Source organism: Eucalyptus grandis, chromosome 10 (assembly GCF_016545825.1).
Source record: "Eucalyptus grandis isolate ANBG69807.140 chromosome 10, ASM1654582v1, whole genome shotgun sequence".
In the NCBI taxonomy this organism is placed as follows: domain Eukaryota; kingdom Viridiplantae; phylum Streptophyta; class Magnoliopsida; order Myrtales; family Myrtaceae; genus Eucalyptus; species Eucalyptus grandis.
Genome location: NC_052621.1, coordinates 9,063,117 through 9,170,090, shown reverse-complemented (window position 1 = coordinate 9,170,090; position 106,974 = coordinate 9,063,117). Strand labels below are relative to the sequence as shown.

The 106,974-nt window shown below is 40.8% G+C and overlaps 9 protein-coding genes, 1 non-coding gene and 1 pseudogene across 10 annotated transcripts; 6 read left to right on the top strand and 5 right to left on the bottom strand.

Moving 5' to 3' along the window:
- Positions 1-15,016: 15,016 nt before the first annotated feature.
- Positions 15,017-18,167, bottom strand: LOC120288697 (RING-H2 finger protein ATL22-like). Its single transcript, XM_039302792.1, has 3 exons — positions 18,049-18,167; positions 16,103-16,668; positions 15,017-15,477 (listed from the first exon to the last, which is right to left on the bottom strand). The coding sequence occupies exons 1-3, from the start codon at positions 18,165-18,167 to the stop codon at positions 15,017-15,019; spliced, it is 1,146 nt and encodes a 381-aa protein (XP_039158726.1).
- Positions 18,168-24,220: 6,053 nt separating this feature from the next.
- Positions 24,221-26,906, bottom strand: LOC104443993 (putative RING-H2 finger protein ATL21A). Its single transcript, XM_010057566.3, has 2 exons — positions 26,198-26,906; positions 24,221-24,663 (listed from the first exon to the last, which is right to left on the bottom strand). Exons 1-2 carry the CDS (start codon positions 26,904-26,906, stop codon positions 24,221-24,223), a joined length of 1,152 nt encoding a protein of 383 aa, XP_010055868.3.
- Positions 26,907-34,282: 7,376 nt separating this feature from the next.
- Positions 34,283-36,833, bottom strand: LOC104446108 (RING-H2 finger protein ATL20). The gene is made up of 2 exons (XM_010060016.3): positions 35,977-36,833; positions 34,283-35,014 (listed from the first exon to the last, which is right to left on the bottom strand). Exons 1-2 carry the CDS (start codon positions 36,572-36,574, stop codon positions 34,524-34,526), a joined length of 1,089 nt encoding a protein of 362 aa, XP_010058318.2. The 5' UTR covers positions 36,575-36,833; the 3' UTR covers positions 34,283-34,523.
- Positions 36,834-44,907: 8,074 nt separating this feature from the next.
- On the top strand, positions 44,908-48,510 carry LOC104443995. Its single transcript, XM_010057570.3, has 3 exons — positions 44,908-45,035; positions 47,097-47,245; positions 48,188-48,510. Exons 1-3 carry the CDS (start codon positions 44,966-44,968, stop codon positions 48,203-48,205), a joined length of 237 nt encoding a protein of 78 aa, XP_010055872.2. The 5' UTR covers positions 44,908-44,965; the 3' UTR covers positions 48,206-48,510.
- A 35-nt stretch (positions 48,511-48,545) lies between these two features.
- On the bottom strand, positions 48,546-49,486 carry LOC104443994 (NAD(P)H-quinone oxidoreductase subunit S, chloroplastic). Its single transcript, XM_010057569.3, has one exon. It carries the CDS (start codon positions 49,414-49,416, stop codon positions 48,667-48,669), a length of 750 nt encoding a protein of 249 aa, XP_010055871.2. The 5' UTR covers positions 49,417-49,486; the 3' UTR covers positions 48,546-48,666.
- Positions 49,487-51,733: 2,247 nt separating this feature from the next.
- LOC104443996 lies at positions 51,734-60,993 on the top strand. The gene is given in 15 exon segments (XM_010057571.3): positions 51,734-53,209; positions 53,311-53,422; positions 53,496-53,578; positions 53,795-53,858; positions 53,964-54,081; positions 54,713-54,864; positions 55,497-55,552; positions 58,003-58,064; positions 58,880-59,017; positions 59,630-59,667; positions 59,774-59,824; positions 60,127-60,294; positions 60,379-60,469; positions 60,472-60,490; positions 60,656-60,993. Coding segments are annotated over 15 exon segments (1,401 nt in total). The 5' UTR covers positions 51,734-53,084; the 3' UTR covers positions 60,780-60,993.
- A 3,060-nt stretch (positions 60,994-64,053) lies between these two features.
- Positions 64,054-64,126, top strand: TRNAA-CGC. The gene has a single exon. It is a non-coding gene; the product is annotated as a tRNA-Ala (tRNA).
- A 2,262-nt stretch (positions 64,127-66,388) lies between these two features.
- LOC104443997 (UDP-glucose 4-epimerase GEPI48) lies at positions 66,389-72,002 on the top strand. Its single transcript, XM_010057572.3, has 9 exons — positions 66,389-66,707; positions 67,060-67,109; positions 67,373-67,508; positions 67,968-68,069; positions 69,715-69,942; positions 70,279-70,357; positions 70,741-70,823; positions 71,038-71,129; positions 71,615-72,002. Exons 1-9 carry the CDS (start codon positions 66,525-66,527, stop codon positions 71,706-71,708), a joined length of 1,047 nt encoding a protein of 348 aa, XP_010055874.2. The 5' UTR covers positions 66,389-66,524; the 3' UTR covers positions 71,709-72,002.
- Positions 72,003-77,117: 5,115 nt separating this feature from the next.
- On the top strand, positions 77,118-84,365 carry LOC104443998 (dynamin-related protein 5A). Its single transcript, XM_010057573.2, has 16 exons — positions 77,118-77,516; positions 78,149-78,212; positions 78,307-78,414; positions 78,849-78,950; positions 79,157-79,207; positions 79,506-79,567; positions 80,358-80,448; positions 80,679-80,743; positions 81,010-81,204; positions 81,281-81,400; positions 81,611-81,681; positions 81,771-81,996; positions 82,386-82,436; positions 83,421-83,649; positions 83,777-83,916; positions 83,993-84,365. Exons 1-16 carry the CDS (start codon positions 77,388-77,390, stop codon positions 84,119-84,121), a joined length of 1,833 nt encoding a protein of 610 aa, XP_010055875.1. The 5' UTR covers positions 77,118-77,387; the 3' UTR covers positions 84,122-84,365.
- A 1,688-nt stretch (positions 84,366-86,053) lies between these two features.
- Positions 86,054-89,521, top strand: LOC104443999 (GDSL esterase/lipase At4g10955). The gene is given in 4 exon segments (XM_039302791.1): positions 86,054-86,116; positions 87,683-87,732; positions 88,476-88,821; positions 88,823-89,521. Coding segments are annotated over 4 exon segments (1,080 nt in total). The 3' UTR covers positions 89,444-89,521.
- A 2,961-nt stretch (positions 89,522-92,482) lies between these two features.
- Positions 92,483-94,314, bottom strand: LOC108959847 (annotated as a pseudogene).
- Positions 94,315-106,974: the final 12,660 nt, after the last annotated feature.

Sequence of the window (106,974 nt, the reverse complement as noted above, 5' to 3'; positions counted from 1 at the left end):
TCGGTTCAGTTCGGTCCAATTCCACCTAGGAACTCGGGAATTGGATTGAGAGGACCGGTTCCCAATTTTTGGGATTAGGAATCGGACCAACCGGTTGGTTTGGTCCCATGAAACCAATCACATAGAAAAAAAAAAAAAAAAAAAAAAAAAAATAATAGAGTTTTTACTATTTTTAAGAAACTAAAATATATATATTTTTAAAAACGAGTCAATCCGATCGGTTCTCTATCGGCCGTAAACCGAACCGATAATCACCGGTTCCATTTTTATGAAATCGGGAATCGATCGATCCTTATAAGAACTGGACCAAACCGATTGATCCAGTTTGATCTAGGTGGTTCCCAATTCGGGTGGTCCCACATGCTCACCTCTCTTCGCCTGCCACAAGCGAGGGCCTTCATGCTCTTGCTTGTGGCTAAAGAGGGTGTGGAGGCCATCACTTGTGGTTGGCAAGAATGCGGATGACCCTCATCCATGGTTAGCGAGGGCGAGGACCCCTCAACTACATTGGCTTGTGACTGACGATGGTCGACTGGTGACCTTGTTGGCCAAGAGGGTAAAGAAAAAGAAAAGAAGAAGAAGAAGAAAATATTGGATAAAAATAAATATTAAAAATTATAAAATTTGTATATTAGTGTTGACCGTGTCATGTAAGATCGCCAGAGTCCATGTCAATAATTTTCGGTCGAAATTGGCCGGATAATTTGAATTGATATCAATACAAAAAAGTTTAGGACTAAATTGATTCAATTAAAAAGTTTCGATTGAATTGGTATCAACTACCAATGCAATAAGTTTATCACTTTATTGGTACTTTTCCCTACCTATGCATAATAGTGACATTATTGTAGCACGCACAAAACACTACCTGATTTGATGGAATTTAGGGAAAAATGATAATATGATGTATGAGCCAAACTCCGCTAGCTCGGAATAGCTTGTCTCGAAAGAGGGGTACTCGCATGCATCACTTCGTTAATTTGTAATGGCACGTTCCTTTACTTTGTTCTCAACAAAATTGAAGCAGTAAGCGACAAAAGTTCACGGCAAATCTATAAGGATGCGATGCATGATTTAAGTACTGGTTGGACAAGCTGAAGAAAAAAGGTAGATGATATGTAAGAATCAATTAAATCGTTCAATCGCACTCCACAAAAAGAAAAATCATCAAATAAAAAACCTAGAAGTTTGTCCGTTGTATTTACTGATGAGATGCTCTTGTGCATGTGCGTTACTTGCACTGCGTGAGGAGTTGAACATCCAAAGAGAACACCGCCAAAAGTTGCGCATTGCAATGTTCTCCCTACATGGCGATTTTCTTTCAGTCTCTTGCGGTCATGGAATGGGAAGACCTGCATAACCCAAGCAGATTATGCCTATCACATCGAATCACTTAAAAAAATTACAGTAGAAAGCCAAGCGTACTTCATAGACTCAAGACGTCAAAGTTTCGGACGTACACACGAGCATACTTTGCGGTAATCGGTCGTGATTTACCCAGGAAATGAGCTCATCATTAGAAGTAACACTACTTTGAAAAGGATGGCAGGCGACGACTTCCCCAGTCCCTAAGAGCTGAAAAACTGACCGGCGATCGGTACCGATGGGAAATTCCTATCGACACTATGCCGCCACTGCCGAAGCTTTCCGGGGACTGTTAGTGAGCCCGGTAGTTCAGAAAACTAATCATCAGCGGCGGTAATTTTGTGTCTAGAGGTCCTAGTACACAACATAATCTGACCTTGGAACTCTATTGCTGTGTCTTGGGACTGTTCATCCTGTTCCTAAAGCAATGCACCTATTCATTGTATTGAAGAAGATGATTTCGTTAGGTGGTGCAAACATGGTATTCTATAAACTGCGGAGCGGCCAGTGTAGAGTCACATTATTTTGCAACTCTAATCCCCAAAGGTCCCCGAGACATTCCCAAAAGAAGGGTAAGCACCACAATTTAGCAAAATTCGCCCGGACCCGTTTTGATAGAAGAAATAAGCTTGTGAATATCTGAACTCTCGAGGAACCATGTTACAGCATACAGTAATTGACACGACCCTATACGCAAGAAATGTTTTACATACCCCCTTTGATTGCGACACATCGGGCAAGAAGCGTTCCGCCCGAGCCAGTGGTCGATGCACTGCGAGTGGAAGTAATGTCCACACGTGGGGATGGTCCGGAGAGTCTCCTTGGGCTGGTACTCCGACAAGCAAATTGGGCAAACATTGTCGTTTGGCCTAGGTACCTGTCCATCATCACCAACTTGAGTCTTCGGATAAGATTCTATTGTGAGGGAATCGAGGCCCGCGGCGTCATTGGAGGTGAGTTGAGTTTCTCTCGGGAGGCTCGGAGGAGATGAGATACGCGTAACATTGTTTTCGCTGCTGTTGTTAGGAAGTTGTCCGAGACGACCGCCATGCCTGGAGACTCGAGTGCGCCACCTTAGGTAACACGCGATTCCGGACAGGCAAAGGAGCGAGGGCACCATGACGGCAGGAAATATCACTAACTTGGCCCCACCCTTTGAAAGCCCTACAAGATCAATAATTGATTATGATGAATAGAGAAGTGATTCAGGAGTGATCTCTGAATGGAAAGATGAATCATCAGTTAAGGAAAGCAAGATCTAATGATTCATAGGCGACTCTTGTTATCTAGGTACGTACCAGGTTTACGGAAGCATGCAGCTTGAGAGCCCGTGGAACCATTGAGCCCGCACCTCCCACCACTTCCCTCGCACGATCTACAATCCGGCTGATGCCACTCCAGGGTTACGCTCTCGGTTATATCCGACGGATATTGCAGGGCCACCGGAACCTTCACGGTCCAAGTACGACAACCGAATTTCTTGAGGTACCACCGGTTGGAATAATCGCCATAAGCAAGCAGCACCTTGTGTTGTTCGTCGCTGAGGCAGCTCATGGGCCTGAGTCCGAAATTGGGCAAAAATTTACCCGGGCAGTCTGCGAACATGAAGCTCCCGTACCCTTGCGCAATGAAAATCGAGCTTGAAAACTTTGGGTTTTGAAGCCGCTTGGCCAGACAGTTGCTCGGGTCCTTGAGCACGACATATTGTTTCTCATAACTGATGTTGCTGACTACGAAGTCTTGCGAGTCAGGCAATTGGAGGATCGCTTGGCTTAGGTCGTTGCACGAGAGATCGAAGCCCGGATAGCCGCATCGCTCAGGTTGGACGCCTCTTATCCAAAAAGGAAAGCGAATCTCAGGTCCACCGAGATGACAAGACCTCACTGAACATAAGTCGTTAAGGTTATCGGCGATTGCATGGGAGAGAGGCCGAGGAAGAAAGCGAAGAAGAAGATGGCAGAGGAAGCCATGAGAGGCACGTACAGAAGAGCAGCTAGATTGAACCTAGGGTAGCAAGGTTCCTCTCTCTCTCTCTCTCTCTCTCTCTCTCTCTCTCTCTCCCCTAAAGAAAGATGTATTTCCGTTTGAAAAAGAGATAATTAAAATACTATGTGCCTTCTAAAGGACAGACATAAAATGTGCCTTAGTCAATGTAGCCGGCCAAATAGATCTTGACAAAGGGATATGTTAAAACAATGAATGGGAACGAGGCAAAACATCACGTCCTTATACAAAGGTAACATAGAACTGCATCATGTTGTTTGGTTCCATGAGGACATTCCCCTGGAGACAATTACATGAGGGAATTGGAAACATGTATATGCGAACGAACGATCACAACCATTTGCTCTGTCTACATCGATCACAGTCATTGATCATCTAAATCTCACGTGAATTTATAAAATCGAGAGGCTGCAAGTGCACCTCTTTCACAAGGCATGGATCCTAATTGACGCATGTATTCCCAAATCGAGACAATTGGACTCTGTACGCATTAATATGCAGCTAGGCAATTTTGGCCTGATGCCCAACAACATATTTTACATATGTAAGTAATATGTAAATCTATTTTCATGGAAATAGGATCTGACAAATCTTACATATGTGCTAAATTTCAAATTAAACAAATTTCCCTAGTTTTATATCTGCAATTTCAACAATCAAATTCATTTTCTGAAACAATTCAGATCTTCTAAATTTCATTTTGGCTTCCCTTTAGTCTAGGTAGGATTAACATTTATCTTTTCCTTAGTGTTAAATATTTGCTATCCCATGATATGCCTTTAATGCTTTCCTTAGTAGCCGATTATTATGTTGATGACTATGTACCTGCATGATCACCTTACATGTTATGGATATGCCTAAATTTACTCCAAATTACCTGGTAAAAAAAATATTTATTTTAAAAAAATGAAGATTAGGTACCGAAAGTGCATTAATTGGTTAATTAGTGTAATCAAGTCACTGATTCTAGATTCTCTAATTGCGTAGGAAGTGAGGTATACTCCTATGTTTCACTTGGTTTCCAGCCTATTCTAATAGGCTAGTGGCAACTCCTTATTACAAAATTCTTAAAAACACCATAATATCGCGAGAGGCATGGATTTAGGAGAGCCCGCATTTAAATCATGGGCCAAGGGCCCGTCTTTTAGGTTATACCTCTAAGGCCCCGTTTGGTTGGACTTTCCCAAGGGGCTTTGGGCCCCGAAAGTCCCTTGGGGGAAAATTTTTGTGTTTGGCAAAACTTTTGAATGCTCCTTGGTGGAATGTGGGCATTCCACAAGTAAAAAAGCCCAATCTTTGGGGGGGTTTCGGCTTTGCAATGTCCAAAATGCTCGAGTCACTTTGTTCATTCTTCTTCCCCGCCATCTTCTTCCCCGTTCGGTTCTTCTTCCCTTGCCCGAGAGTCGATCGAGTTTCGCGGTTGACGGCGCTCGGCCGCAAGCGGAGCTGCCGGATGCCTCGCCCGAGGTCGCGCAACCTCGGGCGAGGTGGCTGAGGTCGGGCGACCTCGGGCATCGCACGGGTCGAGCGACCCGGGCGTCGCCGCGACCTCGGGCGACGCCTTGGGTCGCGCCGAGGTCGAGCGACCCGGGCGACGCCGCTTGAGGTCGCGCGGCCTCGCGGCGGCGTCGCTGGTCGCGACGGACCTCAGCGGCGTCGCCCGGGTCGCGCGGCCTCGGCGACGCCCGGGTCGCTGGACCTCGGGCGGCGTCGCCCGAGGCCGCGTGACCTCGGGCGACGCCTTGGGTCGCGCGACTCGGGCGTCGCCGAGGTCGGCGCGTCGCCGAGGTCGGCGCCACCTAGGGCGTCGCCGAGGCGACCTCGCGAGCAGCTGCTCCGGCCACCGCCACTTGCCTCCCGCCACCACCGGCGCCACCAACCGCACCCCCACGATCACCAGCTGCATCTCCTCCTCCCTTTTCTTTTTTTCATTTTTCTTTTTACTTTGAAATAGTTTTGCAAAACATACACAAAAATTAGTTTCCAAACACACTTCCCTTCCCAAAATGCTCATTCTCTCAAGGATACTTGGGGAAATGGCTTTGCATTTCCCCAAAGTTGAACCAAACGGGTCCTAAATCTATTTCCTCCCTCGGGGTAGGTCACAACATCAAGCCCACTAGGATGACATGTATCGTCACAATTATTAGCAAATACATGGAGAGAAAGAGGCCGAGGAAGAAAGAGAGAAGATGGTAGAGGAAGCCATGAGATGCACATAACAAAGAGTAGCTAGGATTGTAATTAGGGATGTAAGGTTCTCTCTCTTCCTACTAACGAGAGATTTATTCCCTTTTGAAAGGGACAATAATATATCTTTTACGTACCTTCTCAAGGACACGGACATAATCAGTCCCTTAGTTAATTCGGCTGGCCCTCAAAAGGATGGGGATATGTGGACTCTTTAGAAAGGCATATGTTGAAAAATCAAAGGGAAAAGGCGAAACATCATGTCCTTGCAAATATAATTTAAACGGTTGTATTGTGTTTTTTTGTTCCACGAGGACAAGCCCATATTGACTATTACCTAGGATCCCAATCCATTTGTCCCCTCCTCCAGATCGATGTTGAGTAGGTCAATTACAGTCATGATCATTTGAATCTCATATGGATTTATAAAATGAAGGGATTGTGATTACACCTAGTTTAGAAAGGCATGGATTATGATCCAAACACGTTTTCCTAAAATTGATAGAACCCAACTCCGTACGCATTAAGGATGGGGATATGTGGACTCTTTAGAAAGGCATATGTTGAAAAATCAAAGGGAAAAGGCGAAACGTCATGTCCTTGCAAATATAATTTAAACAGTCGTATTGTGTTTTTTTTGTTCCACGAGGACAAGCCCATATTGACTGTTACCTAGGATCCCAATCCATTTGTCCCCTCCTCCAGATCGATGTTGAGTAGGTCAATTATAGTCATGATCATTTGAATCTTATATGGATTTATAAAATGAAGGGATTGTGATTACACCTAGTTTAGAAAGGCATGGATTATGATCCAAACACGTTTTCCTAAAATTGATAGAACCCAACTCCGTACGCATTAAGGATGGGAATATGTGGACTCTTTAGAAAGGCATATGTTGAAAAATCAAAGGGAAAAGGCGAAACGTCGTGTCCTTGCAAATATAATTTAAACAATCGCATTGTGTTTTTTTGTTCCATGAGGACAAGCCCATATTGACCGTTACTTGGGATCCCAATCCATTTGTCCCCTCCTCCCAATCGATGTTGAGTAGGTCAATTACAGTCATGATCATCTGAATCTCATATGAATTTATAAAATGAAGGGATTGTGATTACACCTAGTTCAGAAAGGCATGGATTATGATCCAAACACGTTTTCCTAAAATTGATAGAACCCAACTCCGTACGCATTGATCTGCATCGACGCGATTTCGGCCTAATTTACGGAAAAAAAAAAAAAACATAGTTTACATATGCAGGATACTTGTTGAAGTAATCTAGGATTAAACTTTCGTAAATTTGAAGTTTTAAATTAAGTAAAACCCCGCAAATCTTATATCTACAACGTCAACAATCAAATTCAAATTTTGAAATTATTCAAGTCTTAAAAATTGCATTTTCACGTGTTTATTCTTTTTTCAGACTTTTTGTGCAGATGAATATGTTGGCTTATTTGACTAGTCCATTGGCCATAACCCTCCGTCCGAGGGGTACTTTTAGAAGAGTTAGAATTCTAAACTTGTGTGAAACGGCTGCTAAGCGGAGGAGCAAAAGGAGTTCCACCTAGTTCTCTTGCATGTCCATTGTTCATTTTTCTGCTACTCGCGTATAATACAATTTACAGCCTCACGGTCCACACATTTTGTCATACAGCTTAGCCTAGTCTAGCGATTAACAATGGCGCCGGAAAAATCGCTAATAATCAACTTTCCGATGGACCAACCATAGCGAGAGTGGTGAATGTGGATCCGTCGCTTTCTGTTATTTGTGAATAACGCTTGATCTTTTTCTTCACGAAACCAGAGCGATAATCGAATCATATTTCAAACAAAAGTTCTACTTAAGGTGCCAAATTTGTTGATAGTACAAGCTGAAGAGAAAAAGGTGAATACGAATCAATCAAATTGTTCAACCACACTCCTGAAGGCGCCACCAAACAAACATGGTTTTCCTTCTTCTCCACTTTGACTGATGAGATGCTCTTGTGCTTGTTCATATACCAGCACTGCGTGAGGAGATGGACTTCCAAAGAGAACTGCCAAAAGTTGCGGATTACCATGCTCCTTTACATGGCAATTTACTTTCGGTTGCTTGCGGACATAGAATCGGAAGACATACATAACCCTGGCAGATTATTAGTATTATATTGGATTACAATACGGTAGTAAAGCACGATACCAAAGTTTCATACCCCTATGGACTTCCTCGCAGTAAATGTCCTTTAAAAATATTTAAAGTTAGGCTTACGCATTTTCTCATACAACTTAGTTTTCTAGCATTTAGTAACGACTTGTGAAGAATGCTAATAATCAATCTGTCCAATGGACCAACCATAACGAGAACTCGTCCTCACCTAAGCAGCACACATCGTGCTACGAGTGCATAGAAGCGACATGTATGTAGTACACACAAAGATGCACCTTGATTTAATGGAATTTAGGGATGAATTTACCATGCGATGCCGTGAGCTCGAAATAGCTCGCCATGAAAAAGAGCCGGATGCGCATTTTGCTTTCGGTAATTTTTTAACCGCACATTGCTTCATTTTTTTCTTCTAAATGAAACCCAGCGTACATTTACTGGAACAGAGAAAAGTACCAAAAAAGTCATAAACCTATTGTATTAGTACCAATTCAGTCATAAACTTTTCAATTGGACCAATTTAGTCCAAACCTTTTAATATTGATACCAATTCAGTCCATTAAACCAATTTTGGCTGGCCAATGCTAACGTGGAGGTTAGCCGGACGCCGACATGGCAATTTTCATGATTTTTTAAATTATTTTTTTTGAAAATTTTATTGATTTTTTCTTTTTCCTTTTCTATTTTGGCGGTGGCTGGTGAGGCTCGGCCGACCCGGGCGGGCCGTGAAGCCCTCGTCGGTGGCGGTGCGAGGCTTCGTGGCCCTCGCTCGGCCTCCCAGCTGCCGGTGAGGCGACTTCGCTTGGATCTAGGCAAGCCCGGCCTTGCCGCGAGCGAAGGCAGCCTCGCTGCGGCTGGCGAGGGGTAAAAAGGGCGTATGGATTTGAGGAAAGAGACGGCGGCTTGGCGAGCGTTGGGAGCGGAGCTCCGGTCAAAGCGGTGCGATGGCTCGGGCTAGGTTGCCGGCCATGGCGTTCGTGTCCCCCATCGCTCCCCCCGATCAAGCAACCACCACCCGCTCTCCTCCAATCCGGGCGAGAAGAAGGGAGAAGTTCTCTCGGTTCAATTAGGGCTTTCGCCATTTCTTGAAGCTTCGTGGGAGATGGTGGGTTTAGCAAAGGCGCTCGAGGGAGAGAGGAGGAATGGGTTTTGCGAGTTCACTTTGCGGGATGGAAAAATCCAAGCTTTGCGTTGTCTGCGCTTCCAGCTTTGCTGGTAGTGAAGGCGGCCATCGCCAAGGTGGAGGCGAGGGCGAGGGCCGCGACCCTCCTCGGCTGCTGGCGAGGGCTTTGTGGCCCTCGCCTCCGCTTTGGTGATGGCCGCCATGGCCTCGCCGGCCACGGACGAGGCCGCCTTCGCTCGTGGCAAGGCTTGGTCAAGGCCGGCCTTGTCGGCGGCTTAGGAGAGGCCGGGCAAGGGCCGCAACCCTCGTCGGCGGCGGGCGAGGGCTTCGCGACCCTCGCCCAATGGCCAGCGAGCCTCACCGGTGACTTGCCGGCCACCGTCGAAAAAGAAAAGGAAAAAGAAAAAAAGAAAAAAATTAATAAAAAAATCATAAAAATTGCCATGTTAGCATCGGTCATAGGCCAACGTCCACGTTAGCGCCGGCCGGCCAAAATTGGCTTGATGGACTGAATTGGTACCAATATTAAAAGGTTTAGGACTAAATTTGTTCAATTGAAAAGTTTAGGACTGATTGATACCAATGCAATAGTCTAGGACTTTTTTGGTACTTTTCCCACTGGAACATATCTCAAACAAAAATTCATGGCCTGTCCATATGGATGTGATGCATGGATTAAGTACTTAAATGCGCTAAATGTTGTTGGCAGAATAAACTGAAGAGCAAAGGTATGATGGTATGAATCAATTAAATTGTTGAATCAATACGTTGCATGTGCATATACTATACTCACACTGCGTGAGGCGGTGAACTTCCAAAGAGAAACTGCCATGAGTTGTGCGCCACCATGTTGCTTTACGATCTACATAGTAATTTACTTTAATTGCTTGCTGTCATCGATTCGGAAGACCTGCATTACTCACAGAGATTGTTATTATTTTGTCGTGTTTGAACTATTGCCAAATTACCGAGGAGAAAGCTAACTTCTATTAATAAACTCAAGATATCTGGGGACTTTTCATCCCGTTCTTAAAGTTATATTTTTATTTATTTTCCATTTTGGCGACGTTAACTATAGAAAAAAATTTACACGTACCCCTTGTGATTGCGGCACAGCGGGCAAGAGGCGTTCCGCTTGAGCCATTGATCGATGCACTGTGCATGAAAGTAGTGTCCACACTTGGGGACGGTCCGAAGCGTCTCCTTGGGCTGGTACTCCGACAAGCAAATTGCACAAATATTGTTTCGGCCTAGGTACCTGTCCACCATCATCGACTTGAATCTTCGGATAAGATTCTATCGTGACTAGATCGATGCCTGCGATGCCATTAGAAACCTGTCGAGTTTCTCTCGAGGGGCTTGAAGGAGATGTGATGTTTGCGACATTGCTTTCGCCGTTGTTGCTGTTAGGAGGTTGATCGCGAGGATCACGTTGCTGTGAGACTTGAGGGCGCGAGCTTAGGCAGAACGCGAGTCCGGACAATAAAAGAAGCAGAGGCAACAGGATGCCGAGTATGGCCCCCTTTGAAAGCCCTGCATGATTAACCCATCATTTGTGGGTTTGGAGTTGGAAAACATAAATACCATTAAAATGACAAGCGCAGAGATTCAATGGAAATCAACGAAAACGATTTTACCAATGAATGTTCTAAAAGCGCTGATTCAAATAACTAAATAATAGCGACAAGTTATCATTTTCAGGTAGAAACCAGCGAATCTAAGTACTTACCGCGTTTACTGAAGCATCCAACATCGGAGCCCGCGGAGCCCATGAACCCGCACCTCCCACTGCTTTTCTCGCACGATCTACAATCCGGCGCATCCCACTTCAGGACGACACTCTCAGTTATATCCGTAGGATATTGCCGGGCCACCGGAACCGACACCGTCCAAGTACGGCATCATAACCGGTAGAAGTGCCCAGTGTATGAACCGGGAGGAGCAACCACTACCGTGTGCTGTCCATCGCTGAGGCAGTCCACCCGTTCGAATCCCAAATCCGACACACCAGACAAGCAATCCGCAAACGTGAACCTCCCGTACTCTTGCGCTGAGAAAACGGAGCTTGACAGCGTCAAGTTTTGAAGCCGCTTCGCTAGGCAGTTGCCCGGGTCCTTTAGCACAATATATTGTTTCTTATAGTTAATAAGGTCAACAATGAAGTCTTGCGAGTTAGGCAATTGGAGGATCGCTTGGCCTTGGATGTTGCACGAGGGATTGAAGCCCGGATAGCCACATCGCTCGGGATGGGAGTCGCTTGCTTGGAAAGGGAAGCGGATCTCAGGTCCGCCAGGACTGCAGAAGCTTACTGGACATATATAGTCGGGGTTATCGGCAGATACGCGGAGAGAGAGGCCAATGAAGAAAGAGAAGAAGATGATGGAGGAAGCCATCAGAGGCGCAAAGGGAAGATGCCTGGAATGGTACTTATAAATATATGTTTCTTCTCACAGTTTTTACTAAAGAAAGATTCAAGTCCCTTTCAGAGAGAATTGATACCTGACGTTTCTTCTCAAGGATACAGACATTGAATCTGCCGTAGTCGAATTGGCCACCCAAATGGATGTGGATATGCAGGCCCTCGGAAAGGGATGCTTTGATCATATATGAGGGGAATATACGAAACTTCATGCCAATCGCATCATGTCGTTGGGTTTCATGAGGACAAGCTCAGAGAGACAATTACTTGAGATCACGATCCTTCGCTCCTCCCCTCTTCTCTCGAGCAAATATTTATGCTGATCTGGTCTGTGTTCATCAATAATCTGAGTTTTACATGAGTTTACAGCATCCAGGGGTAATGATCGAACCCCATTTCACAAGGGACGGTCCATGCTCCTAACATGTATCTTCAAATTGAGACAACCCCACTCTCTTTGCTTTAATTTGTATCGATTCGATTTTGGCATACCATTTGAAAGCATAGTTTACATAAGGGATGTTAAAAAAGCTTGCGTCAGCCCGATCCCGCATAGCCCTAAAATTTAGGTTATTTTGGGGCTAGGCCTTAGTCTTTCTCTAGTAAGGATTTTTAGATTTTGGTATTAATAGGGTTGGGTTCCGGCTAGGCCGGCATGGGCTTTTTTGACACCCCTGAATAGAGAAGCTTTGAAAAAAGTTTCCGATTTTGGCCATTCAATGGAACCATTTAATGATATTCTAACCCGACTCAACCCGTTATTTTATACTATATGATATTCGGGTTTCAGGACGTGCCGGTCGAGTATTATGAAAACCTGGCCTAACCTGACCCCTTGATACCACTAGTTTATATATAGAGGAGAATTGTAGTCTTTTGAAGTAATTGTATATCTTTTTCGTGGAAAAAAATTTGAAAGTTTCATATATGTTCTAAACATTTGAAACGTCAAATCTGGAGTGGACTTTTCTTTTGAACAATTACTTGTTGAGTTTGGTTGATGTTAACGACGACAGCATGGCCAGTCAAAATTTGCATAAAAGGACTCTCTTTGATGCCTAATTATTCTCTCTTAGACACGAGGACATAGCGGTGGGGACTGACGGTTCAGGTTTGGTCAACGCGTTAAGGGGCGCAAATCAGTCTACAACTTTACATAGGAAACTCACGGCCTTATCATGAAGTGCCAGGCTATGTTACTGTCCTTCTAAAATATTCGGGTGGTCTATTGTTTTAGAGAGGTCAATTTAATTGTGGATTGAGCTGCTAAAATCAGTATGAAAAACTCTTTACTTTCGAATTGGTTTTCTCTCCTCCAAACTTTTGGGATCTTTTAAGTACTGATGCCCCTCTTTCAGGCCTTGTTAAATGAAGTGTTTCACTTTCCGACCAAGAAAACAAAAAGTACCACGCAGGATGGAGTTGAAGCATTATTTTCGTGAGACAAAGCATGCACCTAGGGGCCATTCTTCCAAAATTTTCTCGTAACTAATATTGGCAGAGTAGCACTCGTGGAGCTAGAGAATGCCTGATTACTTATGGGTTGATTGTGATTTTATCTAACTATCTTTATAATTCCATTCATGATTTGACAAAACAAAATCATATTTATTTTTTTTCGATTGAACCTCTTATAATAATATTTCAGGGATTCGGACCCTTGTTGGTGAATTGACATCTACGATTTACTTTCTTCAGAGATTGCCACAACATATTGAAGGGGTTCAAGGGTTGACATCGAGGGGGGGTCAATTTTTTTTTTTTTCCTACCATGTTCTTACAACTTACCATGAAAATTTACACGAAAGCAGAAAAATTGCGAAAGCAATATCATAAATCCGTCGTACATTTTAATTTCAAATCTCCCTCGGATGGTCCCAAAGCGCCTCCTTGGGCTTAAGGAGTTTAGTGGCTCATGCTTGGTCAGGTTCCAAATTTTGTTCTATATCAAAATAATCTTCCATAGGGATTAGGGCAACGATGCAAGCGAGTTAAGCTACTTGTGGGCAATTCGAGCTTGACCCGTCAGCTGCTTGAGATCGGCTCTATTATTTCCGAGCTTGTGTCGAGGATACGAGGCTTATCGAGCTGAGTTTGAGCCTAAAGGCACTAGTCGATCGGCCTGCAAGCCTAATTGAGTATCTCATTTTATTTTATTTTGGTACAGATATTTTGAAATTATGGATTTTGAGCCGAGTCCCATTCGATTAAGTTGGAACATCTGAGTACGTTGAGTTTTCTATACTTAAAATCGAGCCGAGCTCGAGTATGTCAAGATTTTTACTGAGAAAAGTTCGGCAGGGGAAAAGTACGCAATCGAGATTGAGTCAAGTTTTGAACTACGAATTTTAAGTCAAGTCGAGCTCGAGAGTGACACCGTGTCTTCTCGCCTAGAGCTGATCTCACCGCTAGATATGGCCAGTGGAAAGATCATTCTCATAGGCGATTTCCGAACTGGTGATAAGTGCTAATGAGCATGCAATTGAATAGAGTTATGTGTGAAGCATACGCCATCGGCCTAGTTCCTCCTTCTTGTCCAAAACTTACTTATTTTTCCGCTGTTTGCGTACAATATAAATGACCCATCTTTTCAAAATGTTAAAGTCTCGCAATTTACGCATTTCCTCATACAACTTAGTTTATTATAGTGCCTTTAGTAACGACTTGTGAGGAATTCTAACAATCAATTTGTCAAATGGACCAACTATAGCGAGAACTAAATCTGACCTACGCAGCACATATCGTGTTACGAGTGCATAAAAGCAACATATTTGTAGTGCACACAAAAATCCTCCTTGATTTAATGGAATTTAGAGACGAAATTACCATATGTTGCTACTAGCTCGAAATAGCCTGTTATGAAAAAGACGGTGGACGCACATCTTGCTTTTAGTAATTCTTTAATCGCACATTGCTTCATTTTTTTCTTCACGAAACCCAGCATGCATTTACGGGAACATATCTCAAACAAAAATTCATGGCCAGTCCAAAAGGATATCATGTGATGCATGGATTAAGTACTTGAGGCGCTAAGTGTTGTTGGGAGAACAAGCTGAAGAGCAAAGGTATGACAGATACGAATCAATTGAATTATTGAATCGCACTTGTGTAGTGAGTTCGTACATTGCCTGTGCATATGTACTTACATGCGTGAGGAGATGAACTTCCAAAGAGAAAACTGCCAAGAGTTGTGCGTTACCATGCTCCTCTGCAATCTACATGGTAATTTAATTTCAATTGCTTGATGTCAACGAGTCGGAAGACCTGCATTACCCACAGAGATTGTTATTATACTATCGTATTTAAACTATTGCCAAATTACTGGCAAGAAAGCTATGTTAAATCAATAAAGTCCAGGTATCAAAGTTTCAGAATTAGCCACTACTTTGCATACGAAACGAGCTCATCATTCAAAGCAGCACTACTTAAAAAGGAATTGCAGGCGACGGCTTCCATAGAAGCTTAAAAAACTGCCCCAACTATTGTTAGCGACGGAAATTCCTGTCGACAGTATGTCGCCAAAGGCTTGCCACTGAAGCTTTATGGGATCGGCGGGATATTATCATGCAATTCTAATCACCTCCAACACCCCCCAAAAAAAAAAAAAAAACTGAACCCATTTTAAGTAGAAGAAATAAGCTTGTAGATATTATCATGGAACAACATTACAACCTACAATAATCGACATGATCCTACGTATTAATTTCAAAATTTGTGGTAAAATGAATTTAGCATATCCATTTTGACGACGGTAGCCACAGAAAAAAGATTTTACACGTATGCCTTGTGATCGCGGCACAACGGGCAAGAAGCGTTCTGCCCGAGCCACTGATCGATGCACTGCGCGTGAAAGTAGTGTCCACAATTGGGGATGGTCCGGAGCGTCTCCTTGGGCTGATACTCCGACAAGCAAATTGCGCAAATATTGTCATTCGGCCTGGGCACCTGTCCATCATCATCGACTTGAATCTTCGGATAAGATTCTATCGTGACTAAATCGATGCCCACCACGCCATAAGAGGCGTGTCGAGTTTCTCTAGAGGAGCTTGAAGGAGATGTGATATTTGAGATGTTGCTTTCGCCGTTGTTGCTGTTAGGAGGTTGATCGTGAGGATCACGTTGTTCGGAGACTCGACCGCGTGAACTTAGGTAGAATGCGAGTCCGGAGATGCAAAGAAGCAAGGGCAACAGGATGCCGAGTATTATCCCCAACTTGGCCCGCTTTGAAAGCCCTAAATCATTAGCCCATTCTTTGTGGGGTTAAGAGTTGGAAAAATAAATACAGAGGTGCTGATGACGAGAGAATTCCATCAACCCAAATGCCATTGAAATGGCAAGCTCAGAGTTCAATGGAAATTAATGAAAACGATTGTTGCGGAAAAACACCCAAATATACACCAATAGAAGCACAAATAACAAAGGATGAAAGGATCGAATTCATAGGAGAAGCAAGATTTATGTGGAAAATCCAAAACGGAAAAAACCATGAAGAGAGAGAAGCTTCGCTATCTTCAACAGAAAGTACGGGAGTAAAATTCAAAAACTCTTAACAACCACTCAGTGAGACACACAATTTAAAGATCTAACAACAAGATAAAATAATAATAATAATAAAACAGGAAATAATATGAAGGCTAAAGTTGGAGATGTGTTATTAAACACTTTCATTTTATAGTCTCCCTTCAAAAATCTCTAAAAGAAAGGTGCATGGCCTAAAATGCCCTTATCTCTTAATTTGAAAGTTAAACCCCAACGACGATTTTATTAGTGAATGTTCTAAAAGCGCTGATTCAAATAACTAAACAACAAAGATTAGTTATCATTTTCAGGTAGAAAATAGCAAATCTAAGTACGTACCATGTTTAACAAAGCATCCAACATCGGAGCCCGCGGAGCCCTTGAACCCGCACTTCCCACCGCTTTTCTCGCACGATCTACAGTCCGGCGCATCCCACTTCAGGACAACACTCTTAGTTACATCCGTGGGATATTGCCGGGCCACCGGGACCGACACCGTCCAAGTACGACGGCTGATGAACGAGAAGTAGGTAGGGAATGCACCGGGGGCAGCAGCATATACCGTGTGCTGTCCATCGCTGAGGCAGTCCACCCGTTCGAATCCCAAACCCGACAAATCAATCACGCAATCCGCAAACGTGAAGTTCCCGTACTCTTGCGCTGAGAAAACCGAGCTCGACAACGTCAAGTGTTGAAGCCGCTTCGCCAGGCAGTTGCCCGGGTCCCTGAGCACGATGTATTGTTCCTTATAGTCGACGAGGTCAACGATAAAGTCTTGTGAGTTAGGCAATTGGAGGATCGCTTGGCCTTGGGTGTTGCACGAGAGATTGAAACCCGGATAGCCACACCGCTCGAGATAGGAGTCGTTTGCTCTGAAAGGGAAGCGGATCTCGGGTCCGCCGGGACTGCAAATGCTTACTGGACATATATCGTTGGGGTTATCAGCAGATACATGGAGAGAGGGCGAGGAATAAAGAGAAGAAGAGGACGGAGGGAGCCATCAGAGGCACATAGCAAAGATGCACCTGGGATTGTGCCTACGAATGGATGTTTCTTCTCTCTTTTTCCTAGAGAAAGATTCGAGTCATTTTCTCAGAGAGATTATTTATATCTTCTCAAGGATACAAACATCGAATCGGCCCAAGTCAAATTAGCCGGCCAAATGGAAATAATATGTAGAGTCCGGCCTAGCTGACCGTCACATCTTGGATGGAAACCGTTTGGCTTTTCTAACCGGTTTCCATCTTGTACCCAATTTTTCTTTTTATTTTATTTTTTTATTACAAAATTAAATTGATAGATAAAATCATCAAGAGGTCCAAGCAACAATTTTTTTTTTTTTTTTGATGCCAAGGATCCGCCTAGCTCGCTGGGCAGCCCACGGTCTGTAGAGTGCGCGATTTTTTTTTTTGATGCCCAGGATCCGCCGAGCTTGCCGGGCTTACACCAAGCAGCCCACGGTCCGTAGAGTGTGCAGTGCACTCCGAACCAAGCGTCAATACTTGAGGGAAGCTAGCACAGAACTCCACCATCATGACCCCCCACTTAAGATGTGTTACTAGCCGCATAATTTCGACATTGGGACCTCTGCAGTGAAGTGCCCAAAGCCAAACTAACTCAACTGCCCACCGGTGGGTTCCAAGCAACAAATTTTCATAAATATGATGAAAGAAAAAATAAATTAGATAACGAAATATAAAAAATTACAAGTAAAAAATATTATCACTTACTAAAAAAATCGTTTATGTCATTATGGCCCTTTTTAGTTTAGCATTTGTAAGGCTTTGGGACTCTAAAGTCCCTAGCTAAATGCAAATGCGTTTGGTTCTTTTTTTTGCTCAATTTTGGAGAAATACAATTGCATCTTCAAAGGACTTTAGGGGCATTTAGCCCAAAGTAGGTTCGGAGGTCCTTTGGAAAGTTGCATTTTTGGAATGCAAGTCTTGGCCCTCGATTACTATTCATCTTCTCTCGAAGACTACTGTGTGAAAAAGCTAATCGGAGGCGACGACGGCCAGCCAAGGGGTCACGCACGCCGACGACTATCGCCGGGGTCGCCTAATAGGAGAGTTAATGCGCATCAAGTGATCGGGGATCGTTTTCTTCTACAAGAAAGTTCACACGCATTAGTTTAGCAAACTACTATCAAGCTGATAACAAATATATGAAAAAGCTATATCGTGTTAACTAGAATTATTAATAAAAAGTTCTTAAGCTTTAAAGTATATAGTTAATACAAATAATAATAACAACGTTTCTTCCTCGCAATAATGGCCTTGTCGCACCTTTGACCACCAATAGCCTCATGGTGGCCTTTGGAGGCAGATTTGACGAATGCCCTAATGCACCGGATGGCGATCTTGAGGATTTCTTCGATCATGTCGTGAAGCACACTCGGAACCATCTCGGCTCACTGCAGTGGCACAATGACCCCGGCGAGATATTTAGCTTGACGTTGTGCACGATCTTCTCGCACAACTCCATTTCTGCTTCGACCATGTTTGAACTTAGTAGGTGTCTCATGTCGACCTGGGAGAATAGCCCGGCTTTTCTCTTGAGGCAGCTTATGCCCGCGTTTTGGAGGCATAAGAAAACATAAAAATTAAAAGAAGAAAAAGAAAATTGGGTAAAAGATGGAAACCGGTAAAAAAAAAATTCAATCGGTTTCCATTTTAAATTTGCAGTCCTTAGCTGACCATCACTCCATCATTTACAGAGTGACGTTCAGCTAAGCTTTTCCCTAATAGAGTGCGGCTTAGATGACCGTCCCCCCATCAAACGACAGATTGATGGTCAACTATTGACCACACGTCTTGGATGGAAACCGGTTGACTCTTCTACCCAATTTTTCTTTTTATTTTATTTTTTTATTACAAATTAAATTGATAGATAAAATCGTAAGGAGGCCCAAGCAACCAATTTTCATAAGAGTGCGACTTAGCTGACCGTCACCCCATCAAATGATGGAGTGACGATCAACTATTGACCACACATCTTGGATGGAAACCGGTTGACTATCTTCTACCCAATTTTTATTTTTTTATTTTTTTTATTACAAACTTAAATTGATAGATAAAATTGTAAGGAGGCCCAAGCAACCAATTTTCATAAATATAACGAAAGAAAAATAAATTAGATACCGAAATATAAATAATTACAAGTAAAAAATATTAGCACCTACTAAAAAAATCGTTAATGTCACTATGGCCCTTTTAGTTCAAGCATTTGTAATAGGCTTTGGGACTCTAAAGTCCCTTGGCTAAATGCAATGTGTTTGGTTCTTTTTTTTTGCTCAACTTTGGAGAAATATGATTGCGTCTTCATGGGACTCCAAGGGCATTTAGCCTAAAGTAGATTCTGAGGTCCTTTGGGAAGTTGCATTCTCAGAATGCAAGTCTTGACCCTCGTTACTATTCATCTTCTCCAAGGACCGCCACATGGAAAAGCTTATCGAAGGCTGACAACTGTTAGCCAAGGGGTCATGCATGCTAATGACCGTTGCCTGGGGTCACTTGACCCTAGCAACCATTGTCGCACCTCAAGCGATGCCGAGGTCATGTAACCCGTTGGCCTGAATCGTGCGACTCAAGCGCTGGACCTCAGGCGACGCATTGGTTGTGCGACCTAGGCGACCGTCGCTTGAATCATGCGACTCAAGTAGCGCCTAAGGTTGCGTGACCTCAGGCAACAGTCGCTTGGGTCGAGCACTCATCTCATCCAAATTACCAATCGTGTGAAAATCAATGAACTTCCTTGTACCCTCATCCTGGCAAATTGTATATGTTAATTCAATTGACGGATGCTATGACATGAATTTCCAAATGATTCTACATAATTATTGAAAAATAATTTGGAAACACCATACCATGCGATCCAAATTCACAGGAGAGTTAATGCGCATAAAGTAATCGGGGTTGTTTTCTTCTACAAGAAAGTTCACATGCATTAGTTTAGCAAACTACTATCAAGCTAATAACAAATATATGAAAAATTACGTCTTGTTAACTAGAATTATTAATAAAAAAAGTTCTTAAGCTTTAAAGTATATAGTTTGATACAAACAATAGTAACGATGTTTCTTCCTCCCGACAATGGCCTTGTTGCACCTTTGACCACTAATGGCCTCATGGCGGTCTCCGGAACCATCTCGGCTCACTGCAGTGGCACAATGACCCCAGCGAGATGTTCAGCTTGACGTTATACACGATCTTCTCCCACAACTTCGTTTCCGCTTCAACCGTGTTCGAACTTAGCAGGTGTCTCATGTCTACTCGGAAGAACAGCCCCGCTTTGCTCTTGAGGCAGCTTATGCCCGCGTTCTGGACGAAAAACAAAACATGAAAATAAAAAAAAAAAAAAAAAATTGGGTAAAATATGGAAACCGATGGAAAAAGTCAATCGGTTTTCATTGTAAATATGCGGTCCTTAACTGACCGTCACTCCGTCATTTACAGATAGGCATGCTTCGATATAATGAAAGGGAAGATGCGAAATTTCATGCTGATCGCGTCATGTCATTTGGTTCCATGAGAACAAGCTCGAAGGGATGGATCACGGTCCATTTGCTCCTTCCCTCTTCTCCTGAGCAAATATTTCTATCGTCCCGGTCTGCGATGACTAGATCGATCACGCGTATATCCATTAATCATCCGAGTCTCACGCGGGTTTACAACGCCAAGGGATTGTGATTGAACTTAGTTCACAAGGGATGGTCTTGTTGGGGTTTACGGAACATGCATAGGTAAAATTAAACGATAAATGCAGCGGAAGCAAAGATAAAATTTTACTATACATGTATCTCCAAAAACGTTATTCATGCGTTTTAATAAAAAATCAAAATATTGAAGGGGTTAAATGGATTACCTCTCTAAGCATGCTTTAAACGACTTGATTCATATATTCCTTAGTTTGAGCCCCACAAATATTGGACCTTTAGGTTCAGACACACCACCAATCATATATCGAACAAAAGAAAAAATTTGTGAGTAATGATCATTATGATTGTGCTAGCAATTTCAAGAGAATTTTTAGCCGTCTTGAAATTTTAGTCACATGAAACCAGCGTTGCGCACACCCATTTCTCATCTTCTCTGTCTTTCGTCAGCAACCGTTGCCGATCGCCGTCATTTTAGTGGCGATCAGCAACGGTTTGCCGAACGTGCACGTTGTGCACGATGCACAACGATCAGCAACCGTTGCTGATCATATGCGCACGGAGGGGTGATGCTAGCCTAGCAGCCACCGTCATCCAAGACGATGACGCTGGATTGTGGCCCAAAATTTCCATTTAAAAGAAATGGGCAACTCATTGGACTTTCGTTGGAATCTACACAATGCATTATTATATTTGGTAACCTTAATTAATTCAACAAGGAAGCTAGATAAAAAAGAAAACGTACGATGGAATGAAGGTTTTTTTTAATTTTTATAATTTAAGGAATAATATCGCCATCGTTTGTTTTTTATTTGTCCGAAAATCAAAATCATCCTTCTATCTTCTTCTTTTATTCTTTTTTAAATTAAAAAACGTCCCTAAATTTTTTTAGAAGATGTCAACATATAGTCCTTCCGTTATAATTTTCCTCTTACTTGCCATGGATTGCAAATTAATGATATAGATGTTGGTGAATACATACGTCATGCTAAAAACACACGTCATGTTATGATTCACCAAAAATTATTATGAGACATAAAGGCACCACATCGAACAATGTAAAAAATTGAGAGAGAGATGGAGGACCATTGCAGCCACCATAGCTGTGAGCTCAAGCTCTAAGCTTGCGGCAACCATAGTGATGGCCACAACCACTGGAGTTTCAAGTTTCAAAGCTCGAGGTCATGGTTGCTTGATATAAGCTCACAATTAAGGCAACTCAACTGGTGGTCGAAGCCGTTAGAAAACATAAATTTTGTATTGTTATGGACGTTTTGTGGGTTTTCTTCAAGTTTATCATTTCTCTTATTTTGTTTTTATTATACTGACATTTAAAAATTTTTACTTAGGGACTAAAAAAATTCCCAATAACTGATATTTCATTCCAAATTTCCCAAAGAAACCGGATGAACAATTTATCCAATTCCCTTGGGAAAATTAAAGGCGGGGAAGGCAACATCTCTTTTCCAAGAGAGACTGTACCGATATTTGAATTGTCATATATGTTGGTTTAACGTAATATTTAGTTATCTCATTTGCTATATCTGACGATTGTTATCGCACATTAGAGTTCCAAACGTAATATATCTTCTTATAAGTTGAAAAACAAACCCATACAAAGCATGGGCATACAAGACCCCTTTTACAGTACACGAAGATAAATATTATTTTTTCAAGGTGGAGAAGGGTTTCACTGCTTCCCTTGATTGTTATGATACGAATTTAGGGAACAAGGGGCAATCGGGATGTGAACCCAGCACTAACACGCTAGACACGCTATAAAGTATACGCCTTATGTGAAGTCCGTTCGTTTTCATATTTAATACAAATTACGAGTATAAAAAATAAAAACAAAAGCCTTTACCAAATAAAAAATAAATAAAAACAAAAGCTAAACGTAAATTTTTGGGTTGATGTTTGCATCTTGTGAAAGTTTTAGTCATTCCAAGTTTAAAGGAGTTTGAGCACGTGGATAATGAGATCCCAATTAAACAAAATGGTAAAAAGTGAAAGTCAATTGACAATCAATCGAAAGGCGGAAATTGATCCACATACTTGTAGAGTGTCAACGGTTCGGTTCAGTTCGGTTGTTAGAAAAAATTCCTGAACTGATTCGAATGAAAACTGAACTGAATACAAACCAAACTGAAATTTCGGTTCGGTTCTTCGGTTTTCATTACACACCAGAGAATCAATCATTCAGAAAGAAACGTCCTTCCACTAATGCGGCATCGATCAGGTCATGGCAACCGCAACAAAAACAACGAAACCCAGTAAATAAAACTCCCATTCAAGCCAAGAAAACGCTTCGACTCTAAAAACCCAGAACGGAAACCACCCATCCAATAGTTTCAGACACGATATCACACACAGCTCCTCAGATCCATCTCAGCAGTCAAGAGACAGAGCAATACAGACTCGCTTGCGCTCTTACCCAGAAGCGGAGAGAAGCAGTCAAAGCTCCATTGACGACCTCCCGGCAGACGGGCAGAGATCTGCAAGCCCGAGCCTGGAGATATGGGGGAAGAAGGGAAATGGGCAAGGACCCGGGGATCGAAATTCGAAATTTTGTTGCTCTGGCCTGTATCTCCAGGCTCAAATTGGGGGGTGGGGGTGCTCTACGAACTGTGGAGTGATCGATCGTTGCCGTCCCTGTTGCTGTCACAGTCACAGTCGCCGTCACACCTTCAAGACGAGAGGAGACGGGAGAGAATTAGAAATAAGGTTTGCCTTTTGCCGGTTTGGTTAATGCCTTAAGGGTTCTATCTTTCGGTTTGTTGGTTCAGCTCGGTTTGGGTAACTAAAAACGAACTGAACTGAAAACTTTCGGTTTTTAATAAGAACCAAATCGAATGAAAACCGAACCGAACTGAAAACTTTCAATTTTTAATAAGAACCGAACTAAATGAAAACCGAACCGAAAAAACCGAACTTTTCGGTTCGGTTCGGTTCAGTTCGGTTCTGGACACCCCTAATACTTGTCATTCCACTTTCCTAATTTTGGTCCTGCGAGGTGCTAATTCGCCACTATAAATCTCAATACGCATCCGATTTCACATGTGCATACATGATACACATCTGTCTGCAGGAAGCAAACTTTCGTTTCCATTTCTCCCCGCCCCCCGCTGTTCTTTTTCGCCTCTTCAGCCCACCCTTTTTAATTTTTCGCCGCCTTTTGCAATCCCCCTGATGAACATGTCGACCTGGTTGCACCCTGCGAATTGTAAGCGAACCGGCTATGTTCAGACCTGGAGGATGAAAATCTTGCTCTGAATTTGGCAGTGGCCGCTTCTGACTGTTTCTGTGCTGAGCGCAAGCTTTCAACTGCTTGCGACCTCGGCATTAGTATGCCTGCGCAAACCAAAGCGGAACGAAGCGAGTACGTGAACAATTCAGATCTCAATTTCTTTAAGAAATCGATCTGCTTGATGAACTCGATCAGAAGTTAATCTACACCAATCGTAAACAAGACGTTACTAAAAGTAGACTCGTTCTTATCAATGTTACGATATAAAGGATCAGTCACGATTTAAAACTCTTTTAGGATCTTCTGTTGGTTGTCTCATCATAGACGTTAATGTCAGTCCCTTCGGGAAAAAGAAAAGTCATCCGGGACGGGCCGGCCGCCTCAAGTAAGTGCATCTAGGGCTGGCTTATGTCTAGTCCTTCAAAATACGATGCACTAGCGTTCTATGCTGTACTTGATCGTCTAGGTTAATCGATCTTTGTCGAATGGTTCTTTTGAGCCTCAGATACCAAAATCCGAACGACGAAAATAACGACGTAGTTGAGACAAGTATACATTACCCTTTATTATTGCGGCACAGCGGGCAAGAAGCATTCTTCCGGAGCCATTGGTCGATGCAGTACATGTGGAAGTAATGCTCGCACTCGGGAATGGTCCTAATCATCTCGTTCCGCTCGTATTTCGACAAGCAAATCGCGCAGACATCGTCGTGAGGCCGAGCCAATTGTCCTAGGTCGTCAATCTGAGTCTTCGGATAAGATTCGATGGTGGGTGAGTCGATGCCCATCACGCCAATCGCATTGCGCCGCATCATTTCGACGGCTTCTCCATTGATGCCGTTCGGTGGAGCTGAACTTGGGACGCCATTGGAGCTAATTTGATCGAGACGGCGACGAACAAAGACCCGGACCTTTAAGAACCATATGAATCCGAAGATGCACGTCAACCATGGCAATATGAAGAGCGAAGCTATGGCGAACTGGGCGCTTGTCGAAAAGGCTAGGAACATAGGAGGTACCATTAAATGTTAGGGAAAATTCCACAGAGAAGAAGAAATTACGAATATTTAGTCATTTTGAAGCTTAAGCTGCGTCCCCAGTTATTTGAAGTCTGAAAATAGCTACGTCTTTGTAAAATCGACATATTACACATTCTTATGATCATTCTAATCGAATGTTCGAATACACTATGTTAAAAAAAAATTAGCTACGTCATTGTAAAATCGACATATTACGCATTCTTATGATCATTCTAATCGAATGTTCGAATACACTCGTTGAATTTTCTTCAATAATTACTATAGCTGTGAACTTTTAATAATTTATTTAATATGTTCCTTCATTAATAGTGTCACCACATCATTTCTAACTTGTATTGCCACGTCAGTGAATTTGTTCTTTTTGGGCTAAAACAATGAGAATGAGAGAGAGAGAGAGGGGGGGGGGGGGAGGGAGAGAGCCATGCGAACGCCAGCAAAGATAAATCTAATGTCAAGGTTAGGCGAAATGGTAGTCACGTCAGCTATTCCTTTTAGGATTGTTAAAAAATTAAATAAATTTGAGAAGTTAAAAGACTAAATTAAAAAATAAAAATTCAGGGACGAAATTGAACAATAAAAAAAAATCAAGAATCATTTCGTCATTATCCTAAAAATATATATGAATTAACGCTTGTCTATTCAAATTATTGCATTTGCTATCAAGAAGTTTCATGGAAGAATATCTTTGTTACAATTGATTGTGAATTAATTAGCATCGCAAGGTCGTTAAATCGTGTTAGGAAAGTAAAAACTTCTATGCACCATAAAAGTTTCTTCTACTTGGAAAAAACTTTTAGGGCATAGGGTCTTTTAAAGTTTTTTTTTTTGTCGTATCCTACTCTATTCCTACTCTACACTCACTTTCAGACTTTTGCCCTACCTCTTGCAGGGCGTGGGAGTCGAAACTCACTCCTGAAACTTACACGTCCCCACCCCATCCCCCTGAGAAGGTGGGGATTTGAACCCCTCACCTCCCCCTTCCATGTTGGAAGGATGGCCATTGGGGCGAATCCCAGTGGTTCTTCTTTAAGTTAGAAAGTGTCATTTCTAGGAATAATCTATTGTACCATCTTCCAACTCATGACCCTACCAGATAAATATACTACACGGATTCATCTTACCACATGAGTGTCTATCGTACCATTTTCCAACTCTAAGACGTCGCCGTTTCTAATTCCTTTTAACCAGGTCCAATCTGCTTCACGGACGTTTGAAGAGACCAATACAGCTCTTTTCACTTCTAACTTTTATCTTCGAAACGTCGCTATTGATCAGGCCATGTGCCACTTAAAGTTTTCTTTGATGGAAAATGTAACGGTGAGCATTAGTGTTCCTCGAAAAGACGTTCCTAAGTAACTTTCGAGCTTTCGAAAAGCCAGGGTATATTTGTCCTAGAGGAATAAGTCGGACCCGATTTCAGGTTAGATTACCAAAATTAGATTTGAACGGAAAAAGAAAGGGGAGAGGATATGCTACAAGGACATACGACATTACCGTGTTTGTGTGCGCATACAAGCTTCGGGCCCTTCTTAGAATCCTGGAGCACGCATCTCCCATGGGCCGCTTCGCACGTTTTGCAATCGGGGTCGTCCCATCTCAGCCAAATGCTTTCGCCTAGGCTCGTCGGAGGTTGCCACCACCAGGGGATCAAGGCCGTCCACGTGCCGCACCGGTGCTGTGACATCCACGACCTGGCGAAATCATCGTCCGCGACCGAGGCCACCACCATGCTGCCGCGCCCCAGGCTGAGGCAGTTGACTCTCTCGATGCCGCTTCCAGGTGAGATCAGGGAGGAGTACTCGGACGAGCAGTTGCCAAACGTGAAGTTCTTGTATGCCGGAGCCGGAAAGGGCGAGTACGAGCTCACGAACTCGTCCTCGAGAAGCCGTCTCGGGAGGCAGTCGTCTGGGTCCTTCACTAGAACGGTTTGGTTGCCATAATCAATGGCGTCTACAATGAAGTCCGCCACTTCGGACATATGGAGGATCGTTCGGCTCCGGTCATCGCACGAGACTTCGAACCCCCGGTGCCCACACTCTTCGCCTTGGCCTTCCCTAATCCAGAATGGAAAGCGAACATCGGGTCCGTTTGGCGAACATTGTCTGATCGGACAGGTCTTAGCGCTGGCGGTTTCGCTGGTTATTACTTGGAGGACGAGGAGGAAAAATAAGGACATGGAAGAGGAAGCTGGTGAGGAAGCCATGGGAGATCATTTGAGAAGATCGCAAGGTGAGGGAGTGGAGAATTCGAGGTCTTTTAGTATTGAGGACTGGTGGTAAATGCTTAGTTTTCTTCTCCAGAGCAAGATGGATGGGAACGATGGAGCTTCCTAGGAAGAGCGTACGCGACCAAGTAACACGTTCTTGTTTGATCCCCGAAATAGAATATTATTCGGGACAATTGTTGGAAGGACATGCCGAGAAAAGATCGAGATCTTCTTGATTCATGAAAAGTAAGTCGGTTGAATTAATTATCTTGAGATCAGGACATGTCGTCTGTTCATGAGTCGTCTCGATTGTCTTATCTTCTGTCAAAATGATTTGTAATTGTGTTGAAATCTAATTAGAGTCGAATGTTTGAGAGACGTCGGCTTACTAGGAATGAAGTTTCAAAGAAAATGGACACTCGGACCCCTAGAGTACCAAAAGTTGGCAAAAATGAATACTTAAGTGCCAAAAGTTACGAAAGTGACACTTAAGTGCCAAAATCGAACCAAAATGGATCACTACCACCGGCGAGAAAATTCGGCCAAAACACTGACGTGGCAATTTCCCGGCGAGCTGCACGCAAAACGACGTCGTTTTGTATGCTGATGTGGCTAAACAATATCAAAACGACATCATTTTGGTATAATTTGAATTTTAATATAATAATTAGTTAAATTAAATTTTAAAAATTAATTATAAAAAGGGGGAATGAGGAGGAGGGAGGTAGCTGGTGGTGGCTGAGGGCTCATCCCTCGCCGCCATTGCTGCTGCCTCCCCCTCCGTTGCCGAGCCTTGGCCGACCCTCCCCCACCTTCCGGCAACAACGGGGGAGGTAGCGGCAGCGAGGGCTCAGCCCTTAGCCGCCGGCTGCCTTCCTCCTTCTCCTCCTTCGTTCTTTTTTATTAATAAATATAAATTATTATTATTATTTTGTTTTAAATTTAATTAAATTAAATTTTATATTATATTAAAATTAAAATTATGTCAAAACGACGTCATTTTTGTGTGTGTTTTGCTGATTCGGCATTCCGGCAAGCCATGTAAGCGAGAAAATTAATAATAAAAAATGCCACGTAGTATTTCTAGCGAGGCTCGCCGAATGTGGAACTCAAGTGTCTCATTTTTCATAAAAGGTGGCACTTAAGTGTCACTTTTGTAAGTGCCACTTTTTGTAAGTTTTGGTATTTAAGTGTCCTTTTGTACCAACTTTTGGTACTTGAAGTGTTCTTTTGCATGTATAGTTACAGAATTCCAAAGTTTATGAAAATATGGCCATGTTACGAAATATGTAATATGATCATATTGTTACAAAGTTTACTCTTTTAAGAGACCACCGGTCAAACAACAAGGACTGGCATTACTACGTTCAAGGTGAAAAACATCAGCATCTTTTGCTTAAGCAGCAGATAGATATAGTCGCTTTCCCATCGAAACATTTACTCATCAATAGACAGTTTTCTTTTCTAATTTTCTTCAAAAGTTCTAGGTCTACAAAACAAACTTTTACAATATATAAAATATTTGCACTTGCAAGTCAAGCCACAGTAAATTTTAACAAGTGTCGTTAAATGTTCAAAAGACTATTGTTAAGAGAATGTCCGTTTAACCAAGACAAATAAACAATTGTAGGTGGCTCAAATGAAAGTTAGTGACCAGAACAAATTATAAATTAAAGCGGAGAACGATTAGTAAGTCACTCAAATAAATGTTGGTAATTTATAAAATAGTTGGTAGTATAAGGCGTGCATAAAAAGGGTAAATCAAAGTATTTAAAAAGAATAAATGGGATTTTTTTTTATGAAAGATATAGAAATGGGGAGAGGATTGCAACCCTCCCCGTTAGCCAACAAGGGTTGCTAGCCCTTTGTTGGGACTAGCAATGGTTGGCTAGCAATCTCGCTGCCTCAGAGTTGTCAAAATAATAATAATAAATAATATAAAATATTTAAAAATTGTCTGTGTGATGTTGGTTGTGTCACGTAGGATCACCGGCATTCATATCAGCAATTTCCGATTAAAATGACCACATGGATTACGTTGGCAAATCATCAAAATGCTTAAAATTTAATAGATATAATTAAAAAGTTTAAGCCTAAGGTATGAAGGGTCACAAGTTTTAACAGCTTCCCTTGAGTGTTGTAATAGGATTTTCACCCTTAAAACCGAATATCTTATTTAAATCAACTAGAATTCTCACACGTGCAATGTGCAGAGATTATGAGTCCGTCACTGTAACCCAACCGCAATGCCTACGCATCCAAAGCTATAATCTCACTCAATCCCACGCTTATTTACATATGAACTAGGGCTGCGTTTGACAGTCAAGATAAAATTCAAACCTCACCTCAAGAGATCTCCAAACCACTTGGGAGCAAGTCTTGAACTCCTGGAGTTCACAGCCCTCTCTAGATGCTCACCAGCCACTATGAGGAAAATAAGCAAAGAAGGAAGAAAAGAAAAAAAATTAATAAAAAAAAAAATACTATTATTAATTGTCTACATTGACATCAACCGAATAGTTAAAATTAGCCAAATAAACTGAATTTGCATAATTGCAAAAGATTTAAGACTGAATTGATATATTTGTAATAAGTTTATGACTTTTTTTGTAATTTCTTTAGTAAATTTCTAATTTCAGTTCCAAATAATCTCAATATATATTAGATTGCACGTGTGTATACACACAAGTACAATAGCAGACTTACCTAATCAATCAAGATGTCAATTCATTCAACTTTGCTAATCTAATCCTAAATCTTTACACGAAATTCTAAAGTAAGTTTGTCAGTCAATTTTCATAGGAAATTGCTCATGTAGCGGTTTAGTCATCGCTGGCCATCCCATGCCAAATTAGACAAAACAGCTACAAAGGAATTTGGTATAAATATTTATGACTAAATTGATAAAATTGAATGACTTATGATTAAATTAATATATGTACAATACATTTACAATTGATTAGACAATTACCCTTGTGTCCAACACACGACCGCTGGAAGAAAACTTTTGTTTGCATTTTCTGGCCCTCCCCTTTTCTTTTTCTCTTTTCCACCTTTTCTTTTCGCTACTTTTTTTATCCCCCTCGACCGCTGATTAAACATGTCGACCTTATAGCGCCCAGCAAATTGTAAGCGAACCGACCACGTCCAGATCTTGAGGGACGAAATCTTCCTGCGAATTAGCAAAGGCCGCTTTTAACTGTTTCTGTGCCGAGCCCAAGCTTTCAAATTTCAGTTATTTGTGACCTCTGTCTCGGTATACCTGCGCGACCAAAGCGGAACAAAGAGGGTACGTGAACAATTCAGATCTCATTTTCTTTACTCGAAATCGAGCTGCTTGATGGACTCGATCGGAAGTTAATCTATTCCAACCGGGAACAAGACAATATCTAAAGTAGACTCATATTTATCGGTGATGTGAAAAAAGAACCTATCAAGATCTCAAATTTTCTTAAAATCTTTTGTTGATTGTCCCATTGTAGACATTAATTTCAATCCCTCCAAAAGAAATTGAAAAAAAGAAAAACGTTATCAAGGACGGAGCGGCCACCTCAATTGAGAGCATGCAGGGACGGCTTATGTACCATCCATCATAAGCTGATGCACTATCGTTTTAGATCGTACTTGATCATCTAGACTAGCCAATCTTTGTTTGAATGGTACTTTTGAGCCCTCAAATACCAAAACCCTGAATGACAAAAATGATGACAAAGCTGAGAGAATTATAGATTACCCTTTGTAATTGCGGCACAACGGGCAAGAAGCATTTTCCCGGAGCCTTTGGTCGATGCAAAACGTGTGGAAATAATGTCCGCACTCGGGAATAGTCCGGATCATCTCGTTCCACTCATATTTTGACAGGAAAATCGCGCAAACGTCATCGTCGGGCCGAGGCAATTGCCCCAGGTCATCGACTCGAGTCTTCGGATAAGATTCGACGGTGGGCGAGCTGATGCCCATCACGCCAACAGCTTTGCTTCAGGCCATTTCGACGGCTTCCCCGCTGACCGCGTTCCGTGGAGCTGAACCTGGGACGCGGTTGGAGCTAATTTCGATCGAGACGGGGACGGACGAAGACCTGAACCTTTAAGAAGCATATGCATCCATAGATGCACATTGAACATGGTATCACGAAGAGCGAAGCCATGGCGATCCGGGCGACCGTTGATAAGCCTAAGAAAATAGGAGATGCCATAAAAATGTGAGCAAGAACTCCGCAAAGAAGAAGGGAACAAGAATGTTCAGTCTTTTTGAAGCTCAAGCTGCGTCCACTGTTCTTTCAGGTCTGAAAATAGCGTGCATCTCTGTAAAAACTGATAAATTATCCGTACTATTAGTCTAATTGAAAGTTTGGGTAACATTCATTATTAAACAAAATTCACGGGCAATAACATTAATAGTCATTCAATATGACCTTTGAAATTCCTTTTTCCCAATCTAATTTCGAAACTTTTAAAAAATTGCTCAATGTAATTCTTTTGTTATGTTAGGCCCAAAATAGAGAAAGAGGTCATACGAAACCCATGTAAACGCCAATATGATAAATCTAACATCAAGTTAACAGAAATGATAATCAAATCTCCTATATGTTTTAGAATTTTTAACAAATTGAGTGAACTTGGAAAGTTTAAAGATTAGATTGAATATAAAAATTCAAGGACCACATTGAATTTTGAGGTAAAATTACGAAAAGAGTCTTAAATCTATTATAATTGTGTCAATTCAATTTTATTTTTTTTGTCATTTCAATGATAAACCTTTTACATTTATACAAATTTAGTCCATCCAACTAATTTTCTGGCAAATGCTAACATGGACGTCGACTATCCAGCTGACACTAATGTGACAATTTTTTAAGTACTTTTTCATTTTTTTCTCTCTTTATTTGATTTTTCTTTCCTTCTTTCTCTAGCCGATTGCAAGACCAGCCAGAGACTAGGGCCGATGAGGTCGACCTTGCTGGCCACTAGTGAGGCTCACCCACCATTGGCTCACAGGTTGTGCTAATGGGCTTCCACGTCGATACTACCCCACCAAAATTGGCCAGATAGATTAAATTGGCACAAATATAAAAGGTTTATGACTGAATTGGCCAAAAAATAGTTTATAATTGAATTTGCACAATTACAATAGGTAATTTTCCTCAAAAAATACACTACGTGTAATATGTGTTTGCTTATGCAAATATACTCTGATCCCATCTCCCCTTGGCTGCTTCGCATGATATGCGATCGGGTTCAAACCAACTCCACCACATGCCTTCGATTATGTTCGTCGGATGTTTCCCCCGCCGAGGGACCGAGATCATCGACAGGTTGCACTCATGCTGCATCAACCAGGACAAGGCGAGCTCATCGTCTATGACCAGGGCCACCACCATGTCCCGTGCCGGACTGAGGCAGTCGAGCCTCGCGATGCCGCTTACTGGCCCGACAGTGGAGGAATTCGTGGACGAGCAGTTCGCCAGCGTGAAGTACTCGTAGTCCCGGGCTTCAAAGGGCGAGGATGGGCTCAGGAAGCGGTCCTCCAGAATCCGTTTCGGGAGGCAATCGTCCGGGTCCTTCATTCGAATGTACTGATGGGCATAATCGATGGTGTCCACTGTCCACGACGAAGTCCACTGCTTCAGACAAATGGAGGATCGTTCGGTTTCGCCTGTCGCACGAGACTTCGAACCCCTCGTACCCGCAGCGTTCGCCTTGGACTTCCCTAATTCGGAACGGGAAGCGCATCTCAGGTCTTCTAGTCGAACAAATTTTCGGTCGGACAGGCCTTAGCGCTGGTGATTTTGCTGGTTATTGCTTGGAGGAAGAGAAGGAAAAATAAGGACATGGAAGAGAATGGTGAGGGAGCCATGGGAGATCATTTGAGAAGATCACAAGGTGAGCGAGTTGGAGAATACAGGGTTTTTAGTAGTGAGGACCAGCGGAAATGCTTAGTTTTCTTCTCCAGAGCAATATGGATGTGACGATGGAGCTTCCTAGGAAAAGTGTATGCAACCAATGCTACAGCAAAAGGTCAAAACAGAACATACTAAAGACAATCATTGGCAATATTAATTATCGATGGGCCGAAATAAGATCGAGATCTTCTTAATCTCTTGAAATCGTGATACATTATCTGGTCATTAGTCACCTAAATCACCTCATCATTTTTAAAAATGATTTCTAACCGTCTTGGAGTCTAAATTGTGTCAAATGTTTGGGTGATATCAACTCATCAGGAATAAGATTAATTAAGAGGAAAATCCATTATACGTCAAAAAATTCTGGAGTTTTATGGAAAAAATGTTCATGTTGCAATTTTTATAATATGAACATGTTATGGCAACTACTCCCTTAGGAAACAACAAGTCAAACATCAAGGACTGGTGTCTACGTTGATGGTGAGAAAAACATCAGAGCCTTTTGCTGATACAGCCGATAAATATAATCACTTCCCCAAGAAACATCAATAAAAGGTTTATGATTTCATATAATAGTTAGTACATTTAAAGTATTGGTAATAATGGTAAATTAAAGGTTACCGAATTTTCTCCTTTTTTTTATTTGTTAGAAATAAGAAAATTTGGCGATACCAAATATATATATTTTGGTCGGTTTACTCTAATCCTACTCTAACACTCACTCTCAAACTTTTGTCATGCCTCCTTGCAGGGCGTGGGAGTCAAAACTCATTCCTGAAATGAAATCGTTCCCACCCCAATCCCCCCGAGAAAGTGAAGATTTGAACCCCTACCTCCCCCTTCCAAGTTGGAAGGGTAGTCACTAGGACGAACCCCCAGTTGATAATTCACTTAAAAAGTAATTTTTTTATCTGTTATTTAAATAAGAGTTATTAATACAATCTAGTTGATAATTTAATTACAAAAATAGTTGGTAAGCAAGAAAAACGTATAAAAATTCGTAAACAATAGTTGATAAACTTAAAAAAAAAAAAAAAGAAGCCAAATAAACATTGGTAAGTAATTGATTAAACACCCAAAACTAGTTGGTAATTAGTCAAAAAAATAATAAGCACTCAAATTAAAACTTGTGAATTTGTATAATACTTGACAAGTTTGTGTGAGTGATAAAAAAAAAAAAAAAAAAAAAAAACAAAATTTGATCAAAAGATGATAAAAGTTGGTCATTGGTAACGGTCACAAAGAGTTGGGAATCCATGAAAGTATAGACAAGTTACCAACAAATTATCGAGAAACTGAATAATTAGTAATCTTTTCACTAACGGGGTATTTTTTCATACTTGCGGACTCTTTTAGAAATCTAGCGGAACAAAAAGAAATTTGTTCTTTGGGCAAATGAATTGTAAAATCGGTGGTCTACGGCACTCCTAATTCCAAACCGGGTGTAAGAGAAGATTGGCAGAGAGAGGAAAAAAAATCATCATGTGGGTATTTTTTTAGGAACTTGGACATGGGAATCGGGTCGGATCAATGCAAACGATATCAAAACATACAGAGATCAAGAACAAGATTTTATGTTTCTAAGATGATATCCAAAAATAAAAATCTCACCAAAATCTGAAATACAAGAAACACGATGATTGAAAGAACGCGAGAACCCCCATACCATAGCGATCTCAATATATACAGACGACAAGCTCCATTCCATCCTAAGCTGGTGTCGAAGGCGAAGACGATGACGATGCTCGCGACACGACCGATGGCGTGAACAAAACGGACCCCTCCGGCGAGTTCCGGCACAAGGGGCATGTGGCATTCATCTTGAGCCACTCGTCGATGCAGTCGGCGTGGAAATAGTGATTGCACTCGGGTATGGTCCGTAACGCCTCCTCTGGCTGGTACTCGCACAAGCATATCGGGCAAGTGTTGTCGCTGGGCTTGGGCAAGCGGCGGCTCACGCCGAGCAGCGTCTTCGGGTAGGACTCGATGGTCGGCCCGTCGAGCCCCGTCATGATGAAAGACTGCGGGAAGATGATGGTGGGGAACTCTGTGTTAGTTTCTTCCTGCTGGTGCCGGTGCCGGCACCGCCGGCTGTAATTGCTGATGAGGCCCCATACGTAGCCGGCGAGCCCAATGAGGCAGAGGACGGCCGGGATGCCGAGGCCGATGATTATGCCGTATTTGGCACTTCTTGGAAGACCTGAAAAATTCCATACAAAGTGCAGAAATCCTTGACTTGTATGTTCAAAGAATCACCCAAGATCAAAGGTGACGATGTATACTTGCGTATGAAGAAGTCAAACTAAGTTGAAAATGTCGAACCCATTTTTCTGGAAATGATCATTTGACGATCCCACATTGAGTTTTGAGATTAAGGACAAAAACTCGAGGAATTTTCACCTTGAGGACTTGAAAATAATTATTTTCGCATCACGGCCCCCGAAGTCTAAGCTCAAAATCACGTACCGAGTCATTAGTCCAATTGCCACGAAAGCATCTTCAAAAGGAAAGGGACCTCTTGCCTTCTCTTTCAAACGCTATTTTCCGACCTTAATAAAAACGTAAGGAAGAAAGAAAAGGCGTTGTCTTTTACCGCGTACCGTCCCAACTATTTCCTTCCCACGTCTTCCATAAATGAAGAATTCTTATGAACATTGGACTTAAATGACCGCGGTTAAATTCAGGTGAAACTTCTTTAAAATATATGTAAAATTTAAAGGATTGTTAGGTAGCCGATCTCCATGCTTACATGCCGGATTATTAAAAAGTCTGAGGGCGGACGAGAATTTAAGTAATTTAAGCACCACTTTGATTGTGACAAACTTTATTATGCATATACAAAGAGAAGAAACTCAAAGAAAAACGCACCAAAAAAAGTGGTACATTTGACTTAATCAAAGTTCACGACAATCTAGCTGCTAGACTTTTTATTACTAAAGTTAAGGGAAAAAATAAATGTGCACTTATTGTAAAGTACTCCCGACATAATTTTAGCATCGTTTTCATTAATTTCACTCCATGCGGTACTTACTTATTAGTCTTTTAAGATCGTTACGTCAAAGATGAAATTGTGTTGAATTTCGAAGATATTCACGTGACTTCAAATGAATTTAGGAGTCAAAAACTGGAACGATGGTGTCGCCCCGAGATCGGAGTACTTACCAGTGCTCGGAACATTCGTGCAGGCGATCTCCAAACCGGAGCCGTCCCTCAGCCCGCACGTCCCGCCGCGCGCCAAGCACGAACTGCAGTCGGGCTCTCGCCACACGAGCATCAGGTCCTCGTGCAGATCCGACGCGGCCGGCCACGCTCCCGGCACGCTGACGTTCCCGACCTCGCGGCACCCGCGCGACGGGGACCCGCGGTAGAACCGGCTCTCCACCGACATGACCCGGTAGTCCTCGCCGCTCATGCACCGGATCACCAGCATCGTCGGCATCGCCGCCCTCGCCGCCGGCGCGGCGTCGCCGGAGCAGTTCACGAGCGTGTACTTCTTGGTCCTCAGGGCGCTGAACGGGGAGCCCTCGAGGGTGAAGTTCAGGAGCCGGCTCGGGAGGCAGTTGCCGGCGTCGTTGAGCCAGACGGACTGGGCCGCGTAGTCGATGTTCTGGACGACGAAGCTGTTCTGGACGACGAGCCGCCGGAGGAGGGAGGTTGAGGATGGTCTGGCGCTGGCGATTGCAGGAGAGGTCGAAGCCCGGGTAGCCGCAGCGGCTCCCGGTGAGCCCGAACGGGAACTGTACGGAGAGGTCGCTCCCATGGCACGGTGAAGGGCAGGGATGGTCGGCCGTTGTCTTCTGAGCCGAAACGAATCTAAGAAGAAAGATTAAGAACAAGGGTCCCGAAGCGTGCATCGTGTTGGGGTTTCTGACGAGACTATACCGAGGAAGTTGATAATGAGGAAGTTAATAGCTAAAACTTAGCTACAGCGAGAGAAAGAGAGAGAGAGAGAGAGAGAGAGAGATTAAGGAGGCTATAGAAAAGTCGTCCGACTTCAAATACTGACTAGCAGCAATGCGAGAAGCGTTTTTTTAGGGACAAGAATTGGTTTGTAATTAATGTTCACTAGTTATGATTTGGCGGGCTTGTGCCGTGGTGGGTTTTGATTGGAGAGGGCCAAGAAAATGACGGGGCGGTACAGGTGAGCGAAACGACTATGAACAGCGGTCAGCGCCGAACAAAAGTGCATCGAAGGTCGAGTCGTGTAGAAATCTTTTCATGGCAAAACTTGCACCGTTGCGTCCCGCACGGGAAATGGAAAACGCGACTAGCAATGAATGCAGCGAGCGGGTCGAATGTGGTAAAAACGGGGAGGGCGTTGCGCGTTCCCATTCGGTCTTTTTTTAACCAGGACACAAGCAGTAAAATGGCTCAGATCTCTCGAGGGTTTGGGATTTTCCAGGAACGCCCCCAGGGTCCTCCTGCTCTCTGCAGACGGTACAAGAACTGACCGAGGGAAGCAACGTCCTTTTCAAAGGGCCTCGCAGGCTCTCCTGACCGAACCTGATCGCTCTGCTGTTTCTCTCCCTCGATCGACTGATGTGATGCAGCACAGGCTGCCCAGACGCTTTCACGCCAGCATCTTGTCTTCGCCATTTACGTTTGAGGAGATTAAAAATCTGCTTCACGGTCCATGTTTGGGGGACGGGGCACTTGGGGCTGATGGGTTTTCCTCGAGATTTCTTTACTGGTGCTTGGCCTGTCATTGGAATTATGTGCAGCTGTCAGATTCCTTCTCCTCCTTTGAAGATGATGTTGACCAGGGGCCAATGCGACCGTCGGAGCTTCTTGCCAAAGAGCATTAAATGCCGCCGAAAGCAAGCAATAGTCCTCCTGCCATAACTGGTTTGGAGCGCACTAAGTTAGACTTACTGATCCCCCAAAAAAGAAGGGAAAAAAAATTGAAGACGCCATTATTTTCAGCGATTTCATAGCCGCGGCGTGACTAATCCAATCCTGCGAGATTAAGATAATTCAGTACTACAAAGTTAGCTTGTTATGAATTTTGAAGTTTGAAATTTAATTTGTGCCTTTCTTCTAATAGTTTACACTTTTAGACAAAAAAAGTGGCACGTCCAACTTCGACAATTATAACCGACTGACCTTTGACCCGAACACGAAGATCTTGGGATACAACTTGTACAGTCGCAAGAACATTTTTTTGTGGATCTGATAAGTTAAGCAAATTTAATGACACTACAGAAAATAAGTTTGTCTAAGTCAACCTCTAAATAATGTGGAAGCTGCTGGGAGGTGAAGTGGTCAAAAATTGAAAGGCTTGTTTAGAAACAAATAGACAAGATGTGAGTATGGAGTAGGAGCGGAACACATTTCGATTCTCCACCACCACACATCAAGCCAAACCGTTCTTTGCTTAATGTTGATCTACTCAGATTTCAACTCGCATGTCATTTGATTTATGAAACGCGCTTATTGAATTGAGGATTTGCAATAGATAAAACTCCATTTTCATCGAATCCATCTTGCAAATCCGCTATTCTCTTGCTGTTTTTTCATTAGCATCGTTATAATCTTAGTTTTCAGAAAGAATCAAAGTATGCCCAGATAGATCAAGCAAATGGAAGATTTCTTCTAATTAAGGCAACTCATTGACTACAATCCCATTAAAGAAAGAAAGAAAGAAAGAAAAACCCACCATGGCACTACAGGACAACATGCTTTGCATAGCGCTTTCTCACCTTTGAATTACATTGACATACATCACATTTAAATTCTCGGTCTATAGCCTTTCTCTTACGTTAGTTTACCTTATAAGAAAAAGGTAATAGTCTAAAAGATTTATTCTTGTGCCGGGTCTAGTCTAAAGTTGAAAACGACATACTTAATTCTCCAAAACATTAACGTAATATCCACGTTGAACGTTAGAATGTAAGACGAAGATGCTACATATGCTCAAAAGTCTCCACACAGAGAATTCCAAGGCATGAATGATGAAAGTCCAGAAGAAAAAATTGTGAAAATGACTTACGTCAGTGCATGTTGTGCCCCATTGGATAGTTGGTGTGTATGTTAGGCGTGTACAAAGAAATCAGAAACTGCTCAAAATCAAACTAGACCGCCCAAGAATTGGCTGTTCCCATGGAGATCAGTCCAATTTCTGATTCCAATTTTGTAGAATTGTTGAGTTTCGGTCCAGTTCTCTGTTCTAAACGTGGAACCGCCCACCTGGACTTGATCAATAAAACTATATTTAAAAAAAGGAATTCCATCTCAATTGCTTATTTATTTTGTAGTTTTTCGACTAGTATATATTATATGTTTGTAGTTATTGGACATTATTGACTAATTTTGTCTGTCGGGTATGTAATAGAATTAACTCCCTATTTTTTTTCTTTTTTTCATTCTATTAATCTATTTACTTGTTTTCTTGGTCAAAACATAATAAACAAACAAAGAGGAAGGAGAGGATCGATTGGAGATGTCCATAAATATTGCCATACTTTGTCGTCATGATATAAAATTAAAAGCCAATGGCTCATTTTAAGAGCATAATTAGGTCTCTCTTTAGCCATCTTTATGATTAAATTAGGTTGACGTTAATAAAAGATAAATTAAGTGATTAATGTTTTAACTTTTGTGGAAATTAGGACTTCTAACATAGAGTCTAACTTTCCATATATTCCCGATGTTGGGAAATCAAGAGGACTATATCATGACCTTCGAAGAAATTAAGTTCTTAGCTAAAGAGTATTGTCCATTCATTCCATCTTATAGTTTTCAATCATTAATCAAAATTGATGGCTCACAATTCAACTTTATTTTAAGGTCGAACAAGCTTTGGTGCTCTAAATAGAAACAATGTTCGTTGTGATATTAATTGATGAATGTAATTTGAAGGGATTGGGGACCGGTTCTTGATTCCAATTTTTTGGAACCGATCCTTAGTGGATGGTTTCTAGTTCCAAGGTGGGAACCACTTGTCCGGACCATGCTTACCTTTAGTTCACGTCATCAATTTCCAAGTAAAAAATGCCATGATAACTAAATTAGCAAATCATCAAAAGATTTATAATTAAATTAGCCTAATTAAAGGTGCTATCATTTTCGTAAGGGTTAATACCTTGAAAAACCCTAAGCGGTACATTTGTGACAAATTTACCCAAAACTATTTTTGACCATGAAAAACCCCAAACCGGTATAATTGTGACAAATTTACCCCGACTAACCATAAAAAAATCATAAACTGGTACATTTATGACAAATTTACCAAAAACTAATTTATTCGACTGTAAAAAACCCCAAAATGGTAAATTTGTGATAAATATACCCTATGCTAAATTGGATTAATACCACAAAAAAATCACAAAAATTGTAAACTGTGACAAAATGAGCATAAAATCCTAAATTGGTATACCGGTCAATTGTCACATGTCATTTAACTTAATAATTTGAGAATAAAATTTAACGAAAACTAACAGAGGGTAAATTTGTCACAAGTGTACCAGTTTGGGGTAAATTTGTCAAAGGTATACTAGTTTGGGGTTTTTGGTGGTCAAAAAAATAGTTAGGGGTAAATTTGTCACAAGTGTACCAGTTTGGGGTTTTTTAGGGTATTAACCCTTTTCGTAACTAGTTTGGAGCGCAATAAATTGGCTTACCAATCCTAAAAAAAAGGAAGGAAAAAAAAATCAAAAGTGCTATCATTTTCAGCGAACTCAGAGACGTGGCATGAATAATCTAATCCCGCAAGAATCCCGCAAGATTAAGATAATTCAGTACTAGAAAGTTAGTTTATGATTTTTGAAGTTTGAAATATAATTTGTGCCTTTCTTCTTACAATTTATACTTTTAGGGGGGGGAGGAAACGCTGCATACCCAACTTTGTCAACTATAACCGGATTCCCTTTGGTGCGAGCATGAAAAGCTTCCCATACGGTGCCATCATTTTGCGGGTCATAAGGACATTTTTTGCGGGTCTGATAAGTCAAACAATTCTAATGACATTACAGAAAATAAGTTTGTCTAAGTCAGCCTCTAAATAATCGGGGAGGCAACCGGGATGTGAATTAGTCAAAACTTGCAGGTTTTTTTTAAGAACAAATAGACAAGATGCTATTAATTACCGAACTTTCGCTGTGCTAATCTCATTAGATAGGTTTAGGGGTAGTCATCAAATATGTGGGTATGCATTAGGCTTGGAACGCATGTTCGATTCACCACTGCACATCAAGCGCAGACCCTTCCTCGTTTAACGCTAATTCACTTGGACTTCGATTTGCACGTCATTTGATCCATGAAGGCGCACTTATTGAATTGAGGATTTATCATGGATAAAACTACATTTTCAGCAAATCCATCTTTTAAATCCTCTGTATTCTCACCCCTTTTTTCATTGGTGTCATTATAATCTCAGTTTTCGGAACGGTTTTCAAAAAGTAAAACTGACTATGTCAAAATAGATCAAGCAAAAAGAAAACTTCTTTTAATCAAGGCGACTCATTGACAACAATTCCATTAAAAAAACCACCCCAGCCCTAAGGGAGAACATTCTTTAATAGCACTTCCTCACCGTTGATTTCAATTGAGATACACCATATTTAAATTCTTGGTCTATGACTCTATGGCCATTCTCTTACGTTAATTGACTTCACTTTACTAGAAGAAGGTGACAGCCTAAAAGATTTCTATACATGCCGGGCCTAGTCTAAAGTTGGAAACCGCATACTTAGTCTCCAACACATTAACGTAAGATCCACGTTGATCGTTAGAATGAAAGACTACGAAACTACATATGCTCGAGAATCTCTGCACACAAAATTCCAATGTGTGAATGATAGGAGATTAGAAAAAAAAAATTACAAAAATTATCCACGTTAACACATATCGTATCACGTACGATGGCCAGCGTTCACATCATTGATTTACGAGTATAATTGATCGGAAAGACTAAATTAGCAAATCATTAAAAAGTTTAAAAACTAACTTAATCAAATTAAAAAGTTTGGAACTGAATTAGCTACTGAATTATGTTTTATGATTTTTAATAATACTTTTTTCCTAAAAATGTGCATGAAATATCCGATTCTTTACACACCATGTAGTAGACTTTTTGTCGTAGCTTCTCCTTCTTCTCTCTCCGAGCCCTCCTCTGAAGCTTCTCCCAGAGCTTGTGACTCCTAAAACCAAAAGGAAAATTCAAACGTCGGAACGCAAATTAGAAAGTCAAAGCTCCGGTTCTCCATGATATCTCTCCTTTGTTTAAGTAAAGCATTTGGTCCAACGACACCGCGCTTGTCCTCACCCGGCAACGTTATCCCCCACGACTATTGGAGGTTTCCGGCCACCACGAACTATCGCCGATGGACTTTGCGATGATAGTGACGGCGGCGGCAATTGAGTCAAGCGAATTGTGAGACCGCAAAACGTTTGGTAGATGGAAGGGGACGGCAACATAAGAGTTGAATTCATCGACGGAGCGATAACCATATCTTTCCCATTGAATCGAGGTTCGATCTTGTTCTAATCGTCTCTCTTTTGGACAGACGGAGCGGAGACTTTGACTTGGTCCGAGGGAATGCGGAGCTTTCCCATTGAACACTGATCTGTCCCATTCTCGATGTAGTAAGAATGTAAGATCAGGAAACGGCCACCTCAAGGCACCCAAAAACAAAAAAAAAACAAAAATCATAGGCTCGTCATCTCACTACCACATGCCTTCTTTGAATCACATAAAATTTGGAATCGGTCAATCAAAGCCCAAAAGAGTTTTTTTTTTTTTTTTTAAAGGACCAACGAAAACGAAATCCATCGATATCACTATTATTGGATAGTGGATGGTGTGCATGCACCGTCATTCGAAGTTCAAATTGGATAATTTTTTCTTTTTTTTTTCCTTCAATTGTCCAGGACAAGATATAGCATACTTACTCCGGTGACATGCTAACTCTCAAATTATTCTCGAGAGCATGAATAATTATATGAACCCGATAAACGTACCTTAGCGTTCATATGAATAAGTCATTTTTGGCATCATATGTAAATTCATCAAACAAATGAGTCAAGTCGGGTTTGGGGTCAAGTCCAAAATGATTCAATCCAACTAGATCAATTTAACAAATTTTGACTTATCTACATGTAATATGAATATAGTGACCTATACCCAATCCAACTTAAGGTGCATTTGGAATCTGCATTTCCAATGGGCTTTGGACACCTAAAGGCCTTTTGGCCAAATATTAGGTGTTTAAGAAAGATTTTAGAAACCCCATTAGGGGAAAGTTGGCCTTCTGAAGGCTAAAAGCCCAAGGCAGGCACCTTTTGGTTTAGCCTTTGTTTCTAATATTCATCTTCATCATTGAGGCGGACGTTTAGATTGCACAGGGCTACAGAGGGTGGGTGACAGATTAAAGAGAGGCCAGTGACAATCATGGCAACCAAGGCGACCATCGTCAATGGGTTACGCAACCTCTAGTGGGTATATAGGCTACATGACCCCCGGCGAGGGTCACACAACCTAGGCAAGACCCTCGCCCGAGGTCGCGGCCTCGGCGAGGGCCACTAGTGGATCGGGGCCCTTGCCATGGGTCTCAATACCCAAGCAAGACCCTTGCCAAGGGCAACCCTAACAAGGGTCTCGGCTAGGTCACGTGACCCTCGCCGAGGGTCACCCACCACCGATAGCCCTTGTCAAGGCTGCGAGACCTTAGGCAAGGTCTCTCCTAGGTTGCCAGCAGTCGTCTGACCCCTATCGGCGATCATTCGACCTCAGGTGGTCCTCGCCGGTGGTCTCTGGGGACCGCCTAAGGTCTAGCAACCTTAGACGACAACCGTCAGCTCCAGCGACAGGCACCAAAGGCCGCTACCCTTCCCCGGATAATTTTTTTTTTTTAATAATGAAGGTTTTGTAAATATAACTTATCCAAACACTATTTTGCTCAAAGCTACTTTGAAATGAATTCTTAAATTACAATTTACCAAATGTAATTTGCATTTTGAAAAAAGCTCTTTTAATTAAAGTCCTTTCATTTTCCTAAAGACTTTTCCTAAAAGTCTAACCAAACGCATTCTCATATTGTTAAAATACTTTCTCATCGAACCCAATCTATGAAAAATCATACACATACTAACATGAGAGTGTCTCCAAGATCGAGTGAGGGTGATAAAAATTTAAAAGTGAGTCATAAAAGTAAGTTGAGTTTAAGTAAGTTGTAAACTCGTGTATGACCTATTTGACATCCATATTATGTTTAAACCGATTTATAATCTATTTAACACTCATATGAATTAAGAAACAAGCCAATAACCCATCTTAATGGTCTAATCATACGAAAGGCCATTGGGATTTTAGCATAAAGATAGTGCGAATGGACGCTGAGTCGAGTTCATGTCCCAACTCCATCTAGACCTGACCGTTAGGGGGACTCGAGGCGGGCTCGAGCCAAGCTCGAAATTATTCGTAGTGGGGGGACGTACTTTATTTAAATTTTACGTACTTTGGATGGAAGTCGCGAGCTCAATCGAGCCAAAAAGCACAGTCGAGCCAAGGCGACAAATTGACAATATATTGGAGTAGTGGGGGGCTTTGGATGGAAGTCGCGAGCTCAATCGGGCATCAAAAATTGAATTTTAATATTTTTAAATGACCAAAAAAATTATTTTATTTATTTATATGTTTTTAAAATGATTTTTTAATTATTTATATTTTTAAAATGCAAAAAGCACAGTGCCAACCAAGCCAAGGCTAGACAAATTGACAGCATATAAGGACGCGTCTGTAATAGTCTTGTCTGAAAAGTGAGAATTTAATACTTGCAAAAAAAGTACGTAAACCGCGAAAATGGAGATGGTCATGGACGAAAACTAAAAGTAAACTGGTAAAATTTAAATAAAAAAAATCGAAGAATTGCACTATACAAAAGAGAGGGTTTAGAAATCTCGATGATCAAACAAATAATTCGTTTTATAAACTTGGGGGCGGGCTGAAAGTTCGGCCCATACAACAGGTACGGGCCCAAAAGAGAACCCAAACAAATCAGCCCAATGACGCAAAAGAGTTCCGGGCCTGGGCCAAGCCCGCTCGGCCCGTAACGATGGCGTCTTCACCTACCGTCCCCGTCGTCGGAAGTTCCACTTCCCGCAAGGCAGGAACTTTCAGAGCGACAGAGGAGAGCGAAAGAGAGAGAAGACAGAGATGACCGGAGGCCAAGCGCTGAAGCGGATCCCCAGGATCAAGTTCCCGCAGCGGCGCCCGAACCCCTCCGGTAATCTCCAGTCCCTTCCTTCCTCCGACTCCCTTCGCCTCGGCTCCTTTCGCTTTTTCTTCTTTTCTCGCCTTATCGTCGCCTCCTTCATTTCCGGTCGTTTCGTGCACGTTACTGCCTCGGCATCGCTGCGAAGTGAGCCCCGTAGGGCACGTCGATTTCGTTCGGTCTGCGGGTCGCTCGATGAAGATGACGCGCGCGTTGATTGCGGGGAACTGTGTGTGTGTGTGTGTGTGTGTGTGTGTGTGTGTGTGTGTGATTAGCTTTCCGCGACTTTGATTGGTGATGGGGCGCGAGAGCGATCGAGCGGCGGAAGCTGTGATGGGCGGTGGGAAATTAGGCTGGGCGGAGAAGTAGGGTAGATGCTTAAATGAGGTGATCGAGCACTGCCGTTGCTCGAATATGGTCAGAACTGCTTGGGAGTTGGGATCGGATGAAGCTGCGGCTTCTAGATGCAATGGCTAGCTCGAAGAATGAATTGGGAATGCTTGGATTGCATTATGGAGAAATGCATCTGTCTTAGGTTCTGTTGCCAAAGGAAAGTCTCTGAGGAGTTGATAACTATTCATAGCTTTTACATTGACACCAAAGAAGAAACAGGAGTGCTGCTGAAAGTCGGGTTGTGTAGCCAACTGGTTTTTAACATGGCAAGAATTTTTGGTAGCTTAGGAGGCAGCCTCCTTGTGCAGAATCTTTTAATTAGACAAAGCCATCGTAGGATACTGCCTCTCCCGTAATGCCTGAGTGCTAGCTTTTTTGCTCCTCGGAATGCCCGAGATTTTTAATCTGCATTGGTCTCTTTTGAGCTGCTGTGTGTGAAGTTTATGTTGCTTGTTGTATTAATCACTTGAGCATTTTATATGGAACGACGATCTGGCTTGTGTCTTTATGCAATTTCTTTGATGAATTAGTCGCTGTGTCGTCCACTTGATTGGTTTTTGCTAGTAACTACAGATACATGCTCCCACTGAATGGCTACTTGTCTGTCTATCTGTGTCAAGTCCTTGCACTGCTATTTAGTATCTACTGCCCTTTCCAATGCTTCTTCAACCTCCATCATTATTGTCTTGTTGGAAGCTCCATGTTGACATATTTTCATCAGTATTAATGCTGCCCCTTGCAGCTCGATTGCTGCTGGCATTAGCCACTTCAATAGTCCACATAATCACAACTGTCTTACTCGTTAGGAAAATTATTCTTTTCTTCCATGTACTTTCACGTTTTGTCTAATAAAGTTCCCGTACTCTTAACTTGGCTAATCATGTCCTTCTACATTCACAAATTTTTTCATCAACTCCATCTGACATCAAATCCAACAAAATTCAGCTGACATGGCTGTAGGACAATATGAAAGTATAACATGGATATCATATGTGGAGTATGATGTGGATAAATTCAGCCGATGTGGACGCCTAGGTGGACCCACATTGGAAAACTTTTGTCCACATCACACTATGATGTTATCCGACGGCCACGTTAGTTGAATTTGGCAAGAATTAGTGTCAAAGGGACTTGATTAGGAAATAGTGAAAGTAGAAGAACTTAATTAGACAAATTAAAAATACAAGGACTTGATTAGAAAAAAAACGTGAGAGTATAGGATCAAAAACTAGATATTTCCTACTCCTTAAAATTGTACAACGAACTTATCAAATATTTAACATGTTGAAGTTACATTTTAATGTGCAAACTGCTCATTTCCACCTTAAATACAGCCTCTGTTTTAGTTGTTTAAAGTTTATATTATGGCTCATGATGTGTTATTCCTGTATGTGTAGTCTTTTGTGTTGATTCTTTTTGTTTGTTATATGTCTTGCTTACTTCATGACATCTATCAAATGGTGGTTCATCAATGCTATCTTTAAATCCTTGTATATTGCATCACCCTTCAAATATTCAAGTCTGAATCCTTCTGGCTGCATCTTAGTAGCCCCACTTACCTGTGTCCTTGTACATTGGCAGACTTGTGGCTTCTTTTTCCATTGTCAATAATTTTGAGCATTATTTCTGGACAATGACTGAACATTATTTATTGACCTCTAGGATTTTAATAAATTGCAGGTACTGTATCCGAGCCTAAATCTGCATCTGCTGCTCCCTCTGTTCAAACATTCTTTGCAAATTCAAAGGTTTCAACATCTACCGGAGGAAAGGCCTCACTTCAGCCGAAACGAACAGCTGTGTCCCAGGAGGAGATCGAGGCTATTTTGGTCAGTTAAATTCTTTTTCTCCTCAGAACCTAACATTTCAGTTGCTTTTCAAGTGATCTATCTAATCTTTAACTGCATCCATCACCATAAATGGAAAGAAGCTATGAGAAGAAGCAGCGACACTTTAGTTAGTGGTCTTTTCTTGAGTAATCAATTCAAAATCTTAGTGAGATACAGATTGCGACTGTTGAAAATGTTCTTCAGGTGATTGATTGTGAAAATGTACTACAAGTTCCTTTGCTGAAATCGATGAATGGAGAAAGAATGGTTACCTACTTTTCTTTTGCAGAGGCATTTAGGAAATAGCAAAGCCTCTTGGAATAGTTGTGTTAACGTGGCAATGCTTTATGCATAAATGTTTGGTGAACTTGCTGCTTGGATACTCAAGAAGAGAGCAAATTTTGGGACGCATTCTTCATTGGTCAATCGTGCATGGTAGGATGTGTTCCATCTTCCTGCCGTGATAGTGGACTGCTCCGTTTGAAGTATTCCAAATCATAATTCACAAGTTGAAAAATGCGTTCTGACATTACATAGCACCTTGTTCAGTGAGAGCTGCATGTGGCTAATAGTCGCTGCTCTAATAATGAAGTGGTGCCTGAAAATGACTCCCATGTTACAGTCAAAAGTTATTGTTGACAACTTACCAAGCTAAACAGAGTAAGCAAACCCCAAGAAAGCAAATGAAGACATTGTGTTCTCTGGATTGAAAAGAGAAGCAAACTGATTGAAAACTTGCTCTTTTGAATTTGTCTTGTTTTATGCAACCCCTGTTTTCTGGTCCAACAGGAAGTGCAGCACAGTTTTCCATCTACTGCACATCTTCATATGCCATGACCTTTCTCGCATCCCATTTAAGAAGTGATTCAATTTAATTCCTCGATCTTTTTTCTTTATTATCGGATGGCTGATAAGAATTTTCTGGGAATGCCTTTTTGGCAGTTGGGTGGCTCCTTCTGATCGCAAAATGGAGCTGGCAGAGAGCTGCTGATGTTGCTGGAATTTAATTCTTGATGATTAATGTGTCATCCTGTACTCTCCATTGGTTGGTACTTGCATCTTCTGTTGTTTGTAATATCTAGAACACCCAGTGGCAATTTCGGATGTGGACGCAACATAGATGACTTGATAAATTCATCTCATTAGCATCAAAATTTGGATACGCCCATCATGCATGATGTTCATTCTGGTTCCTACAATAGGGTTCCTCAATGATCCAGCGATGTGCTCATCAGCTGAACGATTGAATAATCATCATTCATAAAGTTCCTTAAAACCATTTCTCTAACTCTAGGCATGATGTTTGCGAACGGTCGGAGATGAATATATATTTCCAAGTTTGAACAGCGAAGAACTACATCAGATTCTCAGTAGTATACATACAATACGTACTCAAGTGGAGATGTTAAAAGGACTTGAATTCAAGGTTCATTTTTAAGGAGATTCTCAATGATCACAGACCTAGGATTCTTCATGGGAGGTCCTTTCTCTCTCCTCTCGAGCTCGTCCAAATTGAAAGTTATCAACCGATCCCAATTCCCTCCTTCGAACAGCACCCCGGCTTTTCCATCGGTGATCCTCTGCACGATCCCGCAGTACATGTAATACGGGTTGTTCGGGTTCTTCACGAGTGCGATCATTCCGGGCATCAGAATCGGCAGCTCCGGTGCCTTGGGCTTCTTCAAGCTTGGCACTGCTGCTGCGCTCGCCTTCTCAGCTGGTTTCTTCGGCGGCGGCGGATTCTTCTCGATGAAAGACTGCAGTCCCTTCTCGCCGCCAGGGAATCCTCCAGTCAACCCCATGAGTTCCTTGTCGAAAGCGTCTTCAGGGACGGTTTCTGCCGCCGATGCCACCGCATCTCCGGCGGGCTTTCCACTGCTCAAAGCCAGGGACGGCTCTTCGGCTTCTGCAGGCTTTTCAACATCAGACGACGGGGACGGTTCTCCGACGGTCCGCTTGAGCTCCTGCTCGATGCCCTTCTCGCCATTGCAAAGGCCTCGCCCACCGAGTATCTCAGAGAGGTCGAACTTCGCGCACGGCCTTGAAGGGATCGCCGACGGGCCATGCCTTGAGAATGCGACCGACGGCTTGTGGAGGCGGGTGACACCGCGGCCGAGGAATGCGGACTGGAGGCAAGGAGGAGGGTGGAGGTTGGGGAGGGTGGAAGCCATTGTTGATAAAACAGGACAGAGATAGGCGAAAGCTTTGTCCCTTTTAAATCCTGGCCACAAGAGCGTGCCTCAGTGATTGGATGATTTTTTGTGGTGTATTCAGAGAATACCCAACCAGTACAAGAGCCCCCGCGCGTACAAAACGGGAAGTGGTACGTTGGATTGCGGCGGGCCTTCGTTGTACTGGTTTTTCCACGACCCACTTCTGTTCTGTATGGGCCCCCGATAGGTCGGATTGCGGGTTGACCCGATTATGGAAAAATTTCGATTGCGGATGATTGATCGAACCAATTTGATAAGAAAAGAAAACTAATTTCCTGCAAAAAATATAAGCTTTATCTTCTTATTTAGACAAAACAACAATAGGTTTAAATATGCAAACAAAATTTATTTTAGCAATGCTAGGAGAAATAAGAAAGTGAAACGTGGGAAATAGGTGGCGACCCCTCCTAGACACATATGAGTGAGAATAGATCAATCAGGATAAAAAAATATATATATTAGCTATATTTACCTAATAATATTAATGATTAATATTACGAAAAACTTCATATTGATGCATATATGACAAATTTATCACAAGCTATTTTTTTTTATTATCAAAAACTTTAAATTGGTACATTTGTAACAATTTTGTTTTTAAGATTTTAGATAAAAATTAATATTATGAAAAAGCTCAAACCGATAAAGATTTTCTTTATTAATTATATTAATGCAACAAATTTAAAGTATTTTTTTATTTGATTTTCACATTATAAATAGGATCAAGAAAAATGGAATGAATCTTTCATATTTATTTTTGATTGTTATAAATATTTTTCAAGGACTACGAGATTCCTATTGGAGCACGTGCTATTCAAGAACGATTAGGAGCTATTTCGCCACGTAACCTCTCCCATACAAAATGAAATCATAATAGAAGAGGAAAAGTTTACATTTGAAAAGGAATAGATTTGCAAAACGAAAAAAAAAAAACCGAAGAAAAGGAACAAAAATAACAAAATGATACGAGGGAACTGGACCACTTCTTGTTTTTTCTCACTTCATTTACAAACTTAATATGAAAAATGAAAACAAAAAAATTAAGAGACGAGACAAACCAACCAAAAAGCGACAAGTGGTGAGTTACAATAATTGCCTCAGGCTTTCTTTCTTAGTACACGGCATTGGTGTTCTCATAGGTAGAATTTTATCTTAATACTCTCAAAAAATCTTCTTAATGATTGTTTTATAATACCATCAAAACTACTTAACGAAGAATAATCTAATTTTCAAAAGCCAATCACAAAAACACTTGATTCCCTTATCTATCTAAACTCCATTTGTTTCAGAGAAAATTAACAATCTAAAAACAAATGTTTTTTTTTTAAAAATTCGATAGTCTATCAAATTTTTTGAAAATTAGCTCGGAAAAATATTCACACATATGCTATTACTATTATTATAAATAACGACAAAATTCGTCATCCCGTAGTTGCGAAGTTTCTCATCCCGATGCGCGTAATCCTCAGTCCATCCGATTCCAAAACCGGGACCGGAAAACGACGTGTCGCATCGGATTTGGGTCGGGCAGGCACGGCCTGGTCGGGGGCACGCCCGTCATTTCGCACGGGCCAATGGGGAAAATCCGCGTAAACTGCTGTACCGAACAGTCCACCTGCGGTTGCGGCTTTTCCATCACGTTCTCGCGGGCGGTCGTGTCAATTCACTTTCCCGGAAATTCAGACGGCCGAACTTTTTCTCTCTCGCTTTCTCTTCAGCTCGCCTTTCGCTGCCGCCGCGGTGAAAAAACTGGTCTCTTTCCAGCTCGTACGATGGTCCCCCTTATCCCCTTTCGCCCTGTCCCTGTTTTCTTCTCTTTTCTCTTGTTTTCCTTTTTCCAGTTGGATTTATTTGCCTTGCGTGAAATTACTGGGTTTCGTTTCGTCCTGGTGCTGAGTGTCTTGCTTACGGATCACGTTTTCCCAGCTCCGTTTCACGTCTCCAAGGTGATATCTTTTCGATGTTTCCTGTCGATCCAGGGGTTTCCGGATCGTGGGTCGCTGCCGGTTGATCTGAACTCGCTGCCGATCGGGTCAAGTCGTGAGTTGTGAGCTTGCGGGTGGGATTCTGCTGCCGATGTTCCTGTGAGTTTGTCGATCGCTCTTTTCTTTATGCATCCGCTCTTTCCCGTCGTGATTTGCGCTTTACCTTTGTCAAGTCGTGCACTTGCTGATGAGCTGTGTTTGGTATGTTAGTTGAGTTCATGTTCCCTTGAAGTTCATCTTTAATTACCGGCGAATTAGTCCGGCGCTATTAATTTCGTTGAAGCGATTTGACGGATTTGGTGTCGGGTAGAGTGTATATCTGTTCTCGGAACGAGGATTGCATTCTTTTCTCATTTGCTCGGTTCTTGAAACTCTATTCTAATGATAAGGTATCATGCGGAATTTGCTTCGTCGGTGTGCCGTACTTAATTGTCCGATGGGCGAAGACAATGTAGGATTGTGGATCAGAAAAGAAAAAGACTCATATGGTAAATGCATAGATTGTAGAAGGTTTGGTGTTTTTGATGATCTAAAAGAATTAGATCGGGCGGATGCAGAAACTCAGTTGCCGAGCGGGGGAGGGAGATAAAAACCTGAGGATATCTACATGCTTTTCTTCCCTTTTTTCCTTAGCTTTCGCGGCCTGTTGAGAGGAGGGGTGGGTTTGAAGCAGAGAAATATTACCTGAGATTTCATAATTTGTAGAACCTAGTACTACAGGGGTGACGGATGTGCCAGCTTCCCTTTGGGTCCATCAGTGGACATGATAGCTTATTGGTTTTATTATCTGCAAACCTATACTGGATAACTTCACTAGAAAGAATTCCAGCATTGGAACTATCAGTGAATGCTGCTGAAGTTGTATTATGATCTGTATTGAGTTGAAGCAAATTAATACTCAAGCTCAACTCAAGGCAATTATGCATGGCTAGATACTCGAGCTCAATCTAGCATGATTTCTCATGCGACTCGCTTTTACTCATTTACATCCTGAGAGGGGGAATTGATGATTTTCAAGGTTAATGCTATAAATGATAATGACAGATCTTGTGTGCAGAAGTGTGGGGCAATTAAGTCTAACTGGTAGAAACAGGCCCCAGTCCCACAACACATAAAAGACTTGGTATGTACCAAATCAAATGGTATAAAAGCTTACAAAGCTGCCCATTTTCCAATTAGTTTATGAGGTTTTGACACAGTGAAGAACTCAGTATTGATGGGAGGCTTAGATGACAGGGTTAATTTTGATAACTTCTGGTTATCTGAGAATATAGATTTTAGAATGCAAGTTTCTGAAGAAAGATCCTAAATTTAGGTAATTTGCAGAGAGGTTCATGGAAATGGGACTAACTTACTAAACCTCAAGGGATAAATCTAGTTTTTGGGTATGACATGGTGCCACACGTTCAAATGCCTCAGTCCTCTGGAATCTGCTTTTCTCAACTCCCCATTCAGCACATCCACATTAGAGTTTTTGCTGAAGTGAGGAGTCAACAATGTGGTTTTGGTTGAGCTATTGGCAGTTTAAAGCAAAGTGGGAAATGGCTAATGTCCTGTGAAAGGACTTCTCTCATTTTTTGCTTGTTATCTTCTGGTTCAGGTCGTCTGGACTTACCTTATTGTGGAAATATCTGATGCTTGATGGATGATGATATTGGGAAAATAAAGGTTATCCCAGATTATTTCCAGCCGTCAACAAGTGAAGACTCTTCTCCTCCAAACAAACCTCCAGTCAAATCGCCACCAAGGACGGAAAATTGTTTGAGGTACATCCATTTAAATTAGGACAGGGAAAGAATTTGGAAAAAGAGAAAAGGTTATGATCTGTTCAGTTTAGTTTCAGCTTTCTTATTCTGATTTAGCATAGGTCCGACAGCTATCTCTGGCCTAAAAAACGTTTTAGAGGTGCGGGTTTCATGTTGAACTTGTTGAATCTAAAGGGCCTGCCATGGGGATCTGGTGCGGATGGTCAGGAAAAGGTATGAGTTCTTACCAGGGTAGGCAGTTAGCAATCATGAAGAACCTGAATTTCACTGGCAACTGTATATGCAGGTTGAGCTAACTGCTGCTGAACTCGAATCACTTAGAACACAACTCGCCGAATTAGAAGAAAGGGAGGCCCACTTGAAAGCACAGTAAGGCGGACCAAACTTAGACTTTCATCATTTGGGCATTCTCTATGTCATGGCCATTGTATTGTATTTTCTTCTATGTAATCACCATGCTCTTAACTTCATCCCACTAAGTCATGCGTAAATGCTGGCATTGCACTTCTGGAAGCTAGAAATTAAACATTCCTCAATACTTATTATAATTTAGTACGTGACTGAGATTTCTTCTTTGTTACACAGGTTGGAACATGTAGATGAGATATTACGGTTTGCTCGTCTGTCTGGCTACCTGCATATCCGAACTGTACTAACAACTCCCAGCATTTGTAGATTTGATAAAAGTGCTACTTACTATGTAGACCTGGTGGCAGTTAAAGGCTTTCTTAATAACCCTTTTTATTTCTTGCAGAGATGGAAGCCACTGCCAGGAGAACCTCCTCCTATTGATGATACAGATGTTGATGACTGGCTTCCACGCTTTGTTGTTCTCCACGGAACATGCATCTTTTTTTATATGGTTTGTACAGGTACCGTGTCATATTCTTCTCCTGTTCAGGGATATTAAGTCCATCTTCAGTGAATGGTTTTGATAAGGCCTTCATGCTATCTTATATGTTACACCTATTCTTTGACAAATTCTCTGGCTTTGATACATCCAGTAGAGAGACTGAGCAATCCCGTTAAAAGGCATTGCTCTTGTTCCACTCATGGAACAATCTAAGCACATGATTTAGCACTGCTACTTTTTTCTTCCCCCTTGAAATGATAGTTACTAGACGCCTTTTTACTTCCTGCAGTCTAAATTGTAAATTTGTTATGTTATGAATGTTTAAGTAAACATATTGCAGAGAGATTTAAATGCTCAAAATTCTTCACTGCTACCATTGTATTTAAGGGATGATACTTCATAATTCACTAGTCTTCTTTCTGGACACGGCTTGTGATTTCACATCCATATGTCTATGTATGATAATAGTTGATTTGTGTCTTTGTGCTACATCCCGCTGTGCCCTTCGAATTTCAGTTCACAATAGGCTAAGACATATCATAACAATCTAGATTTGGATTTATAGTGGAAACTAGAAAGAAGATAAATGAGGGATTCAATAGTATTTATAAATCTTGTTCTCTAACAACACTGAACAAAACTTTATGCAGATTTAAGTCCCCAGGACTCCGCTCTGCTATCTGATATTGTTGAAGTGGATTCCTTGCCGTGCTTCATAAGAGAAGAAGATACGCAATACTCCTTCTACATATTGACTAGGCAAGGGTTGAGATACGAGTGCTCAAGTGCTTCCAAAATACAGGTATTTAGAGCATTTTTCCCTTCAATTCCCTAAGTTCAGATATGGGTGCTCCCTTCATATCAGATTCATTAGTTGTTGGTGAATATTCAGTGTATAATGCCCCGATTGGCAGCATAAGAACATTTAATGCAACACAAAGAAGCAGGTTGAAGTTTCAGATAATCTTTCTTTTCCCCTTCTAAAAAGCCTGAGTTATTATTAGGAGATTAAAAGGGCACGGCAAGTACATAAAATTCAACAAAGATTGAAGAAGATAGCATGGTGGATATATTTTGGATTAGGTCTGGAATGATGAGCTCTCAACTAAACAAAAATAGTGCATCTGCTTTTTCTAGTTATTTATATCTCCACCTCTGGGTGGAGAGAAAAAGGTTAGTGGGGTAAAACATATTCTTTCCTCTACTTGATTAAATAGAAAGTCTCAGTTAGACAATCTGATGTCCTCCACTAGCTAGCTGTCCCTAGGTTTTGCGATTGATTCACACACAAGTAAATAGGTGGGGACAGGCGAAGCTCGAAATTGTTTTCATCTATTCTATTCATTAGACTATAAGTAAAAAGCATCTTGGCCATCAGAACTCGTCAGCATGTTGCCATAAATAGCTTGACCAGTGGTTCTTTCATGTTGTCAGGTGGACTCTTGGTTGACTGCCCTACAAGCCGACTGCAAGTCGAAGTCCGATACGAAGCCCTTCTCAATGGAGATCATTCGTGATGTTACTGCAACAAGCTGTACATATAGCTCAAAATTGACAGTCGTGCACCTCTAGTCCAATGTCTAATGCTTGTAACTTAGGATGTGTATTGCATTTGTGTACATAAGATAGCATTCTTGTTTGTCGATTAAGCAAATCTATAATAAGGCCTTTTTAGAAGCCATTCACATCCCACTTTGCAAGGAATTCCACCTTCAAATGCTGCTCCACTGTTGACACGGGACTCTTTTTCCCTCTCTGTTTAATTGTATATCACCTTAGACATCTGATTCCAATTTTGATGTGCCCTCAATACAAAAGAAACAATTTGTCTCTTTAGCTCCCTTTCTTGTGCTCCTTGACAGAACACAAATTCGCTTCGGTGGCAGCACAATAATAAAGAGATGCTTCCTCTGTTTTATACTCAAAGGTTGCCGTTTTGCAGCTTGTAATTGACAGCAAAACGGTTTCTTTCCAATTTGAAGTATCTTGGGTTTCTCTCATCTTGTTCTGGGGTTAGCAGCATCTGCAAATGAGTTTTGCATAGCGATCGAATGGTCGGAAAAATTGCTGATACGGGATCGCTTCCTCTTCTGATGAGAAGTGCTTCTATGTTGGTTAGCATCGTGGAACATGACAATAGACCTAGGTGTGACTTAACATGATGATCACGCACGTTGCTCCTCAAAACACGCTCGAATCAGCTTTGCCTTGCCTCGGTGATCTTGTTCATCTGAGGTGGGACACTAAGGAACAGTTCGCTTTGATCACTTTACGATTTACATGCTTTTTCATGTAATGTGCAACGCGTGAGCTAGAGATTTAGCAGAAAGATCAGGATTTGCAATCATCAAACTCCAATGAAAATAACTCATTCGCAGTCACCAAACCCCTATCGACTTTCAAAGTATTGATAAGGATTTTTCACAAGAATAATCAGCATGTGAGAGATTATGGATTCTCATTATGTAATTGTTTAGTGTAAACGAGTTTAGCAACAATTTCATTCCTTTTTATCAATTCCTTACGTAATGAGAGGAGGAACTTTTATATTTCGTGAGATTCTCATAGAAGAAAAAGGATCAGCTCTGGGATTTTGTTAAATCATATTTAAAGAGAGACAAAGGTGTAATTAAGAAATTTCAATACAATCAATTAATAAAAAGAATAATGAACCAATGGTGAAAGTATTAACATGCAAATAGCATGTGCATGAACTTTAGTCGTCAAAATAGTGATGATGATGATGATGAGGTTATAATAATAATAGTAGTAATGATAATTGTAATGATAAGGGACTTGAGGTGCACCAAATAGAGTAACATGTAATGGTAGCCTCACAAAACTTCATTTATAAAGTTGATATTTTACATGATCTGTCGAATATTAAAAACGATTAACTTGTATTTAAGGAGCAATAAGAATCTAGTGTACCAACCGGATAGACGATTTTTTACGCAGACTAATGTTCATGGTAGTGGAAATTGATAAACCCAAAGCCCAAAGTGGCAAGAATATGTAAGAATTCAAACTTGACATGTTCGCCCGCACACGTTCTGTCACTCCTTTTAACATCCTCAAAAGGAAAAAAAAAATGCGGGGTTTGTATCAGGTACATCGCCCTTGTAAAATATTTTTACATGAGAAAATATTATAAAAGGAAAATTACTAAAATTATCCTAAATTTATTGTGTTGTCATAAACCTTTTTCATTTTATCAATTAAATTATAAATATTTTGATGATTTGTCAATATAACTTTTCCGATTAATTTTAGTTGGAAATTGATGATGTTAACGTTTAGTCATTCTAAACTTAGTAGAGGAAACACAAAAAAATGAAAAAGAGAAAAAATTATGAAAATATTAAATTGTCAATATCATACCGTGTATAATGACAACATCCATATCATCGGTTTCCAATCAAAATCAATCAAAAAGATTATATTAGCAAATTATCTAAAAATTTATGGTGATTGAATTAATATATATTTAATAAATTTAAGATTTTTTTTTTTTTTTGAGTAAAGTTCCCCCAAACAAAAGATAACTCCTATAATATAATCCAATATTACTTTATTCCAATGTTCTCGGATTCGGAGGTGAAAGTAGGAAGAGAGCATCCGAAACCGAGCAAACTGGACGGTCAGCGGGCGGGTGAGCTTGAAGCTTGACGCACAGGTAGTTAGTTTGGACGGACGAGATCGCATCTCCCCTTCCCATCAGATCGGTCTAGGGTTTGACTCCACCACACATAAATAAAACCCAACCTCCCCGTGTCCCCTTCATTTCTCTCTCTCTCTCTCTCTTCTTGCCATCATCATCATCATCATCATCACTCTCGTTTCCTCAGTGTCGCCCGTAACGAATCTGAGCGGAATCTCTCGCCGTCGCCGCTCGAATCCGGCCCAGGCTCCCGGCGAGGATGAGCTCCCAGATATGCAGATCGGCCTCCCGCGCCGCCAGGACCCTCCTCTCGGCTTCCAAGCAGGCCCGCTTCTACTCCGGTACCGGTTTCTCGCCCGCCCTCCCTGCTTTGGCTCGCTTTTTTGTCTTTCTCTCGGATGGGTGGTTGTTAGCTTTTTCGGAGGCGAACCCGTGAATCTGCTGTAGCAGTACTGTGGATAGGTGAAGTTTGACGTGTTTTTGATGGTGAATTATGGGGATGCCGGCGGGATTATGATTCGTCGTTTGTATGGGCGTTTGGCGTTTGCAAAGAGAGGCTTTTTTACGTGGCATTGATTCGGAAACGAATGGTGGGTTCGTGGGTTTGTCTTGTTGTTGCGAGCTGTTGTTGTCGAGTTCGAGTTCGAGGCAATCTGGATTCCTGCTATGGGTAGCGAAGATTTTATTGCGGAGTGATGAAAGATCCCACCTTTGTGGAATTTTATGCTCTGCCGTTCTTTTCTGGATTTATGCGATTCGCCTCGCTTCTTTGAATTTTTATGACCGAGCTGATGAGCGGCATTCTTTTTTGCTGCTTCATGGGATGAAAAAGCTGTGGAATTTACTCAAACGTTTGCTCCGTTAGGTGACTGAAACGTGGCCCCCGCCCGGATGGGTCATTCTTCGCTTTTTGTGTACTTGATTGTGTTAGAACTGCTGATCTGACCCCACCATCTTAGACATGGACACCCCAATTTTACTGGGTGTTGTATCAAGTGCTAAAAATTTACACCCACTGCCCAAATTTTCTAGCTCCATTGCTCCTCAAACGGGCCCGGCTTGCATATTAAGCAAATTCCTTAACACGTTGTATGGCTACATGATGTCTAGATCCATATAATTTTTGTGCATTTACTCATACTCGATTCCATTGCAGAGGGAAGAGCAGCTGCGGCAGCTGCAGCAGTCACAATTGCTGGGAAGTCATCGATCTTATCTTCAACTTTTGCCCGGGCTGGTTCGGCAAATGCGTCTAGAGGATGGATCACCGGAGCTCTTGCACTTCCTGCTGCAGGTTTCCTCACTGAACTGATTCATCAACTCCCTACTTTGTTGCCTCTTCGCTGTTCTGCTGCTATGCAAGTCAAACCGAGTGTTTCAAATGGCCTACTATTGTTTAGGTATTCAAGGAATTAGGAAGAGGAGCCTTGTCTGTTGCTGGAGATTTGGCAACTGGCATCCGGAACCTCTTCCACATTAATATTTCTGTGTTCATGCATGGTAACTAGGATGACAACATCAAGCTGGGAAACTCCATATATTCTTAGCTTGATGGATTTTATAATCTCCTGACATTTATCCGAAATCTGTATTGTCGTTGCTCATTACATAACCATGTCGGATCAGTTGCATTTTGCAATTAACTTCCTACTCCCTCTTTCAATCCATTCCTCTCTCTCTGTCTCTGGTCTGCATATTGTGGTAATGCAGTGGGATTTCTATTCTTAGGGAGTGGATGCAGGGGCATACACAGAGTTAATGGCTTTCGACTGTTGAATGGCTGTGTGCTGGCTATAGAATCCTTTGATGCTTTCTAACAAAGTAAATATATATATTAAAAAAAAAAAAAAAAAAAGAGGGATTGCATCTCACTTTTTGTTCTTCCATTTTTATTTTTATTTTGTAGTTTACATGCTCCAGGAGCAGGAGGCTCATGCTGCTGAGGTATGTAATAACCATCTGATCCTATCTCTAATTTCAATTTTGGAGCATCTTGAATCTCTTGCTTTCTTTATTAGTCCTGAGATGAAATCTTCTGATTTGGACACAGCTGGAGCGCTCTTTCATTGCTATCAAACCCGATGGAGTACAGAGGGGGCTGGTAATATAACCACTTCATCTGTAGTTTGTTCCTATGAACTATTGCTTCAGCAGAATCTCTTCCGACTGTTTTTCCAACTGTGAGCTGGGTTGAATAACTTTTAAAAGCTGTATTCATGTTGGTGTATTAAAATCGCAGTGAGTTTATTGGTTTAAAATCCACTTATAGGCTCAGCATTTACGTTATTCCATCTCTATATGCTGGTTTCTGTGTTCACAAACTCTTCTATCTGAAATGCGTTTTTTTGCTTGGAATGACGACTCTGCCATTATGTCCAATACAAATGATTCTCTTTGTTTCAGATTTCTGAGATCATCTCACGTTTTGAGAGGAAAGGATTTAAGCTAGTTGCCATCAAAGTTGTTGTGCCCACAAAGGACTTTGCACAGAAGCATTATCATGATCTCAAAGAAAGACCGTTCTTCAATGGGCTTTGCGACTTCCTCAGCTCTGGCCCTGTTGTTGCTATGGTTAGACAAATATTCTGAGCTTACTAACCCAATCGTCTCGTCATCTTGTTTATCATTTTCTGATTCCATCTTGTGACTGTGCAGGTCTGGGAAGGTGAGGGAGTCATAAAGTATGGCAGGAAACTTATCGGGGCGACCGATCCCCAGAAATCAGAACCAGGCACGATCAGAGGAGATCTGCGGTCGTAGTTGGAAGGTATGGGCATGAATTTGGCGGACTTTGCTGACGTACCCACTTTCTGCCCGTGTGCCATTACAGAGAAATATCGTTACCTTTTCTCTCTGAAATTTCTGTTTGGATTGTGTCGGTGACATTGTTTCATCGCCGAAAAATGACTTCGTTTGCGGCTGTCCAATGCAGGAACATCATCCACGGAAGTGATGGCCCGGAGACAGCCAAGGACGAGATCAGCTTGTGGTTCAAGCCAGAGGAACTGGTTAATTACACTAACAACGCGGAGAAGTGGATCTATGGAGAGAACTAAGTCGGATTTTTCCTTATTTTGTTTCCCGGGCATTTAGATGCCATATGAAGAGGGGGATTAGAATCATAAGATAAGAGAATAAAATTAATAATTCTGTCGCGGCAGAGTGCCAACATCGATCTCCATAAACAATCGACATGGCTGGAGCTCTAGCAATAATTTATGTCGCGGATTTTCGAATTGATTCATTTGATGGCAGTTCCGTTTATCATTCCCCCTTTGCAAGCGTGTCCATGTCTTGCTTTTGTTTACTCTTGAGGTGTGTAGACCTCCTCGTGCCAGTGACAAACTGGATTACTATGTTGCCGCGTCAATCGAACTATCGTGCATCGTGCCTTGTGTGAACAAAGAACGATGACCCACTTATGCATTTCGGGTCCTAGATTGCGAGCTCGAGCTCGAGCGTGGAGCTGGTGCTGTGTGTAGCCTAACACGGGCGACTAGAAAAGAGCACGTTAATTTTCCGTACCGAGCGGGCTGGATCTCTCGTCGAACTTCATTTGCCAGGCCGCTCTCTCTCTCCTTCGTTCCTTTCGGCTAATTCATAATGAATAGTTACTGACGAATAAGGGCGCATTTAGCAATGATTCTATTTTAGAAAATAATTTTTTATGAGAAATGATGTTTTCTGTTTCTATTCTCGGGAATAATTTTTTTGCAAAAAACGCATTTGATAACTTTCCAAAATTTATATTCCCGAGATAAAAATACGTTTAGTAAAATTCTTAAATTTTTTATTTCTTTTTATTTATTATTTTCTTATTTTTGGCCGATGATCGGTTGAGTGACATTTGATAAGCTCGCTGGAGGCCAGCTAGTCCTAGCGAGCCTCACCAAGCCACTAGTGAGGCTCGATTGGTAAAGCTCGGCCTCACTCAGGTAGCACAAGGTCGGTCTGGCCCTAGCTTGGCGAGGCCCAGCCTCACCTTGCCAAATCTGGACGAGGTCGACCTCACCCAGTCACGGTGAGGCTCGGGCCGACGAGCCTCGCCATAACTCGGCGTCTCTGGGGGTTGGCAACGCTCCAGCAAGGTTGCCAACCCTCGTCTAGCCAATCGCCGGCATGGCCAAAAGGAATAAGAAGAAGTAGAAAAGAAAGAGAAGAAAAAAAAAGAAATAGAGAAAAATTAATTCTAAAAATTGCTTCCACAAATAAAAAACTACTTTTTCTACTTTTTGTTTATGTTTTAGATTTATTCTTGTGAACAAAAATTTTATCAAACACATTTTTATTATTTCTTTGTTCCTTGGAACAAAAAAGAATTTTTTTTTAACAAATAGGCCTAAGGCCCTAAGGAGTCACTGCTGAGGGCCCGTGCAATGACCGATGTTGTCCTAAACCATTTACAAGATTTTTAAGGCAACGCCGTGCTTAACGGGTCCCCCCAGTCGCGGCCTGGAAAAGGCTGAGAAAATAAGCATTGCGTCCACAATCTACGCACCAAATTCCCTTAAAACTGGGAAAGTAATGTGATTACCGGGGTATATTCGACGTGGTGTAGGCTTTAATTCGCTCGGCCTTCGATGCTCGCGAAAGGGGTTGGGATCATTCTAGCCCGAGAAATCTAGATTATATTAGGGGTGTGCAACGGAAACCGCCCGAAGGAACGGCGGACCCGGCCGGACCCGGTCGGTTCGGCGATTCTAGAGGGTCTCGGTCCGGTCTCAGGTTCCTATTTTGGAACCGGTGTTGGTCCGTTCCGGTTTGGGGTCGGAACAGGACCGACGGACCGACCGGACCGGACCGACCATTTATATATATTTATTTATTTTTAGTTTCTAAACTAATTTGCAGTACTCATCACCATATTCATTTTCCTCTCGTAACTCTTAAGCTAATTCCTCCCCCTTTTTTTAGTTTCTGAACCTATCTACAGTAACCATCACATCATATTTTCTTTTCCAAATTTTGCAACTCTTACTTTCCCTTTCCCTCTCGTAAGCCTAACCCCTCTCTTTCTTTTATTTAGTTTCTACTCTAATCTACAGTAGCCATCACATCAACTCCCAAATTTTGCAATCCAATTCGGCGGCAATTCTCACTTTGCCTTTCCCTCTCAAAACCGTAACCCCTCTCCTCTTGCTCGCTCGACGCCTCGCCACCTCACGCCTCAGTCGTGCCGATTGGCTCTCGTCTTCCGAGTGCTTCGTCGCAACGTCTCGCCTCACACCTCGCTCCCTCGGACGCTCAGCTCTCTTCCTCCTCCGAGTGCCTCGCCACAACGTCTCGCCTCACACCTCGCTCCCTCGGATGCTCGTCTCTCTCCCTCCTCCGAGCTCCTTGCCCCGATGCCTCGCTTCACTCCTCGCTCGCTCTGACGCTCGGCTCTCTTCCTCCTCCGAGCGCCTATCCACGAGGTCTCGCCTCATACCGCGCTTGCTCGGACACTCGGCTCTCTTCCTTCTTCGAGCTCCTCGCCCCGACGCCTCGCTCGCTCTAATGCTGGCGAGTGCCTCGCCTTGATGCCTTGCTTGCTCTGACGCTTGGCTCACTTCCTCCTTTGCTTCGCCTGAGATCTGCGCATTTACGCTTGGCTCTCTTCCTCTTATGCTTTGCTCGAGATCTGTGCATTCCTGCTCTTTGGAGTGACTTTTGCCTCCTGACTGACATAGGTGCGTTTCTCGGCTTCACTTTCGTCGGTTTTAGATTACTGTCTTTTTGTAGCGTTTGTTTCAGTATGATCTCACTTGATATAGGTGTGGTGGTCTCATTGGAGTTTGCTTGGTTGTTTAGTCTCTAAATGGGTCTGCTGATAGGTCGTGCGAAGCATGTAGCAGTAAGTCGTAGCCTCCCGTAGTCGCAGCCTCGCCTCATGCCTAGCTTCGATCAAGTTGCTTAAGCATTGACGTCGACACCTTCCCCTCTCACAACCTTGCCTTCGGCCTTGCTCAACACTGAAATGCCTTTCCATTGTCAAAATTGGTACATTTTCTCTTTCTCCACAAGTTGTGAAAATTTTAATTGCCAATTGATTCATTGATTCGGGGGCAATCCTCTGAGGTTTATGAAATGAAACAAGTGATGGTTCATTGAGCCGGACGGACCGGTTGGTCGGTGGTTACGGTTCCAAGACTCAGTCGGTCAGGTCCACGGTCAGGAAAAGTGGGAACCGGTCCTCCGTCCGGTTCCCGGTTCTTGGGTGGAACCGGACCGAACCGGGAACCGATCACCCCCAGATTATATACGTACAAGAATGTAAAACGTAGTAAAGGTTGTTGCGGGCAATCTACTTGATTTAGTATTATATAAAAATGAAGAGACCAAAGTCGTCACGGGGGTGTAGCTCATATGGTAGAGCGCTCGCTTCGCATGCGAGAGGCACGGGGTTCGATTCCCCGCACCTCCATCACGCTCTTGCCTTTTTTGATCTTTTGATCTTTTTGTTTTTTTCCTTCTTATTTATCTTTTATTTTATGGGAACCCAAGCTCGGGATGACGAGACAAAAACGCGAATCTTCAGGTGGAATCCATTCCACGTGAACTCGTCACTCTTCCAGATGAGCACGACCACGTCAAAATTTGTCGTAACCGGCCCCTTGATTCCGTTAGGATAACAAGACACGAGAGCGAAGACAAATGGGGTGTCGGAGGTGGGCCGGATTTGGCGCGGGTAAAAGACACGAGAAGTAGAAGGAAAGTTGAGGAAACGACGACGTCTCCCACGGGGGGAGGAATCCAACCCAAGCAAAAAAAGCCTTACTTTATGCCCAATAAATAAAAGAAAAAGAAAGTGGTGGAAAGACTTTGGAGCAAAGGAGAGAAAGAGGAACATAGCGTGGGAGGACAGTTACGTGATAGACTGAAAGTGCACGGCTTTAGTTTTCTTTTCTTTTCTTTTCTTTTTTTTCTTTTAATTTCTTTCCCCCTCCTTCTTTTTCAGGGCACTTCATCCTCCCTTTTCAATAAAGCTAAAAAGACTCCATGAAAATTCCAAAGTACAGATTCCTCTTGCATATAAGACAAGAAGAAGAGCAAGAAGTGTCCGTGGGACAACTCCCGTGGCACCCGCGCTTGCTCTTCCGTCCCGGGTCTTTCCACCCCACGAGAATAAAGGTGTACAGAAAAAGGAAAAAAGCATCCCCTTTTTTGGGACCTTTCCCTTTCTTTTTATCTTTTCTCCACTGAAAAGGAGTTGAACTGAGTTCAAACACTTCTCTGTCACTCCTGAAATGGTCAATTTTGAGGCGCCAATGAAGCGTCAACTGCCAAAAGGGTAAAAACCCGAATCCGTCATTTGCAGATTAACCAAGGTTCTCTGAGATCGAGAATAAAAATGAAAATTGAACCCGTGATTTTCGCCTTTCTAGGAAAGTTCGACTCAAGTCTGACTAATGTTTCAGGCCGAGCTAGCTTTCCGGGTAAAAAGCGAGCGAAACCCCCATGGCGCAGAAACTCCGGCCGAGCCCTGCTTTAGGGCAGATGCTTGACTCACGAACACGTCTAGTCTCTCTTATCAATTATGAAGGTACTGAACGACTAGTTCAAATGGAAATTATGGCGTGCACGAAGGTGAAAGTTGCATGATAAGCTAACATTACAAGGGTGAAAAATAAGGTTTAGAAAGTAGGACATGAATGATTTGCTCGTCTCCGGAGAGAAGACAGGACATGTGAATAAATACCCTCTTTCACTTAAATGGAATTGAGTTGGATTTGTTGCCGAATGTCGGAGAGATAAATGACACAAATTAGGAAGATGTGTAGGTAACAAGATATGACGTGTTAAGTTCTTTTTTGTGAACGTAGGTGAATAAACTTGCACCAATCTTTTAATGGCCTATGATTGACACCAATTTATAAAAGGAAAATGACATAAATGATTTTCAAACCTTCACTAAATTTGTAATATGACCTGTGAATTTTTAACTTATTTGCAATATAATTTTTAATGGCCTATGATTGACACCAATCTTTTAATGGCCATGATTGACACCAATTCTTGAATGTTAACTCATTTGTAGTGTAATTTTTAAGATCTTTAATTCATTAAATGTGATCCGTAAACTTTTGATATATATTAAATTTAATCCTCGAAATATTTAAAAATGTTTAATGTTTTTATTGTCGTTCAATTAATGAAAATACAATATCAAACATTTTCATAAGTTCGGGAATTATATTGATCACACGTCAAAAGGCAATCAATCATATTAAATTAATTTAAAATTTAGGGATTACATTACATATTTAATTAAAATTAAAAGATTATCTTGAATAAATTAAAATTTTGAAGGCCACGTTATGCGTTAAACTAAAGTTTAGGCATTCATTATCCCATCTGTAAATTTCCACGCCCACCTCGGTCAAAGATTTGCCAACGTCGAAAATCAACGATTGGACCGCCCCTTTTTAAAGTAGGAAAGAGCAGCGAAAGTTCGGTCACCCGACCGACCGGCCGCGCTGGGCGCTGGAAGAAGAAGACGAAAGTAGAGAGAGAGAGAGAGAATCGTCACGTTCCTGGCCCCACCAGCTCCCGCCCCCGACAAAGAAAAGCCGCATCTCCACGTGGCCACCCGTCATCTTCTCCCGCTCTCTCTCTTTCTCTCTCTCTCTCTAAGCGGAAAAACGCCTTTTTACTTTCTCACGGTTTTCGCTTTCAATTTAATACGCTCCCCCAGCTTCTCCTCTTCTCGTCTCGTCTTCTCCACTGCTAACGCTACTGCAATCCCACACGCCAAATTCGACCCTTCTAGTTCTCGTCCCTTCCTTCCTTGCTCCTCTCTCTCTCTCCATCTCTAGGCGCACATGGCGAAGAGCGTGCTCGTGACGGGCGGCGCCGGCTACATCGGCAGCCACACGGTGCTCCAGCTCCTCCTCGGCGGCCACCGCGTCGTCGTCGTCGACAACCTCGACAACTCCTCCCCCGCCGCCCTCGACCGGGTCCGCGACCTCGCCGGCGAGCGCGGCCCCAACCTCTCCTTCCACGAGGTCCGTTCCTTCGCAAAACGACGTCGTGCGTGCGTGCGTGTGTTTCGGCCAGCGCGGCCGTTTTAAAGTTCGGGAAAAAAAAAAAGCGTTACGGTTGGGCTCCGCCGCGTCGTGTTCTCTTCTCCGGTCGTTCGTCGCGATTTTTTCGAGGAATTTTTTGAATTTTCGCGGTTCGGACGTGCGCGAGGCTGTGAGCGTGACTGGTATTAGAACACTACTGCGAGAGTCGTTGTCGTTTGATCGTTGATTACGACGGGGAACTCGTCCTTGATGTGGTTTCGTGCGAACGGCGGTTGTTGAATTTATGGTAGCGATTGGCTTTCTGACTGTGGTGGCTGCTCTTAATCCGCAGGTTGACCTCCGAGACAAACCGGCGCTGGAGAAATTGTTCTCCTCGACCAAGTATGAACCGTAGATGACATTGCGATTATTTATCGTTTCGGTTCCGTTTCCGGAACCTCCATGCCATGCGCATAGTATGTAATTTCATTGGCCCCTTAGAATTCGACATAGGGTATTCTCCGAATTTGGGTGTTAGAGTAGAACTGTATCGATTGATTCATGTAATTCAGGAGATTTGAAGTGATAGAGGATTGGAAAGGCGCCTTCTTTGTGCCTCCTTAGTGTTGCTTGTTTTGACTGTGGTCGGGTCCTGTTTTGTCCAGATTTGATGCTGTCATACACTTTGCTGGATTGAAAGCAGTAGGTGAAAGTGTGCAGAAGCCGCTGCTTTATTTCAACAATAACCTCAATGGGACCATCATCTTGCTGGAAGTCATGGCTGCTCATGGATGTAAGAAGGTGTGGTACTTCGATTATCTTGACCATGCGTCATTTCGTCATTTTTGTTTTTTTTTTTTTTTTTTTCCCTTTTTTGGGGTTCAGTTGTATGCCTTATCTTGTACTGTGGTTCAAGAAATCTGGTTGTTAGGCTATTGTTATTTTGGTTGAAAACTTTCGAGAGGCAAGTGATTTCGTGTTAACGTACAAACTGAAGTGCTACCTTCTAGGGTATTTGATATGCTAGAATTTATTGGTATGCTGGCTGTGATGTGGAGAGAAGTACTGAATTAGGTTTTCATGTGCGGTTCTCACTTAATCTTAAGCTATTGTGCATGTTTCCTTTGCTCTCTTCCTTTTCTTTCTGTCTCGCCCACATCTCTGCACACTCGAAGTGCATGATCTGTGAGTTTAGAGATGCACGCTTGTATGATCTCTCACTTCAATTAACCAAATTATGGTTTTCGTGAAACATTGCAGCTTGTGTTTTCCTCATCTGCTACTGTTTACGGTTGGCCAAAGGAGGTCCCATGTACAGAGGACTTCCCTGTTTCTGCCACGAATCCATATGGACGAACCAAGGTGAGTGAAAGATATTCTTTCATACAAATAGCACAATTATGTAATGGCACATGAACAAAAAGACTGATAAATTAGCGGGTTAGTAAGTTTTTTTGGTGTTTTTTTTGCACTATAGGGAAAGAACTTAAACAAATTGTAAATATTCTAATCTTCTAAAGAGAGGGAGAGAGAAAAAACTCGATGGGCATATCCTTACGAAATGACTCAATAGAAGAGTACATAGATGACTTTATATAGAGAGCATAAGAGACCCCCAAGAACCTATTACCTAATTTAGAATCACCTATTAACTCCTGAGGGATATTTTATATGTACTTCAAACTCTCCTCAAGCTGGAGGATCCAGCTTGCAGTTGATAGGATGTGACCTAAGTGCCATGTAAGTTGAACCTCACACTAAATAATGATGTGGATATCAAAGTTGAGATAATTGTGCAAGTTGGACCTTACACAACAAACTGAATGTAATTCATGTCAACTCTGGATTTGACAAAAGCGCTGAGAAGACAAATCAAGTCCGGAAAGTTGACACCCTTCTTTTCATGGATGACAATGATAAAATCGCGTGAGAACATGACTCCATGAATTACGGCAAACAGAATTACATCACCCTATGGTGCTTGACTTTAATAGCTCGATGAAGGTATGCCAGACTCCATAGTAGGCTTGTTGAGATTTTAGAGGACCAGAATTATAGGAAGTTTCTGAAGTCGAGGTGCTGCAGATTGGAGCACTAAGAGGCCCCTTAAAAGTGTTCTCTTTTTTTTTTCCTTCTTTGGGGTTTGAGAAGAATAGAAAACAAGAAAAAGAAAATTAAGACCAAGACCAGCAAAGTAATAAGGATAGTAGCTTGATTTTGACGGAGAAGCAGAACCAATTACCACAATTGAGAAGGATGCGGAGTGGAATGAAGCTAGAGAGCAGAGTGGCTTGACTTGTGGTAGGCTTCACTAGCACTAGGATGCCGGTGACAGGATTGATTACACCACAGTGAATGGTGATAGTTGCCTCTGACGATGGGGAGACGAGTGGCTCACGAGATGGAATTGCCTTCCGAGACAGCCGGAGCAGATCTGAGACTGCAAAGGACGACAATGCTGCTCTTGAAGATATCCGGTTGTGGCTGCTCTGGAGGATGAAGACCAGTGGACAAAAAAGAAGATTCGGAATGACGAATGCTAGTGGTCTTAGTGCCAAAGTAGAAAAGATGATAGCTGGAATGAGGGTGCTTTATTATTATTATTATTATTATTTTTAAGACTGACATCAAGAAGAAAGATAAAGCTAGGTTTTGACTGGAGTCCCTCTTTCTTGGGAGCTTTGATACTGTATAAGTATTTTAGAATCTTTAAGAGAGAGGAGAGAGATACTCAGAGGCTACAATTTTACTAAATCGCATGATGAAAGAGTGGATTGATGGCTCTAGTTATAGAGTATAAGCGACACCCAAAAAGCCTAGTTACTTAACTAATATTTATAAAATAAAATTCAACGACCCTCAATGGAAGATGTATGCTGTGTCCCTTACAGACATGAAAATGGACAAAGAAGTATGGTTTCTTTACTATTGGAAAATTATTCCAACTTCTTTTTTGGTTGCCTGATTTCTGGTACATCTAAAACATGCGCAATTGCCTTTCTTCCAGCTTTTCATTGAAGAAATATGCCGTGATGTTTACCGGGCAGATTCTGAATGGAAGATAATGTTGTTGAGATACTTCAATCCAGTTGGTGCACATCCTAGTGGCTCCATTGGTGAGGATCCCAGGGGGATCCCAAACAATCTAATGCCATTTGTGCAGCAAGTTGCTGTCGGAAGACGACCTGCTTTGACAGTTTATGGAACAGACTATTCAACGAAGGATGGTACTGGGGTATGGTATTCACTGTTCTTCAGTACTCTAATGCAGTCTTTTCATGCCATGCTTTTGTCCCTTGGGTTAGTATGACTTATGAGGTCTATAATGAGTTGTATAACTTGTTCATGCACCTCATTAATGATAGGAGTCAATCTCATTTATATAAGTGAACAGATGTACACAACTGATCTTTGCTGTGCTCAAGTTGTCGATGCAGAGTCTTCCTGATTTAATTGTTTATTGTTATTTGAGTTCGCTCATGTCATCTGCAGAAAGTAACAAGCAAAAATTTTATGCTTGATGCATCATCTATTCTACATACTGATTCCAAGTCTGGGTGTGTCTTCTCAGGTTCGTGATTACATCCATGTTGTTGATCTAGCCGATGGACACATTGCTGCATTGCAAAAGCTTGAAGAACCCGGCATAGGTATGAGAACTTGTACTTTTTTTATATTTGAAGTACCGCTTCTATTCAGTGGCTGGCCACTCGAAATTTGATTGTGATGTGTCTGCATGGTTGTGACCATCCTTTGTCACCTCCACAAGTAGGGCGTTACTTAACGTCCCTCCACACAAATTAGATTCAAAACCGTGCATAAGACAAATTATGACATGATTTGCAAGGATTTTTATTTGAATATGAAGTTTTTTCACAACCAGAACATTTCATGTAAGTGCCCTAAATAGGAGGTGCAAGAATGTTTCACTACACAATCTATCCACACGTTAATTTAATTCTTTTGAGATTCTGTGCTTTGACTTGAAAGGTCAATTCGTTAATCTTTTCTCCTGATCATATTTGGTTGTCAGGGTGTGAGGTGTATAATCTGGGAACAGGGAAGGGAACTTCAGTCTTGGAGATGGTTGCTGCATTTGAGAAGGCATCTGGAAAGGTATGTTTCAGTTGATCGGGATGATGCAGCAGAACCCATACAAATTTATATGTATTGATAACACTCTCAATCATCCGAGCTGATTGTGAGCCTGATCCCTTCTCGGTGTCCACCTTCATCATGTCTTCCTTGTTCAGCAATTCCTTTTGAGATGAGTTGATTTCTCCATTGACTTGTTTATCGCATTGATGTTTTCTCCTTTCTCCTGTTCCAGAAAATTCCACTCATTAAGGCTGGGCGCCGACCAGGTGATGCTGAAATTGTATATGCATCAACAGAAAAGGCTGAACACGAATTGAACTGGAAGTAAGTAATTGGGCCATATGATAGCTGCATGAAAGAGTTTGTGAGTTAATATTGCTATGCATAGCTTATAGGTTAGTGTTACTAATGTCGACCTCTACTTGTGAATACCACAATCAAGAGGAGAAATGGGCTGGCTTGAGTTGTGCTCTATGCCTCCTTGAGTCTGACTCTGGAAAAGAATGCCATCTGGGGATTCCTGTTTGGTTTTATGAATGTATTTGGTGATCTATGATTTTACTTACTTTTAGGAAGCATTATGTCTGCTCTAGTGCCAATTGAATGAGTTGCATCTGCTGCTTGACTGTCATTCTAGCTATCCTGTTAATTGAAATGGCTTTTCAATCTTTACTTTGAGATAAATTTTCACATATCTGTGAAAGAAGTCTCTGGAACTGTGAAAAACGAAGCCCAGCAATTAGATTTCTGTGAAAGAGAATTAATTATTACACTCCTTATCTCATACATTGGTTTGACTGTCGTTGTAGGGCCAAATATGGCATTGAGGAGATGTGCCGAGATCAATGGAACTGGGCCAGCAAGAACCCTTATGGCTATGGATCCCCCGACTCGACTGACTGATAGCTGAGGATTTTGGCATTCTCGTATTAGGTATTGCTGAATTTAGTCTTCAGTGTACAAAAAGGTCACCAATTATCGAGTCTTAGAACGGGCACAAAATTAGGCTAGAGAAAAAAAGAAAAGAAAACAAATAAGGTGAAAATGCTCGGAATAAGCCCTTGAGATAGTCAATTGCTCTAGCTTGAAGCTTCTCCTTAACCTGTTATATCCTGTTGGTGACTTGATGTATAATTCCTGATACGGCATGCAATAAGAATCTCCTAGCGATTACGCTACGAAGGAAAATTTCCTCTGTCGTGTTCGTTGTGATCAAATGGCTGACATGCATTTGCTAACAGCTTTTTGTTCATCGGGACATGCTTTTTACGATTGCCAAGTGATTGCCAAGTGATGTCGTGTGATGAGAAATTTTGGGTGTTTGGCAAGGGCTTTTGAATGCCCCGCATTCCAAATGCTCAAAGCCCAATGCTAGGTAGGGTAGCTTTGAGCATTTGGCATTCTCCCAATGCAAGCTCTACTGTTTACGCATCGTTCACCTTCTTCCCCATGACTTCTTCGAGTTCTCCGCTGCCGCTCCGTTGTCAACGCCGCCTCCACTTCCGTCATTGATGCCGCCTCCGCCTCCGCCTCTGTCATTGACGCCACCTCCGCCTCCGCCGTCGACGCCTTCTTCTTCTGCGACAGATCCATCCCCTTTGACGAGTGCGAGTAGCACTAGTCGACTCCTTCGGCTCGCGAGAACCAAGCCTCAAGCCGCCAGATCTAGTGGTCCGGAGGCTAGATCCGGCCTTCACCCCCCTTCGACCAACCCGACGGGCCTCCCGCCTCAGTGTTCTAGGACGCTCCCGACTTTGAGTTCTCCATCGGCCTCGCTGCCACCTCCGTCTCCACCGTCGATGCCTTCCTCTTTTGCGACATATCCATCCTCTTCGACGAGCGCGAGTAGCACCGCGTCAACTCCCTGCTTTTGCACTCCGACTTCGGCTCGCACGAATTAGGTCATTTAGAGGCTAGATTTGGCCGTCGGGCACCGCTGGCCGCCGGATTTGATTTTCAGATAAAAACAAATTAAAAGCAAAAGCCTATTTTGTAATAAATTTTGCCAAACAGTATTTTTACACAAGTCACTTCTAATGTGTAATTTGCCAAATGCCCGAGCATTCTCGAAAATCTCTTTACCTTAAAGATTTTTGCATTTGGCCAAGGGCATGTCCTCAAAGTCGAACCAAACGGGTTAGGACAACTTAATGGGTGTTGTTTATACGACCCCCATAAGGCAACGGTGGAAATATTTCGCCCTTAATTGTAATGCTTTAAACAAAGAGATGTTTGCATCATCCCCAAAGGTCAGAATATGTCAGGTATAAAATATCGAATACTAGGAATGGAGGGAAAATCTCCTCTATCATGTCTCCATTGTGATCAACCCGCTGACATGCATTTGCTAAGAGGATTTTGTCATTGTGACATGCTTTTTACGATTGTCAAGTGATGATGTGTGATGAGTAAGACGACATCGATGGCTATTGTTCGTACAACCTAGTAAGGCGCCCGCCCAAATCTTTCGCCTTAATTGGTGATTAAACAAACAGATGTTAACATCATCTCCAAATGGTCAGAGTAAGACGACATCGATGGCTATTGTTTGTACAACCTAATAAGGCATCTGCCCAAATCTTTCGCCTTAATTGGAATGATTAAACAAATAGATGTTAACATCATCTCCAAATGGTCAGAGTAAGACGACATCGATGGCTATTGTTTGTACAACTAGTAAGGCATCCGCCCAAATCTTTCGCCTTAATTAGAATGATTAAACAAACATATGTTAACATCATCTCCAAATGGTCAGAATGTGTCGGCAATAAGATATTGAATGATAGGAATGGATAAGATATCGAAAAATAGGAATGGCGGATTGAGTCTGCCCTTCATCGTGTCGTTCGGGTTGCTTTCGGTACTACCCTCGTGGTCGTGATCTCTACCATGAATGCGACCCCTCCCTTGTCATGCGGGACTCGCACTCTACGATTCGTCGACTCGAGTTGTAAATAGGGGAAAACAAGAACGTCGCAATCCCAGAATGGGACGTGCCTTTCGCATGGGAATAGCCGGACGAATCGATTTGCCGATGCCTCGTTCCTCACCGCTCAGCCGAGTCAACGCGTGCGGACGAAAGGGTTTGCCCCGGATGGGCACTCCGTGGACTTTCTTTCCCATTTCCGACGCTTGGGAGACGCACGAGAGCTCGCCGGCATGCCTGTCCGAAAGTCTTTTCCTGGGATGTCCACGAAGCTGTCGTTTCGGAGATACCGATGATGATGAATGACCCCCCCTCCGCTCCAATTGGTCGGTAATGCCGTCATCCGTGGTCAGATGATGTCTCGTTTGAATTTTTGAAATTCCACGCGTTCGAACTCCGCAACGGCTCTCTCCTGATTGGAGGAGGAGGAGGGGAGAAAGGGCGAAGTGAAAGACAAACAGTGCAGTTCTCTCCTCACCATAATCATTCCAAAGGACTTCAATTATTTTTATTTTTTTCCTCCCTCTCTCATTTTTCTTTTACTTTACAACCCACAGATTCTGTGTCATTCGTGTGCCGTTGGGGTGAAGAGACTCATGGATTTGACTAAGCAACTAAGCAGCAGAGCGGCGGATTTATCAAATTTTTCTTAGCGATCGCGTGTTAATTCTAATCGCAGACTACGAAGTTTGAAATCACACGTTAAAAATATTCGTCATCCGTGTTGATCTTTGGTAGTTCTTTTCTTCTGTTTTGGGTTAAATTCAAGTCCAGTGATTTAGAAATCATCCACCGTACTTGTCGTATCAATCCCTTTATTTCAATAGGACAAAAAAGAATGATTTTAAAAATTATTTAAAAAATTAATAATTTTATTACTCATGAAAATAAATAAATAAAACATATTTTTGTCATTCATAATAATTTTTAGATATAAATTGTTGCCGTGGACAATTTATATTATACTTAAAAATGATAACTTAGGAAAATAAGTCATTTTGCAACGTTTAGTTTGTTTATGAAATTGAGTCGACATAAAATGATTTTAAAAAAACCCTGCGATTTAATTAATGAAAATGATTTTCTCTTTAAAAAATTGAGAATTATTCAAAATATGATTAGGTATCAACACTTAAATTTGAAACTCTACAATTAAATATGGTAATCTGATGCTGGTTCTTAGGTCCCTAGTGTCCAAGACTAGGTCATTGCCACTTGGGCCTAGGATCTTCATGCCTATGCCTACACTTGTGCTTAGGTCCATCAAGGTAGATTGGAAGGTCTTAGTGTATGTGCCTGATGACCTGGCACCTAGGCTTGAGTCCACAAAAATTGAGTGCAGGATCTTGATACCCAAGCTCGAATCCCCAACATCGGGGGCTTGGTCTACAAAAGTTGTGCCCAAGTCCATCAAGGCCGGCCCTTAGACATTATGCTCATGCTTAGGTCCGTCAAGGCTACGCTCAAGACCAAGGTGCCCGTGCCTCGATCCCCAACACCCTAATTGGGGTCCATCAAGGCTAGGTTCGAGACTTTATTGCTTGCACACAGTTCCTTGGCTATCCAAGCGCAAGTTACTAGTGCATCGTACTCGGATGGTATATGTTTATTTAGAAAAATCAAATCACATTAGATTTTATATACCAAATAATGAAAACATTTTCTAATTAAATTTTAGGTTTTGACCAAAAACCGAAAATATTATCATTTTTCTGGGAAATTATTTTTGAGAAATATTTTCCAAAAAATCATATTTTTCGTGAAAGCAACGGGACTCTAAAAGGACAGAGGATATGGGATGGGATGCATAAAGCGAGCTCGGCGCGATAAGCGAGTTCTTCATCGCACATTCGATTCTCGAATGTAGGGCTAGTCGAAGAACACGCGGTGCGGATTGGAGAATTTGATGAAGAAAGAACCTCCAAATTCCATGCCCGAACGCACCGCATCAGTGCGGTAGACAGCGACTTCTGCAGTTGTTATATCTTCACGACGCGTGAATGCTCGCCAGATTGCGCTTCACATGCATACAATACAACCGCGAAGCGGATCCAAACAGAGCCGCCGGCCAACATGAACTCTCTTAAGTCTCCGGAACCGCTGTGTTGTTTTTAGCCGTTGCTCAATATCGTCACATCTTTATTTTTTTTATTTTATTTTTATTATTCAGTTTAATCAAGTCTTTTTGAATCATCTTTTGTATTTTTTTTGGGGGTAAAATAATTTTACCCTACTTGCAACTTTGAGTCATTGCACATCGATTGCATTTTGCCCTCCTGAAATTTGCATTTTCTTATGTTTTGTAACACTGTTGATAAGTAAAAACTTTTTTTTCGACCAGAGTAACCTAATTGTGATCCTTTCATCCGCCATCGATCCAGCCATCAACAAGTACGCTTCGTCTTTCTTTCGTTGATGTCTAGCAACCCCTCAATTGCGGAACAGATGGCAAAACTAATCTTCGCTCGACCCCCTCTCTATGTATATGCCTATGCTTTATAGTTTTCATTTTTCTTTTTCATCAAGCCAATTTCAACCAATGCCATAAAATCTTTATAATTAGGTTTGACCTCGTATGAGTTATTGGCGGTCTCGTCCATTTTAATAGAACGGTTAGATTGAAAAATAAAAGGAAGACTTATGAAAATCCCGCACAACCGATAATCGGGAGTAAACCTCACGAGGGGAGTACAGAAACCACCACCCACGCACCCGGTAAGTTGCCAAGTGTCTCCAGAGGCCTCCAGCGTGGAAGTCCTGGAGCCTACCAACGGAGCCACCCTCGCGGGTGGTAAGGAAGACTTATGATTAATTTCAATTTAAGTGAAAAAAAAAGGTTCGGGGTAAAATTTCAACAATTATAATATCGTCCACCATTTTGACCTGTCTTTTAACTCATATTTTAATGAACCGAGTTATTATACGAGTTGATTTTTTCATAAATAAGTCATAAATGAGTTTAGAATGATAAAACTCAAAATAATTCTAGTGTTAAATTATTAGTTTATAATTTACACAAATCTAATCCATCTGAATGACTATTTCCTTTGCACTCTCGTTTGTACTTCACTCATTTCAAGCTCTCACCTCACTTTAAGCATGGATTATCCAAATCAAGTTAAAATGCGAAAGTAATTTACTAATATGGGTTGGGTAGAGTACGGACCACTAAATTTGTATTGCATGAAAATATGTCGTTCATGTCGAAATTGGTAGAATGGATAAGTTTGGGTCTTATTTTTTATCCGATAGGCGGGTCTACTGCCATCTGATGGAAAAAGAAGAAGTAGATATCTATATTGTCTCCATTTGTAGTGTAGAGCTTGAGGTTTATTTCCCCCTCCCCCCCGGAATAAAATGACCGGACTTGACCCCTATAAAAGTCGTTCCGAAGTCTCCCTTTCTCTTGCATCTGCGTCCGAATTTTCAACTTCAAAATCGAGTCTTTTCCACTGCTACTCTCTCCTCAGCTTCTCATCTACACTTTCAAACTCAAAAAACGCGAAGCTCTCTCTCTCTCTTCTCTCTCACTAGAACTGCTCGGTTTTGCCGGCGGAGCGCGGTCGCCGGATCCAGGCCGATCTCGACCACCCCCCGGACGCCATTGCCGCCGGCGGATCCGGATCCGGCCCGTCGAGCACCGAGAGGAGGAGGGGATGGAGAACCTTATCTCGCTGGTGAACAAGATACAGAGGGCCTGCACCGCCCTCGGCGACCACGGCGACACCAGCGCCCTCCCCACCCTCTGGGACTCCCTCCCCACCATCGCCGTCGTCGGCGGCCAGGTCCCCCCTCCGGATCTCTCTCTCTCTCTCTCTCTCTCTCTCTCTCTCTCGCCGCCGTTGGGTGATGAGCTTCGTTTCGGCTCGTAGCTCATCCGGTCGAGCCGCGTTTCCTTTCGCTGGCGATTTCGTTCGCTTGTGGTCCGGCGATCTGGCGATGTTTCCTCGCCCTTGTTCGTCGCGCGAATCGCTCGCTCCTGTCGCGGGGCTTCTTCTGTCGAGCCGTTCGCTTCTGCTTTTTGTATTCGTTTGAATTCGCGCGAACGCTCTTTCGTATGGGGGCTTGACTTTAGCTTCAATTCGATGTGTGAAGAGCGGGTTTCTCAGTCGTTTCATGGGCGATCTGTCGCTCGAGTTTAATGATTCCTCGTCCGCGTGTCTCGTGTGTTTTTGGTCGCTGCTGTCGAGTGCTGGCTAGGACTGTAGAAAATGATGTCCGATGAAGTAGGAGCTTTTACTCGAGATTTCTTCTTGTCCGAAGTAGGAACTAGGAGCTATACTATACTACCCGATACGTTTTTCCCCCTTGCAACGTCGCTAGAGGCTTAAAGGACATAATTTGATGATAAAGCAATCTTCTTTTCCTAATTCCAGCCTCGTGTATCTGCTCTGATTCGCTTTGTGATGTCGTGCAGAGTTCGGGGAAGTCATCGGTGCTGGAGAGCGTTGTCGGCAAGGACTTCTTACCTCGTGGCTCTGGTAATCAATGGCACCTCAGCTTCTTCTTCTTACCTTTGGTTTTTACTTCGTAAGACCGTAATTTGGGGAAGTGATGCATGAACGATTTGTGCAGGTATTGTTACTAGACGTCCTCTTGTGCTGCAGCTTCACAAGATTGAAGAAGGAAGCAGAGAATATGCGGAATTCCTTCACCTTCCCCGAAAGAGATTCACTGATTTCTGTGAGTTCTTCATGATAAATTTCAAGTTCATTAACCATATGCATTTGGTTGGAGTTTACTGCTCACACAGACTTCATTTCTCATGCACTGCACTTGACTCACTTGGTTGTGGGGATATTAGAATCTACAGAATGCCAGTTTCCCAGAGCGTTATTATACACAGCATCATGCTTCTGATTGCACCAGTCTGTGAGCTCAGCCCGGCTTATATTTCTGGCTATTTGCATGAGTAGTGTCATAATCATGAATTACGGATACAAATCGAGGCATGTAGACATAGTACTTACACACATTTTTTACCCCAATGTTGGTACTTCTACACATGTGCACATGCATAATATGCACACACGCACTCACACAAAACGAGAGATTCATTTGGGTGGAGAAAATTGTTTCTAGATGCTTACATGCCGATGTCAATTGAAATTATGCAGCTGCTGTGAGAAAGGAGATCGCAGATGAAACTGATCGAGAGACTGGTCGCTCAAAGCAAATTTCAAGTGTTCCAATCCATCTTAGTATATATTCACCTAATGGTATGTCTTTCCTTGGCCAAACACCTAATTATAGATTGTGTTTTTATTGTTCTATGACATTATATTGTAACAACTTGTTTTACTTCTGTCCAATTGCTATGACATATCTCTTACAACTTGTTGTACTCAAATCAAGTCTTGTTATTTTATAGCCTTTATTTTCATGATCAGTTTGTAGTGCTTATTGCATCATTTATCTTTGGCAGTTGTCAACTTGACTTTGATTGATCTTCCTGGGCTCACAAAGGTTGCTGTTGGTAAGTCACATCTTATCTCAGCTGCAAATTTCTTTTCCTTTTGCTAGTTGAATTGAGATTTCTCCATAACTTGATGGTCCCTAGAGTCGAAAAGTTTGGTTCCTGTAAGGATACAACAAGTCCATTCGGTCATCGCAGTTCTTGTGCTGAATTTCATCTGTGAACTGATATTAGAAACCATACACCATCTTTTGTTCCGCTGCATATACTTTGATTCATTTATGCCAACATAAATAGCTTACACTGTTTTCATCATAAACTAACTGGTCTCTTCCAATTGATGTCTTTGGAAAATAAGAGGGCCAACCGGACAGCATTGTACAAGAAATTGAGAACATGGTCCGCTCATACATTGAGAAGGTATTGTGCATCATACTTTATCTGTTATTTACTTTGCAATATGCTTTTTTATTACTAGAAGGTTTCACAGGTTAGCTAAACGTAAGGATTCTCATCCATACAACTGATTGTTGATCTTATAAGCTGGTGAATTTTGAGCAAATGCTTGGAAGACACTTCTGGCTATCAATTATAAGAACTGTTTTTGGGTCCACGAGGAAGAACAGAAGTATTTTTATTTTTATTTTGATTTCATTTATCCTGCATAACCTCTCATGAATAGCATAAGGGTGAAGTTTGTTGTTTAAAAGTTTTAGGCAGCCTTCTGCAGCACTTGTTTTCTGTCATTCGGAGAGGCATCCAAATGCTTAGATTTTGCAGCACCTGTTCAGAGTTCACTTTGGTTTAGTGTTAAAAGGGCCTCTTGGTATTTGAAAGAAATAGTTTGGCCTCTCAGCTTCATAATGTTTAGATTCATACTTTATTGAAGTTATAGCATACTTATGATTTTTGCTCTTAAGTGAACAGTTTGTTCCCTCATGATTTTTATGATTGAAATTTTAAATTATTGTCTCCTTAAATAGTTTGGCCTCTCAGCTTCATAATGTTTAGATTCATACTTTATTGAAGTTATAGCATACTTATGATTTTTGCTCTTAAGTGAACAGTTTGTTCCCTCATGATTTTTATGATTGAAAATTTAAATTATTGTCTCCTTAAATAGGCATACTATTTGGCATCGTGATGACTATCTTTGGAACTATCCAAAGAAGACAACAAATAATTTATTAGTTCTTGATTCTTTATGCAGCCTAACTGTATAATTCTTGCCATTTCACCTGCAAATCAAGATCTTGCTACATCTGATGCAATTAAGATCTCTCGTGAAGTAGATCCTACAGGTAAAATTTCTATTTTGTTCTTTCCCTGCGCAATTTTCCTTCTCTCCATGATTAAATTTTCATGTTTGTGTATGGTCCTTGGACTTGTTACCTGTTTTCCCGTTAGATCTCCTACAATGTAACTCTTGCAGGGATGTGCAAATATGAAATTCCGTCTTTGCAGCATTCTATCTACATCTCCATGCATTTTTTTTTCTCTAGTAACTAAGTTGCTACGATGATTTTTTTAGGGGAGAGGACATTTGGAGTCTTGACAAAGATCGATCTAATGGATAAGGGAACGGATGCTGTGGATGTAAGTTGAATAGTATCTTTTCTACAGAAAAATAATGATTTCTATTAATTACTCTTAATGGGGAATATTTTGTTGTTCTCTGCATTTAGTTTTCATTTAATCAACATAATGATGATCTGAGTGCAGTAAGTTGAAAAACCATAACTGTCCTCATGCTTTAAGATCTCTATTATGTTGACTTATATTTTAGGTGCTCTTTTTGCAATTATGAGCACCTCCTTTTGATGCATTCTAACTACCGAAGTTGATGTACTTTGGCTTCTTAGATATTAGAAGGGAAAGCATATCGACTTAAGTTTCCTTGGATTGGGGTAGTAAACCGGTCCCAAGCTGATATTAACAAGAACGTCGACATGATCGCTGCTCGCCGCAGAGAGCGAGAATATTTCTCTGGTACTCCTGAATACAAGCATCTTGCACACAGAATGGGTTCTGAGCATTTAGCAAAAATGCTTTCGAAGGTTGGAAAATCGTAATCATTTCTTTGTGCAACCGTTTATTCAACTTCATCTGCTAATTCTGTCATGTTCATTGCAGCAATTGGAGAATGTGATCAAGACCAAAATACCGGGCATCCAGTCCCTTATTAACAAAACAATTCTTGAGCTTGAGACTGAGTTGAATCGTCTTGGCAAGCCTATAGCTTCAGATGCAGGAGTATGTGTCTTATTTATTTCCCATGCTAGATTAGTTTATCAGTTGCATTCTACTGGTTCTTTTTATGAAGACTAACTATCCCATTGCTAGCTTTACACTATTCACGGGTTGGAATTTTCACTTAGGCAGGGAATGCCAATAGCATGACTATACACCTCAAGTTCATATGCTGCAAGAAGTATTACTGATGAAGATCTCACTATAATGCAGGGAAAGTTATATTCAATTATGGAGATATGTCGTCTTTTTGATCAAATTTACAAGGAGCATCTAGATGGCGTGTATGTATCATAGTTTATTCTTCTTGGCCTAACCACCTCATTATGCATATCTGTAATAATGAAAAAGATGATGTTATTTTCTTGTGCAGGCGCTCTGGAGGTGATAAGATTTACAATGTTTTCGATAATCAGCTCCCTGCTGCTCTTAAGAGGCTGCAATTTGACAAACAACTTTCCATGGAAAATATAAAGAAGCTCATTACAGAAGCTGATGGATACCAACCTCATTTAATAGCTCCTGAACAAGGATATCGCCGTTTGATCGAGTCTTCTTTAATAACTATCAGAGGTCCTGCTGAGGCTGCTGTTGATGCGGTATGCTTTAACACCTAGAAGCTTACATAAAGTAATTGGTATTGAAATGCATACGGTAGTCTTGTCGGTTTGTCTTGTGATCAAAATGTGAAGAACCGTTGAGTGCAAAACTTGATGTGGTTTATTGTTCATCAGAATTATCTTAGACATGGTTTTATGATGGTGAATGAGAAACTTGGTTTGAATTTTCAGAGTAACAGATACTCCACATGATTCTGTGTCACTTTTTGGAATTACCGAGTAATTTACAATATGTTTATTTGCCGATTATATTGTGTTATACTGGAGGTGCTTATGAGTGTGTAGCAGTGTTTGCTATGGACACTGAATATTTTTGGCTGAAGCATAAAACACTGAATATGGTCACCCATGTTTTTGCTTCTCTTCAGGTTCATTCTCTACTGAAGGACCTAGTGCACAAGGCTATTAGTGAAACACTGGTACATTTTCTACTGAGCTATATTTCTTTCAAGTTTCTACTGAAGGACCTATAGTGCACAAAGCTTATATAAAGCACTGTTGCCCCTTTCTGGGTTCTCAATACAGATACAGCATGTTCTCACATTCCGTTGTTGAATGCCTATTGTGAATATTTGAAACACCATATAATTTGACCAGAGCCAGACACATGGGCTAGAGAATACTTGCCAATTGACCACTGGGGATGGATCTTAAACTCCAGTATCACATTTTGGACTTTTGAACCCTTTTGGGACTTGGGTCACTAAGACGCCTGAGGATAAAGAGAGCTTTGCTAAAGTTGAGAACGACAAAGCATTATGGAATTTTGATACCTTATTAATATTGAGGGATAGAGATAGTGTTTCATTTTGTGCAAACCTGATAATAATGAACTTAATTACTTCATCAGGTATTCCTTCTGAGGGGTCCGCAATTATCATAGAATCCACTGCCCTGTTTTCTACATTCTTAATGGAAACAATCGTAAATCAAGTGGGTCTTGAGCATCTTGAATATTATGGGTTTTGATCTTTTATCGGTATGTTAGAGGATATTAGGAGCATCTATGTCTCTATTGTTTTGAAGCAAAACCTTCAATTTTCAACCTTAAGAAGGGAAATAATAGAATTGGGCTTATGAAGCAACTTCTGGAGAATTGCTTTTGAGATTGGATGGTGTTCGCTTTCCCAATTAGATTCCCTGGTTGTTTTAATAATTTCTGGTGCATACTTACTGGTCTCTACACACTGAATTTAATTTGCATTTTGAGCATCTTGTTGTTATAGAAGATTAATAATTTCATTCTCAATTCTTGCTTTTTTAAAGCATAATTTTAATTTCTATTGTCACTTCTCTTTAATTAGTAAGAATCACATAAACCTTTAACATATATCAAGACCAGAGTACCCACCTGCCCATATACAGGCAGTATGGCTAACACTATATATTTTCCTCTACTTCAGGAGCTAAAGCAGTATCCTGGTCTCAGAGTGGAAGTCACAAACGCAGCTTGTGATTCGCTTGAGAGAATGAGGGAAGAGAGCAAGAAAGCAACGCTTAAGCTGGTCGACATGGAATGTAGTTACCTAACTGTTGACTTTTTCCGGAAGCTCCCTCAAGATGTCGAGAAGGGTGGCAACCCAACGCATTCACTATTCGACAGATACAACGATGCGTATCTCAGGAGGATAGGTGAGATATGTGGAATTCCTCTTTGTCAATCATTCTCATGATGAAACTACGACGATCGGTCGGTCTAAGAATAATATGTTACCTTTGTACTGATTGTTGAAGTTCCTTTTCACGAAATGTAAAACAGGATCGACAGTTCTGTCTTACGTCAATATGGTCTGTGCAACCCTGCGCCACTCCATTCCTAAATCGATTGTGCACTGTCAAGTAAGGGAAGCCAAACGATGCCTCCTCGACCGTTTCTTCACTGAACTTGGTGCAATGGAGGTGAGAATGGGACCATTTCTCCAGATGTTCTTTTTCATCAAGTCATTATTGTACTGAATCTAAAAATGCTCTGCAGCAAAAGCGTCTTTCATCGTTATTGAATGAGGATCCGGCAGTCATGGAACGACGTTCTGCCCTTGCGAAGAGACTCGAGTTGTACAGGAGTGCTCAAACAGAAATCGACGCGGTGGCTTGGTCTAAGTAAAGCTTCTCTTTTCGCTCGAGTAATTTAATGTGGTGGCCAATCACATGTCAAAGAATGGGCACCTGATCCACGCGGCTGTTGGTCTGGCGCTGCCGAAGACAATTTTTTTTTTCTTCTTCTTTTCACACACTGCATCCCTTCCTGTCTGTAATGTGTGCAATGATACGTTAATCTGTATCGTCCGAAAGACCGAATTGTTCAATTATTATAAAATCCATTAGTAGGTGAAGCAATTGTAATTGGATGTTACTTGCATAAACCATAAAATAACCAACCAATTTTGACTCTAATCCACTCTAGAAAATGACGGGGGAAAGAAGTAGGGGAAAAAGTAACAAGAAAAGCGGGCAAGACCCGCTTTATAACTTGTACCGAACGGAAAAAGACTAAGTCAAAGGCCACGAGCATTTTTTCCATGATATGGAAATGCAAGGACAGGGACAAGGAAATTCAGAGTTTACCAAAATGTCTCAAATTAATATTAGGCTGCATTTGGTAGTCGGGATAAAATTCGGAATATGATATGATTTATCTTATCTTATGTTTAGTACTCACTCAAAACATGATAAAATCGAATTTAATGGGGATATAAGTCGGATAAAATTATCCCATGCAGAAAAATTATTTTTCTCGAATAACAAATTTATTAAATTAACAAAATTGAAATTATATTTCAATATAAATAATATTTGAATTTGAATTTTAAAAATAAAAAATAAAAAAATAAAAATTTATTTTTAACTAATCTTATTTTAATTTATATATTCAACTTTATTTCTATCTTATAATAAACGTTCAATTTATAAATTATATATTTATACTTATTATATATTTTAGGTATTTTTGTATTTTAGATATGTTAGTACAGTTTACTATTTGATAAAATTTTATTAAAAAATGATGAAAGGGGATTAAAAATAATAAATAAAATAATATAAAAAATAAGAAAAATAAATTAAAGAATAATATTATAAAAGATTTTTACCATATCTATTTATAATGATATCTTAGATTACGTGATATGATATGAATATATCCGATTTTAATATTATGATACACTAAATAATGAAATATGATATAAAAAAATTTCAAAATTTTATATTTTATTTTATTCAATTTTATTCTAATTAAAAATCCAGATGACCAAACATAATATCAGCTGTTAGACTTGAAAAGATGTTGCTTTTAACTTCAAACTCTTCCCCTAAGCAATACGACGCGCTTCGGCCCCTGTTTGGGGCCGTCGCATTCAACGGCTGCCAACGGGAACACGCCAAACGACAGCGTTTTTCTCAGAACCTTGCCTTCCGTTGCCTTCCGTTCGAGGAAGACCTGATAAAGACCGAAGTTTGATGCGACGTGCGAGCGAATCCGAGTTCTGGATCTTCTACCCTCTTGACCCTTTCTCGCGCCTTATCAGATCCGTTCTCTGCGTGGCCCTTCGAGGTATGCTTTCTTGGGTTTTCAGATTTTGGGTTGCATTTGTATCCGCGAACGCTTTCTCTCTGTGTACGCGTTGGGGTTGTGATTTTGCCTTGGGGACGTTGAATTTCCGATTCGTGATGATCGATTTTTGAGGTCAGAAAGTGAAAGGAGTGAACTTTGTCGAAATGGCATTGTGGGTGTGATGGTTCGCTTTGTGGGTGTTAAGTAATTGCATTGGACGAGGTTCGGTTACTCCTTTTTCTTTGTGGGGCTTTGCATATGTCACTGGGGTTGTGGAATTTCTCTCTATCTCTGTGGCTGATAGTGGAGTGGTTGTGCAGATACTCGTTAATCTTTTAGGGGGTTTCCGTTGAATCATCGTGAATAGGTCAGGTTTTGCGTATGTTTATGCCCTTTTTGAGATGAGGCAGTTCTATTAGTAAGCTGCAGTAGAGGTCAAACTTTTGGTAGTTTTGCTCAAATTCATCAGTTTTCAGTGCACGCGGTATGGCTTCGACAGTATTTGTGTGCTTGCATTCCTGTTTGATGTGCACATATACCTTTTTCCAGGTCTGTCTATGTGCGTTTTCTGGTGCGCGTTGTGCTTGTTTAATATGACAACAATAAGAAAACAATAAGAAGCACGCTGTGTGTTGAATTTCAAAGTAAAGAAAAGTTTGTATAAGCCAACGAAGAGATGTGCATTATTTTTGTTGGAAAAAGATATGGTATGCTGGATTTGTTTTGAATTTGGATGTCATCACACTTTGTTTATCTTATTCTGCCCTTTTTTTCATTTGGATCTTTTTCTACCTGCTTGGCTATCACCATATTACAAGGTACAAAATACAAGACCAATGTTCAAAACCACATTTCCAATGTTTAAAAATGGGACTATCTTGGGACACCTGTTCATTGCTAAACAAACTCCAGTTTGACCTACGACCCAGAAATCTCGGAAAAGGGGGCAGATATGTCTAATAAAAAATCTGTATCAACTTAGCCAAGTTAGAAAAAATCAAGCTTAGCCGTTCCTCCTCTCATGACCCGTTTCTTTCCATTTAATTGAATTCTATCTATTGTTACATTGCCATGTGCATATTGATTGTGAGATTGTTTGGAATGAATTGATTGTCATTAGGAGCAATCCAGTGCAAGCTCTCTCCCTAGAGTAATTTGAATTTTATTCGTGAAGAATTAGAGCTTGGGGATGGCAATGATCTTTTCTATAATCAAACTTCCACTTTTTCTCCTTTTCCTATTTGTTTATCTGTTCGACCATTTTGTTACAACTTAGAAGTTGCAAAAAGAAATATTTTCCTTAATGTCTTTTCAGATTTTTGTTGCATAATAAACTGCTTGATCTTTTGGGGTAAGTGGAAGTTGATAGGATGTAGATTAAGGCATTATCTGAAGAGGGAAGATTATTCAGAATCATTTGGGCCAGCTCAACTCCCTCCCGGACCTCTTTGTAGTTGCTTTTTTAGTGACTGGTATAATTTTTTATTTTTTAAATATTTTTATTTTATTTTTCTATTTTCTTTCTTATTTTTCTTATTTATCTACTGGTCTGGACACGTTGAGGCCGCCGGCCCTCGCCGGTCGGTCGCCGGCCAAAGAAAAAAGAAAGAAAAAGAAGAAGAAAAGAAAAAAACAAAAAGAGAAGTGTTTCTAGATCCAAAACAAGAAACAAGCTGTTTCAAATCGGGAACAAAAAAAAGTTTTGGAACAAAAACGTAAACAAACGCGTTTTTTTTTTTTTTTTTTTTTGAAACAGGTTGCAAACAAAATATAAGCTCATAATTCAACAGTCCAAATTATTAGTGTCTCAGCGGATTACTTTTCTCCCTGACTTTACATGATTATTGGAGAAAAAGAAGGTTCCCAATGCCTAACAGTTGTGTGGAACTGAAAACTTCATGAGGCAGCTTAAAATAGTTACATGTGCTAAGAAAGATACACAGTTGATCCTCATAGTACATAGATTTAATTACAGTGAAAAGAGTCTGCTGTTATGCACATGACACTAGCCATTGTTGTTTACTAACTGCCACATGGAATTTTCAATTTTGAGCAGGTTTCACAGATACAAAGGAGAAGTCTTAAATGAACCTGTGAGATTATGGTCTCTGAGAGGAAATTTTTTTTAACCTTTCAGGGCCCTTGCACCTTACTTGCGTTGACTGGTAAGACCTTCAGATTCTCTTTACTCATTGAACAAAAGGCTTAAGTCATAGCTTTTATGTTTCCATCATGTCTTATCAAAATTCCCAAAGTTTCCTACACCTTTGTCTCGATTATTTGGTGATGGTTAATTACTGTCATACTGGACTTTTTAGCATGCAAAATAAGCACTGTTCAAGCAGGTTTATAGAACCGACAAAGAATGTGTTCTATCTACTTCTGAATTTGATTTGTGTTCTTAACAGACAAACTTCCCTAATGTGCCACGGGCGCTTGTCTCCCTTTGGAATTTATTTAAGCTGAGGGATACTTATCTCCAGTTGCTTCATCAGAGTTTTGCTAGATGCTAAACCGAAAAGGAGGAACTTTGCTAGATATGTGACCTTTATATGTCATAGGCTGTTATCGCTATGTGTTGGTTTGCCCGCGCATGCACCATATATTGTAACTTCATCCTCCACAGTTGCCATTTAATACTCTATTGGTTCATGGACACATCCAATTCGTAGTTTTTGGACAGAAGCAGCATGTGGGTGCCAGCTTTTCATTCTGCACCAAGTTCAGACTGCATGAGAAGCTTTTTAAAAATATGGCATTTTAAACTTCTCTCAAATCCATTGTTTGGCTCTTGAGTTTCTTTTTCTTTTTGCGTGAAACAATGATATGAGCATTTAGCTTAGTCTAGCCACAATTCTTATCCGCAAACATATTGATGAAAATAACATATTATGAACTTCTAACATAGGAATAATGTGCATCATCGGAGGTCAGTTGCTGCTTGTTTAGTTCAAGGTGTCTATATCTTAGAGCGGGACCGCCAGGAGAAACGTGAAGGTCCCCAGGCTCTTGCTCCTCCTTGGTGGGAATTTTTCAATTTTCAGTTGCTGCGCAAACTTGTAGATAACGTCGACTCTTCTATCTTTGGTGCCATCTTTGAGTATAAGCCTCCATCATCCTCAGGGAACCACTCAGCAGATGGACCGCATTTCGTGGTTGCCTTCCGGGGCACTATGACCAAGAAAGAATCGGTCTCTCGAGATATTAGGCTGGATCTTCACTTTATCCAGCATGGGCTCCACTCCACATCTCGCTTTCGAGACTGCCATGCAGGCGGTACGAAATATGGTTGCAACTGCTGGCGAGTCTAGGGTCTGGTTAGCTGGCCACTCCCTGGGGTCTGCCCTTGCTCTGCTAGCAGGAAAGAACATGGCGAAAACGGGATTTTTTCTCGAGTCTTTCCTCTTCAATCCGCCTTATGTGTCTGCCCCGGTTGAGAAGATCAAGAATACTAAAGTGAAGCTCGGTATTCGCTTCACCACCAGCGTGATCACAGCTGGGCTCACGTTAGCCATGAAGGCTCCACATCTCAGGAATCAATCTGCCGATTCTTTTGCTGCTTTATCTGCTTGGGTCCCTCAACTGTATGTCAATGCAGCTGATCACGTCTGTTCAGAGTACATTGGCTATTTTGAGCACCGAAACAAGATGAAAGAGATCGGAGCAGGAGCTATCGAGAAGTTAGCTACTCCGCACTCTATTGGATCGCTGTTCATGAGCGCAATGGGGAAGCAGGCAGAGCCTTTGCACCTAATCCCCTCCGCAAATCTGTCAGTCAATTTAAATCCATCGCCGGAGTTCAAGAGGGCGCATGGTATTCACCAGTGGTGGGGACATGACCTGAACCTGCAATCCAAAGTTTACAAGTACAGTTAGTATTGGTGGTATTGTTGGACCATTTGATGTTGTATATGCATTTGTATCTGATGGTGTGATTGAACCTCCACAAGCCATTGGATAACCTCCACAAGCCATTGGATAAAGTGAAAGGCAGTGGTTTGCGATCACTCACGAGTTAACTGCTGAGTTGTTTGTCTAAAAGCAATGTAATCTGGATTCTAACCTGAATCAAATAGAGATGCCAGATTGAGTTCTCGGAAGAAAATGGCGGAGGAAAATAAAAAGGGAAAGAGAAATGGAAAATAATAGTAATTTTAAGAATATTTTCTTATTTTGGTGTCAAAACTGCCAAAAAATTTCCTTTGACTAGTCATTTCTTATATGGGGTTTCCTTACTTTGGCTCACTGAACTCAGGACACAATTTAGTCCACCAATGATGAAGAAGGTCAAACTGCTCAAATGATCCCTAAAGAGAACATCAGCAATCCAAAATATACCGTCAGTGCATCCCCTCACCCTCCACCGAAAGAGTGGGTTTGACAGGTGGGCTAATTATACTTAGGGGTTGTTCAGGTTTAATTAAATTTTAGATTTTTTCGGACCCTTTTATCGGAAATGAATTTTATCTTGGTGATCGTGGTGAAGTCCGTTTATTTAATTGGGCTTTTATTTTGAGCTAAATTGAATTTTTAATATTTATTAATTAATTAATTTTCGAAATTAAGGCCGAGATGAGAGACGACCGGAATTTCATGCTAATTGTCATGGCGTAGTCCGTTTATTTAATTGAGCTTTAAATTGTATGGAATTGATTTAAATTGTGAATTTTAGGGTATGTCATTATTGAGTTGATTTGATTATTTGATTGAGAAAGACTCGGTGAATTGGAATATCACCTGGAGAATGCACGTGAGTTCAGTGGTTGAATATGTCATCTTGGCGAAGAGGTCGCCTAAGAGAATGCATGTGGCTCGGAGACTCGGTATGTCCTCCCGGAGAATGTCCTCGGTGATTTGATGTCATTTTTCGTGGCTCGGTGATCGATGCGTCACTTTGGCGAACTAGTTTAGAGCATCTAAAAGAGCACGTGGCTCGGTTGTACCACCTTGGCGAAGAGGTCGCCTTAGAGGATGCACATGGGCTCAAGGTTTGAGAAATACTTGGAGAATGCACATGGCCTAGCTTTTAGCCATCTTTTGCATGTTTAGGTAGCCTATAGTGGTAGAACTTGCTGAGATGTAGTCTCTTGGCTGAAGTGAGACTCGAGGAGGAGAAAGATTTTTTAAGAAAGAAGAAGATGATCCAAAAAGGGATCCTGAGTACGACCGGATGAGGAGAGTCTTTTGGGAATCACTTTAAGTTATGTTCTGTATAAAAGTATGGTTGTGAATTTCAATATGAAAAATATGGTATTGCTTTCCTATTCCATTGAGGGAAATGCTGTACTTAATAAATGAAATGGTCGGTGAAACCCATGCCAGATTGAGTTCTATGGCATATTTTCTTTTTGGTGTCAAAATTTGAACTCAGGACACAATTTAGTCCACCGATTATGGAAAAAAGGTCAAACTACTCAGGTGATCCCTAAAGAGGCAAAATAAGTCAGATCTAATGTTTTTTTTTTTTTTTTTTTTGCCATCTTTTGTGTGGTTGTGCATACAGAGTCTTCAACCCCTTGATATGCCAAGAAATATAATATTGGGTAAGTCAGATCTAATTTAGAACGTTAAGAAAGGTTGGGTGATCATGGGTGCTTTCTCACCGAATGGAAAGTCCTTTTCTTCACATATTTCCAGTGCATATCAAGTGATCAACAACTCTTATAGGAAATAGTTTTGATAAAAAAGCATGAATCTCAAATGACAGCATCTAACAATACCAAGATTTAAATTCATGAACTTTTGCAACTAATTTGAGTTTTTATTTCTTTTCATTTGATTTAATATTTGCCACTTTTGAAATATAGAGAGAATTTATGAAAATGAAAAAGGAAGACAAAGGATTGGATAATTATTCTAGTCAATTTTCAAATTTTCAATTAATACCATGAAAAACCTTAAATTAGTACATCTGTAATAAATTTATCAAAAATTAATTTTTGGATCATAAAAAATCCCAATTTGGTAGACACATGACACATTAACTCTCCGTTAGCTCCCGTCAAATTTTATCGTTAAATTATTGAGTTTTATGACACATCGCAATTAACGTGATAATGCCCTTATATTTACTAGTATTGTAGGGTGCTCCACAGCCTTGCCACGACAAAAAAACAAGGAAAATCATAAAAAGGTTTGGTTCAAAGTTCATCAAGAATGGATCGGCTGACGTGCTAAGAATATCCATGCTAAAGCCGTGATAAAGATACGGAAAAGACTCCTAGCATGATGAGCGATTGGGCAATATGTCATCATAAAGCCATCATAATGTTCAACTACTTGTTGGTCATCACGTGATAGGTAGTACGTCATGATATCCGATACTACATCATCATTAGAAGGGTAGGAAACTTTGAGTCAGTGCAATCAATTTGAAACTAAATATGCATTCTTACGGACTTCAATACTCAATTAAGGATATTTCATTATGATTGCATCAAAGTAGTCTAGTAAAAGCATCACTTATATGAGGATGGTACATGAGATACTATGCTATAAATACTCTTTTCTTGAGAAAAGTAGAGTATCCTAAAATTTCCACCATTCTTTTAATTAACTCCAGCGATGGTAGATGAGACTCGATAATTCGTTTTGAGAAAAATCATGCATGCAATATTCTAACATTACATTATCATGTAGAAACAACTTAACAATATCTCAATCCATTTTTAGGAGTCAAAACTTACCGCTGGTCCATGGTACTATAATGAAAACTGTCAAGCCAAACTATCCATTGGTCATACCTAGCATTAACCTTTACCATCCGTATAAAAAGAGCTACTCATACCTTAAACACTTGAACAACTTGCTATAGAATGTTTACGGCACCAGCTCGAAAGTACACAAGCAAGTAGATGAGGGCCATAAAGCATCAACCTTACAAAAAATAAACAAGATGCACTATAAAATGTTGCTTTAGAAACCATTCAAATCCACAGGAACAATCACAAATGAGAAGTGGACATATGAAGTTTGACCAACACATCTATACCATATTGGAAGATGCCTAAATGCAAGATAGCAATGTCCTATATAGAATCTTGTCAGAGATAGACCTATTGGGTGGTTTTAGGCTTTCTTCACCCCCCAAAACTATTTCAAAAGATAAGAGCATCTCTCACAAATTGACCACCGGTCCCTTTCATAATGGATATGGGACAATATCAACAATTTCTCTTGATTGAGTGGTTTTTGGCCTTTCACTTCAAAAGCTAACTTGAGACTTTCCTTTACATTTATAAACTGACCATGAGCCTCTTTTATAATGGATGTGGGACAACTTAAAATACTAACAATATTGAAGGGAGAATATTTAAATCCTGCAAACCTTCCAAAATGTCATTGAAAGACACATTTCCATTACAGTCCGAATCATACACATTGAAAATCACTGCAGGAAGGGAAGATTTACAACATCAGGCAACTCATCCCACCGAAGCTGATGGGTCTCTAAAAATTAACATTTTTAAATATAATTTATGGCTTCACAATACGTGACTAAAACTCGTAAACATATCTTCAACCACAGATAATTTCATAACCCCAAAAAGGCGAAGCAAACAAAAGCTTTCAACCGCCGGATTCGTTTCCTTTTGTGGGTTCGAAACAGTTCGATTCTAATTGAGCTCATTTACTGGTCTCGCCTCCAGTTGGTTTCATTATTCCCACATCTAAGGAATTATACTGCCAGGATTCGGTATGTTACGAGGCACACCAGTGCTGGTTTCCAACTTTTTGATTGCTTCGATTTGAATATAATGCGAAGAGCTGCTTAAATAAGCCAATCAATTTCTTTTATACAGATACCAACACAACCTTGCTTCTTGTCTTCTATGTGATTTTCAAAGAGTAGAAATTTTTTTCACAAATTAAACCGGTCCGACAAAGCTCATTTCAGAACAAAGTGTCGAAAGATGGCAACTTTCACACGGGGTCACAGTCTGAGTAAACTTACATTCAATCTTCTGCTGTTTGCTAGTTTTGGTTTTGGCACTAAAAGCAGACAAAAATGCCACAAAATCCCTGAAATTCAAGCCGTCCACCATCTTAAGCAGCCTCTTTGTCAGTAAAGAAAGAACGCAGTATCAGCATGCCACTCACAGATGAAATCTGATGCGTCTCCTCAAAGCAACAGCTATGGGCACCAGCCGAATAAGTGGAATCGATAAGAATTCATCTGCTCAGATAAACCTTTTTGCATTCCGATCAAGTTGGCAAATCTCTTGTACAACGACACATTCTCTTGCTGGGAAACTGAACCAACACCAGAAGAACATCGATTGATGAATCCCGATTAATTAGAAAAGAGCCAGTTGAAGGTGGAGAAAACCAAAATAGAACTAGAAACTCACAAAGATTATTACAGCGGTCTTGAACTTCTTCAATATCATATTGGGTCAGCATGGACGACGCATTCCCCATTGATGTCCCAAAGCCGTCGAGAAATTGAGATGGAAAGCACGAACTTAGCTGGAAATTAAAAGAAGAAGAGCCATTCATGTCTGCCGAGTGACAAAGCCGTAAACGATTGAGTCAAGAAATTAATGAGAGAAGAGAACAGCCGCAACAGTCAAACCCAAATGAATGATGATCAATCTCTGGCATCCAGAAAGTTTATGGAGAAACAGTTATGTGAATTAGATATCCCAAGCACGATCGCGGACACAGCCCTTGGGCTCTCCAGAATCTGTTTGGTGAATGGAGCAATTATCTGGCCCAGCTAAAAGGAGTTACAGTAGTCTTTCAAGCCAACTAAGTTGCGATTAGATTGCGAAAGCGTCCCTTCCTTTTAAGGTTGGGATAGGATAATATTTATCTTACTTTGTATTTGGTTCCTCCCCAAAGGAGAAAAAAAATCGGATATAAAGTGATATATTCTAGATAAAATTATCCCATGGATGAGCCAAGATAAAAATGGATATGTTTTCTAATATTCATCATATAAAAGCTATCCTTCTCAAATAACAAACTTCTTAAGTAATAAACTAAAATAATAATAAAATATAAATGTTATTTGAATTCTAATGTTAAAAAATAAAATGACCAATAAAATAATTTGGTTTTCATTAATTCCTATTATTATTTATATATTTGAAACTTTTTCTGCTCTATAATAAATATTTTGTATATATATTTAGTATCTATATTATCATGTATTATCAGAATAATAGTAATAATATTTTTTAACAAATGAATGGAGAGAATTAAAAAATTTAAAAATATATGGAGAAATAATAAAAAATAATTAAACAAAAATGAAGTAGAAGAACCCATATTTTCAATGAACAAATTAAAATTTGAAAATGATTGTTCTAATTCTCGAAGAATAAGAGGCAATGAAATTTCTCAAAAAAAAAAAACCACCATCTCCCTCTTCTTCTCTTCTATATCTTTCGTTCATATTGAAATTTCACAACTCATGTATAGTTTATTAGTTCACGTCAAAGCTCCACAAGAACGGTGAGAAAGTTGAAGCTCCTCCTTTGTAGCTCTCTAGTTCATGTCAAGAAGTTCACGAAAGCAGCAAGAGAGTGGAAACTCCTTCTCCTTCATAACTTTGTTATTTATGTTGAAGTTTCATGAAAGTAACGAGAAAGTCAAAGCAATATATTTTTCGTAATTGCAAAAGTGAATGATCGTATTTTCTTTTTTACTAAATTTGATAGTGAATTACAAGATATTTTTACAATCTCCAATTTTGATTTTTCATGTTTATTTTACACTGATAAGTCGTAAATACCATATAATGGACATGATAGGACATGAAAATATCCAGCTTTATTATTGCGATTCATCGAACAATGATAATATCGTAAAATCCATGAATTTTATATCATATCTTATTCAATCATATCCTGATTAGAATTCTAAATGCCTAAACGTAGTCTTTGGGATTTGTTACATTTAAAAATCAATTATGTTCTTTGGGATTTTTATGTTTAAATACTTCAGCAAAATGAATGGTATCATATCTTGTAACATGATAATTGCTTCATAAATAAGTTTCAAAAAAAGAAGGTTCTTTCGCAACCCCAAGATCTCCATAACCAGAACAAGAACATGTATAATTGAAAAAAAAAAACTTAGGTCCAGTCTTGGAAGGAAAAGAAAACATATCTCTAAAATCCTCTCATTGCCCTCAAAATGAATGGTTTATCTTGTAACATGATAATTCACTATTTATGTCAACTTTACAAGCCAAGCTCAACTAGCACTAAATTAGACTAGTCCTGTTTTTCACGATTTTAAATATGGTAGAAGGCACATTGCTCATGTGGAGTCTTGAAGATTCTTGGTGAAGAGTTCCATCCTGGCATCCTAACTCCGGGAGATTATAGCGAGTAGACAACCAAAATGCTTTTACACTTCTAAAGATGGGAAATGCTAGTCTTTTTACTATCTTTATTCTTTTATCTATGACCTTGGATCCGAACCTCCACTTGTTGCATTACACTGATTCGACTTAATAGGCAACTGAGTATCTACTGATAAGCATGTAACAGTTTAAAAAAGATAAAAAGAAGAAGTTAGTACGGAAATGACAGCTGAGCAACAATCCATTATGGTCGATGATGCCCCTCCTAACAAAGCAAGAAATCAAAGGCACGGCATTGGTCGCTGACAGCACCACATCGCTTTCACGATCACCATCTTCCACCATGAAAGGCACCTCCATAGAAATCCACAAGAAAGTCGAGAAGATTATACAAGTCGGTGAAGAAGACCCTCGTTCAAAGAATATATATGTGTGTGTCGTTGTCCTTATTCATGGTCCAAAACCTTGTGCCATAAGGAAGACGAAGGAGCAATGACTTTCCTTTTAGGAATCACTTACTTTTCTCCTCTTAGGAATCACTTCTTTTCTGACACTCGCTGGACTCCACTTAACTATTAGGAATCACTTCTTTTATCCTATTAGGAATCACTTCTTTTTTGACACTCGCTGGTAAGTGTGTTAAAGAGGAAAGGTTTAGTAAAAAAGCTATCTGGATTGGTATTAAGGCACAATGCCAAGATAAATAAGTAGAATGAAACTTAATCTACAATATATTTTAGGGGAACAATTCCAGAGAATATACAAAGGATAATTCTAGAATATCCTAGAATATGTATATGATCCCTGAGATATTCTAACACCTCCCCTCAAACTCAAGATGGATCTAATAACTCTATTTTAGATAGAGTATTTTTACTGATTTAAGTTTGATATTTGCTAAGTTTTGATAAATTTTGGGTGAATTTATCTGCTATTCATGTAATTTTATTGAATTTTGTAGGAAATACGACTTTTAGATTTATAAGGAACCATGCACATCATTTGCAGAAGATGAGAGGACCAATGCATAATTTTCCCATGTGTCTATGCTGGATTTACAAAGGAGTCCCTGCACCTCAATATTTTCTAGAATATTTTAATATTTTTAAGAATATCTCAGCATCTTCCCGAATATGTTATCTTGAAGAAGAAGCCAGCCAAAACCTAATGGGAGGCTGACCTTGGGTAGATTTTGGAGGCCTATATAAAAACCCTCTTATGCCGCATATTGGAGAGGGGAGAAGAGCCTTGAAGCTGCCACCGGACTTTTATTTTCTTAGTTAGCTTTTATGCTTCTATTTTATTAGTAGAATTGGCGCATGTCAAGGAGAGAAGGAGGAGGCAAACCCGAACATGTTTGTGACTCAAATTGGTGAACTTGTTTTATTTAGCATTATGTTTTTTTTTTTTTAATTTTCGTTGTTAGTTTAGCTTTAATTATGTTCTAAATTTATTTTGTTAGAGCTAAATGGATCTTAATCATGATTGATTGATTTTCAAGACTTGTTCATGTAATAAAATTGTTTTGATTGTGGCATTTTCTATCATGATCTTAATGTTTTTAGAAGTTTGGCCAACTTTTAAATGATTTTAATGTATGCATGATACCGGGTGGAGATTGCATGCAAAAGCACTTAAATCTAGGTCAAGGTACACTAGGTTGTTTGTGTGGTTGCGGTAGTAGATCTAGGTTGGGACTACTTAGATTAAATATGGAAATTTATGGAAGAACTTAATGCTTTTAAGTGGTTTAAATTCACCTAAGGTTAGTGTGGGTTAAACTAGGGATCATTAAATCGAGGTTGGCTTGTAATCTAACTTAGGGAAATTTCACCAACACAATTGGGAATTAATTTATTGCATGACAAATTAGGAGAATTGATAATGATTGGTTAAGTGAAATTGGATGCTCTAATGCTTTGTGATCTTAGTTAAGATCTTAAAATTTGCCTTGCCAATTTTCAATTTACTTTAGATTAAGTTTATTTTGCAATTTGAATTAGCTTTTGAATCCTTTAAGTTTCGGCTCTTTTATATTTCGGTCCTTTAATTAGTTTAGTTCACTTTTTACTTGCCTTTTTGACTTGGTTAGCTAAACTTTTGGATTGATCATGTTGGTAAGTAAATGGAATAATTAGAAACAATTCTGGTGGAAATGATACTCACTCATCACTTTAGTATTGGTAGATATTGTGCACTTGCAATTCACCTAACAGGATCAAACAAAGAGAGTTTGGAAAGTAGATATTGAATACGTGGTGCTAGAAGAGCCTTTGTAAAACCATCAGCTAAATTGGTCCATAGTCCCAACAAAAAGAAGAGAGATGGTGTGAGGTTGGAGATGATGACGAGTAAGATGGCAATTGACCTCAACAAATGTTTGGTGTGCTCATTAAAAACAGGATTAGCCCCAATATGGATGGTGCGTTTGTTGTCACAATATAGAGGAGTGGGATCTTGGAGCAAGATGCCCATGTCAGCAAGCAAACGACAAAGCCATACAATCTCAACAGTAGTGTCGGCCATAACACGATACTCAGACTCGGTAAAGGAGTGTGAGACAATTTGCTATTTCTTGGCATGCCAAAAAATGAGAGAATCGCAAAGGAAAATGCACAATCTTGTGATGGACCGACGATCAGTTACATCAAAAGCCCAATCAACATTGGAATAAGCACACAACTCGAGAGGAGAAGAGGACGGCAAAAACAAAGACCATGCCAAAGTGCCCCAAAGGCAACGTAGGAATCGCATATGATCGGTATAATGAGTCAACTGAAGGGCAGCAACAAATCGACTGACAACATGAACTGCATAAGCAATGTCAAGCTATGAAATGGTGAGATACACAAGACTACCAACAAGAGTCTGATAACGAGTCACACCAGAAAGAGGCTCCCCATCATCAAGCGAAGCTTTTGATTCAACTCAATATGAGTGACCACAGTACGTGAATCAGAAATAGCAGTCCTAGAGAGAATATTGGTGGCATACTTCTGTTGAGAAAGAAAAATACCACAAGAACTGTGAGCAATCTTAAGCCCAAGAAAATAACGCAATGGACCGAGATCCTTCATGGAAAAATGTTGCCGAAGATGCCTCTTGGTATGCGCAATTTAATCAGACTCATTGCCAGTAATGACCATGTCATCCACATAAAGAAGAAGATAGTATGACCAAAAGACGAAATATGAACAAATATAGAATGCTCAGACTCACTTTGAACAAAGTCCGCAGAACACATAATAGTAGCAAACTTCTCAAACCAAGCATGAGGTTCTTGTTTGAGGCCATAAAGAGCTTGTCGAAGATGACAAACCTGGCTAGGGGCGTGGGCAAGACCAGGTAGAGGGTCCTGCTAGTGGTGCGATATGCCCAAAACTATAGAACTCCTCGGCCCCTAATCCTTTAGCTTGGTCAAGTCTTGTCTTAAGGTTTTGTAAGATCGTCCTATTGGTCTCCTCGGCTTGGCCCTTAGCTTGGGGGTACCCGACCAAAGTGAACCGGTATGGCTGCATAAAAATTTCTTCTTGAAGATCCCCGTGAAGAAAAGCATTCTTCACATCGAGCTGATAGAGAGGCTAGTTGCAAACAAAAGTAACTGTCAGAAGAGTATGAACATAAGTCATCTTTACTACTGGAGCGAAAGTCTCCTCATAGTCAATGCCATATTCCTGTGAGAAACCTCGTGCAACTGAATGCATCTTGTAATGCTCAATCCTGCCATCAGAACAAGTCTTTACTTTGTGGCGCCAACGACATGATACCAAGTCTCGACCTGATGGAAGAGGGAGAAGTTCCCAAGTACTAGAACTCTGTAAGGCAAAAAGTTCCTCAGCCATGGCTTGACGCCACTCATCATATTGTACAGCCTCGCGGTAGTTAGTAAGTTCTTGCACATCATGGATGGTAGCCAAAAAAGAACTAAACTCGATGGAATAAGAAATAGTGACAACATATCGACCAGGGGGCGACCATCCCAAGGAGGATTACGATGTGGCTTTAGTGGGGTAGAATCGTCGGTGGTAAGGAAAATAAAAGGGACAATAGCAGGAGGTAGTCCAGGCAAAGAAGGAGGGTTAGATATATCTGGAGGAGGAGAAGCAAGGGCAGGAGGTGGTCAGGGCATGGATCAACTGGGAAGTATATGAAAGGAATAGGAGTAAACACTGAAGGTGTAATGGTAGTAGAGAAGGAAGGAAAATGTTAGTGAGAAATGACATTACAAGATATACAAATGTGCTAAGCAATTGGATCGTAACAACGATATCCCTTGTGCTCGGTGCTATAGCACAAGAATGCACACTATATGGATCGAGCAGTCAACTTCATGCGTTCAGTGGGAGGGAGAAGCACGAAACACGTGCACCCAAAAACTCAAAGATGTGTATAGGTAGGAGAACGAGAATGAAGTCGTTGAAAGAGCGTATCCTGACGAAGAATAAGGATGGGAAGGCAATTAAGAAGATAAACCGTAGTGAGAAGAGCCTTAGCCATGCAATGTATTTGATAATACGCTTTGCAGCACTTAGATGAGATTATTTAGGGTCTGTTTGAAATCTGGCATAAATGCAAACACTAAACAAAATGTCAGGTCTAAAAGCAGTAAGATAAAGAAGTGAACCAATGATACTCCTGTATAGCTTCCGGTCAACTTTCTTTCCTCCTTCATCTTTGTCTATCTTCAAAGAACTTGACATTGGTATATCAGTCTTTTTGCAATTTTCCAGTCAAACTTTTTGACAAGATCATTAGCATATTTTTCTTGATGAATAAAAGTTCCTTCCTTAAATTGTTTCGCTTGAAGTCCAAGAAAGAATGTTAGTTCACCCATCATGCTCATTTCAAATTCATCCTACATAGATTTAGAGAATTTCTTGCCTGAGACTTTCATTAGAGGATCCAAAAATAATATCATCAACATATTTTTCTTGATGAATAAAAGTTCTCTTTTGATGAACAATGTAGTGTCTACTTTACCTTTGACAAAACCGTTTTGAATTAAAAACTTACTTAGCCTGTCATACCAAGCTCGAGGTGCTTGCTTTAAACCATATAAAGCTTTTTTTAGTCTGAATACTGAGTCTAGTTTCCTTGGGTCTTCAAACCCAGGTAGTTGCTCCACATAGACTTCCTCATGGATAAATCCATTCGGAAAGCACTTTTGACGTCCATTTGGAATAACCTGAAATTCTTATAACAAGCAAAAGCAAGTAATAATCTAATTGCTTCTAACCTCGCTCCGGTGCGTAAGTCTCATTATAGTCTATCCCTTCTTCTTGCGTATATCCCTTGGCAACGAGTCTTGTTTTGTTTCTTACGACCTTTCCTTTCTCGTCCATCTTGTTCCTGAAAACCCATTTAGCTCCAATAATAGATTTACCTTTCGGTTTAGGAGTCAACTCCCAGACATCATTAATACTTGAATTGCTCGAGTTCTTCTTGCATAGCTTCAATCCAGCTTTCATCAGATAAAGCTTCTTCTATGCTTTTGGGTTCTATTTCAGAAATAAAAGCCACAGCACTAGACTCTTCGCGCCTTTTGGATCTTGTGCGAATTCCTTCATTAATGTCGCCAATAATGAGATCTTTGGGATGACTGGACTTATGCTTCCAGTTACTGGTTGATTTGTCAGGTTGTTGATCACTTTCTTCATTTGAATCTTCAACAATCATTTGTTGCTGGTCTTTCGAAGTTTGATAGACTTTGAAGAGTCTGGAGCAGGTTTAGATTCTTCAAGATGAGTAAGAATAGATTCATTTTGCATAGAATCTTGGAATTTGACATTCATTGATTCCTCCACAGTTGAGTCTTCTTGTTGTAGACTTTGTAGGCTTTGCTTGAGGTAGAATATCCAAGGAAGATGCCTTCGTCTCGATTTTTCTTCAAACTTGCCAACTCGATCATTTGCATTTTTCAATATAAAGCATTTACATCCAAACACATGAAAATATGAAACAATAGGCTTCTTTTCTTTGAATAACTCATAGGGGGTTTTTTCCAGAATAGGCATTAGAAAAATTCTATTAATAATATAACATGCTGTAGAAACTGCTTCAGCCCAAAAACGTGAAGAGATGTTACTTTCAATTAAAAGAGTTCTAGCCATTTCTTGAAGTGACCTATTCTTTCTTTCCACAACTCCGTTTTGCTCTGGAGTATATGGAGAGGAGAACACATGCTGAAAACCAGATTCATCACAAAATTTTGTAAAATCTTGATTTTCAAATTCACCTCCATGGTCTGTTCTTATACTTGAAATAACATACCCTTTTTCATTTTGGACCTTTTTAGCAAACTTTTAAAAGTAAGAAAATGTTTCAGATTTACTTGCCAAGAAATATACCCAAGTAAATCGTGAGTAGTCATCCATAATTACTAGGCAATATTTCTTACCTCCAATGCTTTGAGTTCTGATTGGTCCAAATAGATCCATATGCAGAAGCTACAGTACACGATTAGTGGAAACTTGATTTATTGGTTTAAAGGAATTTTTTACCTGCTTTCCCAATACACATGGTGTACATAGATCAGACTTTTGGTATGACAGATTGGGTAGACCACGAACAAGCTTCTTTGCTGAAATTTTGGCTATTTGCTTCATATTGATGTGCCTAAGTTTTCTGTGCCATAAGTTCGCTTCGTCTTGAATTGAGATTAGACATTGCGATTCATCTGGTTTCACATCCAAGAGGTAGATATTTCCATGTCTTTGACCCATGAATGATTGAGTAGAATCTTTACTGGTTCCTGAACATATTTCCTCTTGAAAGTTGATTTTGAAACCAGTATCGCACAGCTGACTGATACTAAGCAAATTGTAGTTGAGTCCTTCCACTAAGGAAACATTGCTGATTGTGAGGTTTCCAATCTTTACATTTTGAATCCCACAATTCTTCCTTTCTTTGTTTCCTTCAAATGATACTTTTCCACCATTTACTTGAACGAGCTTTATGAAGCAATTTGAATCTCCTGTCATATGTCTTGAGCATCCACTATCTAGATACCATTTTACCTTCTTCTTGATAGTGACCTGCATTTGAAAAAGAGACTCAAACTTTCTTTGGTACCCATATTTTCTTGGGTCCATTGGTGTTAGCATGATATGCGGTTTTTGCCCATACTTTCTTAACAGGTTTCCAAACCATAGGACATTCTTTCTCAAAATGATCTGAACTATTGCACTTAGAACATCTGAGAGCATTGCGACCTACTAGTTTTACAAAGACCTTTTTAAAACGATTTTTGTAAACATCTCTTGTGGGTCTTTGCTTAATTCTTTCTCTCACTTTAGGAAAATCAATTAAAGGAATGGTTTCCACAGTCATTCCCAAACCAGATTTATTGAAATAAGGTCTTTGTGCTTTGAAAGAATTTTCTCAAGTTTCTTAGATCCTATTAAAAATCTTTTGGAAATATTTGATATGTCATTTTTAAAAATACATTTTCTTTCGAAAGGTTGTCTTCACTTTCTTTAAGAGTAGAAACATTCACGTCTAAACATTTCACCTTTCTTTCAAAACATTTTCCTGTTGTTTTAGTGCATAATTTTCTTTTTTTAAGTTTGAAAATCCTTTTAAGAGAAATCTTAAGACTAAAACACAACTCATCAATGTATTTAGAAACTTTAATAGGGATTTTAAAGTTACTCACCTCAAATTCACTGTCAGACCTCGAGAGGTACGTCTCGGAGTTTGAATCTAAATCCGATTGTGCCATCAGACATATATTGGCATAATCATCATCACTTTCTTCACATTTTGTATCACTCCAGGTTTCTGCTTTAAGAGGATTTCGATACTTTTCCGCTTTTCCTTTCTTCTTCCTTAGAAGATGACAGTTGGGTCTGATGTGTCCCTTTTTCTTACATTCAAAGTAGACTACATCTCTATTGGATTCATCATCCTTAACAGACTTGGTCTGTTGCTTTTGAAAAATTTGTTTCTTTGGATTGAATATTCTTCCTTTTTTGTTCAGCTTTCTGAATCTTCTTATCATGAGAGCAAGCTCCTCATCATCCATATCGTCTTGAGAATCTATGAAACATCGAATCATCATTGGATTTTAATGCAATGGATTTCTTACCTTTAGGATCTTCGCCTTCATTGATTCGTTCCACTTCATAAGACTGAAGAGTCCCAACCAACTCATCAACAGATAGTGGCATAATTCTTTGTGTCTCCCTTATTGAGGTCTTTATGTGGTTCCAATCCTTGGAGAGTCCACGCAGTAGCTTGTTTACTTTCATTGGATCAGAAATTGGTTAACCTTGATTTTCAAGATCATTCACGATTTCTGTAAAACGACTAAACATGTCAGTTATAGATTCTCCTGATTTCATTTTGAAGGCTTCGTATTGACCGAGGAGAATGTGATTCTAGTTTCTTTCACTCGATCGGTTCCTTCATAGGTAATATGTAATCTATCCCAAACTTCTTTCGCTGTAACATAAGAGGATATTCTGTTATATTCAGTAGGTGACAAAGCACAATATAAAGAATAAATTGCTTTTGCATCAAGAGCTTGTTTCTTGGTTATCTCTTCCTGAGTTATTTCACTAGACTCAATAGCTTCTTTTCCTCTCTCTGAGACAGGTGCAGCTTTAGGAATGATTCCTTTGTCTACAACGTCCCATTCCAGAGGATCCTTTGATCTTAGGAACGCTTTCATCTTGTTTTTCCATATGTTGTATTCCTTTCCATCAAAGTAAGGCGGTCTAGTATTGCTTTGCCCTTCTACCAGCCCTGGACCCAACATATTAGCCATGGATCTTTAACTCAAGTAAAACACTTCAAACAAAGTGAGTACATGTGCTCGATACCAATTGAGATAGCTAGTATAAGCACCTAGAGGGGGGTGAATAGGTGTAAAAATAGTTTCTCGTGATAAGAGAGCAATACTAAGCAGACAATAGAAAGGACGTTCTCCTTTTGTTAACAAAACGAATTATGATCAAAGCAAAGCAAAGAGTAGGGAAGAGAAAATGAACACATAAATTATAGTGGTTCGGCTTATTCCAAGCCTACGTCCACTCTTCCGCACTGACAGCCCACCGGCTGGATTTCACTATGAACAAAAGAGTTGTTACAGCAAAGCTCTCCCTTGATTCCACAATGTATATACTTTACCACACTTCCTCAAGGTTTCTCAAGAATATAGACTCTCTTTCGTGTACAAGATTTCGCTAAGTAAATGAATTGACTAAGAACAAAGAGCTTCAGACTTTGGAATTCTTCTATCGCGCACACACTCGAACAACTGGAACGTCTTCCTTATATATTCCTTTATGCCATCATACCCGTTGGCACTTACCAAAGGAATTCTTCCAATCTTCCCGTTGGACAGAATCAATTAGGAAGATCATTCGAGCTATTTAAGGAACATGTCGATAGCCCATCAATCCTGCTCGCCCATACAATCAGGATCTCGGTTTCCATAAGTAGAACCTTCCAAGTATACTTCGCCAATCATCGGATCTTCAATCTCTAAATAAAGGATTCCGTTATGTCATATCCAGCCAAGAGATCTTCTCCAGTCGATAAGGTGAAATCCTTAACGAAACATCTAGTTTCTTCGACGGATTAGAAACTGTCAATGAAAATAGACTTTGAGTCTTGAGTCTGGCAGTCCGGAGGTCTTCAGACTTTAAATAGTAGAGTTTGCAAATCTTCAGACTAGACTGATGGAAACGTTATGTCAGCTTCAAAACACTCCAGGAGGATTTCTTCAATACATGTATCACCGATCAAAGACACACTACGGAATCGAGCATACCTTATTGTCCATAAATTAAACACCAACGTTGAAGTTTCGAGGAAAAATCTGATCCCGGTCTACCAAGGAGCGTACTGTTGGTTCAAAGGAGAGAGAAAAAGTTACGTTGGTTTTTGGGAGAGGGAGAAACTGACGTACGTTTACTTTAAAAGGTGCGTTCTCTTTTTCTTTTCTCCTCTTAAATACGTCTTCTCCAAAAGATATATCCCTTCAACGTAACACCCCTTCATATCTCAACCCTTCATCCATGGGCCATTATCTTGCGGGCTGAGCTTTTAGGCCCAACATGGGCGGATGGGCCTTAAACCCATCATAAAAACCATCATCTCTCACTCACACATGGTGGGCTAAACATGATCCTCTTTATCTCTCTACAACATTCATACCAGTGAATAATCTGTGCGACCGGCATACTTTGAGAGCTCGTTGCCATACATCTGTTAGGAGTATATAGCAGCTCATAATGGGCATCACACTCTGAGTAGATTTAGTATGCAGTACCCTAGAGCGGTCGATCAGATTTATATCTCTCTTGATCTCTTTTAAACAATGATATATATATATTATATTCACAATTATGATTATCCCAAAGACAGTCATAATTGGTCGACTAGTGAATACAAAACTACAATGTGATTCTCCAAACTCGATCTTCTTCTTTCCTTCAAACTCTCAATTTCAGTTCAGCTTGCTTTTCTAGAAATGTCCCATTAGATCGAATCAACTTATGACCATTGGCAACATCCTAAGATAACAAACACTAAATAGAAATCTTGAGAATAAGTAGAAGTCATGAGAGCACTAAAATTGAGGAACTCTTTTCCTCAATAGGCTCACACGACATAAAAGTTGAGATCAAATTTTTGCCACTTTTATTGGTCGTCTCATGCATACGTAGTATGAAAAAAGTATTACGGTATTAACTCATTTCCCATGGAGCGTATGTCTACACCTTCAATACCGTACAGATGATAGTTCACACATACCTAATGTCTAACTTGAGTTCACATATCTACTCATTCACAAAATTCATCAGAACTCACTCACATCTGGCATCATAGAAAGATAAAGTAAAATATGTAGATTATTTTACTTTCGGACATAGTAAATATTATGTCCTCATCTTAACACCTAGTTAAGGCGACAAATATATTTTAAGCTTGAGCTCTCGATTATCACCTAGATAATAAGCTTAAAAACCGTCTCATTTCTATTTATCACATAGTAAATAGAGGCGATTACCCGTGTGAGTGGGCCAATCTTATATCTGTCCGACATACTTTCTGAACTTAAACTAATGCACTGAGCATTAAGATG

Excerpts from the sequence above, each read along its gene's own strand:
- LOC120288697 (XM_039302792.1), bottom strand. The coding sequence starts at position 18,167 with ATGGTTCCGAGTGTGCTTCACGACATGATCGAAGAAATCCTCAAGATC. Across the intron at positions 16,669-18,048 it reads GAGGCTATTGGTGGTCAAAG|TCCCGGCGGACCCGAGATCC; the intron begins GTGCGACAAGGC and ends AAGCATTTGCAG. Across the intron at positions 15,478-16,102 it reads TGGATGCTTTGTTAAACATG|GGCTTTCAAAGCGGGCCAAG; the intron begins GTACGTACTTAG and ends CTAATGATTTAG.
- LOC104443995 (XM_010057570.3), top strand. The coding sequence starts at position 44,966 with ATGACCGGAGGCCAAGCGCTGAAGCGGATCCCCAGGATCAAGTTCCCG. Across the intron at positions 45,036-47,096 it reads GCGGCGCCCGAACCCCTCCG|GTACTGTATCCGAGCCTAAA; the intron begins GTAATCTCCAGT and ends AATAAATTGCAG.
- LOC104443993 (XM_010057566.3), bottom strand. The coding sequence starts at position 26,906 with ATGGCTTCCTCACCAGCTTCCTCTTCCATGTCCTTATTTTTCCTCCTC. Across the intron at positions 24,664-26,197 it reads TGTATGCGCACACAAACACG|CCTTTTCGACAAGCGCCCAG; the intron begins GTAATGTCGTAT and ends CTATGTTCCTAG.
- LOC104443997 (XM_010057572.3), top strand. The coding sequence starts at position 66,525 with ATGGCGAAGAGCGTGCTCGTGACGGGCGGCGCCGGCTACATCGGCAGC. Across the intron at positions 67,110-67,372 it reads AAATTGTTCTCCTCGACCAA|ATTTGATGCTGTCATACACT; the intron begins GTATGAACCGTA and ends TGTTTTGTCCAG. Across the intron at positions 67,509-67,967 it reads CTGCTCATGGATGTAAGAAG|CTTGTGTTTTCCTCATCTGC; the intron begins GTGTGGTACTTC and ends GAAACATTGCAG.
- LOC104443998 (XM_010057573.2), top strand. The coding sequence starts at position 77,388 with ATGGAGAACCTTATCTCGCTGGTGAACAAGATACAGAGGGCCTGCACC. Across the intron at positions 79,208-79,505 it reads GCTCACAAAGGTTGCTGTTG|AGGGCCAACCGGACAGCATT; the intron begins GTAAGTCACATC and ends TTGGAAAATAAG. Across the intron at positions 83,650-83,776 it reads TGCGTATCTCAGGAGGATAG|GATCGACAGTTCTGTCTTAC; the intron begins GTGAGATATGTG and ends AATGTAAAACAG.
- LOC104443994 (XM_010057569.3), bottom strand. The coding sequence starts at position 49,416 with ATGGCTTCCACCCTCCCCAACCTCCACCCTCCTCCTTGCCTCCAGTCC.
- LOC104446108 (XM_010060016.3), bottom strand. The coding sequence starts at position 36,574 with ATGGGAGCGACCTCTCCGTACAGTTCCCGTTCGGGCTCACCGGGAGCC. Across the intron at positions 35,015-35,976 it reads CACGAATGTTCCGAGCACTG|GTCTTCCAAGAAGTGCCAAA; the intron begins GTAAGTACTCCG and ends GGAATTTTTCAG.